Source organism: Halictus rubicundus, chromosome 2 (assembly GCF_050948215.1).
Source record: "Halictus rubicundus isolate RS-2024b chromosome 2, iyHalRubi1_principal, whole genome shotgun sequence".
NCBI classification, from domain to species: Eukaryota; Metazoa; Arthropoda; class Insecta; order Hymenoptera; family Halictidae; genus Halictus; species Halictus rubicundus.
The window spans coordinates 8,949,942-9,094,120 of record NC_135150.1 but is presented as its reverse complement, the minus strand read 5'-3'; the positions used below and the strand labels follow the sequence as shown (position 1 = coordinate 9,094,120).

Sequence of the window (144,179 nt, the reverse complement as noted above, 5' to 3'; positions counted from 1 at the left end):
GGAACCTGCCAGTGGTGTTCCAGCTAAGGGTCTCGCATGGCTGCTTAACATCTCGGGGGGGGGGGGGGCGAGTTGTTTTCGATACTAGTTCCTCGCCGTCTCCCGTTAGCTTAGGGAGGTTATCGTGGTGGAGTTAGTGGGTATACCCCTTCAGGGGAAGTCCCACATATCCCCGTCTCTCTTCCCAGGGAGGCCGGGGAATCCGCAATGCGATTGCCACCACGTAAAAAAAAGGCTGCTTACCATCTCAGGCTCACACTGTATCAAGATATAATCAAGTTCAACGGCTTAAGCCCGACCTCATTTGGGAAATCGGTGAACGACCTCGTGTACACTGGTGTGAATCTACTATTGGACATCTCAGACGTACTCATCTGGATTCGGCATCATGGATACCTCTTCGCAACAAACATTTAAAAGATGTGCAGACAAGTGAAGGTCCTCCAGGACGACTGGGATCTTCAAAGAATCTTGTGGGTCGAAGAGGAACTCAATGAAATACCACGGTCACATCCAACTGGTTCAAGAAGAAGGCCATCGGTTTCGACATTCGGTACGTCGACATCTTCGGCGGTGCCGACTCTGTGTGCCCACTCATTGAGATCGCCCAACAATTGAAAGAACTGTGCAACGCGGGCGGATTCTCGCTCGCAAAGTGGTACTCGACTCATCAAGATCTACTCTCGGCAATTTCCGATGAAACATCAACCTCAGCAATCTAATTAGACGATTGCTGTACGAAGACACTCGGACTTGTCTTCTCTTCGAGGTTTTTGGAGCACTCAGGAAAAATCAGCAAGCGTCTCACGTTATCTGAAGTGGCTCTGATATTCGATCCATTCGGCTTCACCCCTCTGGTCGTAAGCAAAGCAAAGATGCTGCTGCGAGAACTCTGGTTATGCCACCCCAGATTGTTTCAAGATGGCTGATCATTGGAGAGGATCTTACGAATTTGGCCAAGATCTCAATTCCACGGTGGTTCAATACCTGGAGCGACTTAACTGTTGAACTCCACGGCTTCATTGAGGAGCTCTCTCAGATAGAGAACAGACTTAACTCCAGGCCACACGAGTCACTCAGCGATGATCCAGATGACGTGTTAGCACTCACTCCAGGTCACTTCCTTACCGATAGCGCCCTTACAACCCTGTGTGGGCCATCACTCTCAGACCTGGCAATTTCAAGATTATCGAGGTGGCAGCTGATTCAATGGTTCAAGGGTGACGCGACGTGTACAATGCTTACAAGTCCGGAGCCCACCAGTACGGTACCCGACGCTTCATCACGAAGAACGATGGCCAAGAGAAGCGTTCAAACGATACCCTGAGTTTCCCCCACATACCCGCCACGACCAACGACCAGCGTTGACATGACTTGAGTAGCCTTACGGCAGAGACGATTTTACACCACCATCCCTCTCAATGATCTTGCAAGCAAGATGCGAAGATCAGCTCTAATATCTTCAAGCGACCAAAGCGATTCTGAACCAGTTCATCACAAGAAGATGCGCGTTTTGGGCTACGACGAGTAGTATTGAATTATGTTCATTTTGAAAATTTCTCCATGTTTAAAGTGTGAAATTAAATTTTTTAAAAATGTTTCCATGTGTAATTTAATTAATTATTTTGTTTGGAAATAGATAGATAGAGATTTTGTTTTGTTTTTCTCGCTATTTCGTAAATCTTTGACATATTTTCTAAGTGAGACTTTTTTTATGCGGTCCCTGTCCACCGCATAAAAAAATTTTCTTTAATATGTTGTAAAAAATTATTTGTTATAGTTATTTATTAAGTGTCTGAATATTTTTTTGTGCGGTTTCTTTTATGCAGTCCCTATCTACCGCACAAAAACAGGTTTGACTGTACTCATAAAGCAACATATTTGAGAATAAATAAATAACTGTCACATTTTATAAAACGGTGATGTAAATGTACAGTAGTATGGGGCTGGAATCATCCATACGATCGTTAATAAGCTCATGAGAAGGAGTTCGAGACTGGCAGCCGTCTCGAGCAGACGTGTTTATTTACTTACGCTCCGTCCAGGTAGTGCTCGAATAATCTGTTAATTCCACGTGCAGTGTATAAAGAGAATTCCTCATACGACAGTTAGCGTGTGATCTATAGTCTATAAGTGTATAAAAATCTTAAATAATAATGGCTTCTGACAACAGGGGTCAAATATCCACCGAAAGCCGAAGTTCTCTTCAAGCCCCAGTCAATAAGACATACGCGAATGCTGCAGCAAACAGTTCAATTCCAAGGAAAGAACAGGCCATTGTACTTGACTCCATCGATGGACTCTCTAACGACGAATATATAGATGGGGTGGAGAAACTAATCAACCCAAGTAACATAATGTTCATCTCCAAAATCTCCGGCGGAAGGGTATGTGTATTCTTATCCAGTGTCTCCTTAGTGAAGAAAATATCGGATAAAGTTATTCAAATTGGCAATCACTCACTGAAAATTAGACCGTTAATAGAAAAAAACAAGAGAGTAGTCATCTCCAATGTGAGCCCTGTCATACCACATGATTTTATAGCTAATTTATTGAAAAGTAAAGGGATAACATTGGCCTCTTAAATTAGTTACATTAGGGCTGGCTTAAACAAACCAGGTCGGTCTCACATTTTATCGTTCCGACGGCAAGTTTACATCAAGGAAGAAGACGAGCATATTCTACCCGAATCTCTACAAATATGCTATGAAGACACGAATTACTGGATATATCTCAGTACAGATTCCACAAATTGCTTTATATGTAAACAGAAAGGGCATATCGATAAGACATGTCCCCACACTATTGAGAAATCGACTGTTGACATTACTACAAGTATGGTCAATAATGCCGCGGCTTCCAATGACTCAGTGCCTCAGTTCCCGGAAAACAACGTTAATCACTTAAATACAGGATTAAAAAGAAACGCTCCACCGTCGACTACCTCTGACAGCACTATTGGCGAACCATCATCGAATCCATCCTCGCAACATAATGAAACTAGTACTTCACCTACTTAAGGTCAATAATCAACCTACCTGGTCAATTAGCCACGAGCCATATTTGTGGCTATCGTTTCGAAATGCAGCGTAACGTTTTCTTGACCTGGAAATAAGTAATTGGCGGAAAAACTAGGTCGGTTATATTACCCGGAGTAATTAATTTGGTCTTGTGTGCACGAACTCGGTCGGGATTCACATTAACAAATTTTCTTCACTATAGAACACTTTTGATCACACTTTCTTCTCTATAAAATTCTATTACATGTTCACTCGATCAATCTAATAATTGAAACGTACATAATTAAGGTTAAGTTAAACATTGGTTCTTAGACGTCAATTTGTAATGGTTGATATCTTAACACTATTCGTACCGCGACCGGTCAAATGACCATTTTTAAAATTTCGATTAGAATTTCCTATATACAACGTAATTGAATCGCCTTTAAACTTCACGACTTTTCCTAAAATATGCGTATAATACATTTTTCAATATTCACTTCTTTTTTCATTGTTTATTTTCTGAGAAAAATTTGTAGTCTGTCTTACCTACCACGACCGGTCATTTGACCAGTAGAACGATTTACATCTTTTATTCGAAGTTCGAATAAATCCGCTTCGAATAAAAAAATTATCTTTATTCGTCGGATAAATTCTCGCCGAATAAAATGATTTATTCGATGCTCGTCGAATAAAGATCCTTTTTTTATTCGAACCTTCGAATAACGAATATATCGGTCTACCGATTTCTCACAGAATAAAAATTTTTTTATCTTTTATTCGTTATTCGAAATTTTTATTTAAATAAATATTTTGCCCAAATCTGGCCTTATCCGCAACTTGTCTAATGGGGCGCGCTTCAAACGCGAAATCCTAAATTGCAGGACCGTACCCTCGAGTGGTCCTCGGGCCCCGGACCATAACGCGAAATGCCATAATGGCCGCGTTTCGCGACCGGGGGAGGTTCGAATCCTACCTAAGATACGGCCGCACCACCCTCGCCATAACCCCATTTTTGGGCAGGATGAAGCGGCGGCAAGACCGCGAAAGAATCGGATGTTTGAAAAGAGGGGTTTTGAACGTGTGCGGTGGTCCCATTTCCAAATTACTCGTACGCACGGGATGTTTTCACGAAATGGCCATGGTTTTGTCGTCGGGCGGTCTCACGAAGCTAGGCGCCCTGTGGCGTTGTCGCCAAGGGTCGGTGGTGCGCGCAGCACGTTCCTGAAACTTGGCCATGCTCGACGCACGCAAAATTCATCAGCAATCGATCGATAATCGATACGCAAGTTCTCGGGGAGCGCTCCCTAAATCTGTGAGCAATCGTTCGACTCGAAAGAGGGCGGTCCGGTCCCTTCGGAAGATCGTTATGGGCAAGGAAGTGACGTCGCAATTTTCGTAACGTCACAATACAATCCGGAAGATTTTTATTATACATCCTTATTGTAAATAGATTGTTTAGTAAATAATTGAAGCTATTATTAACAACGTGTTTATTTGAGACGCAGATATTGCACATTCTGGTTCTATATTTTCAAACATCTTATAATATTGACTATGACTATAATTCTATAATTAATGTATAATTAGTTCCTCAATCACGATAATATTAGTTCAATGATTTGATATTATCGATAAGCTGTTTCTCAACCTTAAATGATTAATCATCACCTATTAACAAAGATTTTGTTGTTCGATAATAATACAATAATTGAAAAATAATGTAGTAAATCAATGAAAAGATTTATATCTGTAACATATTCACACGCATATAAATGAAACAAAAGTGTTAGTCAACACTACATAATTGAAGTGAAGTTCTTTAGTCAACAAAACTTGGTTAGGAACGTCGTATTAAGAGGTTACACATCTTTGAACAGTTGAACAATAAGAGAAATTCATCAATCTTTTTTATATCTGAAATTATGTTTCTTTAACAAATCAATATATCCATCTCATTATATGATATTTAAGTAGTATGTTCTGAAAAATTAAGCTTAATATCATTCACAAGGACACGGCAGCCATCTTTTCAAAAACATTTCTGCGAAGTATTGTATCAGATATTTCTCCGTGGTGTTTAATGTAATATGTATATTTTTTTAAATTGATATTAAACTAGATAAAAACACTAGTTATTTTCAAAGCCGATTCGGAACAAATCAATTTTTAGAAAAGTTACAACTTTTTGAACTGTAGAATGTAGTTCCTTAAGGACACATGATTATTAATGAGTGAATCAAATTCAATTAAATGAGCCTTAACTTTGTGTACAAACACTTTTGTAGGCAATTGCATTAACAATAATGAAGACAAGGATTGACAAGTTTCAAGGTTGATAGCTGGTGTGCTTCGAATTCGAGCCAAACAACAATCTAACTACAAGTTGAAAAGATTTATCGTTTATAGACTAAATGCACTCGAAAGAAAACACAGTCCCATGTAAATAGTCCTTTTATCTGTTTCCCGAAGGCACCGACTATCGAACACGAATTCCAAGTGGGAATTTATCGTAGGGGTGAAGGTATGCGAAAGTATAAACCGTTAGGATAAAGAGAGATTAGTGTGGTCACATAGCCGCCTTAGGTTGAGCCGTGGTTCGTAGTGGTAGAAGGTCAACCCTGAGTACGAGACCGAACTTGGCCAGGGTTTACCCTGGAGATAAGTGGTCCTTGTCGGGTTCGCGTGCTGGAACGGTACAGAGTTGTGCACTGGGGTCATCCTCAGCCATTGTTTCGCCCAAACTCGAACTATCGTCCCACTAAATCGCTTGCACGCTCGACGCCTTCCTTATGTCTGCCCCCATTCTTCCCTATTCCATGCTTCCTATCATCATCTGCTCCCTTCTTTTCTTGTTTTCTTCTATGCTGGTGAACATACATCCCGAAAATGATCGGGATAAAGGCTTCCTATTCTACATATTTATAGTCACGAACGAAACTATTGATACATTTGTTAAACTAGTTTTTAATTCTACAGGGCGATCAACTTACAATAGTCAGTCTAAATGCTTACAGTGACGGGTACGAGTATTCTTACACCCTCTTTAAAAGAAAATTTTCAGAATATTAGGTGCACAAATTAATTTGTGGCCTTCACAGTGAATCATTTGTAACTTCGTCTTACGTCCAAACTTTTTACTGGGCTCATCAGAAAGTGATGGGGGACCTAATATGTATATACTACTGACACATAGGGTAAGGGACCCCATTACTGTGGGGGTACTAAGTACTGTGCCTATATTAATTACACTTATTTTTAAAGCATAATGAATATTGAAAAAGAGATATATAACATCTATATTAACTAATGTAGGAATATTTTAATGAAAGTCCTACGTCTTAGGTATGACGTATCGGGTAGAGTGATTTCACACCGATTTCGCTATAGTCCTTTAATTTCTCTCTTAATAACTCGATACTTAACGCATTCGCTCGCGACTCTCGTTCTACTGACTCTTTCTCTCTACCAACTGTCACAACATCCCTCGTATTCGTCCCTTTTATCCAAGGCCCACTTTCATTCTTCCTCTCTCGCACTCTCATTCTCTCTCTCTCTCTCTCTCTCTCTCTCTCTCTCTCTCTCTCTCTCTCTCTCTCTATCAGTTTCACACCCATTCAGAAAACCCAAACAGTCACGTACGCCCTGCGCTTGGCGCCCCTAAACACTTTACTCTTGTTACCGAGACCCAAACACTCTTCTTTCACACTTCGCCCAAACAGACTCCCTTTCATGCCGGACCCAAACACGTTGGCGCCACGATGTCGCGCCATAGTCACTCTAAAGAATCACTCTAATACAGTGTCTCATTCTTAACCCTACACTAATTTTAATATTTTTAATATTTATTATGCTTTAAAAAGAAGTATAATTAATATACGCACAGTAATTGGTACCCCTGCAGTAACTGGGTGCCTTACCCTATCTGCAAAATGAAATTTTTTAATTTTCAATATGTGTCCAAATGAGTCCAGTTGTAAAAGACAACCTTTAGTATTTTCTCCGCAATTCCGAACGAATTATTCAAAATTTTATTTGCAACTCATGCGGTAACCAATTGTTCTAAGTTCTCAAAAAATCCAAGTTGTTTGGTCCACTTATAAAAAGTTAATCTATTTTAAAGAGTGTTCGAATACTCCTATGACTAATTTGTGTGGTTTCCAGAGATGAATGAGATGGCAGAGAATATTTTTTTGCAAATGTCATTTTTTAATAGTTTTTTTCCAGTTCTATTATAAGTATGAGATATGCATATGGAATATCATTGTTCCTACTGTACGTTATGACTAACATTACTATGCATTTATTTATGAATGATGAATATGACCTTGAAATAACCTTGGACTCTACAATTTTTTGAGTATTGTGCAACTTGCTTACAGCGTGTTTTTTGATGGTTGGTGATAACAACAGCCAACTTGAGATTGTTACGAGCCAGGGCTGCAAGCAACGCGAGAGGTCGGCGAGGGGTTGTTACCCCAGGAATATGGTTTCAATTTGTTAGTTAGGTATGCGGACGCACCCAATGCGAAATCGGGGAGCCGCTAGGATAGTTGACGTCGAGGACGCACCTGATGCGAAATCAGGGAACCTCTGGGAGGTTGGAGTCAAACGCAGACGCACCCGATGCGGAACCGGGGAGCTACTAGGACGATGAAACTTCGTGAACGCACCCAATGCGAAATTGGGGAGTCACTAGGAGAGACACGCGGCGAACCCGATATGAAAGGAAGGTGGATAATTCACAGACGCACCTGATGCGAAACCAGGGAGGTGCTAGGATACGGAAGAACCCAATACGAAATCAGGGACCCGCTAGGATGGTATAGTTTCCGTGGACGCACCCAATACGAAACCGCGGAGCCACTAGGTTGGATTAATCTTTGTTGAATTGAATCTAAGATTAGTAAGCCTCGTAACTTATACAGGGTGAGTCACCAAAGGTTAGCACCTCAAATATCTTTATTGTTTCTAAAGATACGTAAAATATGGTAAGGACAAAGTTGAATGGTACAATGGGGCTGACACGATGCAAAAAAAAATTTTGTTTTTATGTCATTTTTTTGGAGATATCAAGGTCACCTTGACTTTTTAAAATGGAACCACCCTTTTTTAAACACCTACAATGATAGTCCCTTTCATTAGGAATTCAGTGACTATAATTAGTCCAAGGTCATTCAAGGTGAAGGAATCATGCTTCGTGCCAGCTGCGTCCAGCCGGAGTACAATCATTAAACAAGGGGCCTGTTGGGACGCTTTTCGTTCTCAGAAAAGAGATTAGAACTTCTAATCGAAATGAACGTGGAGAAACGTCTCCATACGTAACAGCGGCGAAAGGGTCTCGAAGGGTCTCGTGATTTTTTGCACAAAGTTAGATCAATACTACACCTTGCCAAAACGATTAGTTCCAGATCGAAGCTTTTCAAAGGATTTTTTGTATTCCTCTATAAATAAAATACGAGCGTAACGCAAAGAGGCTTCAGGTTAGTCCATATTACTTAATGTTAAACAACTTTTTTTGAAATTTTTTTTTGCCAGTTAATAGTTGAAGCCATTTGCAATAACCCATATGATTTGTAGACCACTAAGTATTCAATTATAGGCGGAGCAATTACATAACTATCGCACTGAAAACCGATGAATTCCCAGGAGCGAAGAAATGGTTATTTACCATGCGTATATCTCCGTAAACAAATTTTATTAAAATCGGACTTTGGCACATTATGCACTCACTATTAGGCTATACCATAGGCTATACGATTTTTTATAAAAATCGAAAGTTTATAAAATGGATTTTTTGCCGCCTTGGCACCATTCTGCGCCGTGTTCTGAGAACCGCGGTGGGAGGGTGGGACCTCTCGCTCGCCACTATAGTCGGCCACATGGCCGAGAGCGAGGTGTCGTGGATGGTAGTGGCCTCCTTCTGCGAGGTCGTAATGACGCAGAAGGAGGCCGCCGAGCGGGCCCGGGAGAGAGACCCGGGCTCAGCCAAGAGGGTGTGGGCGTGTGGACGTCCCCTGTGTCCGCGTGTGCCTCCCACTCGGTGGTGGGCGTTGGGTGGGAGGGGAATTGGTGCCCTCGGGAGAGGGGGGCGGAGAGGGGGCTCGGGGTGTGAGCTGACCCCGGCTCCCGGGCGGGAGCATAGCTCTCCCAGGCACCAGGGATGGGGACACCGCCCGGGGTCTTATAGAGTAGGCAGTGGGGGAGGCTAACCCCCTCCTCCAGGGTAGTATGATAGCTGGGAAGTGTCCTGTTGAGTACTCGTGTGATCCAGGCACCTCCCCTTTAGCTTAGGTGGGCGTGAGTTTTTAGTGGGTGGTCTCCTGGGACACTCCTCGGGGATAGTCCCACATAACCCCGGCTTCTCCCAGGGAGCCGAGGTATGTGAAAAGCGTTTTCTCACGAAAAAAAAGGATAAGACAAGGTTTCATATAAGATGATTCTGCCAACTTTTGGGATTGAACCCAGTATGAACATGGCAGAAAATAATATCGATGTTTAATCTATATTTTTAAAAGGTTTAAATCAATATTCAGACTGACCTTTGATATAATTAAATCAAAGATAGCAAGGAAATACTTATCCCAAAATTCTTTAAAAATTGAAATGGCGAGTTTTGATATTATACTTCTCATACTTTGTATCGGAAAACCAACCTTAAAGTACGCGTAATGAAAATTCAATCATAGATAAAGAATGTTCCGATGTCAGCCTGTCGTGTCGCTGCTTTCAGTCAGAAGTTCGAGGGTTCGAAAGTAAAAGAAAAGTCGAAGAGCCGGAGAAAATTCGTGTCTACAGTCTTTATCTTAGATTCACCCCCATCCCGCTCTTCAAACTTAATTCAACTTTTCTTCTACGCTTCTCACCTGTTCCTCGTTAACTTGCTCCGCCTTTTTGCTTCGCTTATTTCCCTCCCAACTAATACACAACTTCATTTCACCGGGGGCTCGTTTACCCTCCATTCTTCGTACCCTTACTATTTTCTTTTCGTATAGCCCCGTTGTTATCCGGTATGTTCCATTGCCCCGGTGTTATTCTACTCGCGACGTTTCTCCCTTTTCCAGATACCCAAGTGCGTTAGAGCTATCTTCAGCCATCCATCCGTTCCGCTTCTCTCTTGTCATTATACTTCCTGGACTAAATGGACCGACACATTACGCTGGCTTACCTATCATCGTTCGTACCTGCGATATCCAGGTTCTAGATACCGCTCGAAAACTGGCTCACTTCCGTCCGCACGTCCATCCGTGCTGTTCCGCAATTACCTAGCCGCTAATCCGCTGTCTCGTCGACCATAAACGGCCGTTTAACTTGGATCGAATGCGCCATTGCTGCTAAGTGACTTTTCGCTGTTGCTGCCGGCTCTTTCCGCCACGCTGCGCCGCGTGTCCGCGATAACCGTTTCTCCCCCTGAAATCTTCGGAATGGCAAGGACTATCGGATGCTGCGAATTTGCTGGATCGGACACTGCCGGCTGACTTTCGGAAGACGCCGCTAAACTTTGAAATTCCTCTCGTTCCCCTAGGTTTGTAGCAATTTTGAATTTCCTTCGGAGTATTCTCCAATTTTCCTATTGCTTCCAGGAATATTTATTATTTCCAACCCTTGTATTCAACGGCGGTTCTAGACATGGGCTTTACGAGCTACACCTCAGGCCCTGAGGCTCAGGGCCTCTTCCACGGTAAAAAAAAAAAAAAATAAAAAAATTTTAATTAGAAATTTAAGAAAAAATAAATTATACAAAAATGTTTGGTTCTTGAGTTAATTGGGGTTCATTTGGTAGACCCCCAAACAGTATTAGCCCAGGGCCCAGGGCACCAAAATTAACGGTCCGCCGCTGCTCGTATTCTTCTCACAAACGTTAACCCTTCCTCGTGTTAATTTGACACATTTTTCACGTAAAGGATGATGTTATTCTGTCATTTGTAGAACAATTGGTTTGAAACTTTGTGACTTTTATATTTCTTAACATGAAATATATATCATGATTTTTCAGCTCTAGGTCATTTCAAGGTCCACATATTTACATGTTTGAAATGGATTTTTTATCAGCTCTATGAAAATATGCCTGCACGACTAAATAAATGTCGACAATCTAGAAAATTATATAAAAATGACCTTGAAAGAAAAAACATACATCGCAATATTCGTCGCGATAAATCAAACAACTTTTCCCTAATACATTTTTTGTAACTGCTGAAACAACGAAGATATTAAGGTGGACAAGATAAACGATTTGAACTAAAGTACCTCTATCATAAAGTTCTATCCTCCACCTTTAATTTGAGCTCTTATCAATTCAAAAATTCTTATCGGATACATTCTAAATCCATCTCACAGAATTACCTTAAATTCGTGTCAATCTTTCTCGAATTTTTGATCAGTTTTTCAATTATTCGACATGATTTCGCTATTCTTTTTTTAACCTAATGCCTAATCCCGTATCACAAAGTTCCATTTCCCACCTTTAACCCTCCAGGCACAACATCAACACACAATACTGATTCTGATGAAAAAAAATTGAATGCACGTGCTTAAATTATATTAGACACGATACATTTTCAATAGATTTATCATTTATTTCCTAGTATTTAAACATAGTTATGGAAAATATCAAACAGTCTAAACCATCAACAAATACGTCGTTCTCGAAGGGTTAATTCGAGCTCTCAAAATTTCAAAAATCCTTTTATTATTTAAGAAATTATTTGTTGAAACATTTATCCGAGTAAAAAATAAAATATAAAGTAAACAATGGTTCCACTCAATAATAAAATAACAATATAATATTAAGCAAAATCATTGACTTCTTCAAATAAACTAACATATAATTAATTTAAGATATTATAAAGCAAAATAGAATAATATATTTTTGGAAATAACCAATTTTAAAAATTTTTTATTCAAATAATGCTCACGTTTGAAGATAACCTGTAGTAGTCAAGCATAGGAAGGGAGAAAACAATGATAATTTACTTCCAAATAATTAAATAATTTTCAACCAGAAGTGAAGAGCGTCCTCGGGGAAAATCCACTTTATTTCGAATGGCACTACTTCAAGTAGCCGGGCAGCGGCGTGCACTTGACATGAGCAAAATATATGGCTGTCTTTGATAAACGGCATAAGAGGGCTACGCCTCAACCGGTGGCTCGAGTAACAACGATTTACTTATTAATGCTAGAAAAGTCGCAAAGTAAGGAGACCTATTATCATTGTCACTGTGTGTCCAGCGGGTTTATCGTTTCTCTCACAACACTTTTAATCTTTGATAATAAAATTTTGCGCGCGATGTACTTTAACCCTTAAGGGGGGGGGGGCTTCTGGTTTTCAAGGTCGTTTTTGCACGATTTTTCGCAGAAAAACGGTTGGACTTTTTACATTGACATTTTGCACACATACTTATTGATATTATAAGTATATACCTAATTTTTTTAAAGTAAAAATAATCAAAATTACATGAGTTTTTTATGGAATATGTTCTGAAAAACATGGGTCGACAGTTGCCACGATTCCGGTCTTTCTACTGATCGGAAACAAAAAAGTTATAATCTGAATCAAAAGAAATTAAGAATCTTGATTATTTATAAAGTGGCAGCATTTTCAAGTCAGCTTCCCGACTTTTTTATATTTTTCGACCTTTAGTACGATAACAAATAAAAAAATTGTCGGATTTAAAAAATTCTCGTTCGCGCGATAACAAGATGCATGCCGACAAATAGAACTGGAGACATCGTGGAAACCGTTTCTAAAAAAGTGGTTTTGAGAAAAAGGTGTTTATAAATTCAACTATCAATATCTTCACAACGCGAGTTGCATTTTTGAAACGCCTATAGCTATGTTATACTTTTACGAATTCAAACAAATGCTTTTGCACACATATTTTACAACACTTATACTTAAAGAAAATGCTAAAAACAATAACTCGATTTTTTGAAAATGGAAAACCAGAAACCTCTCTCGTGTGAACTATTGGGCAAATGTGGCCCCACTCATGCTAATACTTATTTAATGTGTAACTAGTAAATATAATTTAAGTTTATTAGATATACACATTTTTTCAATTTTAAGTTCAGGGGTACCTTCATCATAAAAAATAAATTGAACCCTTTTCCAATTTTCTTGTAGTTCTATGTGTGTAGAACGTTTTATTAAAGCGATTTTTCAAATTTTGAAATTTTTCTGTGACTTCACGCCTCCTTATGGACCATTTGGTCTCTGGAACCTCACGTTCGATATGCTCCAAATTTTAACCTAAAATATAGCGATTTTTTATATCTGAACTATTTTTTGAGTTATAATTGATTAAATTTAATTTTTCAACGTAAAAAGCTATTTTCTCGATTCAAACTGCTGTCATTTTTACAAATGACTAAATTTTTCAAAAATTTTTCTTTCTATACTATATTTTAAACAACGCGTGCTAATTTAAGAATGAAACAAATTTTAATTTGAAACGTTTCGACTCTGGTAAAAAATGACGGACATCCATCGATATATCAATAAAATATAATCGTCGTTTCAAAAGCAGCAAATAAATCCGCCAATTTTTAATATTTTGTTCTGAAAAAAATGGAGAATAAAGTTAACAGCTATAAAGTCTGGAACGTTGGAAAATAGTATTTCTATGTTAAACGACTGCGATTTCGTTATAAATCCATTTTGTCGATATTTTTATGCATTCGCTGTAAAAAATCGTATATTAACAGAATTTTCATGAATTTTTGTACTTCGGGTAATGTAGCTCCGAGAAATTGTGCTCACCGTGCAGTGCTGTTAAGAAAACAACTTCTGGGAGAGTGGTCGTTACCGAGGCATTTTTTAAAATTTTACAGCAAAAAGATTACCACAAGTTATACGATATATATACTTTCAAATAAGGTCTAAAAAACCTGCTGTTCTCGTCTAAAAATAGTTCATCAACCTTTTCAGTAAAAATTCTAGGGATCTTCTTGGCTAGTTCGCTACCACTATTTCTTTAGCTTCTTATCTTCATCGTTAAATTGTTTTAAACAGACTTTCGTATTCTCCTTTCATTGTTTGAAGTATGTTTACAAGCATCAGGAGCACTTACACGACACACTGTTCCAACGAAATTGATATTCCTCCGTTTACCGTTCCCGAACGAGTATTGAAATTAATGGCAAACATTTCATGGTTTTCTCGTCAAAGGTCACGAGAAGGTCAACATGTCACATATCGTCGAATTTGTTTTTTTTTATGAGCTATAGGACTGGTGTAATGAAAATATGTAGACTCATTTAAAAAACTTCGATGACTTTGAAATCTCAAAAAGAGTGACCTTGAGAAAATTTTTTTGCCAATCACCACATTTGCCCCATCGAACAGAATACTTTTTTTCTCTGGCCCTTTTTCTAGGGCAAATAATTTAGGCAAAGGTATGTAGATGGTTATCGTCACAACAACAAAGAAACGAGCCTGCAGCAAGTTCAGTTTTAAGCTTGAGAAGAACGTGACAGTCAGTGGAGGCTACACCGAGTAATTTAATTCTTTGCAGCATTCACTACTTTTGTACAAATCGGCGAAAGAATATTCAGTGTTTACTCTATATATGTCCCAAATGCCTAGCCGATAAAAGTCCTAGAACTTTTCCCCCTGCCACGGGGTATACCACGTGAGGGGCCGAGAAGCACGAGAGACCTCGGTCACCGAGGAGTGTAAGGTTGCGTGGATCAAAGAATAGTATTTCCTGGCCGATATATGTCCGTGGCTAGACCCGTGTTTTGGACACATATCGAGTAAACACTGTATTGACATTTTCCTCGAATTCGAACTGTTTTCCTTTATACGATGACTTTTCCGGATTCACCTGGACAACCTTGTATGCTACGAAAAAGTCTTTTGTTTTCCTCCTCGCCGCATTAGGGAAATCAGGTTAGTCGTCAGAGGAAACTGCAGAGGAGACGGGTTAGTCAGTTATGAAGGATCGGCGAGAGACCGAGCGACTATCTCGAAGCTTTAAAGTGTGCGAACAGATACGCACACGTACGTATATGCGCGAAACTACATTATGATTTAATTAAAAGCAAACCTGTCGTCGGTTTGGCGCACGCGACCGCGGTAACTCGGAACACAACGGGGCTTCGTTTTCATTTATAAAGTCGACTAACGTTTGCGGACGTAAAACTGTCAGCAAATTAGCGAACCCCTGTCCCTCGTCGCTTCCTCTAACACGTGAACTCCCGACTTGATAAACTTCTCAATTATCAGAATTAATTAAATTTGTTGGCCGATGTTGCGCCGGTTTTGCCTGTCGCCGAGCGTGCGGATTAACGGCGGAAAAAACTGCGGTTGAATCTACGAAACAAATATAAGTTTCAGTTAGGCTAGTTTGACTTAGCTCTGTTTTACTCTAGAATCGTGAACAGACAACGATCACGCGACTTCCGGTTGACTCGATAGTCGAGTAATTAAGGAATTGAGTCGTTAAACCTAGTTTCCAGTTTTAGGAGAAAAGTTTAACGCACATCCGACTGGCATTTTCACTTTGTTTATCTTTCTGTTCTTTTTTATATTTTTCGGGTAAATTATATTTTCATTTTTCCTTAATGTTCACGAATGGACTGCGGATTTGATGCATTTATGATAAAAATCTGTAGGAGAAACACAAAAGAGTTTACTTACTATTTTTAACTGATTAAAATTCTTAAGAAAATAAATACATGTCTATATTGCTCCTGTATCTTGCAATTAATTCAGAGAAGTTTTATTTTGCATAAAAATCAGTAGTCTATTTTTATGAATTATTTCAATCTAAACCAACTAAACTATCATGTGTGATCATAATGACGCCAAATAAAATCACGACTGTAATTGGTCTCGTTTTATTTAACATTAAAAATAGTGTGCCTTATAAATCAATAGGATATATGGAATGAAACAGTTTTAGTTGGTATTGAATTTACTAATTGAAACATTCGATGCATGATGTCATAAGAATTAAAGGTTCTAATCTGATGAAATTCTAAGAGTTGAATTTTTTCCTTTTTGTCAAAATCAAGCGTCTCAAAAATTGAGCTGCCGATAGCTACAAACGGCTTCCGGATTCGCGTTGTGCACGCGACAGTCTATACGGACGTATATAAATGTTCTCAGTGACAAAAAAATTATATTACTGGTCAGCAAAGTGTCAGCGTATCCTTTTTCCCAAAAATGTAAAAACATCAAGAGAAAACGAATAAAACAGACAATAAATCTTTCTCAATGAATAAGTAAGATAATTCTTGCACGCTCGGGTGGCTCCTTCCGCTGCACTAACAGTATTATTCCGCGAATAGCCGTAGACTAAACAGTTTAACGACCCCCCGCGAGTCACGAAAGCGTCAAAGAACCGGGCGTGGGTACATTAATTTTTTTGGCCCTCTAATTACCTTCCCCTTTCAGCAGAAAACTTGGCGAATAGAAGCCGACAGAGGTAAAAAAAAAAAAGAAAAAAGAAAAGTAATACAAGCTTGAGCGGAAGGTGACGTTTAATAGGAAAAGATAAATCTTCGGGCAGTCAGGGTAGACGTTAATGCCTCCGACAAGGGTTGTATATTCGGAGAGGAACGGTCACACGCGGTTTCGGTGCATTTCCAATTATCATTATCTCGTTCTTCGTTCGCCGGGATGCGAACCGTCGCGCGTCGTTCGGTCGCTTGTAACGTTCGTTTTGGCATCCCATTTGTTTAACTTTTTCGCCCGGTCGTATTTTACACACTGCATGACGCCTCACCTTTTCCTGTTCGAGACCTCCTTCGTCTCCGTCATCCTACCTACGCCCGTCGCCCCACCATCCTTTCCCCTTCATCACCGAACCGTACCACACATCGCGACTACTTTTTCCTCCTCTTGGACAAAAATTACAGTTTCCACAGAGTTTCGTCGTTAAGTACAGCCTGCACATCCATGCCCCGCATGCGTTATAATGTCGGCCGCGCGCCTGTGTCCCTACTGACAGAACTTACGGGTCCGGTAATACGTTTTCCATTACTACTGGCCGAGCCTCGTAAAATGCTCGATTTAACTCTCGACCCGTAACTGCAACAGTCGTGAACAAAAAAGTATCGTTCTACCGAATTATCTAACCGCTTTACCCCCTACACAAGAGAGTGTCTGATTTTTTACACCTGTACTTTCAACGTGACTCATTCTATCGGATTTTGCTCGTTTATATTTGGATACGGGATATCGAAGCTACTCTGATAAGAAATACATAGAAGTAGCGGGAATTCCCCTAATGCCGGGCCGCACCTAATACCGGAAAGTAGCTACACTGCCAAACGAAAGTGTAGGATAGTATTTTTTTTAAATGGTGTGTTTTCTAATGGAAAATGTAGTCGCGTATTTAAGCAATATATTAAAAATTTTATTCTTTTTAGTTTCTCTTATTTATTGTTAGTTCATTTTAATGTAAATTCGGGTATGTGATCTTTGATCCAAAATAGGGGATACGTGTTTTAGGATTTTTTATTTTTTTGCCATTTAACAATAATTATGCATGATGAAAGATAGTCTTGCATCTGTCGTGCGGAGGAACGAATTCTGACTTGTCTTGTAGTAGTATAAGCATTTAGTATAAACGTGTATAGTATTTTGAACAATACCACTGGGTTATATGTCGTTTATTGTTTTATTAGTAGCTAAAGAAGGCGGCGCAGGTAGCAGCGTGACGCGGTGCTAATTACCACGGCGGTGAAAAGGTAACGACTGTTATAGCCTATTTTTGTTATACCTATCTTTGGGGGCTGTTTTCACCTCTTTAAAGTGGATGGTTGCCGATAAAGAAAATACATGTCAAATATTTTTCGAAGAACTATATCTCACATAAGATTCATAAAAATAGGCTTGTATCAACTGAATATGTTCCCTCGTTAGTTGCGCCAATCGCACACGACTTGCGGAACGTAAATACATGTGTAAGGTACAACTGGTTTAATTTTGTAAGATATTTGATAAATAATTACAAACAAATCATCAGTTTACAAGAAAGGTGACATACCTATTAGAAAAATATAATTCGAGAAAAGTATTTATCTATTTGTGGAGCATACCCCTGTAAAGTTTTGAGTATTTATTAAATACTAAATACTATTTAACATGTTCCGTGCCACGTTTTTTCTCGCGGCCTGAATGGAACGTTTAACGTGTACCACCGGTGGTACACGTATACATGAAAAAATGTACAGGTATAACATGAAAAAATATATATAGAAAGGAAATATTTTCTGGGTCGGAAGAAATGTTTCGTTTTGGAGTTAAAATAGCTTCGAGTGCAAAGGGTTAATATACAGAAACGGGTTAACACAAACGTGTATACGATCTCGCTGAACACAAAAACAGAAGTGGGGCAAAAATAAAATAATTATTATTAATGTTCAGGAGGAAGAGGTATGCACAAATGTTAAAAACATCGTTCTCCTGAAAAAGGTTCATTGTGTTGTAAGAAATTGTAAACCGATTATTATTTGTCGGCAAAATGATGGCAAAGTTTATAGGCATTTTTTCAGGACGTCTTTAACTGTTAATAAACGACGAGTGAAAATTCGTAAAATGATTAAAGCCACTGCTTTTTTTCTATTAAACATTTGAAAAGCATGCTTTGGGTAATTCTGATATTATTTTTAGGCGATGCAAGCAATATTTATTATGAAATAATAACTATTATAGTACTACATTTATGAACTATAAATATAAGTAAATAAAAATAAATATTAAAAATATTTTCACATAATTAGTCTGCATTCTATTCTTTTTAAGATAACTACATGTTCAATAAACATTATTTTTACTGAAAAATAGTCGTGCTATTCTAGCGTAAATACACAATTTATATGAATTTGCTGGACGTCCGGATACTTATGGACGAGAGTGTACATACAATAATTATTGTGGACAGTGTACATTTCATGCGAATACTACACTGATTAATTTGAAGTAAAAAGCATGAATGACGTACGAAATATGTATTGCTGTTTAAATTTCATCTCGGGAGCATTTCACAGAAACGGGTAGGTAGAGATGAAAAGGAAATTCTTTTTACTGTCGTCGTTTCCACTCCCATCAACAATTTCCATAATCGCAACAAAATCCAAAGGAAGCAGAGGCGTCCTCGTTTCCATCGGGCCTGGTTTAATCACATCCTCGCAAATAAATAAAAGAAGGCCACCGTCTCGGCTTCGGAGCTGGCAGCTATTGCAACTTTAATCTCCTTTTGTGTTCCTCAGCTGTTGATCCTAGACACCATTCAATTATTCCCGCTGCCCCGTCGCCTTGTCCGGTTTAATTCCGTCGACGGAGCGAGTTTTTCCTACGAGGGACGACGACGGAACAGGGAGTCATCGTCGAGGGCAATCATGCTCCAAGGACCTGTCGGCGTTCCAACGAGAACGTTGTACGGAACGGTAAGACAACCTGGCCGAAATTACGTGCGAGTTGCAATGGGTCGGAGTTCTAGACGATGGTGTTGTACACAAATGGGCTGGATGAGTGTTAGGGTGGCCATTAGGCTTTTACGGGGAAGGCTATCGAGCAATTATATTAATCAGTTCAGATTTATACTGATTGTAAGCGAACCAATGAGAATAGTGTACGGCCGAAGGGTATAACGGATAACGGGGTCAAATGTGCTCCAAAATCAAATTGATTTCTCTTCATACCATTCGATGAAGTTCCCAAACAAAACCCTTTGTGGTAAGTTTCAAGTTGGTGCCCCACCACAAGGGTAGGACAACACGGGACTAACACGGTTCAATGAATTATAATCTATTTCTTCTGTTCCGCTTAAGAAAAAGGTACGATTCTGAATTTTTTTCGAATATTTAATAGCAAGATCGATTTTTAAAATGTTCCGCAGCCTTAAAATTGCTGATTTTACATGGAGGTTATCAGATAACCACGTTTATATTATCATGGTAGTTTTCGGACTGGGTGAGAGCTTTGAAAATCCGAAAGAAACGGATGTTTCTCCCAGAAAGTATAGAGATACCAGTTTTATATAAATTCTGTAGCGAGCTATTGTCGAAAATAATCATTAGTGTACCGGCAAGCGTTGGTCACGGATGAGCACGGCGGCAGCCAACGTGATAAACTGCAGCTAAAGCTTTCTTTATGTGTCACGAGCCTAAAGGTATTTAGGTAATCGTTCTCATTCCGCTTCCGCAATAACACTTTGCACACAGCTGAGCGGCAGGTTTACGTGTACGCTGTACATGCAGAAAGAGAAGGCAAACAGAGAGTAGGACCGACAGGCTCACCCTCCTACAGTTTGTTTGCTCTGGTCGAGAGTTTCGCGCTCTCCAGACTAAATGTGATCCGCGTTATCCTTTTTTCTCCTGGACCGTTGCCAGTCGTTTTCAAAACTTCCGTCCATGTTTCTCTTTTCCATTCGCTGATCTTCCATCGACCCTCATTTCGGGTCTGACATGTGATTCTCTCTGCTACGACATCGCCATTCCCCCAAACTCCGACCCCTTCTTATCCAATCCAGCCCTATTCCGATCTTCTTAGATCCCCCCCCCCCTCTCGCCCAACGTCGCTCGAACTTTTCGGGATGTTTGAAAGAAATATTTCGACGCGGCCCTCCGCCACTCCGAATAAATGCCGAAACGTTCGAGCTCCCTCTTTGTTTTCGTCGTAACTGACGGCTGCTGTTTGATCGTGGAAATATGCTTATCGCTCAAGAGTAAATATTGAAGCCGGATGGGAAGTCCTAAACGTGGAATCGAACTTCGAGGAAATCCCAACGTGGACCCGTACCTCTGTCATATTTACGCTATATAATGGCGAATTTCGAATTGCGTGCTTTGCTTTATTCCATTGTCTACGGCAAGCTGTGGCTTGTGCTTCTCTTTAAACATTCCTTGGGATTCAACATAACCTATTCTTTTCAATAGACTAGGTGGGTGATTGCAAAGGTCTCTGCTCGGTTTTCAGAGATTTCACAGATTCGAAGTGAAGCTACAAAGTTTTTGCGGTAAGGGAATCCACCTGATTGTGAAACGTTGGGAATTGTGGAAAATGGTAGTGACCGTTACGCTGGATGGTACAATCGAACAAGGGGGTGATTTTGTATTAAAAAATAAGTCAAAGAAAGGAAATACCTTTTTTTCGTTTAACGCCTCGTTTTCGAGAAAATCAATAGCCAGTCAATTCTACTTCCTGGATATACATAGTACTTGTACTCCTGCGGGTCTAGGCCTGTGCCCGAGTCATTTCTGACCCACGCAGATGTTTCAGTACAGGTTTCTTTCGATGTAAGGCGATGACTTGGAATCGGCTTTCGTCGTATTTCGGATGAAGAAGAAGAAGAGGGGATAGCGGATTAAAATTGTAGAGGGTGTATAAAAAGTAATGGTCCTACGAGTGAATCTATACCTCCAGATCGGTGGACATTTGTTAAAGAAACGCCGCAAAATTGTTTATAACAAAGAAAATTGTTATTAAAATTTTTCTTTACCTCTACACCTATACATCGAGAAAAGGAAAAGTTTGAAAGGAACCATATGTCGCAAACAAATAGTTATTAACTAGAGTTAGTTAGTTAGTTATTAGTTACAGATATAAGCTGTTAAAGTTTTTGCAAAATTTGATTACTACTACAGCCCTTCTGACCATGTCATTGAGACAGAAGATAATCGTGTGCGTGCCTTGAGAGACAAACGAAATTTAAAGGGACCTTCGTCGCTAGGCCTGTACCAAGTCATTGCCTCTCTGCCCATTAGGATCATATATTTGAAGTTGCAAAATATGAAAGAAAAACCCTATATCTAATGTTCTACGTACGAATACTAATCCTAGATCATAAGATACTAATCTAAAGTATACTTACAAATTTTTCAGAATCTTCTGTCCTTCCGTCGGATCCACAGTACACTATTATTGACTCACGCGAATACGTCCTAATAATTGTGCTTGCTTACGGACAATGTAGGCACACTTTCCGACGCACTTTCTCACATATGTCTACTTTATTTCTAATCACTTCAATTGCGTTTCAAAAGTTGTCTTTTATATCGTCTATGTAACAATGTGAACTTGAAGGAATCGAATGGCTGAACTCACACGAATCGATATTGCCAAATGATTCTCGAAAAATCAATATCTCCTTGGAAACGATTTCTTTTGTTTCAATCGATCAGTCTTGATCGAATACATTGTATGCTGCGAGAGCAGAGTTTTCGTAATAGTAGGCTTTTGTCTATACGTATAACTCCACACAATCAAATTTTGCAAAAATTTTAACAGTTCATATCTCAATAACTATTTGTTTGCGACACATGGTTCTTTTCAAGCTTTTTCTCTTCTCGATGTATAGAAGATGTAGATGTAAAAAACCATCAACAATCATTTTCTTTGTTATAAACAATTTTGCGGCAAGTTTCTTTGACAAATGTCCACCGATCCGGAGGTGTAGATTCACGCGTAGGACGGACGACCATTACTTTTTATACATCCTGTACATACTGACGGTAGCTCGAGCTTATCCCCACCGCTACGGGTCACGAATGACTCCGGCATAGCATACGGAGGGTTAAACACGATTTTCTCGAAAAAGAGGCGTCGACCGAAAAACTGTTATACCTTTTTTTACTTATTTTACATGTAGAATCATCCTGCGTCCGGTTGCATCACTTGTCTGGTCACAGCCTTTATGTAATCAGTTTTTCGTTGCCACTTGTTAGTATAATACTTTTCATCCGGTGAATGTTAAAAAAACAAGACTATCACGATGATATTAATTCTTTGGCTTCGTGCGATCAGTTTAGCCAAATTATTTTAGAACAAATGTCTAAAAACAGTGTACTTGAAAATACGTTAAGAATTTCCAGTTTTTCAGTGTGCCATGTGGTACAGAATTGAATGAATTCAAGAGACAGCGAATTGTTGATCTCGGAAGCTGTGGGAAGACACGACAAGCTACACTTAATACATCGCATAGTGTCGTTAAGAATTTCGTAAAACTTAGTATTGAAAATAACAGCAAAAAGAAGTGACCAAGAAGGCCAACACGGCTTTTGACAATTGCGAAATATTTGGTTTTGAGGGGATGTCAAAAATTGGAGCTCAATTATAAAAGCTAGTCGCTTCAATTTAAAATGCAATTTCAGTGTAATAAGGAAGATGGCTGCACAATATGGGAAATCAAAAGACCAGAAATGTTTGCGAAAGCTAGCATTAAAGTGGTATGGACTCCTGCAAGCCTAATAAAATAGAGTAAATTTAACATTTTTTTTGGAAGATACTCTAAAAAAAAAAGATTTTTTTAGGGGGCATTAAGCAACATTTTAGCTTTATTTTCATATTTCTTTTTATTACATAAAGTTACAAAATGACAATTGCCAAAAAAAATATTTTGAATTCGTCAAGATAATTAAACCCTTTTAAAAATCAGTGTCAAATTTTCTCATTCTGTACATTACGAAAAAACAAACGTATTCATTTTTATAATAATATATTCTTTATATAAAACGAGTTTTATCATTGCACTTGCCTTCATCGTTAATGGACATATTTTCCATATTGAAAATATGCATAATCACTAGACTGCGGATTTTATGCGTTTATGGAAAAAATGGATGAGTTGAAAACGACAGTGTACAGATATTAGAAGAGTTTCGGAATATCGTTACCTACTTGTCGGCTTACTAAAATTATTGAAAGAAGAAATACATTTTTATCGGACTTCCATTTAGGAAATTTGTATTTTGCATAAAGATTCGCAGTCTGATAATCATAATAATAGACAAATGATTTATTTTATCGAATAATTTTTATACCGGGGGTAGCAGTACAAAATTGTATAAACGATTTTGACAAAGTTTGGTTCACTATCCTGAAAAATCTAAAAATAGGACTGAGCTTATAATCATTTGCAGGATTGTAGTAAACAATGATTTTAAAAAAATTGGTAAGATTTGGTAAAAAAAAAAGACAATGTTGCCGGTCATATCAGAACGTAAATATGCGCATTATAAATAATTTGATGTTTCTAATCATCACTATCGGTGATATCAGTGCCGCGGGTATCCTCTCTCTCTTGTTTCGTTTTTCAGCGTTGAGGCAGATCTTTCATTCTCGGCATCTGTCAACGTTTTCATAATCGTTATGAGTAGACCGAGTCCCGGCGGCTTCGGGGGTCGGAAGACAGTGTATTCTTTTCATTTAATTCCCGGTGCTCGCGAGCTGTTTAATGGATCCGCGAGTACGGCAGTTACGCGGGGGAACGCTGTCCATTAACAAAACTGTCGCGAGATTCGGGGCAACTTCCAGCGTGACACATCGCCGCGATATTTCACCGGCGAATTAATTAATGAATGCAGTATTTTATCGTGGGTTCGCGAGTCTTGACCCACTCGCAACTGGCGTCGTAATTTGTAACCGGAGGGAGCCATCGCGATAGATATCAAAACCTAACAAGTTACGCAACCGGTGCCATGAAATTACTGGCAGCCCGCGTTGAAGTGAGAGGTCATTTGGATCGGAACCGTGAGAATTAACAACCGAATGATTGTGGTTCTACGCTCGCCGCTTTTTCCTTTTAATTCGAGGTTTCGCATGATTAACACGTCGACCACCGTGGTCGACGCGACGGTGACCAATGCTGTTTAATCACCTGAGAAAAACATTCTATTCGTATTACACCGACCTCTGCCCATACAATTAGGATCAATCACTATTTTCAACGCTTCTAGCGTTTTTAGCAGAGACTAAAGACGTATTTCGTTTTTAAACAAATTCTGGTGGAACTTCTTTTATCACGCACATTTTAAATCAGAGTATCTTTCTCATAAATGGACCAAATGACTTCAACTTTTCTGTAAAGTTAAAAGCAGTAGTTTTGGAAAAATTGCATTTGGTTAGAAGCGCGAAAAAATATACTTTTTACGAATTTATACGAAAAAATGTGTTGTGTAGGCTTATGTGAATTATATACATTCTGAAATTTTCCTCGAAATTGGTTAATTGGTTCGTTATAAACGATCAATGGTGATATAATGGCAGTTTTTCGCAATGTTCAGACTATAACTGCGATTTTAACCGTTTTTGATAGTTTATAACTTATTAACCAATTAACTAATTTCAATGAAATTAAATTTTCAGAATGCGTATAATTTACCTAAGTCTACAAAACACATTTTTTAAATGTCGAGAAAGATGGTATATCTACCTGGCTTTATGCAGTTGATAATTGACCTCTCAGAAGAGTCGAATCACTGAAAGAATGCATAGATCCTAAAAGCGAATATGTGTTTTATTGGATAAATCCAAGTACACTGTGTAATGTTTTCTTGGTACTGTGCTCTGGATTAAAGCCAAATGAGGCGCGATTAATGAATTCGGGCTAAATAAAGGTACTGATAATGGATTTTAATCAATTGAACATACAATCAGTCAATAAAGTTTTTGTACCTCCTTTGAAATAGAATAACTTTTTAAAAATTGGACTAAATGACATGTACTTTTTTTGAGGGTGCTAGGAAGATTAGTTTCGTAGATGTGTTTGTACAGAAATTTTTGGAAAAATTCAAATTGATCAGAATTTTGAAGAAAATAGATCGCTCTTAGCATCTTTTTAAAAATACGTTTTGTAGACATATCGTTCATTCATAAGAAGAGTGACACAACTTAAAAATTTTTTTAATTATTTTTGTTGGTTCACTAGCTTTGAAGTCACTCTAACTTTTCACTGTACAAACGTCACGACTCGAATTCAACCTTTCAACAATTATTTGTAGGAAAAATGACGTAGCACAATGTATTTTCATAAAAAAAATTATTGTGTACTTTATAACTAATGTACTTGACAATCAGTATCTAGATAGTATCTAAATAACAACAAATTAGTTTACATTTCTAAGTTAGTTATATACAATAAGAAAAATTAGCAATTTTACGTTATTTGCAGATGGCTTTCCTGTAAAATTTTCTTTTTTTCTAATGATAAGAAAACAGAATATTTATTTTCGTTATTTAATACCTTTATAATTCCGGAATAAAAAAATATTGTTAAGCTGAAAAATACGAAAAATTACAAATGAACATATCACTCAATCCCAGTCAATAACAAGATTTAGTAGCGAAGATATGAGCATGAAAAACAAAAATGAAATGATTAGGATAAAAAGAATTTTGGCGAAGTAGCATGTAAATATAATTGAGGAAAATCCAAAATATGCAATAAAAAAAGGTGTCAATATTATAATTAAACTGGCCTTATTGTTCTTAAGAAAAATTGAGTGACAAATAAATCTGCTGGTTTGGTTGTCATTAGCAAAAATGACTTCCAGCATGATGTGACAAAAAATAGTCTAATTTGATTAAGGTATCTTATCTTACTCATCATTAGATTATAGATTTTTTGCATTTTTGAGAAAAATGAACACATGAAATATAAAACAGTAAAGACATCAGAAGAATCTAAAAATATTATTACATTATTTTGGACTCATAAAATTATTATTGTTTTTATATGATTTCTGTTTCTTACAATTAATGTGGAAAATGAAATGCTTACACAATTTAATATTATACATAAATATATAAAAATATGTATTTCTGTTGCAGTTTACTATATGCTTAGTCTGATATGCTTTCGAAAATGTTTGAACATTTATCAATTGGTGTGCAACTGTAAATCTGAATATAGCTTAGTCCACAGGAATGGTATACAAGTTCAGTCGATAGGATGGAAGCCACAAAATGATGGCCTGCATGATTGGCCTGCTATCAAAGCTCATACTCAACGAAATGTTACTGAATAGCTTAGGGCTGAACGAGCTCTTATCGGTAAATTCTCAGTTAGTCAAACCTGCTTCGATCAAATTTTGATGAACGTTTGTAAGCGTATTTTGCGAGCAAAAGACGGTCATTTAAATGCCAAGACCATGCTTGCAGCATAATTTGGTCCCTATTTGCTATTTTGCCACCAAAACTTGTCGACAAATTCCGAGCCTAGTGCGGAAACAGACGGCTCGGTATTTGAGTGCAAAGCTTGCAGGCACAATTCCATGTCAAATTCGTGGCAAATCTTGCCCTCGGAAGAGGGCAGGTCGGTCGCACTAAGAGCGGACCTAACCTTGCTCTAAGAGTAAATATCGGGAAAAATCGGAATAAACCTTGCTATAGGAGGGAAAATGGTATTAAATTATTGAAAATACACGTAACTTGAAATTATATAATTTTCCTCTTATAGTAAGGTTTACTCTGATTTTGCTTGATAATTTATGTTTAGAGCAACGTTTTAGCACGACCGACCAGTCCTCTTCATGAGGGCAAGGTTTGGCATGGAATTGCGCCTGCAAACTTTGCACTCAAATACCGAGCCTAATGCGGAAACAGATGGGTCGGAATTTGTCGACAAGTTTTGGTGGCAAAATCATAGCAAATTCCTTACTGGGTAGATTTCCGTATATAAACGTGTCAATACATACAAATGTGACATTTGATGTAGATCTACAAGCACACTCATAAATAGTCAACTATGTAATTAGAAACACCACATCGTTCTATCACAGAGAAAATATTAATTGGTTGATATGGATTTTTATTTTCTGACTAGATACCATAAGCTTTTGTGATTAGTGAGTTACGAATCTACTGTCAAAAATGTAACAAATCTACAACATTTTTTACCTATGTATTCAGAAGTTACTTTGACATGTTTTAAGACATGCTCCAGACATATTTTAAAAGTTACTGTGTATGTCGAGTACTATTAGCCATTTTTACTAAAAACATTAGGTGGTAAGATAGCCAAGTGGGTACTCGACAGTATCATTGGCAAAAAGAATTCTTATAATCATTAAACAAACAGAGACAATAAATTTATTGTGTTATATTGTATTATGTATTATATTATGATCAATAAATTAATGTGTACGAATGTTCATGGTTTAAAAGTTATTCTGTACCTGGAGATCTATTACCTATTTTTACTAAAAAATTAGATGGCAAGATGGTCAAGGGAGTGCTTGTTGACATCATTAGCAAAAGGAATTATTATAAATATTAACTAGCTCGAAATAATACATTTATCTATAATTACTATCACGGCAATCGAAATCTACCCAAATTAGTTGGGGTGGGAAGAGCTACGTATCGCTGCGCACCGTGCACCTGAGATCAACGTGCGCGCTCAGTCAGTCAGTCGTGACAGGCACTCAAGAAGGAGCGGACGTGCTGCGGGATCAGAAGGGCGATGGACAACCTTGGAGTCGACCAGAGATTCTCCAGAGTTGCATTGGCCCACCCTTGCCTACTTTTGGTTGACCAGAGGTCCTCCTGAGCTGCCCTGGCCAACACTTGCCTACCTTGGTCTACTATTAGCTAGCTTAAGGTGGACCAACGGTCATTTAAAACTCCGTGCCTACGTGCGTAAGGTGGAACGGCTGGTCGGTAGTGGATGTATCGTTAGCTGCTACGTCCTGATGGACGTGGCGGCGGTCTCGGACTTGCCGGTGGACACGCCCCTCCGACGTGGCATCCCGTCGGCATCCAGCTGGACTCTGAAGCGGATTGACGGGGACCTAATGAGGGCCGTGATTATCGGCTCCGCCTGGCCTTCGGCCAGGTAGCGCGGGGCAGAGGAGGGGGCGGCTTGGATGCGGGACACATTGCAAATGATTTGCTTAGCCCCGGAGAAAGTCCGTACACTGCTGTTCGGGGGAGCTGGCCAAACTAGGCCATTCGGCCGGCCGAGCACGTCGCCGGTACACCCACGCTCGACGCCGCCGTTTTATGGGTGATGATGCGGAGCCGAGGGTCGCCGAGCTGTACGGAGAGTACAGATCGGCGGCCGGGGCCCTCAAGTGAACGATAGCCGCTGCTAAGGCCAAGGCTTGGGATGAGCTCCTGCTCACCCTCCGTGACGATCCGTGGGGACGCCCGTATAAGGCGATGCTTGGGAAACTCCGCCCCTGAGCGTCCCCGGTCACGGAGAGGTTAGACCCGGAACTCCTGGGGCGCGTTGTGAGTACCCTCTTCCCCCCAAGTGATGGGGAAGAGGGGAGGTGGGAACGCGCCCCGGATCCGACCATGGGATGGTCGGACGAGCTCCGGGTCACCAAGTGGGAGCTGTACCAGGCCGTCCAGGAACTCCGGGCTGGGGGCAAGAAGGCCCCCGGCCCCGATGGGGTTCCCGGTGGTATAATGGCCTTAGCCCTGAAGGTCCTCGCCCCGGCGTTCAGGAGCGTCATGGACGCGAGCCTGCGCCGGGGAGTCTTCCCCACGATGTGGAAACAAGCGTGCCTGGTTCTCCTCCAAAAGGAGGGGAAACCCGCAGAGTCTCCCTCTGCATACCGGCCGGTATGTTTACTCGACGAGGCGGGCAAGCTGTTCGAGAGAATTATTGCTGCCCGCCTCGTTGAACATCTGTCGCGGGGTGGTCCCGACCTGAGCCTCCTCCGTGAACAGGCTGTCGCTCGGGGCGGGGTGTTGATAGTCGTGTCGTTAAACATATCTAACGCTTTCAACACCCTGCCCTGGTCGGAGAAATGGGGGCGCTGGACTATTTCCAGGTGCCCCCATATCTCCGGGAGGTGGTCGGCGACTACCTCCGCGGCAGAGAGGTGGTGTTTACCGGCCGGTATAGTACCGTAAACACGAGGGAGATGCACCGCGGCGTTGCACAGGGGTCGGTCCTCGGGCCGCTCCTGTAGAACTTGGCGTACGACGCGGTGCTGCGGGTTGTCCTCTCCCCGGACACGAGTCCGGGTTTATGCCGAGGGGGAGGACTGGAGGAGAACCAGGCACCTGGGTGAGGCCCCCTGGACTGCGTGGTCGGACGAATCCGGAGGATGGCGCTGACCGTGGCCGCCGCAAAGACCGAGGCGATCTGGTTACACGGATCGTCTCGGTCGTGGCGGCCACCCCGTGGTCAGAACCTCTGGATTCGCGTCGCTGAAACTTCCGTCGAGATCGGGCCCAGGATGAGGTACCTGGGCCTGGTCATAGACGGCCGCTGGCGATTCGAAGGACACTTTGAGCTCCTCGCCCCCCGACTGGAGAGGACGGCAGCCGCCTTGGCGCGGCTGCTGCCGAATGTCGGGGCCCGGATTTGAAAGTACGCCGCCTCTATATGGAGGTGGTGCGGTCGATTGCCCTGTATGAGGCCCCCGTATGGCACCGCTAGCTCGGGGCCAGTCAGCCCAGCCAAAGACTCTTGGAAAGAGTGCGGCGGCGGCTGGCCCTGCGGGCCATACGGGGTTACCGCACCATCTCCGCCGAGGGGGCGGGACTCCTCGCCGTGATTCCACCCTTCCATGTGGTGGCGGCGGAGCGAGCGAAACTATACCACATCGCCCGCTCCTTCCGCCGCCCGCCGGGGGTGGAACTCACGCGCGAGGAAGAGTTGGAGCTCGAGGGCCAGAATCGCCAGGCTCGGACGGAAGCATTTTCGGAGTGGAGGGCGCTGTTGGCCCTTCTGCCTATATTTCATATGTGGTGCAGGAGGCGGGGAAGGTTGATCTTCCGCCTCACGCAGGTGGTCTCCGGCAACGGGTGCTTCGGAGAGTACCTGCACAGGATGGGGAGGGAGCCGACGGCGCAGTGCCACCACTGCGGTGAAGACGTCGACACGGCGCGGCATACCCTAGAGGAGTGCCCAGCTTGGCCGAGCCGCGCCGTGTCCTGAGAGCCGCAGTGGGCGGGTGGGGCCTGGGGCTCGGGAAGCCCAATCCGAAGGCTCCAGGGATGGTGACACCGGGCGGGGTCTTATAGTGTAGGCAATGGGGGAGGCTAAGCCCCATGGGGTGTGATGTTAGCTGGAAGGTGTCCTGTTGAGTACTCGCGTGATCCAGGCACCTCCCCCTTTAGATTAGGTGGGCGTGGGTTTTTTAGTGGGTAGCCTTTGGGACTTTCCCCAGGGGTAGTCCATGGGGGGAGCCGGGGTATGCGTAAAGACATTTTCCCCACGAAAAAAGGGGTTAATGAATACAACTCGAAAATTCCTGTCTAAACGACTATTATGTTCACTTTGGCGCGGACCGCTCCCCGCCGGCTTCGCAGGCCTACCGGCCCCGGTCAACCCTTCAGGTCTTACCGTGCATGTTGCCCCAATTCACAGAAGGGTGGTCGCACCCTCCTCCTTGGGTCATAAACGGGCCTAGATCGCTGGTGACAACGACCTTACCACGCAGCCTGTACATGTTTTGTATTTCGACCGTTTGAATGCCGCACACATGTTTCGCGATGCCAGTGAAAATTTCCTTTTTAGGAGACTTGTAAACATAACAGTTTCGTTCTCTCTCCCAGCACACCCTTGTACAATCATCATTCATACAAGCCATATAACACATTACTTATAACTAAAGCCAACACAAACGATATTCTAAACCGCAAAAAAAAACACACCAAACGTCGTTGTTACCGCAACTACATAGTAATTTTAAGATATATTATAATAAAGAAACATTACAAGAAACATTACAATAAAAATTTTACGAGGGGAGAACCCTAAATGCGTTTACGGACGTCGAACACACACGAATATAAAAAAAAACGCTATTTCGTCCGCAACATTAAACGAATAAATACAATACTACGAAATATTAAATCTATTTGTTTTATTTCTGCCCTTGTATGACCCTGAAGACCATAGTATTCTACATGGTTATACTCGTCTCAATGTCCGTTTTTATTTGATGTAAACAAATATGTAGCATTCCATTTAAAGAGATGAAGGTTACCTTTGTTTCTAGAAAAATATTAAAAATACAAAAAATTGAGATACGCTATCATATTGCTAGTAAAATATACTACAACTATCTCCTCTTCGGTTTTTTTCTAATGTTTACCATTTACGAAAAAAACGCTGGTACAAATTATCGTGAACACCCTGTAAAATCTGATAACTCCGGTTTCGGAAGTAATACTGAAATTGTCTCGTCATAGTAGAAACTAGAAGTAAACACACTGATAGTGAATACCAACATCATCTGATTCGCATGAATAAGGAATACTTGTAAACACATTGGTATGGAATATTCAAAATATTTCTTCCATTTCTGACCTTGCATGACCTTGAAGGTCACTGTACAGTATGCGGATGAATTCGTCTAGACACACGCTTTCATGTGGTATAAAAAAATATACAGGATTCCATTTAAAAAATTGAAGGTCACCTTCATATCTAACAAAATAGTATAAACACAACAAAATTACATACGCAATTGTGTTGCGCATAAAAAACAGTACTACTTTTTCATCTTTCATTTTTTCCTAATATTTACTATTTACAATAAAAACGCTGGCTAGTAATAACATGAACACCCTGTATAGTTGAAGGTTCTCGTGGATCTAGTAGCAACATTTATCGTTCGTCAGAGTTGAGGGCGTAAGAAATCTAGTTGTTGTTAACGATGTCAATATTTCTGATCGTGCGACACGAAACCCCATATGGTGATTGGTCTACTCCTATACCTCGTCTGTGCCAATACTATTTCAACGAATAGTTCTTGGACTGACCGTTAAAGAGAGAAGAGAGCGCTATAATCAGTCATATATTTCTAGGTCGATAAGGCAGTCAACTTCTTTTCCTTAATTTTTCCCCTTTGATTTACCCCTTCAACCTTTAGATAAACAATTTCTTTATTTTTCGTTTATTTAAAATTTATTTTTCTCACAACAAAATTACTTTGTCTTTGGCTAATAAGCGAAGTAGTTATTGATTACTTAACATGTTTGTATTTATACTTTCCTTATGCAAGTTCGAATAGTTTTATTTTCCTGTAAATATGTAAATAATTTCTGTTTTGCTACAATCACATTTTGTCAATTATGATCGGCGCGTATATAGCAGATTTTATATATTTCTTAAATCATAAATTCTAGCTATTATGAAAGTGGGTTAACATAGCAACTAATTAATGTTATAAAATGAAACTTTATTACTCCATGCGTAGTCAGAATAAGTAATAATAAAAATAATAAAAAGTTCAACTATTCGAGTTATCGATAATTGTTGGGTGAAGTGGGATTTTTAATCAGTTAAACAAATCAAAAATAACAAAAACGTTTTATTATGAAAAATGAATGATTACTAATCTACTTTTACAATCATTAAGACATATAATTAATATCATTATACTTTAGTACAGCATCTGTACTCATATTTCCTTTAATAGTAGACATTCCAAGGCGTCAAACCGATTACATCTGATTCTATTATGTAAAATAGCTTATATTCTATAACTGAAATAAATTATTTTGATCTCTTTGGTATATCTGGTATTAAAAACAGCCATCATGATTTCAATATCATACATTTTTAATATTGAACACTAGATTCTAAATTTTTTATTTTGCTGTGGGTGATTAAATTAGTAAAGCTAATATAGTTTACAAAAAAATATATTTTTTAACTATGTATTTGATGGATAATGTTGTCTACTGTACTGCTAAGTGCACATTCGTCAAAATTACAACAATGTAAATGTTAACTAATTTCAATAACGATTTCCCCGTGCGTCCATGAGGAGGAATTGCATTGCTCCAATTATTAACTAATATTACTCTCTGTAGAAAACTTTTCTTAAAGCACTCATCACTTGTTTTCCGATCGATTCGCTATCGTATGACATAGAGGCCAAAACACATGTTTTAGGTTGGTCCGTTAAACTAGTTAACAATGAAAAAGAGGAAAGGTGTGCCAAAGACGCAAGCATCTGGAAAGGAGACCAAACCAGCAGATGAAAACTCATGGCGTGCCGAATTGGAGGCAATCACCATAAACGACGACAACTGGTGGTGCATCGTAACCATGATGGTTGAAACGACTACTGAGCACTCCAGGTGCGTGTCGCTTTTCAACACTGCTGCTGAAGAGGGCAAGCGAAAAGCTATTTACAGCCTGAGCTGCCGACAAATGCTGGCCAGCGTGAAAATGTTATCAAAACCGAGCCCAGACAAATGTCCAACTATCCAGGGCGTTTGTCACTATGCTAGCAAGCTTTTAAGCGACGAAAATGTTGTAATACCAGCTTGGTTGGTGGCTCAAATCATCAAGCTTTTGATCTATCGAATCAAAGAAGAAACGATTGGTATTGTGAAAAGGATGGCTGACCTCGAACAGGAGATCGATGAAGAGTATAGGATTATGCAGACCGTGGCTGACTGGGGTATGAGTCAATTCTATTAAAACAGTGTTCGAATAGACAATGAATGAATTATAATGGATTCTAAGTTCGAAAGACATTAATAATTTTGATCTCCTTTAAAGCGTATTTTGTAATTTTTTATTTCTTTATATTGATTCTTTATGTTGAATCGTTATTTGCCACAACAATATTTTGTCATTATTTTCAGTTTAAATGTGGTGTCGACAAATTTTAATCAGTAAAATAACATGCAGAGTCACTCACGATGAAAATGTTAAGAGAATAAATAATTTTTATGAACACTAAAAAATACGAAGTAACACAAACTGAAGGGCGACATTTTATTGCGATGAACATTTCGTTGTATCACAACTGAAATCCACCTAGACTAATGATTTTTCAGTATAAGATGAATAATCATTTTTTATGGGAAATAATAAACTATATCGATTGGTGTATTAAAAAATACATGATTCCATTAAAAAAGTTGAAAGTGACCTGCACATCTCCTTTACCTCATCACCTACAGAAAAACCATCAACATAGAACTATGTCGCCCTTGAGACCATATAACTTTTGTTTGAAACAGTTTTCGATGACATAAATAATTTAAGAGATATTCCGGTGGTTCACTTCAAATGGGACACCCTGTACATCTTGGATAAATTTCTATCAGTTTGGTCTTTAAGGTTGCAACATCAACAACCATTATATTTATTATATTGTTCAAAAAACCTATTTTTTGCATTTTGATAACCAGTAATTGATTCTTATAGATTTTAAAAGTCGTTTTTTCTCCATTATCCTTAGTTCTTCTGAATTTTCTTTCTAATTGAGTTAAATTTTCAATTTGAAGAATTTTCGTGCTGTATCTATAAAAGTTATAGGAATGATTCTTACATAGCAGGATTTTACAGACTCTTCTAAATACAACGGTGTATCTTTTTATAAAATTAAAAATATTGGAACATATTTAAACAATAATTAAAGAGAGCAAAATGCTTTTAATATACTAATTCATATTTATTTAAAAATTGTTCAGATCTTGTAGATCTAATTAAGATGAACATACTATTATCAGTTGTATGATGTTTACTGTTTGCTGTTTGTACATGTTTGAAAAGTCGTTTCTAGAGGTGAGCAAAATAATAAAAATGTCTGTTCAACAACAACTTTTTTTTTAGATTTTATGTTTATTTTCGGGATACATTCCCTAGCTGCATTATGTTATTAAGGAAGTATGTTGAATTCTGAAAACTAATTTGTTTAAACTACATGTACAATTAAATTGATTCATCAATTTCATGATTCCTTATAGAAACTAATAAATTAATTAGAAATTAATAGAAATTTCCATTGTAATGTGATGTGATACTGATAATGCAACATTACTTTTTTTATATAATTATGAGGATATTAAAAAATATCTTATACATATTCCGTTGGTGGAACCTCATTATTCAAGGGTTTACTGTAACATTATTTCTTGGCCAAAACGCTGCATAAAATTTGCATCCTAAAATCGGAAATTTCACATGTAACAGTATAACACATTGAAAGTACCTTCGGAACCGTTTTAAGTCCTGCTAATTCGATTTGGAACCAATTAGGTCAACCGGGAACGAAGTCATTCAACGCAGAAAAACTGAACAATAAAGCGATCACGAGACTGCGAAAGCGTGGGGAGGAATGGCGGGATATGGTGTATGTGGACGACGCGCCCCTTAATGGTCCAAATCTCTATATAATTCTCTCAGGCTTCCACGATCCGGACCTGCCGGAGTATTTAATAAACGCCGGTGTGCCTTTAAGCTTCATAATGCGGATAAAGAGATCAAACAGAGATTTGGTTCGGCTGGCGGAGTACAGGACCATCCAAGAGTTCGAGAAAACTCGAAACATGTACCGTTTCAGTGTATATAACAGCAGCATATTCGATCTGTTCCGTTTCTGGTCGACGATCGAGACAAGAATGATGGATCCGGAAGCGCATCCGGCTCTCCTCGATGTCGCAATCCTACTTTTCCGTCCGCCGGAGTTGCCCGAGATTTTCCACGACGACGAATACGAACATCTCAAGAAGGATCTGTACGATCAGGTTTCGTATTTTATGTACGATCTCTATGATCTTTATCGACAACACAGGAATTATTTGAAGAGCATGAGGATCGAGACGGCTGTAGTCGATGACGCCGAGAGGAAATGCGCCACGGAGACTTACAAGGCGCTGTTAGACGCTGTCCCGCAGGAATGCATTTCCCTCCCGTTGATACTGTTTGCGATTCTGGCTCAAATCGATGCGAACGACAGGGGAAACCTGATCGAGGGGGCGATCATCGGAACGGATGCTCCTAACGGTCAACAAGTATGCTTCGTTTATGCTGTTTCATATTCCTAGATACAGCGGGTGCTCAAATTATTAGGACACTCGAAGTAAATGTATGATTTTTGAATCCAGTTATTTGAAATTCTTATTATTTTTGTGCATGATTCTGCACCTCGCCATGGAGGTAAAAGCTTTACTTCAGTTTTCTCTCGATATAAGACGATGGCTTGGGACGGCTTTCGTCGTATTTGGGATGAGGGTACCAGCAATATATTTCATTGGAAAAGGTTGGAATACGACATACCCACTCGTTCTGGCACTAAGCGGCATCGAGCGGACAACTTCAAAGGAAGAAGAGGGGATGAAGATTTTCTTGTTGCGAACAAAAACATCGTCGTCTTATATCGAAAGAAAACTGTACCACATGAAATATTGTCAAGCTATAGTAATGAGTCTGTACCAATCACCACAAATTCGGTATAAATAATTTTCTTGTTATTAATAACATCGAGCTATACAAAACGTAAACGTAACAGAAATATTTTGCATAATGTAGGCACCTACGTTATCCTACTGAAGTTTTTAAAGTTATGAATGTTTCTTTGTCATCCTGTAACGAAAAGTATTGATTGATGCAGTTTTGCACAATGCTTTCCATAATAAAAGTTTTTATGTTGCACGTTTGTATAACTTCATGTGAATAACAATAAAAAATTATTTATACCAAAACTGTTATTTCGAAAATTTCTATTTTGCATAAAAATCAATCAGTCTACTCATCATTGTATGTTATATATTCAAGTCAAAAAGATTCGGAAGTGTACTTCTAAAACAGTTAAACTTTTGTTTTCGGAATAGTTTGTCCTGTCAAATGAATGACAAATTGTTAATTATTGGTTCAACATACAATGCCATCCGTAGGTAGGTTATCAACTAGTCTTGCAAACTTGGTATTTAAACAACGTAGCCTTTGTCATATTCGCTGCTGTGACATTTTTTAGGGGGGTGTGGGTACCCGAGATTTCGGGTTCAGGTCGGACTTGCAAAAAAATCGGGAGCGTACACGTATCATATGAATGCTCGGGTAACCCGACATTTTCGGATAACCCGATACTTTGGGATAAACCGACATTTTCGGAAATCCCGCTTCTTTGCCTAGAAATTTTTAACTTTTTTGTATAATCCCGTAGATTTTAACGAGAAAATGCCAAAAACCCAAGTTTTAAGGTTAGGGATTGGTTAAACTTGACCTTAGCAACCCAGAAATGTTTAACTTTTTTCTTTGTAGATTTTAACGAGAATATACCAAAAGGGCGACGCCATGTTGGTCTTGAGGTTGTGTTTGTTCACGAACATCGAGAGATAGAGAGAGAGGGCCGGCTGTGAAGCTCGCTTGTCAAAAACGCTTAAAATCGCTCAACTTTAAACATGCATAACTTTTGAACCAGTGAATTCCCAACATTAAAACTTGGATTTTTTGCATTTTCTCGTCAAAATCTGCAGGATTATATAAAAAAGTTAAAAAATTCTGGGCACAGAATCGGGATTCCCGAAAATGTCTGGCACACCCTTAGTTCTAATATATCAAAGAGTATAAAATAGGTGAAGACCGACACGCAAGAGGAACTTAAAGCGACAAAAGACCATGGCACGATTGTCGAGGAAACACTACGGACACTCAACTCGAAATATAATTTGGACCAAACAGACAGTAACAGCGGCGAAAAAGAACCGATCACCCATATCGAATTAGTTCTCCGAGAAGATGCCCTGACCGAAATTACTCGTTTCTTCGACGACTGTACAAATTCGCTCGTCCTGGACCCGACCGACTTTGTCGAAAACATCTTGCGCATCTTCTGGCACCCAAAGATTATGGATTTCCACAAAGAGCACAAAATTACCAAGAAGAATCGCGACGAGTACGTCCGACATATCGATAAAATTCGTCGGCACTTGGACATCATTGCCAGCAGCGAGGAAGTCGTTCACTGTTTGCACGTTTTAATGTTTGACAAAATGATATTCGAGTCGTCTCGAGACTTGATTCGACCCGTGGATAGCAGCCTGGAAGAAGACAAAACGACAAGTTTTCTAAGTATCAATCAGCCTCCGAGTTTAACGAGACGGAGCAAGTCGGTCCCAAATTTCACGTTTAAGGACGAACGAATACAGTTCTACAGCGATGGCAACATCGAATATGGCAAAAGCTTGCCGTTTCTCGTCGATTGTGCTCCGTTGTTCATGATCATAGACCCTCGAGAGCTGTTGGTCCCTGGCTATTTGGAGGAGAATGTGTTCAGCTTGAAGTATAAGTACACGGACGGATTGAATGAGTTGAACGATGTAGAACTATTACCAAAATCGGTTTTTCTGCAACGCGTTCAACGATGTTTGTCCAAGTACGATAGCTACAGCATAGTTTATTTCGAGCCGACGGATTCCGTGCTGCTGCACTTCCACGACGAGTGGAAAGCTGATGGGGTGCACGAAGAAGAAAGAATGTGCAGTATTCGGACACCGGTGAGACTTCGTGACTTCTGCGAGCACGTTGTGCCTGAAGAACAAGATTGGATACGCCGGGAGGAAGAGATGTACAGATTGCTGACCAGCGAGTCGCTGAAAAGATTAATGAAGAGGGCGACGGAACTTAGCGATGAAAAGCTGCTATTTACCGACGAGGACTTTATCCTGCCTTGGTCCCTCAAAGCCGAGGACCTCGCCAAACGAAAAGCAGGTTCGTCGCAATTTTATTCAGTTATATCAATAGTTCTGTTCGTAATGTTCAAGCCTAAGAATCTTTATTTAAACCGAGCGTCTTTTAGACTTGTCGTATTATCAATCGGACGAGACTCTTCTAAAAATTTCGCAATATTACATAATATAGTTTTCCTTTTTTTATCTCGCTTTGTTGCATTCTTAACTCTGTTATTAGACGCGCTTTTCCTATTACTCTCCAAAACTCTACTTTCATCTAACAACAATTTCTTCTTTCCTGTCCACGTGAAATGTAATGAAAAGTATTTTTATTTTTATTTTTATATGTTCCTGCCATAAAAAGAAACAGCTTGAAAAACGATAGTTTTCTATGCATTTTGAAAATTTGAATGTGATAAAAAATAGAAATCATCGATGAATTTGATTAATTTTGGTATAAATTGTAAATGATTCATTCACATGTAGGGTATAATCACAAGTTGAAACGATATGGTCTTGAGGAAAACATGTTTGTTATCAGTATAAAATTGTCTTACGTTTTCTTTATATATTGATACAAACGAACAATACGAATATACGTTTTGTGGTTAATTAGAACGACAATTCTCTAAGGAGAATAATTAGAGAAGATAAGACGTAACTGCACTCTGCTCTAGATGAGACACTCTCTAAACGGAAATCAATATCCTCCCCTCGGCCACAGAAAGCGGGTAAAATAAAGAAAGCATAAATACAACAACAAGCTTATTCTTCCTCTGTGAAAATGTCTGTTTATCCTCTTCACGGGCGAACTTCTTAAAGTGAAAAGAAAAGATATATAATAATTCCCTGTTTGATTAAAATATTATCAGTGCTTCCAAACACTGATTTTTTTTTATCATTGAGAGATTCTGGTGTTCCCAACAAATACTAATTTTGTTTTACTTAGATTAATTTTAATTTAAAAATAAAATAAATGTATACGTATGTGCCAGTATCCCTGCAGAGGTTAAACGAAATTCTGAAAATCTTTTAAACCCACTAAATATTATTTCTAGCCTATTTTTTTGTCTCTAGATACTGTAAATCGTATCTGTTTGATGCCTTCGCTACCAGTATTTATTTCAGTAATAACCGTCATAGTTACAATATTCCATTAAATGCTCTTGTAAAATATGACAAAAGATATTGTTACAGAAAAGTTATGAATAATAGCATGTGTTAAAGAAAATCAAATTAATTTTGTGCGTATCAGTATTTTAAATTATAACACGTGTAACACAAGATTGTAGCCGCCGTAGTGTGTGATGCTGATAACGAACGTATTAATAAGAAATACCGGTAAATGTAGTAATACATTTGACCTTGGAGGTCACGGTCATGCACATGAATAAATTTGTCTTGGCATACGCTTTAATATGGTATAAAAACATTTTTAGTATTGAATGAAAAAAAACTGAAGGTTATCTTCGTTTCTCGAAAAGTATTGAAGATATCAAAAATTGATATACATTATTGCATAATTCATAGAAAACGGAAATATTTTTGCCGGTAACATTTTGTTCTAGTACTATCGTTTACGAAAGAAACGAGTGCAAATAAATCTCTGAACACCCTGTATAGTCGAAACTAAGTGAAATGAAAAATGAGTAGCCTATGAAGATTAAAAATTCTGAAAAGAATGATATGAACATTTTTTTCTAATACTGACCGTTTATGAGAAAAAGGGGGCTAATGAATTTCAGAACACCCTGTATAGTCGACACTAAGTGAAATGAAAAATGAGTGGCCTATGAAGATTAAAAATTCTGGAAAGAATTATATGAACTAAAAACATTTCTTATACAGACCCAGATTTGCTTTCGGCAATTGACGAGACCTCCGAAGAATCGGAGATGGAGAGGGGCGGGAAAAAGAAATCGGTGAAAAAGAAGAAGCTAAAAGACACGAAGTCAAATGTAGACGACGCTTCGAGTAGAATCTCGAAGAAAAGTCGGTCATATCATACCATCCAAGAAGAAGCTAGTTACGAATTCATTGGCTATGATCTAGGAAGATTGCGAGTGCACGTAAGAAATCGCAAAACTGTGTTTCTCTCGGCGGACGGTGCGCGCGTTAAGGTCGAAATGGATGATTGGCTTTACAAGAACAAGGATGTACGCATCACAGTTACTATTCAAGACTACAGCCTGTATTTGTTCCATCGAATAAACAACCCGAAAATCGCGGAGGTGTTTCATTTGACCAGCCCTCTGGGAATCGTTCTTGCCTTCGAGAAACTGTCGAAATTAGGCGGTAAGATTATTTTAATTCTTCCAAAATAGACATTTCTAATCTCAGAATGTATGACATGTTTATAAGTAGATAAAGTACTTCTATCAATTCTCGTGTGAAAGTAACTTTTACCAAATAGAAATTTGTGAATAATATAAATTTTCTAAATACAGTAATGTTGTAATACTAAGTGCTGCAATATTAGGTGTACAAATTAAAATCGTGGCCTTGCTTTCATTTCGTTGTTCATTTCCAAACGATCAAAACATATTCGAGTCTTGAAAATAATCTCCACCATACAGTTACGCCATTTTACAGGTGACTGATGTACCTAGTAACAAGTTTGGATATAAAACGAAGTTACAGATGATTGATTGCGAGAGCCACGAATTAATTTGTATATGTATAAAAGTTACAAGGATCAACCATTCTTCCATACGTTCTTCAGGGTGAACATTTACTTATCCTTGGGTTGGCATATTATAAAATGTTCGATTTCTTTCTGTTTATGCTGTAAGAACTGATTGTACTCATATTCTGTTTAAAATGTGAAATTATAACTGAAATCCGATTTGTTAATTTTGAGTACAAAACGAAAAATACATTGCAGTAATTAAATATAGCAGTAAACTTTATAGAATCACCGCTAACAAAAGAAGAACTACGAGTACTGTTTTCATAGTATTTTGATCTTTCGTAGAAGTTGGCACAAAATATTTTTGCAGGTAGACTAGAAGAAATCATTATCTTGTAATTCATTAAATTCTGCAGCGTACGTAGGTACAATGTTTTGAAGATTTTCTGTGTGGTACTTTAATAATGGCAGTTATTCATAAAATTTATGAAATCTTAAGGAGAATAAAACATTTCAGTAATAATTTGATATCAGTGTAAAATTTTCCGAAATTTCAACATTAACTACATTTTTTTTTCATGACGTCGTATGTTTCCTTTTTTTTTGGTATAATACAGTGGATGCTTTTAACCATCTGTAATAAAAAGTCATTTAATGTTAAATAAGAAAGAAAATAAGAGTTAGTAACTCTGCATTAGTTAGGCTAAAAATACAGTCAGTCTCACAATTGATGGCACACATTTTAAATCCGAATAACTTTTTTACAAATGGACCAAACGACTTCAGTTTTTCTGCCAAGCTAGATGGATTAGTTTACTAGATAATATATATTGAAAATTTTGGAAAAATTGCGTGTAGTCAGAATTATCAAAAAAATTGTGAAAGTTGCATTTTTCAATTATGAGACTGGCTGTATATATATTATTACTCATTTAAGGTTTCGCACACACTATTTTTTATCTGGGTCCATATTTACCCAGAGACACACGTTTGCGTTGTAATGAAAGGATCAACATTGATTAATCAAAGGTGTCAAAAGATGATTCTTCATTCTAAATCTTATGTAGGATCAATAATATGTGAAAGAAAACTGATATGTAAGAATTCGAATGGATCTAGCCATAGCTACCATAAAATGGCAACTAACACTTTGCAGGGTTAACTTACTTACATTTCTTATAGAAAATGATATAATTTTTTAGATTATATCGAATCTGTTGAAGCATAGAAAAGCTATAGGCATTGGAAGATTTAAAAATTTTTAAATTTTGCGCTTGCGATTTATTTAATTCGTAATATCTCGCAATTTTTGCCATTTTTAATCATGTATGGCTCAATAACAACCTTAATAAAATGATAAAAGAGATAAAGAAGTTAAAAATCGTGACCTTTATTTTTATCTTCACAATTTCGACCAAAAGTAATTTTTAAATAAGTTTTTACACATTAAAGTAAACTAATAAACTAGTAAACAAAAAGTCAAGTCATTTGGTCAATTTTTAAAAAGTCATTTGTTTTTAAAGGGTATCCGAACGCTTTTGTCGCCTACTGTACACAAATACTTAATACGGGATTAGTAAACAAAACGAAGTATCCAAAACTATTTTTAAGACAATTCGAAAAATACTTTATGCCGATTCGTGATCTCGAGTCTTTCTACCAAGTAATCCTCTCCTATTTCGTGTTCAGATACAGAGAGTCCTAGCTTCACGAGTAATTGGTCAAACAGAGGATTCGATTTCAGAGGTTCATGGCCGTCAGGATTGCTAATAGAACCGGTCATCGGAGACAGCGAAGAGAATCCATTCTACATCCGCCAATCCTACATTAGGAATAGTTGCAGTAGCGCTACAGGGATCCGCGAAGTTTGTCGAAAGTTCCTCAGGAACGGAACTGTTTTAAAGTACCTCGATGACGGCAGGGTTATCGTTCTTCGTCCAAACGGAGACATTGTAACTTGTATAGCTTTCGAACAGCTTCAAGACAACGAAAACAAGAAGACTGACGACGAAATAAGCTTCGAGAATGGTATCCACAATGAATTCTTTTATTTGATCCTTTTTGTTCCCCGCGTTCAATTGGTATTTCATTATTGCTTGCAAATTTCAATTATTCACATTTTCGAAAGTATTGACCCCTCGGTAATAACACGTGTCATAGAACACTACGTGAGTGTACGCTCATGTACCAATGCTAGGGATTCGCAATATTAAAATTAAAATATCTTTCAAAGTAATAGTTTCTCGACATAAATAGGTTAACCAGAGACCATGACTGTTATAACCAAAAAGAAAAACAAATAAGGGTTACAAATAAGGATTATAAGTAACCGAAGAGTTTTTCTCTTGTTGGCAAGTGTTATCGTTGAGAGAAATTCATTTCGATCTCTTATAACAGTTATCGATAAGAGAAATTTATTGGATAAATCCTCCTCGAAACAGAAAAAGTTTTGCGTGAGACATTTTTTCAAATAACGAATAGTTCTGGAGATAATTGCATTTATTGATTAAAATGAAACACTCTGCATATCTTGTATACAAACGTCGCTGTCAAACGCTGTTCAGATAACGGAACGGTCGGGTAATGGAGGTTCGGATACGGGAGGCTCTACTGTATTAAATTGAACTGTGAGATTTGCGGCACTCGATCTTCGCCATCGATAATTTTGTTTAAGTTACCAGTACATGACATTCGACGAGCGTTTTAGCATGTTCCAGGTCTCGGGAATGACTTGAAAACAGGAATAAAGTGTGAAATGAACGTTCTCGAGGCCGCAAATATTTGTAAATTAAAACGGACCGATTACAAGTGTGCGCGTTCCGTTTTTAAAGGTGACAGACCAGCCAAAGGACCGAGCCTTCCGGGGAAAAGAAAAAGGAGACCGTCGACTTCTTTCAAGTCTCGATTGACTGAAGTGGACCAGGGGGATTCTGCGTGGCGGATTTCAAGGACGGTGAATCAAGTGATCGTTAAATTTCATTTTGGCCGGTCCACCAGAACGATCTGATCCAATAAGTAAAGAATCCAGGCTTTACGAGCACTTAACACGTCCACGTTTGATCGTTCATATTCCCCCGAGTCACTTGAACATCTCCGGGAAACTTAAAACCTCCTCCGTTTCCCTCAGTGCATTTGAGTTCGTCCTCCGAAACTTTATCGAAGCCAATGCTAACACTAACTGTTAGCACTCTTCTTCTGTCTTCACTAACATTCTTCGAGCTTGTATATTCAATTTTATTTACCAAAGAATCTTCTTATTTTGTCGAATTCGAAGAACCAGTCGTTTCCATATTTGCTTGTCAATAGCGGACAAAAGAAAGTTTAAATAGTAATGCACACGATGATCACCACAATTTTTACAAACTGAAATTTTATTTTAAAGCGACAATGAATTTCCTATAAACAGCTGCATTTTATCAAAGAATGGAACCGTGAAAACTGTAATAGGGGATAGAAAATTGGTAGTGTCTCTAAAACAGTGAAACGAGTAAACAATCTTGGTGGACAAAAGTATTGTTTAATTCTACATTTTTGTGATTACAATTTTGATATTCAAACATTCTGTTAGTTCTATTACTTTGTTGCTGTCTATTACAGTTTATAGCCTGTTTGGTACACAATTTTATTCCGATATAAGGCAATGGCTCGGTACTGGCTTTCGTCGTATTTCGAATGGTGGTACCTATTCGGCTTGACTTCGTTCTTGAGACGTTGCTCGTCGTCTTACATCGAAATAAAACTCCATGCCGTACGATTATCATCACGATTACAATAATTAGAACTTCTTTGTCTGTAATAATTTCACAGACGAGCAAAGAAAATTTATATTGTATGCAGAAATATCCTAGAGAAATGATACTATGAAAATAGAGGCTATGGGCTCTAAAATGTGTCCAAATTTATTATTATACTGTTTTTTTTTTTAAACGAAATTATCATAGTTCAAATATCATAAATTTCGCGATAATCGGAAATTTAGTGTTCAAATACATTTAGGATCCACAATACTTCACTTAGGAAAATATTTTGTAGTGAAATTTTTATGGAAAGAAATGTTAGCCTCGGGACTGTTTTCATGGAACGGGAAGTTCCGCGAAATCAATTTACTTAGAACGTTTACTAAAAAAGCTTTTATAGAGAAAACACAAACAACCCTCAAGCACAGAACTATTTGCAATAAATAAATAACGTATTCAGAATATCGATTTAACTGTAATAATAATTTGACATTGTACCAGTACTATTCACTGAACAGTATTCAGTATTTGTAGCAATGATTGAGGATTCTTCTAACATTGATGAACAAAATATGTGTTCCTCTTGTAGAAATACAGTCAGGGACAAAAGTGAGTAGGTACACTTTAAAAACCAAAAACTTTTTTAAAACTTGGACCAAACAGCTCTAGTTTTTCCGAGCTGTTAAAAAGACTCGGTGACCCAACGATACCAACTAATGTTTACAATTTGGTGAATATTTCCTGTACGCGATCCATGTTTATTTAAATTATTGTAAAAGGAAGTTGATTTTGCGAAATTCAACTTTGGCGAGTTAGAAGACTAGTGAAGTTTTTGCATCGGAATTTTACCTTTATATATATTAATAATCTTTCTTGCTTTTCTAGTTCACACGACTGAAGGCAGTTTTTGACATAGGATGTCTGTAAAATGTTCTGATTAACTCTCGGACTCCTGCGAGTTCTAGGTCTATGCTGAAGTCATTTCTGACCCACGCCACAGTGGTCCCAATCCACGAATTATCGACGGGTCTATTCATACTTGCCGGGACCGTATGATTCTGCGGCCGGGAACTAGGCCTAATGACATGAAGGGTGGAAAAAATTTAGGTGGAAAAAATACTAAAATCATTTTGTCTCCATCATTGGTAGACCCGAGACCTTGCTTTGTTTGGTCTACCAACAGTCCAGTTTCATCTCTAAATCTTTTTATTATGTGATCTTTTCTCTTTTTCAGTAGATTTTTCTCCTCTTCACCACTGACTTGCCATTGCTTTATATCCAATCGATAGGACACATGAAGAGGCATTCGAAAAACCTTATCCATGCGTGAGGGTTGATAGACCAAATATGATTGCTCCATTTTTTCCTGATTTAGTTTTCACACTGGTAACATTTCTGTGACGATGTTCAAATGACTTGAATTTTTTTTACGTTAGACCGACCAGTTTGCTAGACAATGAGTAAACAAAAATTTCTTTAGATTGCAATTGGTTGGTATGATAAAAGAATGACAAAGTGATAATTTTTCAACTTTTTTATCTGAGCCTACAACAATAAGAAAGAAATAAGAAATGATTTAAGAAATGTGTTTTGCAGATAACGGTAACTTACATGCATACTGAAAATTTCATTGAAATCGGTTAACGTTGTAATGAGCTACAAACGTTTAAAACGTTTCACCGTTAATCGAAAGTCAATCATTATAAATAAGTAATCATGACAAATCTTGACATTGGCTCCTTGAATTTTGACAGTAGTTGGCTAAAGATTATCAATCTGCTTTTGAATTATTTCCTTTCGACAATACCTAGTTGAACCTGGTCGAGGATTTTTCCACAAAATTACCGATTCTCCGTTTGGATCTGTTAGGAAGCTTCTAATTTGGATAAGTACAAATGCGGACATGGAAAGATGTGATTCATATACATTCAGAATTTATAAATTTTTGTTTATATTGGCTTTGGTTGGAGCTGCAATCGAAACCCCATTTGTATATAATTTCTGAAGAAGCAGCGTCCATAGAGTGCGATCGATAAATTTGTTCGTTGCTTTGAACTATTTTTCAACAGTTTTGTAAGCAATTGTAAGTCAACACAAGCTGAGGTCTCCGTTATTTTGTACGATTCCTTCCCTGGGCAGCATTCCGTCTTAGCTTTTAGTATCAATTTTTAAGAAGGAAATATATTAAAACCTTTTCTTAAACACGCTAATCGAAGTGTCGTACATGAATGTTTTGATAACTTCAAATCTAGAAGTAATGCCAGATCTTTATTGGATGAAAATCCTTTGGTCTGATTTTCAGAATATTGCAACCTTTTCTTCATTATAGCTGCTTCTGTTGGAGATTGCACTATGCGACCAACAATTTTAACTGCTGCTCGTTGTCCTGGGAGATGCAAAGATAATTGAGTATCTTCCACTAGCGATGCAACCTTAAAACGTTGAGATTTTGCACATAAATCTTCAAATCTTTTTCGTGGTCTTCCTGAGGGAACGATGACGGATCTGTCTGATTCTAATTTAGTTTCCAATAAAGTGAAGGTTCTGGGGCATTGGGTCCAATAACGTTTCTCGAATGTTACTCCTACTTAAAAATAGTTTCTATTAGTAACATTTAGTAACTTGGGTTCTGCACTCCACAAAACGTGAAATAGCTTGCAAAAGAAACGAATACCATGTATTGAAGATGTTCCGAAGTAGAAGTAATAATATGAATCACGAAATTGAAATAAAGTAGTTTTATATTTACCTTCAACTGCGGAATTCATATTATTATGAATATAAAAGTATTTATAATGCCAGATAATCAGAACACACGTTTTCATATACACTACTTTGCAACAAGCGATCGAGAAATGTAAAACAATTATACGATGCGACGCAATATTTGCTTTCGCCATTTGTTTCATGGTTGATGAAACTGATACCAGAAGTCACGTTGCCTCTATGTGGGATGAACAATACATAAAAAATTCACTGATACGTGTGTTTTGTTACCTTTAATTTTGAACTTTTTTCCTCCTAATTCATCGATTGGGACTATTGTGTCACGCCGATATTTCACTACGATTTCTTTTCGATATAAAACGATGGCTCGGGAGCGGCTTTTGTCGTATTTCGGATGAAGAAGAAGCAGAGGGAATAGCGATTTTCTTATTTGGAAATGAAAAGCGTTATCTTATGTCGGAATAAAATTGTACATATTGACGGTCGCTCGCTTATCCCCACGACAGGTCACGAATGTCTTCGGCATAGCATACGGAAGGCTAAACCATGAGAACCTTGTACAACATCTACTTTTACATACAGCCAGTAGTTTCATGTTCCTTAATGGTTAATAAATCTAGCCATAAAGATATCTCTACTTTTACATACAGCCAGCAGTTTTATGTTCCTTACACGTTAATAAATCTAGCCACAAACATGAAAATTGAAATGTTCGTTAGTAAAATATTCTGAAAATACGCGTGAATTTTCAATCTTAAAAACATGAAAATATCGACAAATGTATTGAGATGAATTTTGTTTGCAGATGAATTTGCTAACTGCGGCTTCCAAAATGCAATAATTCAATTATTTTGCATAATGTGGGACAATTACGTCTGAACTTCATTTTGCATCATTAAGAACTTGATGCATTGACGGAAATTCTGTTATGTTTAAGTGATTCACATAAACACACGATAAACCACTAGTAATTTAATGTTATCCTGGATACGCGGATAAGGATTAATCATTTTTGTTTAAATTATATTCAGTTTTTACATCCTGGAGATCAAGAGCATAATTCACAGTGGATCCGAAAAATATTTGAACACCAAGTTACATACTTATTTGCGAAAAACCGTCGATATTTAAATTCTGATAATTTTGTTTGAAAAAAATAATAGTACAACAATGAATTTAATCGCATTTTAAAGCTTGAGACTTCTACATTCACAGTTTACTATTCATTTTTACCTAAGATCGTTTTTCATGATGTAATGGGTGGAAAACTGAGGCGATGATTCCCCTCGAAAATGCAATTAATAAAACATCTCTAGGAACATTAAACAATTTTTTTCGCAGATGAATCCACGATTTCTTTGAAGATTGAAGTATCCCCTTTGCACCGACATACAAAAACTTTATGTACGATTTTTTGGAGCCGTGTTATTAAGCTTTGAATGGTGAATGGTTTGAAAGGTGTACTGCCAAATTTACAGTTTATACGACTGAACTTAAAAAAAAAAATAGTTCAACCATTTTTAAGAGCTCGTTGCAAAACAGAGGCTTCAATTTTTAAATCTGTGGAGGATTCAACTACGGAAAAGAAAGGGCCTAGCAGGATAAGAATGATTATTATCCCTCCGTAATCCGTATTATCCCTACATTATAATACTGTAATTTAATTTATTTTTCAATATTTAACTATGTTCCGCCAATCCGATCATCTTGAAACTTTTCTATATATGAGATAGGTAACAGAACATTGTTCTTGAATTTTTTGGAAGTGTTCACTCTAAGGGTTGCATGCAACCCCCATCCCTAAAAAATTAAATAATTTTTTCTACCCTTAATAATTTGATCACAATTGTGAAAAAATATATGATATGAAGGAGGTAAATTCGAATATTTTCGTTTTTCTTCCATCTGAATATCTTAATTAACAACCGAGAAAAAAAATGATACAGTTAAGGGTATTTACCCTTATATTATCCTTAAATGAAGGGTTAGCGACTTAAAATTTTGGGTGATTATCTTTCAACCTAAAACCATTGTTTTTCACACAATACCAATAAAAATTGTGGCCGGGGCCGCTGGACCCTTCTTATCCTGCTAGACCCTTTCCAATATTTTTACAGAGGTGCTAATTGATAACATTTTTCAGTACGCTACGTTATGCGAAAATATGGTATTCGAAAATGATCAATGTTCTTCGAAAAGAGAAGCTTCAAGCTTTAAAGTGAGACCGAATTCATTTCTGTACTAATGTTTTCCCACGAAATTACTGCAGGTTAAATATGATCAATTTTTCCTGAATCGTGTTCAAACACTTTATAGACCCACTGTATACTTATTTACAAAACTAATTTCTCCAGCGTAGAAATGTTTTGTAATGTGTAATATTGTGTTCACAGTTCGACTGTTAATCATTTTCTAACGCTGAAGAAAAGGAAACAAGTATGAGTTTTTCTTGACAATGAAAGCCGACTTTTTCCAAATGCATCAATTTTTATGGAATTTGACAGTGAACGTGTTAAGGTCAGAAATTGGGCAAAATTTTTATCTACACCAAAAAATTTCGAGAAACGAGTGCAACTTAGTGCAAAGTTTCTGTCAACCATTTATTAAATTGAGTGAGGTATTTACACTATACAATTCTATCAAATTTCAATGGGAACGACATGTTTGGGATGTAGATAAATTTAATCATTGTTTCTACTATATATTCATCATTAGAATCTGATAAATACAAATTGAAGTAAACATGTAAATTTTTCTAAATCTTATCTCGAATCTTGTCTTCAACCTCATTTATACAAACTATAAAAAGTCCATTCTTCCTCCTTGAATAAGTTAAGTAATTCGAAAAAAATTCGAAAAAAGTTGTTTGCTATTGAAATAGAAAGCCTTATGAAAGCTCATTTTATTTATCAACTCAATTTACTAATACTTCGTGTTTTCGTTTATAGAAAGTAAAAGTTTTACATCGTAAATGAAATGATTCGTAAAAATATATCGAGTATAGACTGTATTCATAAAAATTATGAAGAACATCATGCAGCTTAGAATATTACAAAACATACATCTTGTGTGCTTTTGATGCTACACAACAATTAATTTATTCAAAACTAAAATATCCATAATATCATGTTCTATAAATATTGTAAATGGATTATAAGTACACATAATGTGCATCTATTTTGCTTTTCGCAAAGAGTCAAAGACAGATTTTATCGATCGTTTCTAATCGTCACACCTTTGATTGGCCGCCATTATACGATGAACTACCCGCATAGTAGAACCCACCGACACTGATTTAAAACAAATTTTTATACGATATGAATAAAATTTTGCCTGGTTCTGATTTTTTCCAATTTCTGGGTAGTTATATGATCAGAAATCTCGTCTTAAAATCCCTGAAAAAAAGTTTACATTCGGTCGTTCACTTGTAAAAGACGCTTCTTTTAACAAGTTTTCGATAATGAAACCGTTAAGTATGAATTTATGAAAAATGCACGATATTTAGTCAATATTTTAAAGAATATATAAACGAAATGCATCTTGAAAAATTTATTTTTCAAAAAGAGACAATTCTTCAAGAGACCACTTAAACCATTTAAATTAGGAAAAACAATGACTTTGATCTCGGCTGCAGATCATGTTTCAAGAAAAAGGATTGTTATTTTATGAATAAACATATCACTAGTTCTGTATTCAAACCACTTCTGAACATTTTTAATAAAAATGGTAATACTTGGATAAAAATTGAATACGCGAATGATGCAACAAAAATGGCTGTTCTCTAATGGTTTCACCGAATTCTTTCACTCACAATCATAGCGTTTTAGCATTAACCATGATACTAGACATTCTCTATGACGTTTTCCAAATTTTTATCTATGAAAATGTATTAAAGTGAAAATCTATTTTTGGCCGAGTATAATCTGTTAAACTGGAGACAGTAATTACAGGGTACGCCAAAATAACACAGTTAAAATTGCAGATATTCTAACATGAATCTATTGTAGATCAGTTAGTATTGCCTCGAAAGTTGAAGATTACATTTATTTATACGATGTATAAATTAATTCTCTAACACTGAACTAGCAGTTGCATGTATTTAAATTTCCCGCAAAGTGTGGGACTGTGTAATACCAACTTATTAGAACAGTAGAGTTTGAAATTCAAGTGATCTAACCTGAAAAAATTCACTGTATGTTTGGAGAGTACAAGGTCGACTGATAAGACACATACTAGGCGCTAGTTGCTTTTTAATGAGCACTCTAAGTGAAAAAGATGCTAGTGAGGCCAAAATAATGATTTGTACGACATTAGAGCACATGCCAAAAATGGTTTCAGAGATTGCAAGATGGAAATTACAATTTTTAAGGATGATGAACATTTAGCGTTAGAACAGTTCAAACAGGTAACAAAGAATTGTAACTACTAGAAGAGACGTGAAATGTTAAAGAAACGATCACTAACAAAAAAGAACGAATACAGAGGCAATACTATACTTTTTATTCATTTCCTTAGATGTCTTACGGTTTTGTTGCGCGGTGTGCAGGGTGTCCGAAAACTGTTGTACTGCTTTGAAAGAGTAGATTCCGAATGTCATGTGAAGTAACTTTTTCCTTTGCGAAAATGTTCTCCGCGGCTTTGTCAAGAAGTTATTGACGAAAAACACGGACCAATCAGAGCGTGGTTACAGCGGACAGATTCCGGCTCGGCCAATACCAACACCACGCTCAATGGAACTCCGTCTGCTGTAGCCGCGCTCCGATTCGTCCATGTTTTTCGATAATAACTCCTCAACAAAGCCGCAGAGAACATTTTTGCAAAGGAAAAGGTTACTTGAAATGACCTTAGCCATCATTCCTCTTAAGGACGTCCAACATTTTGGGACATCCTGTATAATGGAAATTACACGAAGTATGGCTAAATGCAGTGGCATAAAGTGAATTCGATGTGCGAAAAGGTGAACATGATCTGTAAAAAGTTGTATTTGCAGCGCAAAATCTATGTTATTCGGTTAGTTACTTTGATTTGTCGTTTCATAGCAAAGTGAACTGAAGGCTACGCGATTGTAATTTTGGCGCGCCCTGTATGTTTTCTTATTACGGATTTGTTCAATATCCTATTTCCTTAGGACCGTGACAGTGTTCAGCCGATGACAGACGCCACGGTGAGGGTGTCGCGATACACAGTAGTGAATTACAATGGTCGGCAGTACGAGGTGCTCGACGACTTGGTCGTAAGCGAAGACCATCGATTACTCGTGAGGACAGCGTCCGACTACGAGGTCGACGAGAAATTCACGCGTCGCGGCGACGGTACCGACATGTTGCTGAATTCCAATGGAGAGTTGATTGTCGGATTCCCCGGTAGGTCTCTCAGCATTCCCACCATTTTGTGGAACGAATTCTAATTCCTTCGACCCATTCTACTCGTCCCAGTCACATCAAAATTTCATAAGGTTTTACGAAGCGAATATTAATGTTCTCAAACTATAGTTGTCGACGCGTCGCGCCCCGTCGAAGTGACGAACACGGTTCATATACACGTTCATGCGCGCTTATAAAATCGCTTATAATTATTCAAACGACAAAGTGTTTGCATTCTGCCACGCTTTTGAAATGCAAATATAAAGGTTTCCTGTTATGTTCAACATGGTCGATTCCTTGTTAAAATAATTTCCACTATTTTTATTGTACAGTCGAACCACTTGGAAATTCAAATTTTGAGGGAAGAAATAAATTCAACGTATCGAGATTTTTTAGTAAAAGAAGTTTAATCGACGAAAATTAGACTTACAGAAACTCTATGCGACAGTTAATAATTTTGCAATTACAATGCCGTAAAGAAAGAAAAATTACATTTTTTAACGTGAATTATTTATTGCATAAATATATAACCGTAATTATGAGACAGATGTGATCATGTGTAGCCTAATTTGGACCAACACCTTGATTGAACCACCATGTCTTTGGGAATGAAAAATATTTCAGGAGTTAATAATAGTACTAATCGATTAGAAATTATGAACAGAATCATTTAGATTTAATTTATTTAGAATCTGGTTTATTTATGTACACATCTTTAACAAGAAAAATACTTACAGCATTACCCCGTAGTGGTGCTAATTAACTAAAAACAAAAAAGCGTTTAAAGTATTCGTTTATGTATCTAGGTCCATTTATTAAGATTATATTTGTTATTAGTAAATGAAAATTTAATGAGATTCTATTGGCCTACTCACTTTTCTTCATGCATTGCGGTTTCAGAGTAAACAAGATTTTTATTTTACAGTAGTTGAATGCTAATGATGCAGAAGTATCACTAGTTGTCGAATGTATTTGAATGTTCTTTAATCGGTAGTTTTGAAAGTATAAACGTTTAACAGATAGGAAAGGCTGAATATGTTCACGAAAATTCGTAATCGCGCTTGCTCTCGAATGTTTCATAAAACTCCACCGTTAATGCAATGAAAGTCCTTCGACGTGTGCCTGCATTTTTGTCAAGCATTTTCTCGCCAATGCCGTATTATCAAGTCCCCGACTGTAAATATTTATTTTCTACAGGCTAGGCAGGAGGGATTAAAATTATGCAGTGATTCACGCCTGCATCGCATGAACCATTTTCCCGTAACATACGCGAGAGCCAAGTTCACGAACTTGGTACCGAACTTCCCTCATCTCGACTGCATTCTGTTTGCCCCTAAAATCAGTTTTCGCGAATTTTTGTAAAATCAGCAAAAATCTCATTCTTCCTATTCGTCATCTCTTTTTACTCGATAATATTTCAAACCTTAGAGAGGAATATCAAAATCGTGTCATTGAAAATATTTTAGCTAGATTATATTTATAAGCTAGCCTTTGTACAGGTTATCTCATTTCATGTGAACTACTCGTATATCTTTGAAATTATTAATAATATTGAAAAATGTTTCAAACGAAAGTTCTAGAGTTTCGAGAGGAATGAGATTCCATGTTAATGGTTTTTTTTTTGTAGGTGGAGGAGTAGCGGGTATATGAATGGTACATTCAAGTTCATTATTCCCAATAGAAAATTATGAACCTTCTAATATAAAAAAATCATTAGTACAGGTGATATTTTAATTTTAATATTACGAGAGGGTACTTAATATTTACTAGTGTAGCTTGTACCCATGAAGTTAGCACGCTGGCTAGAACTAACGAGCTGCTTCAAAATTCGCTGGTGATATTATTAAAATGGCACATTACAGTCAGAGTGAAATAGAAATTTGAAAGACAAAGTTTATCAACATGAATTAAGTACTCCGAACGACTTTCTTTACTAATTCTATTTCGTTGCATTGCAAATTGAAATATTTCCTAGATTAATGGTTTCTTGATATAAGATGGTTAATCATTTTTTATGATGATTGGTGTATCTAAAAATATATGGTTCCATTAAAAAAATGAAAGTGACCTTCATGTGTTCTCTACCCCTCTACCTACAGAAAAATCATTAACATAGAACTATGTCGCCCTCGAGACATTCGGGTGGTTCACTTCAAATAGAACACCTTGTACATGTTAGACAAACTCTATCAGTTTGGTCTTTAAGGTTGCAACATCGTTAACGGTTGTTGTTCAACAACCTATTTTTTGTGTTTTGATAACCAGTAGACGATTCTTATAGATTTTAAAAAACGTCTTTAATACAACATTACTCTTGTAATATAATTATGAAGGCATTCAAAACAGCAGGTAAGGCATATTAATATTAACATTAATATTAAAGTATGTCCTATACTACTGGTTTCTTGGCAAAAATAGTTTAATACTTAAGGTTTACAATAAAAATACAAACTGCAACTGTTGATCGAACAATGAAACAAAATTTTTCGGTCGTAAGATAAACGCGAATAAATTATTATAGCCACTTGCATAAGTTGACGACTTCACAGTCTAACAATCAATTTTGAAATGAAAGCCAATCTATAATTCTTATTATTCTTTTACCAAGTACTGATGTTTGCAAACTGTAGATACACATTTAGTAATATTATGGAAAACATTATCCGCCAAAACATTCTCCGTAAATGATAAATATATTTTTCGCCTTGTGGCTTTAATAATTCATCCACTGTACACTATTTTAACACGTTGACTGCCACGCCATCGATATTTGGATGACGGAATTATTTCTTCAGATTTAAAAATTAATTTTTTCGATAATAGCTCAAGTAGGTGCTACGTTTGCTTGTGATCCGTGAAATGTAAGAGGACTAAAAAAGTAATTACACCATAAATATTAACACGTTAACTGCCACGTCAGTCGCATATGACTGACAGTGACTTTATATGTATTTATACTGGGTTTAGAAATTCATTTTTATTATGTGATATCCAGATAAACCGAATTTTATTGGAATCTATCGAATTCAAAAGGGTTAAGACAAACTTCCCTATAGTACATTTCAAATTTCTAGTTTTGATTTCATTAATTAAACTACTCTGATTTTGTCAGAATTTTTGGGGTTGATGTATGGCGCTTGACGTGTTAACTTCTCGGCTTATGTATCATTGAATAAATTGCTTTCGTTGTAGGCAGATCGAGTAGGCGATCAACGCGTTAATAGTGTAACTTTGGCTAGCACAATTGGTATGCACTCGACAATTCGTTTCCAATTATTCGTTTTGATTACGAAACTTTCTGACCCATCATCGACCAGGTAAAGTTGAATTATTTTACGTCACCTTAGACTGTGGAAAGTTCCACTGTTAGAAGAGTTTGCTCCATTTACGACAATGTCGGTTTTAATATAACTGTGAGAGCCTTAAGCGCTTTTAAATTCATTGCCTTCCGAACTAGCTCCGCGAGTTCGAGGAAAGCAGTTATGTGGTCGCTTGCAATGTACATTTACGTTGAGTTTATTGAAAAATGTATAAAGTTAAATGGGACATTTTCAATTTCTCGGGAAGTTCAGCGGAATGTTTGACATTATAATACTATTAATTCCGCTTACAGTTACAATCACAATTGTATGTACAGCAAGTTGAAGCTAGATGTTTGGGGTGTACTATTCGCTACTACTAATTGGGGCAATTTCAATTACTTTCGAAGCATTTATAATCGACCAACATACAATAAAGCAAAACTATATCGTAGAATGTAACAGAAAATAAGTGAATGGAGACTGTAACTGAGATTATTAAGGCATTGAAAAATCAGATTATTAACAGATAGTTGAATACTATTATTCTTTAAGAAATTTTATATGGTAACAAATTTCTTTAAGTAGCAGAAAATAAATTCAAATCAATGACCTGGGCAGTATTTATACAGGCACGTACTGTTATTCTATTTTGCAAACAGATAAATCATTTATTTCAGTTTGAACATACAGAAATAATTTCGTTCTAACTTTTACACAAAAAGCCATCATCGGACCGGGGATCTTTATATAAAATGAAAATTGTCCTGCATATGTTACAAGAAACAAGAATCACTTAGGCATGTCTTTATTCCTTTAATAATTTGAGTAGGTCAGAATTGATACTCTTCAATTTTTTCAATCTCTCTACAACTTCAAATTAAAACTACCCATTTTTGTCATAAATGCATAAAATCTGGTTATTAATATGTTTACGTCGCATTAATATTTGTACACTTTCTGAAAAGTAAATATTATATATACAATGAATAATTGCGATTTTAATATTTTTTGAGACATTTCTTTGCCCTTCCACTTGATACCCATACGTTCGATATGCTTAAATTAGATGGCACACCTAAGAACTCTAAAAACCCTAAAAAGACACATAAGCAAAATAATGACTCCCACTTCTAGGGGAGAATCTACATTTCTGGATTGATAGACATCTGTACAAGAAACTGGCCGCAAAATTGTTTATAACAAAGAAAATTGTTGTTAAAAATGTTGTTTCGATCATCCCCTTCTACTCATCTAGGAGAAAAATGTTTGAAAGAAATCTAAAGAAATATGTAATTGTCGAGGCATAAGCTGATAAAGATAATTTTTGAAAATACCTCGCGAACTTATCATTTCCCGACCATTTTACTCTCATACTTTTTTACGTAGAATGATGAAAGGATTCGATGTACGTAAAAAACCGAAGATTTCTATTTAAAAAAAAATAGTGCAATTGCAAAATGCACGTGCAAAAATAATAACAAAAATATTATTGCGAATATGTAGTCCACTTTGAATCAGTTTTTCGTCTAACTCTTTTTTCTAATTTCCAAACAAAAAGAAGGTATGGCTTGTTACAGTTGCGCGAACCACCCTTATGCTCGTATAACTCCATATAGTCAAATTTTGTAATTTTTTTTATCAGCTTACACCTCGACAATTATGTATTTCTTTACGCACGCGCGCGACATATGGTTCCTTCCAAACCTTTTCCTTCCCAATCTGTAGAAGGGGTTGACGTAAAAAATGTTCAACCCCTTGCACTACTACTTATTTTGTGGTTAAAATGATAAGAAATTCTGCACCGTTCAGAATTACTTAGAAAATAAAAAGAAAGTTTATATTTATTGTATGCTTGTGTTTTTTCGAAAGGCTATATATCGACTACAACAAAATAGAAATTTATTTCGGTTTAAAGGAAATTTTTATTAGTCTCTGTTCAGAATCTTCATCACGCGTCTGAGTCGATATCGTAGGGCAAGGGGTTTCCTTCCACCCTGTGTACAAATGTTAGAGATCCGGTCGGTTCGTACGGCCAACGACTCGTTGCAGGATGCAGTGGATCCTCCATTGTGTATTCCCTCGTGTGTAAACTGTATAATTCAAAGCTCTGATGCATTTTAGACGGAACACGCATTATGACCGGTTACACGGTGGAAAAGGAGCCAGTGATGTGCGACTGGACCGAGGAGGAGATCGTACGATTCTTCGGGACGAGGGGCACGGAGGAGGATGACTATGCCGAGGGTTCGTTTTCAAATCTGAAATTCTACGGGGAGGCCTCCGTGGGAGCACCGGAGTACGACGATATCGGCGAGATATTGATCGCGGACAGCTTTGTCTCTGTCCTGTTGACATGCCGTGCCGAGCACAAGAACTACGCGACGGTGTTCTATGATCAGTCAGCAGTTAGCTGCACCCTATCGATGCCCGACGATCTCCGAGTCAGCATATCGAGAAGAGGTCATTACAAAGTTTCGATGGCGGACGGAGTTAATCTAAAGGTAATCGAAACCCGCGAGATGAGATTTCCTCGGGAGCCGGTATCTAATGCCGAGGAATTCCGGTTTGGCTACGGGCACATATTTTATATCGCGATCCCGCCGAACTTCCGCGAGAGCTCTTCAAATGAAAAACTTGGGCCGCGTTCCTACATTCGATTTGATCCTTAATTAACCCTCGGACTCCTGCGAGTTCTAGGCCTATGCCGGAGTTATTTCTGACCCACGCCGATATTTCACTAATACAGTTTTATTCCGATATAACACGATGACTCAGAACTGACTATCGTAGTATTTCGGATGAGAGTGCCTGTACGGCTTGACTTTGTTGAGAATGTGTGGGCAGCTCGAATGTAGCGGCAAACTATAAAACTATAAAGAGATATAATACAGGGTGCCCCAAAAATGTCGTACTTTCTTGAAAGGGGAGGTTCCTGGAGTTGTTTGAAGTAACTTTTTCCTTTGCGAAAATTATTAGTTATTAACGAAAAACACGGACCAACCACAGCATGGCTATAACGGACGGATTCCGGCACGGCCAATGCCAACGTCGCGCTCGGTGTGATCTGTCGTCGAGCTGGTATCCCTCTGCTGTAGCCACGCTCCGATTGGTCCATGTTTTTCGTTAATAACTCCTAAAAAAACCAGAGGCGAACATTTTCGCAAAGGAAAAAGTTACTTTAAATGATCCCAGTAACGTCCCCTTTGAATGAAGTACAACATTTATGGAACACCCTGTATAGCGATTTTCTTATTTTGAAATAAAAAGCGTCGTCTTATGTTGGAATAAAATTGTACATATTGACGGTCGCTTGAGCTTATTCCTGGCATATCTCACTACATGTATATATCACGATGTACGATAAATTCCTTTGGCAAAACTGCATATTAGGAAGAAATTCATATTATTGTAGGATTAAATTTTGAATCTAAAACTACCCTAAACTATAAATCTACGCCTGGCAAGGCTAGCATGAATAACTGCGATACTACATTATTAATCATATAATAATCACTTATACATAAATATTATTAATTTTCTTTTGGTTGTTAATTTTATTGTTAAATTTCACTTTTTGTGAATAATTACATTACATGTACATTAATAACCAAATTTAAATTTTTGTAAAAATTTTTGCCATGTGCCGTACTCTCTAGAGTGCTAAAAATCAAATAATGTTACATTAATTGTAGATGTGAGAATTAAGTAGAATTGTACATTAATTCTGTTTATTGGAAAGTGCTCACCAAGGTATATGCATTCTTTTTACATTTAATAAAATAGATTTATAGATTTCGTATAAATTTTCAACGGTGGTTTTATTTATTACTTACATATAAAACTTCAAATTAACATATAACAAAAACGGCAGAATATATCCTGAGATTCTTACATATTTAGATATATTATTTGCTAAAGTTTAAGAATTTTATAGTTTTGTTTGCAGCTCACTGCTACACTTAATTTTATAAACTTTTTAAGAGGTGCCCATACTTTTCCTTTAGGATCTATTGAGGAAAATTTGTTAATTTGTTTTTAAATTTATTAGTTGTATTGTTAAATTTCATTTTCTGTGAATAATTAACAATACATATACATTCGTAAACAAATTTGGATTTTTCTCCAAAATTTTGCCATTTGTCCGCCACAGTCACAGTGCGGAATTTACTGAGAAAATTCAATATTCGTGTATATCACGATATAAAATACATTTCTTTTGCAAAAAATGCGTATTGGGATGGAAATCGTAATTAATAAACGTATAATAATAATTTTTATGCATAATACAATTTTGTAATAATTATGTATTATGTATCAATCGTTTTTATGTATTCTTAATTTGTTTGTAGTATATGTTTTATACCTATTGGAAAAGTATTAAGAATGTAAGGATAGATCGAGATTGTTTGGAGGAACGTGAATGGGGATCACATTCAAAGTACTGAGAATGACTCGGATAGCGAATAGCGATTTGTTAAGTTAATTAATTTTGTTTACTACTATTATAGTTTGTTTAAGTTTATTATCATTAATTTTAGGTTTAGTTAATTTATTATTAATTTCGTTTTAAATTCGCTAGTTTTTAAAAATACATTTTTTTAAATAAAAATTGTTAATTTCTTGTTAAATTTATTAATTATATTGGTAAATTTCATTTTTTGTGAATAATTACCTACATATATACATTAGTAACCTTTAGGGGAGTGTCGAATATTTGGCCTTTTGTCCGCACTGTGCGACGGGTCACAAATGACTCCGGCATAGCATACGGATACGGAGGATTAAAACGTTAATTACACCTATATGAGGAGTTACAGTAACTTATACATAATTGTACTTATGTAGTGAAGACTAACAAGACTCTTTTGTTCTTATTAACTTAACTTATTAAAAACTAACTGTTTTGTTTTGTTACGCTTAAAGATAATTCGTTTATTCATAAGAAAAGTGACATAACTCAAAATATATTTATAAAAGAAATTATATTAATAAATATATAAATTGTGGTCTACTTTGTATCTAATGTACATGACAATTAACCTAGTATCTAAATAACAACAAATTATTTTACATTTCTAAGTTGGTTATATAAAATAAAAAAAATTGGCAATTTTACTTAATTTTCAAATGGCTCTCCTGTAAAATTTATTTTTTTTTTACTTATGCCACTTTTCTTATGAATGAACGATATAAAGGTATGTATGTAAATCGTTCTTGTTCGTAAAAGCAAAAAATGTTTTCATTTTAAGCATAACGTAGCCCATACTATTACTAGATTGTAATTCATAATACTTACTTTGATAAACAAAGATATTAGTAAATATATTTTATGACAGGCTTTTAAGTTCTGATGATCGACTTTAAATTGGTATAGGTTTGAAAGTGTTGCCGCTAGAACTATATAATTAACCAGAAACTGTGTACAGGCAACTCACATCTAATACTCTGTTATATTTCCGAAAATATTTTACAGTAAAAATGGATTGCACTTATTAAACTTTAACAGGTATGAAAAGGGTTGAAAAATTTATTAGAGACAGCGAACGTGTTGATTTCTCCTTGATGATTAGTGCACATTATGAATATAATTTTTTACGATACTTACATTTTCCGTATTTTTTATATACCAAATGGGACTTTACGTAAAACAAATTAATTAGAATAACAAACGAATAATAAAATGTTTTTAAAGAAATATTGATGGAAAGTGATAGTAATTAGATTAAGGATGAGTTATATAGGAATATTTGTCTATAATAATTAATTAATAAAGCTACATAAAGCTACATAATACATTATTTCACAGGGTAATTGCGGAGAATTTTGCGGAGAAACGTTAAATTGCATTAATTTGCATGGAAAATTTTAGATTCATTTGTTGGAAAATACTTCTCAATTCAGAATTAAATGGCTTTCACAAAACTGTATTATATCTAGAAACAGTGAATTTATTACATATAATAATGCCATTCCGAAAACTGGTTAATAAGATTTAACAATTACAAGGATCGTTTTTAAAATATTTGAAAAATTGAGTGTTTTACTGCTTATTAAATAGTTATGAATTATTGTGAATTCATCTTACATTTTAAGTATTCCTATCCAAAAAGAGTTTTATATTTATCAAGATTTCCTTTTATCTTACAAAAATTTAAGCAATCTGAAAACTACATTTATCGATAATTATTTAGTTTGATTTTCACCCTGCGAATACCTTCGCCTCTCTATATAACTACAATATTAAACATATTGGGTTCGATAATTTTCTATCTTCATTTCATGTATTTGGATGTAAATAATAATAACTGCCAAATTTAATGAATATTAACTAGCATGCAGAATAATTCTATACAATTCAACGAGTATCACACGATTTTCATTATTGAAATATTGAAATGAAATCTGGATACATTGCTAAAGATGCGTATGGCGGGCTGAGAATTGTAATGGTGCAAGTTCAAATTCTGAAGATTTGAGTTAATATTGTTCTTAATTCTTTACTGGAAGATGGCCGCATAGTCTTTTGTCACTAAACCAATAGAACGAACCATAGAACGAACCACGAACTTGGAATCATAGTGGTGTACGTCCGCCTTACGCTCTTTTGTTTTCAACCTTTTTTATCTATAAAAAAAAATTCATTTTCATTACCCCTTTTTTAAATTCAATTAATACCGCTGAAGTTGTAGGCGAGATCATGGTCGTCTTTCTGACAACGAAGTAGAAATTAATAAAACAATTTAATTTCTTAAGAATATTAGTGTACTCATTACTCTTACTAATCAAAATATTTTTTAGTTTAGAAATATATCCGTATAAGTCCATCTTAATTAGATAATTCGCTAGTAGATTGTATAAAATTCAGTTTCGTACGTTAATAATCACATGCAGACATTTTTTATAGCTTTCTGGATCTATAAATGTGTTTTCGCAATCGTAATGTATATATGGAGTTTTTTTTTATAACATCAAGTGCAAAACATTATTTTATTCGAAATACCATTGTATTAATAGATGGTATTAAAACAATTTTTCAATTTTTTTTTGGTATTAAAACATTTTCCCGAATTTATTTGATGGCTAATGCAACGAATTGGAATCTTTATGTCTAAATCATTGAAGAACCACCACCGAAATTACAATTTATTACCACCTTTATTTCACTTTCGAGATCATGCCAGTAATACAGTGTTTACTCGATATATGTCCAAAACATGGGTCCAGCCAGGGACATATTGGTCAGGAGATACCATTCTTTGACCCACGCCGAATGTAGACAAGGACAACGAAGCTAGAGGCAGTGGGGATAGTTCTGGGACTTTTATTGGCTAGGCATTTGGGACATATATAGAGTAAACACTGTATTTGCAGCCACCTAGTTCGTCTAAATTTAATTCTTTTTCATGAAAAAAAAAAGAAAAAATAGATCCTATGTCTCCATCCAGAACACGTACGCCCGTGTAAAATCGAGACTGTTTACGTTTGTCTGGAAGGACTAGTTTGCGTAGCAGCTTTGTTTAACAGTACCGTACAGAAATATTAAAAATTCGTTGCAATCATAGCAAGTAGATAACATATTCTATGCATGTGAATAGCAACAAAATAAAATACAGGAACAAAGGAGCAACAAAATGAGTAATATTTTCAAAATATCCGCGAAAATCAAGGTTATAGAAATTTCGAGCAGTATATTAAAGATAAAATGAAAATTCTTTGATTCTTCCTAAAAAGTGTGACAGGGTCTTATACAATTTTGTCGCAGCTACAAGAACGCATTTTCACTTGTCATTGAATTTCCTTGACTGTACAAAGTACAGGTACACAGATACATGTACAGTTACCACACGATGCAAACAATAATACTAGAAATAAAGGAATAAAAAATGTCTTCCTAGAATACACTTTTCATTCGTTTCCGTCTACGTAACATAGTTTGTCGCGAGATATACAACAGGAGACAAACGGTGTTAGGGATAATATCGAGTAGCCGTCAACTTATCGGCACGGGTTGAATTTCCATTAGATCGAGGACGACGTTTTGTCGTTCGAGGGCAACACGTGCGCCACTTGTGGCAGGCAGTCAACGTCCACCTACAACTTCTTCCCATCCGAGTTGCTGGGCGTCGTATTCACCAGCGTCGACGTCTGCGGAAATATCTTCGAGGTGAAAGACGACGGCACGACTCGCTATCGTGGCAAAAGTCCACCGTCTGGACGGCAGAAGTTCAGGTCGAACGCGGATGGTGTCGGATCGAGCGAGGAGGAAGAGGAAGGATATTTCGAGGGGAAAGAAAATTTCGTGGGCTTCGACTATGGCTGCCACCATGCGGAAGGTTACACGGCCTTAGCGGTCAACCGATGCAGACTATTCTCGATGAATCAAGATCTGACGGCTTACGAGTACCATCATCGATCGACCAGGGACCAGGCGGAGGCGGTCGCTGTTCCCGATAACGAGACCAGCGTGATCTTGTATCCAGCACCGCGACGATCGAAACTTCCTCGTCTGATTACGCTCGAGACGGCGAAACCTGAGTCACGATCAAAGGCCACGCTATCATTTCGGGTTAGATAATCGGAATAGTTCGCTACCGTTTGCTTCCCTGGTCCTGCCCCGCCGCATGGATGCTTACTTGAACAAAGTAGCCTTTGAATTTCAGCCACCGAGGAAAGAAAATTGAGGGGACGCGAAGGGAATTGTACCGAGGTCGGGTTTCTTCGTTCGGGGGGAATGGGTCAGGGGAGAACGAGCCAAGCAACGAATACAGTCGAGATTTGACATTCGCTTCCTTGGAATTAACTTGACCCACGACCGAGGACGCATTTCTGGGCGAAAGGAAGATTAACGCTAAGTTTACGGAGCACTAAAAATGGCTATCTTACATTGCTATAAAAATAACGAGAATGTGTCTATTCAAATTTTTAGCCACCTTTCTGTAATTATACAGGGTGAGTCACTTAACTGTACCACCCGAATTTACTAGTAACCTACCAACCGTATAAAAAAATGTTTCAAACAAAAGTTGTTATACGTTAACCGGCGTATACAATCTAATAATTAGTTCTTTTGTATTTCACTTTGTTATCGAGATACTGAAGGGGACAGGATATGTGATTTCAAAGAGTATTAAATGCTAAGTAAAAAAGTATTAAGGCGTGTGGAGTGAAAAAGTAGTAATTATCGAGATATTCTTTTGTTAATCTTCGGTGGAAGTATGATGACAAGCATTTTTTAGTTTCAATTATTTGTTTGCGAATCTTTTACTAATGTATATGTGGCGTTTTACTGATTAAAACGAGTCCAAATATGATACAATTTGTATTGCGTTCACTCGTTTAATCCACGATTCAGTAGAGCCTCCATTATCCGAACACTCGCGTCCTACTGACTAGTACGGATAATCGAGGTTCTACTAAACCGTGGATTAAACAAGTAAATATGATCCTAACCGTACCACGGGGGTACGGGGGTACCTCGTTGGGTATCATTTTAATCGGTAAAGCGTCGCGAACATGTTGGTGAAAGATTCGTAAAAAGATAATTAAAAACTGTAGCGGCTAGCGGGGCGCCGGAAGAGAAATCTTCAGCGCACCAGCACCAAGAAAGATTTATGGTTTGCACAGCATAAGACGCTATTTGTGAGAAAACGTCTTTAACGTTTTTGGCCACTTAGCGGACAGATGTGTCCTTGTAGTTCCTAGCGACGAACTCAATAGCGCAAGTGGACGCCATAAATTTTGGGTAGTCTAAGGGTCTCCAGCCTAGAGTGTCCCAGCGACGCGTGCCTGGTTTCTATCACCCGGGAAAGCTGGGCCCGTTGACGTAAGCCAGCAGTCACGTACCGCACTTAGCACGGGGCCCGGAAGACACCCCGCTGCATCACCAAAATTAGATTTTTAACAGAACGACACGCTCACCCTTCTCACGCACGAGAGGCGTGGAACGTGGGCGTGTTATGCAAAATGCACGGATTGGTGGAAGTTCCCCGCAAGGACTTCCACCAATCAGCCGACAAGCATTTTTGAAGATATAAGGCAGAGACTACCGACGCGAAAGGAGAGTCACGAAGTCGAGACACAGCCGCGTATCCGCCGAGTGACTTAGAGCTAGTCCGGTCGTTGCTAAGTTGCAATAACAGTTCAACCGCGAGTCGAAGCGAATCGCCGGTTTTAGTCGAACCACCCCTGACGCTCTCGCGACATCACTCTTTATTGTAAATAAACGACTCAGTCACGTACACCTGATTTGAACACTCATTCTAAGGCACCCGCCTTATATAACCCTGTTCCTTCAAAACTAAAAACAAACAAGCTATCATCGAATTTGAAGAATATCTCAGTAACTATTACTTTTTCAAAACAAAGTAATGATAGCATTTCACGTCTTATTTGATATAACGATACTTTCATTTGACGCTTTTTGTTATGCAAGGAATATGTTAATAGTAGATTTAGGTGGTACAGTTAAGTGACTCACCTTATATACCCAAAGAAATAAAGTTGAATAATTCTTCATAAATGCATCTTTACAATCTTAATGATCGCACATGAAAAATATTATAACCCGTCATTTTTACGAGTCTCGTAAGCGTAGTGTTAAGAATCTGTTTATTTCATGTTCTACATTTGTAATTGTTTAGAAGCATTAACGCGAACTAAATATCACTGAATTATGTATGTATATGTGAACGGTGCAGGCAATTTCATTTTTATTTTATCTCATTTTTTTTATATTTTAGCAGATTTTGTAACTTGAGGAAGTTTATGCATTTATGGACAAAATGGGTAGATGGAATGTAAAATAGTTGAGAGACTAAAACAGTTTAAGGATATTCACACATATTTTCAATTTCATAAAATTTATAAAGAAAAGAAAAACTTGTATTTAGTTTCTGTGCCTTTCAAATAATTTAGGAAATTATTATTTTGCATAAAATTCCGCAGTCTAATGATGAGTATGTATATTCGACATAAACATCCAAAGGATTAAAAGAAAAAAAACATGTTCAATTAACTTTTGTTTGACACAGTCGGTTTAGAAAATTTTTATTTTCCTTAAGGATATACAGACTAGTTATTAATATCGCTGCAATTCATTTAACAACAGGAATACAAAGTTAGGCCAACGAACTTCGACAGAACGGATTTGATAAGAAGTACGTACGCCATTCCATACGACTGGTTGTTTCCTTTCGGCAGAAACGGCAATGGAATTTGGAAAAACACACATGACCTGCCATTTCTGTGCGAAAACGATAAGACTGTGCCAAAATTATTGGAAATACGTGTTCTGTATGGTTTCAAGAAATCTGGCGAAAATGCAGTGATAAATATACAAAGAGCTCTTGGTCGCTATTGGATGTCCGTGAGTGCCCCTTTCCATTTTATGAAACTTCCAAAGAATATCCTAATTAACCTTGCTAGGCTACTGGTTTTCTTTTGTGCATTGTGAGAACTTGTGACCGCGTTGCTCGAATTATTCACCTAAATAATAATACTCTTTCTCGAGTAAGATATTATCCCTTCCTTTCAGATTAAATCATTTAATAGATCTTTCAAAATTAATTAATTATTTTATTCGAGAATCGAAAAGACATTTTTAGAATTTTTAATCTGTAGAAGATTACACGGTAAATTGTAATCACAATCCTCCATAATTAAAGTCAGAACTTCTATGCCGCGTGTATATAATTAAAGTTTAAATTAAAATGTCCATCACACGGATGCATACTTCTTAAAATTACTACGATATTTAAGTACTACATTTCCGATTCTCGCAAACTGGACGATATTTAACCACTTAACTGTGGAATTTACTTTCAAAGACGTCGAACGCAGGGCAAATGTTGCTATTATAAATTTTACGCAAAATGTTAAGCAAAATTAAAAAATATTACATTGTTATCCCATAAAAAATGATCAATTCATTGTTGGAAAGATTATTGTTATTAAAATCTAAAAAATTTTCAAAAAATAAGAAAATTCGTCAACAAAAAAACATTAAAGAAACAAATAATGTTAAGAAATTCAGTTGATTTCAGTGTGGTATTTTTCAAAGCAAGGTGAAAAATAATTAACTTAGCTTGCATAAAGTAATACATTGTAATATCTAGTATATCAAAGAAGATAATCAAATTAAAAAAAAATACATAGCAGTTTTATTGGTAATATAAAGGAAACATAGCACCAAATGACATTTTTATTACATCTTATTGAAATTTTCAGTTATTGTATTAAATGGAATTTTTTTATTCTACACAACGAGTACACACATCAACCGCACCGCAATAGAGGTTTGGATTGACGTGTATACACGTCGAACGACGTTGACTGGTTAAATTGTGATCATTTCGTAACAACAAGTAGTGCAATCATAAGCCTGGATTCATTTTAAAGCTTGCAGCCTCTACTTTCGCAAAGCAGTTTTCCTTTTTCTCTAAGATATGCCCGATGTAGAAGTTGGGAAACTGAGGACACATATTTCCGAAAAATGCTTCAAATTCAAATGTCCCCTAAAACTTTCAAAAATTTTATTCGTAACTGTCATAAATTTGATGATTAAAGCCTCCGCCTTACAACGATTCCTTAAAAATTGATGTACGATTTTTTCACTGGAACAGAAATGAGGAACAAGTTCGGCTGTGTAAAGCTCTCGTGGAGTAACTTATACTACTGTAGAGTTGGTGGCACACCTCTCATTCACAGCTCCATAAAACGACTAAAAAAACATCGTACATTAATTTTTAAGGTGTAAATGTGTGGTCGTTTCAGTAAAGAGAAAAAATTTAAAGTTTAAATGTACCCAAAAGGAGTCCATTTGGGTAATACTTATTGTAAGGACAATATAAAAATTTCAGAACCAGTATAAATTTATTAATAAAACAGTAGCGGGTTTCTTCAGAATTTTTCTGGTATTGTAAGTACTCTAAAACTGCATCGCACTTATACAGAATATTAGTATTCATGGTACAATCGTGAAGGAAATGACTCTACATGGAGAAGTCGAAAATGTAGAACAAAATTTTTACATTTGAGCTTTTCAAGAAAGTCGAGCACGCGTGCATTAGTATGTATGTGAAATAGAAATGGTAAAGCATAAGCAGACACTTCAGCCAGAACTTTGAAACTCATTTTGTTTGAAATGGAACCCTCGTATGAAAAAACTTTAATCTATATTTTTGGTTTATTTTTTTGCACGTAGTGATACTGCATTTCTAATTCTGTAACGAATGCTAGAATATTCTATATGAATTCTTTTTACACTGACTCTTTTCCTATTATAATGTAAAGAATGAACACTAAACAATTATTAAGTGGTTTTAATTACAATCTTCGTGAGTACGAATAGTATTTTTTAATTTTTTTTATTATTTTCAGGAATTTTTATGAGTAGTAAAAGTATTCCAATACATATTTAACACTAACCGTACCACATACGTAACCATGTACCACGTACCATATTTTCATTAGGAATTTTAAAGAAATTTCTTCATTCAAGCATATATTGTCAGCCAAATTGATAGAAATCAGGAATTCAATGTTGTAATTTTTACAAAACAACGTATACTGGTTTCATTTTGTGCTCGGTGCGATTAATGCTGTAAATTAATTTTGATACCAAGAAATGGAAACGTTCATCTTGCCTGAAACGTAGTAGCTTTCTATCGTAACAACATTCACAGCTGTAGGGAACACAGTTGCTGAAACAGGAATGTAATAACAGTTCTGTACTACATTGATCAATAATAAATGTTTTTCATCAAACAAAGCTTTCCAAGTTGTTCCAGCCAAGACTTCCATAATTTGTTCATGACTTGTTCAAGATATATTGATGAATCGCAACGTAGATTGGTTCTATAAACTGCAGCTTCATTTTTTATTTAAAAACAGTCGAATTCATCTGTATCGACTTTATACTGGCATTGTGGTTTTTTCGATCTTTATCTTCTGTAAATGTAACTTTCAACAAACCGTTATTTTATCACTGTAATTTATTTTTGCATAATAAATCCTCCTATGACCGATTGTATTACTCATTCTACCAGAACCTGCATATTTGTTCTTGGGTGGATGTTATTGAAAGAATTGTTTATAACATCATCATCCAAAAATGAGTGATCATAGTAAAGAATTATAGAGGAAACTTTTACATAGTTTAACAGGCTTTATCATTCTATAATACGGTTTTTTACCGAAGTGCATCGTTGCAATTGCACTCGTTTTTAAATATTAATTTATGATTTTTCTTTACATGAATCGATTCCTCGCGCTATTCCGAATAAAAAAATATTATGGTGCAATCGTGAAACACTTTTTTGCAGCATCTTCAGTAACTGGTCAAATGTTCTATCATTGTGGTAATGAAGATTTGGGCTTAATTTTACCTCAGGAAACCAGACATTTTTAACTTTTTCAAATGTAATCCTGTAGATTTAGGCGAGAAAATGCTTAAAATCCAAGTTTCAATCGTAGGAGATCAGTAGTTCAGAAGTTATACGTGTGTAAAGATGTGCGATTTTCAGCACTTGTGACAGGCAAGGACGTCGCCATGTTGATAGGCAGTGGCCGTCGCGCGATGCTTAGCGAGCGCAGCTGCTAGATACCGTGCGCGAGTAGATGGATTTTACAGTGGGAGATCCATCTGTTTCGTCAGCAAGTATTGCTATAAATTTTTCTTTATTCGTGTGTGCGGAAAACATATTTCCTCTCAAAAAGATCGATACCCCACGTTAGCGGCATTACCGCGTGCTTGTGGTGCCATCTAGCGGCTCCGCTCGTTACGCGACGCGTGACAGTCTCTACATACCAACATGGCGGCGCCCTTGCCTGTCAAAAACGCTGAAAATCGCATATCTTTACTCACGCACAACTTTTGAACTAGTAACCTTCTAGGATTAAACCTTAGATTTTCGGCATTTTCTCATAAAAATCTACATGTTTACGTAACAAATCCAAAAATTTCTGGTTTCCTGAGGTACAGTTTAGCCAAGATTCGCATTTTGCAGCTGCACTAATGCACTTCCTGTATCATTTTCTTCTATCTTCAATAACAACTGAGTTATAATTCGGCCCAGTTACTATATACACCCTGCACTTCTTAGTTAGTGTTTCGGACTGACTCAAAATTGAGTCATGAATAAAATAACCAATACATTGAATGAAACAGAGTTAATCGACCCGTATGCTCAAGTTAATATAAAATCGTGAGCCCTTGAGTTTTTTGTGAGCCTGTTTAAATAAACACAAATAATGATTCTCTGGAAGATCGTTTTGGTTTGTTCAATTTTGCTCGTTACTGTGCACCACCTAGTAATTTGTTCACGAATCGATGAAATGATCAAAATATTTGGTGTTACAATCAGTTAGTGAGCGGTAGCTGCGATCCAGCTACGCCAACCGATAGTGCAGACACGCAGAAAGACACCGAGGAGATTTTTGACTCGTTGGAGCACGATCTTTGCGATTTATCATTGGGTATCAAAAAGACGATCGACGCGACGACGTACAGATATGGCTTGTCGAAACGCTGGGAAGAACCAGGGGCGAGGACGAAGGAACCACGAAAATCGATCGAATTCAACGAATTACTCAGGCAGAAGGCCGCAAAGAGGGAAGAGCTTCAATGGTACAAATGGTGCTTCAAGGAGAAATTCTATCTACCATACTTCCAGAATATCACGGGAGCGTGTTTCCTTTGGGTTCTGGAATGCGTGGAGAACGCCCCGAAAATATCGTTGGCGAACCACTCGCTCGGGGAGCACGATAGATATTCTCAAATACAAGAAAGCGAAGAGGAACTTCAGTAAATTCATTAAGTTAATTACTACGATCCCTCGGTGAAGTTTTCAACGGAAACACAGAATAGTCCACCTAAGTGGGGCCACTTGAATATCTAGTCAAATTATGATAATGCAAAAAACCTTTTTACACGACGAATGGCATCGAAGGTCCCACGTCCGACAAGACTATTTTTCTCTAGACTTTTCAAATCCGCAGTCTATTGATGACATATGAAGGGTCCATGGGAAGAAGGAGAAATGTCACAATTTAATATTTTTTAAAAAACAAAAATTTATTGTTCAAACTATAATTTCATGCTTCAGACTTTAATTTGCAATACGACGTCGTCAATGATAAAGAGTGCACAAGCAGCATGCGAAAACATCCAGAATAAAGTGTCTTTTAGAATTATAATAATATAATGCAACAACTTCTTCTGAAATTGCTATTTAAAAGATCATTATTGAGCTTCTTTTACTTACAGCTCAGTCATTAGAAAGCTTATTAATAGGCTTCCGGTTGGTAAAGTGTTGACAAGGAATCACTTATACTTTAGACGATTACGATTCAGAGCAATGTGCAAGTCCCAAAACTTTTTTTAAACTTAATTCCAAGAAACAAAACTACATAGAAGTCCGAGGGTTACAAGAGTACGCTGTATCTAAGAGTTTTTCTGCTGATTATGGGAAGTCCTCGAAAAGGCTCGCACGATTTCAAAGCCTAAGTGCTGACAGTCGCGTGATACGAATGGAAAGCGTTGAGACCTTCGAAAATACGTTAAACTCCAAATCGATAAAATTGACATTTCCCCTTTTCTCCCATGAAGTTTTCGCGTATAAAGATCGTGATCATTGGTGCTGGGACTAGTGTCGCCAGATCAAGACTTGTTCCCCCACTTTAATTTCTCCTTCTACCGCGCTATTCCTCACACTTCCGCTGTGGTCCGGTCACGTGACGCGTTTCGTCTCTGTCATGCATACTCCGGTCCTGGCAGAGAGAGGGTAATTTTTGCCCCTCAATTCGTACCCCCTCATCTGGCGACACTGTTTGGGACCTGTAAACAGTATTTTGACCATGTTTTCTTCTGTTAATAGCAACACTGAATCTGACGTTGCCTCTGATCAGTTGATGCCCGAAGCCATGAAAAGATGGATGAACTGCTGTGACGGCTGAGTTGCATGTGCCGAAAGAATTACGAAGATGAAGATGTTTGTAAGAACGTTACGGTTGTTTATATGAATTTCCGCTTAATTAAATTATTTTGTGAACAGCAGAATAGGAATAAAATTTACTTCACTGATTTATAAATAAATCATCAAGAAGTATTCCATTTTGAAACAATCTTCTTTAGTGTCTATGTATATTTAACTTTTCTTGGGCAACTATCACTTTCAGTGTTAATTATACAGGGTGTTTCCGAAATCGTGGTATCAAATTCGGCCGCGTGGTGATTCCACACACAAAAACAAGTCGAAAAGAAGGAATAACATATTTTTGTTTGACTCCTCGTTTTCGAGAAAAATGGGTTTGAATATCGAGTTCGCATGCCATAGCAGGAAGTAGAATCGGTCGGCCATGAACAGACGCAACAGCCGATTCCTATCTAATCGGCTATTTAAACCAATCAAAAAAATGTTATTACCTTCTTTTCGACTTGTTTCTGCATATAGAATTCTGCATATAGAAGCATCACATAGGCACTGTATTTTAACTTTTTTTCTCCTTTTCGCATTAGTCTCGTTGTTCATAATCTTGATTAAGAAAACTGATATCATATATTTTTGAGTTGTGTCACCTTCGCGACGAAGATGCGACATATCTTTTATATAGCGTTCTAGGCAAGCCTCCATAACCTTGAATATAATCACTACCTTTTTACACAAAAGTTTCTTTGCCATGTTTAAAGAGCAGTAATCACATACGTTATATGATCTTTATTTATTTTCAAATTGCAACAAAAAGGGTGTAGCCGGATACGGAGGACAAAAGTGCCTACAAACCAAATCGAATTTGCAATAGGCCATTCGATAGTTTATCCAAAGAAAATACTTTGTGCCAATTTTCAAACCTATACGGGGGGACGTAATGGGGTGACAAAGAAAATTCGGGTTTTCTGCAATTTCTCTTCCCCTTTTTGATTGAAAATTCTTAAAAAATCAGGCATATTTCAGCTATTAAAATGCACATCTATGAATTTTTTCAGAATTTTTAACTACGAAACTGAATTTTAAAAATTAAAAAAATTTTAGAATGCCGATTTTTTGTAGAAGTTATGAGATACTAAGTTTATATTTTTACGGTTTCAGCATCTTATTATGATTGCTAACATATAATTTTTTCAGATTTTCCAAAGTGGGGGCACTTTGTTTCTATACACTATTTCAGGATACGTTTCGCGTTACAAAAATTCCTAAACATGGCATTACTATTCGATTGATAAAAGATGCAATTGGAGATACATAGTTGGAAATACAACATTTTCTGCTTACTCTTTTCCTTTCAAAACGTCAATGTCACGCGTGTCCGGCCATTAATTCGAAGACAAACGTCGAGAAAGATGAAACTGTTTAAACATGACTGCGCTTCGCGTATTATCGCTGAAGGATTGATGGACCCTCGTAGATGGAAACGACTACCTATGCAAGTTGTACAGTACAAAATCCGGTTAATATTTGACTGACCCTCGTAGTATTATCTTGGGGAAAGAGGATTCCGGATTTACTGGTCTCATGCTTCCTTAATCTTAACGTTCGGAATTGACTTCGTTCTTCCTCGGCGGAAGATCATATTCCGCCTGATTCCCATAAAGTTAAAGGAGAGTATAATTTTATTCAGTATTGGTCATTGATAAAAAAGCGGAAAAGAAATGTCGATGGTAAAGATTATGGACGGAAAAATCGAGCCAAGGGTTCCCGTGAGACGGACTCAGTCGAAGGAGTACGTATAAAACGGGGACGATCCTGGTTTTTTCCTCACCGTGCCACGTCACATGACGTTTCAGAAGGGAAAATGATATAGGTTAAAAATACGTGAGCAAAATTTTTCAGGGGGACCAGAACCCACCGGAAATATGAAGTCGATTCTGTGTCCCTGAACGACTCGATGAGATACCTATCTGTGGACGAGGAAAGCAATCCTTAAGACGTTTCCTCAAGGACATTGCGCTGCACAGAAATGCAGGAACACGTTCATTTATCCGTGAAAGAATAATACCTTTCATTAACATTTACCTTTAGATTTCATGAACTCGCAACATTAATAAAGGGCCTAGCCGAATAAGATGGTCAAAACTGCCCTTAGACGTTTTTCAATAATTAATGAACCATTCGAAAGCTGACCAAGAAAAACCCCTCTGAGCCAAATTTCAACCCCCTATCTTGCTCGTGAGGGTAGTTACAGGGTAAATTAGATTTTGAGCTTTTCCGTGCATTTTCCGCACTCTGATGATTCCCAAAATTCTGAAAAAAATGTGACATATTTTGGACCCTAAGGCGGATTTTTGAGAATTTTTTCAGGTTTTTTGGATGCAAACTGTGGTCGTAAAAAATGAAAAACCTCAAAAAAATCGGAAAAATGCAGGTTTCTCAAAAATATGAAAACATGCTATTGAGCTGTTTAGTGCCCCAATAAAGTACCATAACAGGCAGTGTCCTCAATTTTTTTTAGATTTTTTCTTGTAGGCACTTTTTGTCCAGACAAGAAAAACCGAATTTTTTCGACGTTTCTGCTATTAGGAGGAAAGTTACACTTGTTGATTTTATCGCAAGTATATATTAAGTCATTTTTAACGTTATTACATTGAAGCAAGTAAGTGTTTGACCTCAGAAATATGTTTTAAGAGAAAAATAAATTCTATTTCGTGCGATATATACCAGAATGTTCGCAACGTTTACAACGTCGCCGGTTGGCCGAGCAGTCAAGGTGTCGGACTACGGAGCGTAAACGCTGGGTTCGAATCCCGTCGAGGGTAAAGTTTTTTTTCCCATACATCATCTTTATTTTTTCAATTTCTTATATAGTTTATTCATGTGATTTTAACAATATTTTTTAAATGTTTTTAAAAAATATTGAGGTAACATTTTTAACTAACTTTTATTTATATTACTCCGATTTGACTTCGAATTTAATGATATTATTTTCTTGGATTAGGCAATAAATTAATATTTATATTATTGTGTTCGTCCACGATTTCCGCCAGATATAGAAATTGCTTGCGAAAATTGGTAAGATTCCGTGAAAAGAATTTTTAAATCTACTTCTGTCATTTCCGGAAAATCCAGAGTATCTACCGAGGATACTGTTTGAAAAGGAGTCGTTTTGCAGTTCCAATTATGTCCAATTTTTGGAAAGGTTTCGTTGTCTACTTGTTTGTGTAGAAGCTGGTACTTTTGACCTTGTATACTATACATTGCCTCTACAACCCAATGAATTTTCGTGACTTTTCGGGAATAATTCGACACTTTCGTCGAAAGTTGAGAACGATTACCTTTTAAAGCAGGCATGAGAACTGTGAATCCAAGACCTGTTAAATGAGATGTAACATCTCGAAAACCTCTGTCGACAATACAAAAGTCTCCCCTCTTCATGATGGTTTTCAATCAAGTAACTATAAACGGAAATACATCCTCATGTACGTTACAATAAAGAGGAATGGCTAAGGCTTATTTGTACCTGATACCTCACTTTAAAAATAGTGGTAGTATGTAGCCCTTTTCTTTCAATTGGACAAAAACCAATACTTTGCTGCGTGTTATTTATTTAGAATTCTTCTCATTTCCTCCCTAATTTATGAAGACGCAAGGCTTAGAAACCAGATTAATGAATTTTAATATTAAGAATGTTAGAGAGGACCGTAATGAAGATCATATACAATTAGAGAATCGAGGAAGTGATAGATACTCTAAAACTATATTTACATATATTTTATTCAAAAATGTTTCTTAAATATTTTTAAAACATTAAAAAAATATTTTAAAAATCACATGAATAAACCATGTAATAAAAAATTGAAAATATAAAGATGATGTATGGAAAAAAAAACTTTACCCTCGACGGGATTCGAACCCAGCGTTTACGCTCCGTAGTCCGACACCTTGACTGCTCGGCCAACCGGCGATGTTGTAAACGTTGCGAACATTCTGGTATATATCGCACGAAATAGAATTTATTTTTCTCTTAAAACATATTTCTGAGGTCAAACACTTACTTGTTTCAATGTAATAACGTTAAAAATGCCTTAATATATACTTGCGATAAAATCAACAAGTGTAACTTTCCTCCTAATAGCAGAAACGTCGAAAAAATTCGGTTTTTCTTGTCTGGACAAAAAGTGCCCACAAGAAAAAATCTAAAAAAAATTGAGGACACTGCCTGTTATGGTACTTTATTGGGGCACTAAACAGCTCAATAGCATGTTTTCATATTTTTGAGAAACCTGCATTTTTCCGATTTTTTTGAGGTTTTTCATTTTTTACGACCACAGTTTGCATCCAAAAAATCTGAAAAAATTCTCAAAAATCCGCTTTAGGGTCCAAAATATGTCACATTTTTTTCAGAATTTTGGGAATCATCAGAGTGCGGAAAATGCACGGAAAAGCTCAAAATCTAATTTACCCTGTAACTACCCTCACGAGCAAGATAGGGGGTTGAAATTTGGCTCAGAGGGGTTTTTCTTGGTCAGCTTTCGAATGGTTCATTAATTATTGAAAAACGTCTAAGGGCAGTTTTGACCATCTTATTCGGCTAGGCCCATTGGTCTGTTAATGAGATCAACATATTCGGTATTAGTATCAGTTACTGTACATCAATTTACGAGCATCTGCATAAATTCACGCAACTGTGCGCAGTACGCTAATAACAGAACGTAACATTCAGAATTTATATAAATTTTCGCCATTATTATTTAAACAATTGTAATTAATTAACCGAAACTACATAATCAAATTACAAAACACTGAATTTCAAACTACATCAATGACGTACGTTATTTTATCCATTAATAAGGTCAAATTTTCAGTGTTACGTGCTGTTTTCTTCAATATCATGGCAAATATTGGCAGTGATCATAGAAACAGAGAATTTGACAAATATTTCAACTTAATTTAAAAAATAATTCCATTTAATTTCAAAAAATTTAGCGGAATTTTCTGTATACTGTTAGATATTGATCCAGAACATTTTATTGCACAGATGATCAATCTTATTTACTTTACCAAAAAATCTACATGTATGTACCTGGTTTTATAGAAAACAGCTTATGATATTATGAATGAGGCACCTTGTTTATTTAATACCTAATTAGTAGATTGTCTGCGACATTAGTGCCTACCCGAGAACAATGTCAAGTCGAACAGGTACCCTTATTCGCAATACGTTGAAAGCAGTCCCGAGTCATCGTCTTATATCGAAAGAAAACTGTATCTGTTAAGCACCGCTCGAACTTAGTTTCCGAAATATATGTAAAAAAACTTCTATGTCCACTACAGTGAACTCCGTCATTTTAAACAGTTCCGCCATTTTTGGTTAAGTCAGAGCCCCGTCCTTGCCCTAAAGCGAGAGTTTGGTCAATTAGAAATGGCATAACTCGCTGTAGTGCGTGTCAATAGTGTTTCACAAATATCTCGAAAACGGGGGCCGTCTGGCGGTAACATTCAACTGGCAATATACAATAGGGAAAAGCTGTTTCGAATCGTGCCCCAAATAACATAGTTTAAAATGAGTTGAAATTAACATAGTTGAAATCGGTGAGAACGCCCCTATTCCGAGTAGTTACCCAACTTGTATATAGATATTAAATATAAAGTTTCAGAAATGCGACAAACATTTCCTGTAACGCCTTTCCGTTTAATAACAAATCAGTTTTCCGATGAAGATTCTAAATAGAATCTAGTAAATACGAATATTTGAAAGGGTTTGCTCTTCCCCACTCCAGCGCCCTCTTGTGTGCCGCACGTTTGGGATCTTAAACCATATGTACTTATAGATCCGGCATAGGTATAGTACGTATGTATATAGGAAGGCCGAGAATCCAGTGAAGAAAAGATAATGGGAACATGTGGTGTCACAAGATAATTCCTAAGATAATTCCAAAATGGCTGACAAGGCTGGCCTTAATTGTAGTACCTCAATAAAACTTATAGAATAAACATTTTTATCTTAAACATACTTTACATATTGATTATTTCATGATAAAATACCACATTCTTTCGTGTACTGTGAACACGACGCGTCTGCTGACCCCTCCCCGCTCCAAACTAAGCGTTCCTATGGTCCGTGGGTTGATGAACATTATGATGATGAACGTGATGAATTACTGTGTCTATATTAATTATACTTATTTTGAGAAGCACAATGAATATTGAAAAAGATCAGTTAATACATGTTATATACACTTGTTTCTCTATATATGTCGCCAAGGCCTGGATGGTAAACGTCGTGGAATTATCCCCACTACCGCGGGGTATAACCTGTGTGGCCTCGAAGCTCAAGAGGCCTCGGACGCCGAGGAGTGTAAACATAGCACGGTTTCGATATGTCTCCTGGACAATACACGACGCTGACAAGTCCCGTGTTGTTGACATATATCGAGAATTCATTGTAACTCTTTTTTAATATTCATTATGCTTTAAAAATAAGTATGATTAATATAGGCACAGTAATTGGTTCCGCCACAGTTATTGGATCCCTTATCATAGTTGTATTTAGGAACATTTAACAGTTACTCAAATACACATATATTATGTATATCAACAACCAGAAGTCTTAGCAGTTTATTCCCCACCAATCTTATATCTTCTTTTTAGGTCGAAACAAAATTCTATTCTGTTGTACTTAAGCATTAAAGCAAACGAGACTAAAGAATAAATATAAATTTCTCTTTTCGTTTAAGAAACAATTGGGGACAACGCGGTTTTAATTACAGTAGTCAAGAACAGAATCACACTGTTAATGTGAAAGAATAGATCAAGAAAATTCGGTTATTTCAATATTTCCCAGTTGCACAGTAACTCAGTGGTTTTTTCTACAGCTTTCTGCATCATAAATTGTTATCACTGCAATCTTCTTTCCCATATTCCAAGCAGGATCATCGTCGCAATTTGAAATTCATTAGTAAAGATTGAAACGGCAAGCAAAGCCATAAAAACGACGAGACAATGATTAATGTTAGCATTCCTTGGGGGAAATTCGCGGAGAACTCGGAAATGCGAATAACCAAGATGGGAAACAGGTGAAACGTCAGTTTTATCATAAATAACGTTACACGGTCTGCATTCTTTATCCGCGGTACAATTGGATCGATGTACAATCTGCGCGTCCGCAAATACCGAAGGTAAACTTTGCGAAATTACCGCAAAAGAAAGTCTTCACTGTCATTTCTACGCCAACGTGATCCAGGTTCTACTATTATTTTCGCATTCTTTCGCTGCTCTTTTCATCCAGCGTTCCTGCGAGCCACGATCCAACCGATAATAATAGGTACGCCGTTCTTTTCCAAAAAATCCCCCCGGATTTTCCTGTGGGCTTTGAGCACACGATAAAAAACAAAACTCCGTTGCAGTTTTACCGTCTCGAATAACACGCCGCACAGGTAGGGACTGGCAAAGCCCTTCGCGTGGGAGTTTTCATATTTTCCGGCGAAGGCGGGAAATACTGGATATAACGAAAACAAAGGTTTACAACCTGGATATGTTTAAACTATGAATCATCAAGGTGTCCAAGGTGTGTTCAAGGTGGAAAGTAGTATACTCAACGGCAGAAAAGTGATACACCTTCACATACGGCTATATCTTTTTGCTTCCTTTTTATTGGTAGTTTCACGTCGCCACCACTACGAGGTAATTGACGATCCTGTCAGCTGCTTCGTCTATTTCTCGAGCAATAAAGAATTCAGATTATTTTGTTCTTGTATCTTGTAATATATTAGGCACTTGAATAAGTTTCTGCCATTTATTTGGAAAATAAAAGTCCTTTGATACAACAGAAAAATGGAGAATAAGTCGTTCGAAGTATTTTTGCATACAAATGTCCGATTTTGTCCAAGTACCTGAAATGTACCAAGAAAAAGTACCAGAATGTCCAAATACCTGATGTACTGTCGCACTCTTATAATTTTTGCTCATTTTTGGAATTATGTGCGAAATATATATTTTCGTTACCCTATATATTGCAAACTCCATTGTACATAGACATTATATGTAAGCGGATACCATTGTTCACCAGAATTGTGGTATATGCTGTTAATAAGTATTCATTTTGTAGGAGCACTTCACGTATATTGATTTCAATATTAATAAGAGGGTTAGTGATTGAGCGAAATTGACGGTATCCATCTTGGTTTAACAATAGCAAGTTGGATTGTACCCGAAAATTTTTATACTATTCCAAATTTGTTGCTGATCTTGTTCTTTTGTAGGAAATAATTACTAAATATTGCTATGAATTTTACATGCTCAAGAGACCCTGACCCCTTAAGAAAACATTACAGTTAATACTTTCAAATTCCAAAACGCTAGGGACATGTTTGCATTGGAAATGACTCTGCAATTAATTCAATTGAAAAAGGCAATAAATTTATTCTTACACCTAACGAAATATAAATAGACGAAACAAAACTATCAAAATTATGCAAACATTTTTAGACACCCGAACAGGATATATGGAATATATTGAATTGTACTTTCGAAATGACCTTGTTAGAGTAATTTATACAGCGTTCTTCATCTCCACCGCTTCCAAATATTTCCGTTATTTTCATTAATATAAAAAGTGGGGTAAAATAAGATAGAGAGATTTAACACAGTTCGTTTAACATTTTAATTCAAACGTAGGTGGTTATATTTAGATTGAGGATTTTAGCAATTGCAAGAGATTTTAGCAATTGAGGTGCAATTTTAAATAGGAAAAACATTACGAGAATTTAATAGCATCAAAGCCATTAAAGAAAGAATTTTTTATTTGACTCGTATCTTACGAAATTGATGTAGGATATTGTTATTTTGTATCGAAATCACATTCGGAAAATTAACACAAAAGTTTTATTTTAAAGTCGGTCGTATATCACGTTCCACTATACTGTTGTATAATATTTATCTTAACATTAGCTCCAACACGATATAAACAAAAATATTTGATCCTATTTGTACAAAATAACAATATTTTAAATGCGAGACTTTAAGGAGTAAAAAAATTGTAAAATATTATATTTTCTGTGTAGTAATAACGCTGTGAATAACCGCTTGTCTCGGTACAAATAAATCCTTTTTTACAAGAATTTTCCAGGGTACCGAAAAACCATGTCTCATTTTTGCTTTTTAGGAACAAAAGTGTTTCGAAAAAAGTCTATTTTGATTTATACGGACCGTCCGCAACATCTCTAGATTTCCTATTTTTTCAACTCCCGTTGTAACTGTCCAACGAGCATTCGGGAATTCTTTTTTTTTTACTTCGTTTACATCCATCTCCATATCAACGCCCATTCAGCTCACGCAACGTGTTTTGTATTTTCATCTTTGTTGTTCATAACCGTACGGTCTCCTGCTACACACTTTTTTTTCTTTTTTTTTTCGTTACAGTTTCATTAAACCAGCAGTCATTTCAGTTTGCAATAATTGCAAAAGAGAATATTTAAAGGGTTGGCGAGAGGATATGCTTTTCGGTCAAAGGTTTCAGCTGAACTGAGGCGAGGAACCGCTTGCATCCGGAAGATGGTAAATTGGCAAAATCGCTTCACACTGGTTTGAGCTGTGCGTTAACGTGTTACATCATACATGATGAACATAGTTCATTTTTGTGACCACACATTAATTATTAATGCTTACACTGTAATGCACATAGTGTGAGCGAGCTAACATTAAAATAGCAATTATAGGATTTTATTTATTCTTGTTAGTTTGGTTTCAAAACATGTACTATTTCGACATTTTTCGACATTTATTGAAAGGTTATAAATAAATATAACTAACACAGTTGAAACAATGCTAATGCTCAAAATGAAAAATAATATATGTACACTGTGGATCTTCGTGCAAGATAAAAGTGTTCTAAATCAATTGTAAGAAACATGAACTGAATGAAAATGTATTCCCTTTTAATAATTACATGAAGTCGAAAATGGATCAACATTGTGAAATTCTCCTAATATCTTCACAGTTTCGTCTTTTACTCATTCAGTTTTGTCATAAATGCATAGAATTCGCAGTCTAAATATAATAATAAAATTATAATGTATTTTCTGTTTTAATAGTTCTCCCAAATATCATAACCTTATATATTTAAAGTTAAGTGAAGCAGTTTACGAATAATCAATATGATTATAAAATGATTGTGCATTAAATATATTTAACTCTTGAAAGGCGGGACTTGGGTCCGTTTTGACCCATTGTTATAAAACGTTGATTCTAAATTCTAATTTTTCAGCAATTATTTTAAATTATTAGCTACTTATGTTAGGTCTATTAAGAAGATCAATTCACACATATGTAGTAGTTATAACTTTCAAAATCTCAGACAGAACAAATAAAATCACTCACATAACAATTGACAATTAGCGGGAAGCAGAGCTGCCAATTTGTTCGCAAAAAAATTTAGGAGACTCAAGTTACCCCGCTCAGGGCTTTAGGGGTTAAATGAAACGGTTAAGTTTAAACAGAATTTGTTAAAAAACGGAATTGTTCATGACAGAATTTGTTCATAACTGTCTATTCCCAGCCCTGATTTGCAAGGTTTGTAACTATCGACAAGAAAGTCTGTTTTATTTATTTTTGTCCTGAGAGTAAACGTCACTGCGTGTCGTATAACATGTTTCATCGGCGCCTATAAGAAACGCAGCCTGTCTGTAAGCAACCTAAAATAAAAAAGCAATGGAGCTGATGCGTGGCGGGTAATGAAAGCCCGAAGAAGAAATCCGGGCTCCGATTTTTCCGTGGACTTCGCATGAAGTCGAAGAAGAAACGCAAGGAAGAGGAATAAAAACGTGTGCCATACTTTTACGAGTCTTCTCTACTTTCGCGAGTAATGTGCGAGGCATATGGTACTGTGACGGCTGTTACCCCTTTACGGTCCTCTGTCCCCTCCCTCTGGCCATCCGACTGCCATGCCGTTCTCCTCTTCGAGTTCGCCATTCTCGGTATTCCAGCCACGCGTCCTAGAATCACCAGCTGCTAAAAACGTGCATGCGAGACGAGAATGTCCGCGCCTTAAATGACGATGCCATCCCCTGCGCCGACATTAAACAAGTGTTCGAGTCCGAGGCTACGTTTTCCCTCGATATTGCCAGCCAGCACCGATCGCTAAATGCGTGCCGGCCGATCGTGTGCCGGCAGTTAGCATAATTCGATCGCCCGATGCGAGTTTTTGGGAATCTCGGGGATACGGTGATTCGATTTAACGAGCGAACTGCGCGAACGGAGCTGTTGTCCTTATTGAAAGACTTTACCGAACGGATTCGATTTTCTTCGATATTACAGAGTCTCGCGCGGATTAACGCTCAGATTAGTCAAAACGCTAGACTGAATGGGGAAAACGTTAATTTTGAATTATAAGTTCTATCATGACTAGATTGCCTTTACTAAATATATTATTTGTTGATAATGATACTATTTAATATATTATATTTAGACTATCAAATTTTATTAGTCTCAAGTGACTTGCATCGTTGTGCAAAGCAGTGTCGCCGGGTGAGGGGAGGGAGCACGAATCGAGGGTAAAAAGTTACCCTCTGTCTGCCATTACCGGGGTATGTACGACAGAGACGGAACGCGTCACGTGACCGGGCCGCGGCGGAAGTGTGGGGAAGAAGCGCGGTAGAAAGGGAAATTAGTGTGGGAGGACAAGTGTTGATTTGGCGACAGTGGTGCAAACTGCGTTCCTCAGTGTTGAGTTTATTTTCGCCACTAGCGTATATATGTATACGTCATAGCGTTATAAATGCAATAAAAAGCAATCATATTATTATTCTTCATATTATTAGTCAATTTTTATTTTGCATGAATATCCATAATCTAATCGTAATAATTATTTACAAAACTTGCTATTATTTTCTCATTTCAGAATCATTTTTCATTCAGAAAGTTTGATAAAAAAGCGTCCGTAAACGAACAATCATTGAGCTGCGAATTATTTGCATAAATATTACAAATAAATAACGTATTCATAATATCCATATAACTGTAATAATTATTTAATATTGTTATTGTACTATTCGTTAAATGGTATTTGGTATTTGTTGCAACGATTCAGAACTCTTTTCATATTAATGAGCAAAATATGTGTTCCTGTTTGTAAAAAAATTCTGTTCACACTAAAATTTGTCCTTTGAATACCTTGCCTGTTTCTGTTCTCGACGAAACTTCTAAGGTTAGACATTTTTTAAAAACAGTTGCACGGCCCGTATTTTAAGCCCTTGAAACATTATCCGCATTAGTAAAAACTCGGACGTTCTTCTTGAATTGGGATATCCTGTAGATGTTCTGGCGCATCAATCTAATTAGATTAACTTCTGACTCGACATTATACTTCGAGAAAATTTTCCGCTGTATGAGATTAAACTCGGGGTAAAGAGCACTCGTGTTATCGAGCCCAAGACCGGAACTTGGGAAAGTAAAGTTGAACGGATAATAAACAACCCGTAGACTATTGCCTTGATGCAATTAACCGGCCACGGTGGAAAAAAGTATCGATCGATTATTATGGAAAAAAAAAAAGAAAAGGACAACCCTTGTTGCTTGTATCGAGCCGAGTGTTTCTTCCGGATTGAAAGACGTTTTATGCTTGAGGAAGTTCCTCGCGGAAGGAGAAATGTTTTCGTGTTCGCCGGTGGAACTTCTCGAAATTAGTTCCTGCGTTCAGTGGAGATGGATCTGGTCTGACAAAAAACTCTGATAGGAGTCCAAGTGGAGTAATTGTAGAGGATAAGGATTTTGTTCCATCGTCTTTCCTTTGTACGTGTTTCGATCATTTTCTTTATCGAAATAACTTGTTTCGGTTATTAAAACTAAATTTCAAACTGTTTTTTTTTTTCGTCACTCTTACAGCGAGAATGCACGAAGCGCAGTGATACTTACACAGCTTCATCTATCCCGGCGTCTTTCTTCGAATTAATGGCCGGGTACACATGAAATTGCCATTTTGAAAGGAGAAGAGCAAGCGGAAGTCGTTAAAAATGGAAACCTATGTTGGTAACTGCACCGATTGATGCAGTTTTTTGTGCTTTACATGCCCTAAACTTATCGTGGCTAAAAGTTTTCTGAATTATTTCGGTTTAAGTATATGTAGTACATGTACAGTGTGCATTAGGGTGGCTCTTGTCTACTCTTGACGGAAATTTTTTTGAAATTTTTTTGTGCAACCCCCCAGGATTGTTCCAAATAATAAAAAAGATCTATACAAAGTTTAAGCTCGATCGGATAACTGGAAAACGAGCCCCCCCGGCCTTTAAACATTAAAATAATTATTATCGTTTTTCTCGAATATCTTCTAAATTATTGACTGTATCGAAAAATATGTTCAACAAAACTTGTAGACCTGTACAGGGTACGTCTTTTATGTTCTATTACTTTTTTTCGTGAAACACACGGTTATCAAAAATATGGAGAAAAATGTCAGACCAAAATCAAAAAATTTTTATCAATATTAATTTAACGGTTCATTTTAGAGAGCTTCCCCAAACGTAGTTCTCTTTATAAGACCTTTACACTTGATAAACTAATAATAGAAAAAATATATGCAACTTCCTGCAAAATAATATGCAATTAAAAAAAGCAAGTTCTGCAAGTTAAAAAAATTCACATTTTTCGTTAATGTTTATTGCTAAAAGATAATTAAAATACACTTCAGTTATCAAATTTCAGAAAAAAATTGTTGATTTTGGTCTGACAGTTTTTTCAATTTTTTTGAAAACCGTTTGTTTTACGAAAAAACGTAATGCAACATGAAAGACGCAACCTATCCAGATCTATAAGTTCTGTTGAACATATTTTTCGATGCAGTGTACAGTGTGTATAAAAAGTAATGGTCATCCGCCCTAGGGGTGAATCTACACCTCTGGATCTGTGGACATTTGTCAAAGAAACTTGCCGCAAAATTGTTTATAAGAAAGAAATTTTGTGTTAAAGTTTTTTTAACCATACGTCTTTAAGGTATTAGTTTAACCATACGTATGCAGTTAACTTACCGAAATTTTTCAGAATCATCTGTTCCTCCGTCGGATCCACAGCACACTATTATTGACTCACGCGAACACGTCCGAATAATTGTCCCTGTTTTTCGGAGCCTACACTACACAACACAGTATAGGAAATCGCGACAGCAGACGAGAAGAAGATACTCCGACCACGATAAAAAAATAATACTGCAATTTTGATCGCTTCGCTTCCACGGACGTGTCAGGGTCAGGTTATACTAGGCAGGTCGGACGCTGAGGATCTATAAACGCTAGATACAAAAACAGGGTAAACAAAGGGAAAACAAAGGGTCTGTGCTGTCGACAGAATTTGTAGACAGAATTGCATATTATTTTGTCTATACGTATAACACAACACAATAAAATTTTGCAAAAACTTTAACGGCTTATATCTTGATAACTATTTGTTTGCGACCTATGGTTCCTTTCAAACTTGTTGTTTTCTCGATTTATAGAAGGTGTTGATGTAAAAAATCTTTAACAACAATTTTCCTTGTTATAAACAATTTGGCGGCAAGTTTCTTTGCCAAATGTACACCGATCCAGAGGTGTAGATGGACGGACCCCTAGGACGGATGACCATTACTTTTTATACACCCTGTACATATTATACTGCACCCTGTACTGCATATCAGTTTCGGTGTTTGCTAACATAATATCGATAGTAAAAGGAATCTAAATTTGTACTTAAAATCAGTTGGAAATTATAATAAAATAGAGAAACCGACAAAATCACCGATAAACAGCCGTGTTTTACATTTTTGTAGAAGCCTAATAAATGAATATTATTAAGTAATATGCTTATATTCAAATATTCTTTAGATTCAATACGGTGGACATAGGTCGCCCCTGAAAGCTTAACAAACGTTCTGCAATAACTTATATTCAAAGCACAGTGTTTACTCTGTATATGTCCCAAATGCCTAGTCAATAAAAGTCCCAAGATAATTATCCCCTTTGCCACGGGGTACACCCCCCGAGGGGCCATGAATCGGGCCTCTAGAGCTTTGCTGTCCTTGCCTACGTTCGACGTGGATCAAAGAATAGTATCTCGTGGCCGATAGTTGTCCCTGGCTAGACACGTGTTTTGGACAAATGTCGAGTAAACACTGTACTTTTGTTATACACATTCTAAACCATCGAGAATACGTTTTTTAAAAATTCCTGAGAGTGGCATGTCTAGTTATAAAAATTCCATAGGTACGAATATTTTCTTAACACTATTCCTACCGACACTTCATGTATACCTATTCCAACCGCGACCGGTCAAATGACCGGTCTTTAGCACAACTTATACTTTTTAATATAGAATGAAGATAATAGCCAATTTGACAGTATAAAAATATAGTTTCTTTTATTTAGGAGTATATAATGTATATTTGATTCGTTTTCACCGCATAATATTTCGTTTACTATACCCTATTGGGCCTGATGTTTTCCTAAAAATATTATGAATAGGTGCTCTTCCAGGATTAGACCCTTCTTTTACTTCTTGCCAAACAGTTCCGTCTACAGCAGTTTCGATTACCTCTTCCTCATTCTCACTATCGGAAGTAACTAAAAATCTCCTTCTCTTTCGTCCTCTACGTACGTTCGAAACATTCTCTTCGTCCTCATCGGTGTTCGAGTCGTTCTCAAATAGATCATAATTTTCTGTATTTTCATTTTCAATATCAAAAATTTCGAACGTCTTGACATTTTGGGAATGAATATTCAAGGGATAAAATAAAAATTAAAATATAAAAATGTAAATCAAGATAGATAAAAAAATGAACAAAAGATAAAATGTAAAACTTCCTACGAAGTATTGTTGGTTTGTTCACTTTTTTGAAAATGACACTTAGAACACGTAATACAATATAACATATAATAGAATAATAGAATAAAAATACAAAATAGTAAAAGACTGCCGAATATGCTCCTTGTAACTTTCACGTTTTGATGCTCTCTGTTCAGCTCACAAGACTTTACTGATTTGAATTCGTGAGAAGACGTCTAGGCATCTCCTTCGGCTATGATTTTATTTATTTTACAGTCATAGTAAATAAGACGATGTAAGAAAATCCGAGGTTCTGGACCGCTTCGGATACCAATCAGGCAAATAAACACTGCGAGGCCGATAGGCGAGCGAGAACTGTAAACACTTTGAAGTGCCGTAAAGCAGTCCCTGGATGGCACTTTTCGGCTAAAATCATACCACAACTGCCTTACCTTTCGTTTGTAACGACTTTATAGTTTTGGAATTGAGTCTTTGAAAGAATACTATTACAAAAAGATATAAATCGTTCTACCGGTCAAATGACCGGTCTCGGTAGGTAGGACAGACTACAAATTTTTCTCAGAAAATAAACAATAAAAAAAGAAGTGAATATTGAAAAATGTATTATACGCATATTTTAGGAAAAGTCGTGAAATTTAAAGGCGATTCAATTACGTTGTATATAAGAAATTCTAATAGAAATTTTAAAATCGGTCATTTGACCGGTCCCGGTAGGAATAGTGTTAAACGGAATGCATGCATAAGTTCATAATTTGTTTAAAAACGAAATGTAAGTGTTTATTTCGATCTCCGGTTTCCTAGAAAGGTTATTTTGCTAATGGATTACTATCCTCTTGCTTAATTCCATGAATCCGTGCTCGAATGGTGGGACACATAAATTTTAAAACAGTCCGCAAACCGTCACTATCTTCCGTAATATGTTAACTGCCTTTAGCCGGAACGGAAACACCGAACAGATAGATTCTGTAGGGTTCCGCCATATAGACTTCATATATTACGCGTGCGTAGGAGGAAAGGACGTCGAACGAGAGAGAGAGGGAGAGAGAGAGAGAGAATGGAAAAAAAGAATAAAGGAGACGAAGGGCGGTTTGGAAAGAGAAAGACAGAAGATGGGGAGGGTTACACGTTATCCAGCTGCAGCCTGAGAAAAATGGCCCGTCTCGTAGTTTCTCCCTCTCGTACCGAAAAATCCGCGCCGAGCGATAAATCAGATCGCGTCGCGTCTAAAACCGATGGTGCAACTTTTGTCCAATAACGTGATACGTAAACGTCCGTATACACGAGCCAGCTAAACCCGAACCGACTCGATATATTTGCGCAATACTTTGAAATCTCGACTATCTTTCTCTTGCTCCCTTTCTCTGACTACTCCTCTTGCTATCCCTCTCATTTTGCAGTTCGTTTATCTTTTCGTTCTTGATATGATTCTCCTCGCGAAATCGTCGTCTCTGAAGTTCTTCCCGAACGGAAGTATTACGTTTATTGGGAAATTTGGCATTTTTATTTCTCGCGATGTAACGTGTTCATCGCCAGTGCCTATACGTAGAGGCCAGTTGTGTAGTAATGGCTACACTAAGCAGGCTTGTGTAGAATTATGTACAATTGAATTACCTCATGAATTATAATTGTATAGTAATTCATTGTAATCAATTATTTTGCAATTCGTAATTTAGCTCTTTCTTTATTATTTAATTAATTAATTTAGTATTATTTAATTACGAAGTACAGTGTTTTCTCGATATATGTCCCAAATATCTAGCCGATAAAAGTCCCAGAACTATCCCCACTGCCGCGGGGTATATCGCGTGCGTAGCCATGACCCGAGTCTAAAAGAATAGTAAATAAAATAAAGAAGAGTATCTCCTGGCCGATATATGTCCCTAGCTAGACCCATGTTGTGGACATATGTACATCGAGAAAACACGGTACAATGTAATTTCGAATTAAGGGGACTGTATCATCTATACGGGTAAAACAATCGATTTTGTTTTTAAATTACATTTTTTAAAAGTGCAGAACCTTAGAAACACTACCAAAACATTATGCTTAAATTAAATAAATAGGTTGTAATTTGCAGCAAACGAAAAATTGTTTTCGAATACCGGCTAACTACGTAGGAGAGTGTAAGGTCTAAGTCCTAAGTAATTAATAATTTTAGTAAAAAAATACCAATTTCATCGGAGCTGTGAATCCTGCTGTCGGAAAAATTGTGTACTGCGAGAGTAGGTCTGATAGCATTGAAAGAAATCATTTGCTTTGTTTAGATTGGTTGTGAAAGTCGTACATTTTCAACCTACTGTACCAAACATTTGACAATGTTGACAACATTCGATGTTTTGTTTCATGTTATTGATATCATCGGCACGTGTTATTAACTATACCCTTCGCCAATCACGTGCCCGCAAGCATTTATTGATCGTCACTCGGAACAATGTTAGTATATATTTAACGAGGCTACCCACTTTTTCGCGCTATCCGAAATTCAATTTCGTCGGCTATTTTTGCGTCAGATTGTTTGAAACAATACTTTATTTAATTCTCGGTCTTGGTCTTTCATTTTTCATTTATTCTGCTCTGGGCATGTGCTGAAATTTTTATAATACACTTTTAATCAATGTGCGGGCATGCACGATTTAATTATAAAATCACACCGTGTCAAATTGCACAGAATTTTCCACATATTCACTGATATTACACTGATATAAACTGATATCAAAATTGTTTGTTTTCTAGTTCAAGTAGTATGTCAGATATTAGTTGTCAAAGTTTTAGGAAATCAAGCGAAATAGGCAGACAACGTCATTGCCGATATTTCTGTTTTACTTTGACCTATTAATATTGCTTATTAATTACTTAGCTGAAAATTTTGACAAAAAATTATATATTCAAGTTCAAGTTATATGTTAAAGTCAAATACTTCTTCAAAAATTGAGTTTTTCAAAATCGACTTTGACGACGACTTTCTTCGTCTAGTTTAATATAAAATTAGATAAAACCACGGAAACGACACACAAGAACGGTATTTTTCAGAAATGGTTTTCGGAAAATGGCTGCGATATCCTTCTAGTTTAAGACATTCATCTCAATTTTTCAGAAAATACTTTTTAAATATCACACAATAAGACGTATACATTAATTTGTAAAGAAACATGATTTTATTTTTATTATTCTTTTACATGTCAACCGTTTGAATGTAACGCCTGAAGATACGTATTTAATTGTAAATTTTACGCATTTGAACCTTTTGAAAAGATGGAGCGTTTTCAGGAACCTAGAGAAAAAATAAAGTGTACAACGCATCATGTTCGGTGCGCTTGACTGCGCGCGGCAAGGTGCCAAAAACCTGCCATGAATGTCGAACAACGTTGTGTCTTAGAATGCGGCACACAGGCGCAGTAAGTCTCGTTGTCGTATTTGATCTACGATTTCATAATAGATACCATTGTTGTTTCATGAAAATAAAAATATTCTGGGAAACCAACATTTTAAAATAATATACAGTGTATTCAAAAAGTATTTAAATATTTTCGATTTTCGAAAATTTGTCGATATTTAAATTGTGATAATTTCGTAACAATAAATAGTACAACCATAAGCACCATAGGTACTTATTTTAAAACTTGAAGCCTCTACTTTCGCAAAGCAGTGCTCCTTTTCCTCTAAGATATTTTTACATGATGTAGCAGGTGGAAAACTGAAGACCCACTTTTTCTGAAAAATGCTGCAAATTCAATTGTCTCCAAAAGGGTTAAAATATGGTTAAACTTCACCTTGGCAACCTAACAATTTTTATCTTTCTACTATATAATTCTATACATCTTGGCGAGAGAATGTGAAAAATTCGAAGTTTTAAGGCGAGGAATTCACTGGTTCAAAAGTTATGCGTGTTTAAAGTTGAGCGATTTTAACACGTTAAGCGCAGAGTTTTAGTTTCTTCAACTACACAATGAATTCTACGTAGAATGGTGCTTAAGTTAAACAATGGCATGAAGACTTGCAAAAAATTCTGGAAAGCATGTCTTCATATAGGCAGTCTTATTGTAACGTATTATGTACGTTGTAAAGTATAGTGAAAGTAAAATAAAAGTAAAAAAATAAAAAATATTCAATTTCTAACTCTTTTGGAAACTATAATGAGAGATATGTATAAAGGGAGAAAGCACATAACCGGTATGTATACAGATTATTACGTTTAACATAATATTTCCATAAAGCATTTATAAAGTGATATTTATGTTGAAATTCTTATTAGTAAATTTTTTAGCAGTTTAATAATACCTGTTTTACGATATAATAAATTGTCAGCGGAAACCGCAACGGAAAGCTCGATGAATTAATTGCATGAATGGAAACCAGACCCGACGAACACTGCAAACAAATCACGCTGTTGTTTTAAAGCAGCTTTAGAGTTTTAAATTGTATAAATACTAGAATAAATGTTGTAATTTCAATGCAATATACACATTTAGAATAGATTAATTCTGTGCCTGCGTGAAATACAGGCATTGAATTAAAAAAATTTTCTATAATCTCTCCGACAAAGCAAATTTTAAAGTACACAATCGCCTGCTCCGCGGCTCTTAATCGGATTTATTGCTTATCGAATTTAATATTTATCTGTAAAAATTATATATATCATATTCGTTGATAACTGATACTTTTGAAATTATTTCGATGAAAATCGTCGGAGTGGAAGTTGTGGAGAAATATTTTCGAGATTCTGTGTAATTAACAATTCAATTTTCTTCCACTGACGTACAGTGGGCCTTTCCTATAAAATAGCTGTAATTATAACAATTAAAAAATATTTATGTCTTGAAATAGGTCAATACTAGGTACTTCCTTAACCTAATATTTGTTAGAGATAGACTGAAAAAGTTCTAGTCTCTCGAAGTAATCTATCTATCATGTGCCTTCGTGTTTCGAGTGTTAATGCTACATCCTGTTTCTAAGCGAACACTTTTTTGCCAATTAATTCTTCATTAGAATTTTACTAAATTTTAGTTTCGACGAAAGAACTTTTATATTGTTACCTCCTGTTAAAGTTGTAACAGTTGTTGTCTCTCAGTTGTTGTATTTTCTATTTCAGGAAGTAATTTCGTAATAAGTGGAAGAGAGTTGTTTAACGAGTTGAGAGAAGATGATGCGATGCAAATAATCATAATTTAATAAAAATTTCAATGCTAACTTTTGTTCAAATGACATTTTTTTAAATTTTAAGCTTCTATTAATTTTAAATTTGTTTATTCATGACAAACTAACAATCAATAAAAATCATAATTTCCGTTAACACTAGCTCTTTAACTGTTTACTTTCGAGGGTATGTCCATAAGACAATAATTATTTGAAATCACATTCAAAATCAACTAGCAAGGTTTCTGTGATGTACCGATATTGATCATAGATGTCAGCACCGTAGTCGTCAGATGAAGACTTGTTGCCCCACTCTAATTTCCCCTTCTACTTTACTATTTCCTACGTTTCCTCCGCGATCTGGTCACGTGATGCATTTCGTCTTTGTCGTGCATACTCCGGCACTGGCAGAGAGAGGGTAACTTTTTACCCTCGATTCGTGCTCCCTTCCATCACCCGCCGACACTGATGAGATATGGGCCGTGTTTTCTGACACATGCGCGGCGATTTTAGCATCAGTGAAGTAAAATTCAGGATTAAATACGATACCTTGATCACCCTGTAAAATTTTTAAGAATTATTACAATTTGATTTTGAAAATAACGAACTCTACGCCTCTTTGTAGCTCCTCCTCCAATATTAGCTGCCATTGTATAATAAAATATTAACGATAACTTACCAAAAACTCGTAGGAAACTCGTCTGGTCTTGGAAGTGTTGTTCCGGTACTTTCCCGCCAATATCATTGCCTCACTACCTTTTCCCCTTAATATATACATATACGTTACTGTTTTAGACGCGCATGTGCGAAAGAACGCCGCCCATATCGCATCATTGTCAGCACTGGGAAAAAGGAGGTTATGAATCATCACATGGATCAAATCACACTAGTTTCAATTTTTTAAATTGAGATATCAGCTGTAAGTGTAGTTTCATAAAGGTAGTTTATCAGCAAATAAGTAATACCAGAATTAGATTGTACGACTTCAAAAGCCCTTAAAACCGGTCTGTTCGTGATTAATAATGTTTAATGAACAGCGACATGAATTTTGTCCAGCTTCTTACGATTCTGGTCCACTGTGTGACGTGTGGTTCGTACACATTTCTTTCTAGAAGTTCATATTCAAATTATTAAAAACTGAAGCGACGGTACTAAGGAAATCGTGATCTCCGCGGAACTTAAACAACGAGTACAGCAAAAATACATCGTAGCAAAATCCCGACATTCGGGAAGCTTCTCCAATTATCGACTTGTTACGTTCTTGCTACGGTACAGTGCGGGTAACGACGTTTTGTACCTCGAACAGCTTAAACCGGTATAATAGCTCGGTAATAGATTCTTAAAGGAAAACTTCTTGCACCGTGGAAAATTGTTTTCTCTGTTGGCAGAGGAGTTGGACCTTGGTTACGTTGTAACAATGAATCTTCACGTTTAATCTTCATCAAGGTTTATCTACCGCGAAGGAAGTTAAATACTGTATTGTTTTCACATATAGGATGTCCGAAAAATGTTGTACTTCCTTGAAAGGGATAATTCTTGAGGTCATTTGAAGTACCTTTTTCCTTTGCGTAAATATTCTCCGCGACTTTGTTAAGGAGTTATTAACGAAAAGCAAGGATCAATCAGAACACGGCTACAGCGGACAGATTCCGGTTCAGCCAATGCCAATGCCACGCTCAGTGGAACCTGTCGCCGAGCCAGCATCTGTCTGCTTTAGCCGTGCTCTGATTGGTCCGTGTTTTTCATTCATAACTCCTTAACGAAGCCGCGGAGAACATTTTCGTAAAGGAAAAAGTTATTTCAAATTATCTTAGGAATCACCCTTCTCAAGAAAATACAACATTTTTGGGACACCCTGTATTATGCGATATCTTCTGGACTGAAATGTCACGTGTGTCGTGTACAGTCGTCCTCGTCATTGTCGTAGACAACAGTGTATCGGTGGACAATACTAATTCCGTGACAAAACTGTTTCGGTTTTAACTATTTTTTCATGGAACGTTTAGCAACATTTTTGAGTGACAGTGTCCTGAACAAAATAATTCCAAACATGACACAATTCAGAGCGTATTTGCTTGTTCAATTGACGATTTTGTGGAATCTCCATTATCCAAACTTACATGTATGAAAAGTAGTCTTTTGCTTATTTAATTGGACCTTGAACCTTTCTTATTACACAATCAATTACGTGTAATTTTATGGTATTAAAATAACTTGACTACTTAAGTATAATATTGTTATATTCATGCTAACATATGATATATAGTTTATGAATGTATAAAATAAAATGAAAGTGTTTATACGTATTATTTTATTACTTTTGAAGAAGTATATTATGCAATTCTTTATAAAGCACACTTTTCACTGTACAATACTAGCGATGAGTAAATGTGTTGCTGAAATACTTTAATATGAAATATGTATTTGTAATTTTTAAAAGAAATATTAATTGTCGTGTATGGAAACACTGATCTTACTTATTTTGTAATGTCCATACAATAACGTGAAATATTGTCAATACTTCAACTTTATTGATAAATATGAATAAAGTTGCCCCTAAATTTTACTCACCGTATGCTATGCCGGGGTCATTCGTAACCCGTCGCGGTGGGGATAAGCACGAGCGACCGTCAATCTTTACAATTTTATTCCGATATAAGATGATGCTTTTTATTTCGAAATAAGAAAGTCGCTGTCCCCTCTTCTTCTTTTTCTTCTTCCGAAATACGACGAAAGCCGGTTCCGAGCCATCGCCTTATATCGATAGAAAACTGAAGTGAAATATCTGCGTGGGTCAGAAATGACTCCGGCATAGGCCTAAAACTCTCAGGAGTCCGAGGGCTAATATTCCTCGTTTCTTAGCAGTGACAATATTATGAAAGTAAGCTTGTTCATTATATTAACCTAATTCCTACTTACCTAATAACTTCGTATTATTAACCGCCATCTTGACTATTACGAAAAGAATTATTAAATTCTGAAAATTCTTTTATTTTCTATATCATAATAAAAATTTCGGCAAATTAAATATGTTTATAATGTCTCATGCATGAAAATGACATTAGGAAAGCAGTATCAAATAAAATAATTAGACTGCGGATTTGATGCATTTACAACAAAAAGGAATACAAGTATAATATAAAACTGTGAAAGCATTACAAGAATTTATGAATGTTCTTGTATTATTTTCGACATGTTAAAATTATTGAAAGAAGGAATGCTTTTGTATTTAACTTCGGTTTCCTATAATTAACCTAGAACATTTTTATTTCGCATAAAGTTCCAGTCTAGAAATAATTTATATAAAATTTTTGCTTTCGTGAATTCTATTATAAATAATGTTAATGTTCATAAATATCTATTTACGAATTATTAAGAGGAAATAATACCAGTTTCGCCGAGCAATTTCCAACCAATTCTTTTCTGCGCGACAAGCGTTATTCCTTTCAGTTTATGTGCAATTTCTCTGTGCCTTGCTGTTGCGCACTTCCCATACTTCATATGTGACAGAATAAATTGCGAGTGTAAAACCAGTATAGTAGTAAATCCCCACTAAATCTAGGTGACTTTTCTATCACCTAACAATAATTGTTCTTTCCATTTCGCGCTCACAGTTATGCCTTTTCTACACGTTTTCCTGACGCCAGAATTGTAATCAATGATACGAGATCAGCAAAAGTTAGACAAAATCATAATTATTGGTCTCTCTAATTACATCTACAGCCTTAAAAATACAGCCTTGAAATATTTGGAACTTTGAATTGTGTGCAGATATTGTGAACTTCGGATAATATAATCTAACAAAAAAATGTTTAAAAGGAAAGTTAATCAGTTTCCTGAACTGTTTAATAGGTTCCATTTAAAAAGTGGACAGTGGAGCCTTTTTCAAAAGACGTTCATACATTTTAAGTTTAAATAAAAACAGATAAAGAAGAGTTCTTGACAATAAAATTTTTAGTTTAGATAGAATACATTAATTATAATAACGTAATATGCTATACAAATTAGGTAATAAATACCAGGTAATTACCACTAGGTAATACAAATTCCGAAATATATCGAAGCAATAATTTTGAACCTGTAAGTGATATAAAAGGGCAATAAAAATGTACAATTTCGATGGACTTAGCTATGGTACAGTGGGTTTTAGTTATTTAGGACACATCAAAACTTGCGTCCTTTGGCGCGGCTGTCCCAGTTATGTGAAATATCGCACGTATAAATGCAGAAGTTACCATGACACAAAATGTACAAACTATACTGGTGAAATAAGCAGTAGAATGTTTAGCTAAATAATTGTAGAATAAATCTGAAGCATTATATTTAATATTTATATAGATGTTCATGCTCACGGTTTGTCAATGACCATCACCATGGTTAATGAACTGTTCGAAGATAGAAAAATTGGAATACAGCAAAACATACATCATATTAGAGAAACTAATAGAACATTACAAATTCAATTTATAACTAGGACGACAATTTAATAGCAAGCGGAAATGAGAAAGAAATGCAAAACGTAAGTGATGCATTAATTTATCCCGAATAGTTTGGTATTCCAATTAAATGCGGAAAACTGGCGACATTTATTGGATTAAATTCTGTTCTTTAAATTCCGGTTTAGGAAGCTAAAAAAATGATAATTTTCAGGATTTCTGTTTAACCAAATAAATAAGATAACAATCTGTTGTCGGAATTTGTTATATACAGGGTGTTCGCGGTAAATTGAACCAGCGTTTTTCTCGTAAACATTAAGTATCGCGGTGAGTGGAAAGTTTGTGCCGTTTCTTGCTAACCGATTGACCGAAGGAACGGCATGAACTTTCCACTCAACCCAATATTTAAAATAAAAATGGAAGAGGAAGAACTTACAGTATATTGTACTGGCAACACGATAACCTATGTCAATTTTTTATATTGACATTATTTTTAGAGAAACGAAGGTGACCTACAGTTTTTTTAAAGGAATACTATACATGCTTTTTAATGTCATGTGAAAGCGCGGGTCAAGACGAATTCAGTCATTCGTAACACAAAGACTTTCGAGGTTATACAAGGTCAAAAATAAGATTTTTTGCGACTACTTTGTACTAATGTTACACTGGATATGGATGCACATGCGTTTTTTTATCTCAGTTTGTAAGTCGTTTGAATCTCAGTGTAGTATAAACACTATCTTTAATATGACACCATAAAAAAATCTATGGATGAGAAATCGGGGGGTCTCGGAGGCCATTTTATAGATCCGTACGTTTCGATCCGTTTACTGTTGAACATATTATTTCAGAAACCTGCTACCTGTCTGAGGTACGTAAACACAATATCTACTGAAACACTTTTATTTCAATAAATCAATACTTCATGAAGTTATTACACAACAGTGTTTTACGGAAGATATCAGAATACTGGAATTCCGTTTTCAGACTGAGGAATGCGTAAGTATGTACTATGGGAAACATAAACAAAGTTTAACAGTAACCGGAAGTCTGAACACAATTGACAGTGAATCACAGTAATATTCGAACACTTTTAGAAGTACGATAACTTTTTTAATATTGGACCATACGACTTCGATTCTTGTGAGTAACTAGAACAATTAGTTTAATACATGTTGTATGAGACAAATTTCGAAAAAATCGCAATTGATCGGAATTACAGATAAAATACAAAGTGCTACTATATGATATAAACAATAACGTTAGGAATAATGAAAGGAAAAAATTCTTACTAAATTACCATTTCTATTAATATTCTTATATGCCTTAGTTTTGTCGCGGGGTGTATAACCGTAAAATTGTTAGTGTTCTGTTGCAATTTGATTGATCCTGTGATTTGTTATGCTCGATCAGATGATGTCCAAGAAAATGGTATCGTTCGATTGTGCGCCGTCACTAAACGATGAAAAACTAAAAAAACCATTCGAAGCGGTAAACGACTTTTTCCTGTTTCCGGGATTAATAGACTAGAAACCGACAAGTCGCATTGTCTAAAGCCGAGTGGCAGTTGGCGGTAGGGAAAACAAAGGCTTCACAGTTCCGCAGGACACGTTCCTTGATTCTTCGTCTAGTGTTTCGTTCGCATAGCCGGCCCGCAGCCGTTTCGCTGAAGCCAACGCCGAAGCTACTCTTCGCGTTTTCGAGGGTTCCGGCGTAGACCGCGGAACGTGGCGGGGTCGTGCTGTAATTCAACCAAAGTTCCCTAATTAATCAGGTTCCCAATTAGCTGAAGTAACGAAGGATTCGATGGTCGGAGCGCGTTTGTCGGCCGCGATGGGAGAAGGTGCGGCTGCCGCGAGGAGAACGGACCGGGTCGAAAGGAGAGAAACGGTCGGGGAGGGGGAGTCAGAAGAAAAGAGGGAAAGAGGAACACAGGAAATTGGAGAGTGGTACAGTGAGTCACGTCGAAGTCGATCGACAAACGGGTTGCCCGATTTCCCTCGAAATTACGTTTTGCGTTCCAATTCGACGCGCGGGACCGCGGGTGGGGGGGGGGGGTTGAAAGTGCAGGAAAGAAAGAAATTGCGGAGACAGAAACGGAGGATTCTCTTTAGAGTACGAAAAAATTCAGTTTTGCTTGTTCAACGAGAGGAACCGACGAGTCGTCCCACGATCATTTGGTAATATCCTCCACTTCTGATTTCGTTAAGCACTGCCCTTGGCGAAAAAGTGTTTACTTGCTAGAATAGTGTGAGCGTTTGCATACAAAATTATTCACGTACTTGACAATCCAAATTATTATTATTATTTATTTTTTAGCGGTCTCCATAAAGTGATTTGTGGACAATGTCATATATAACTTAAAACTTTTGTTGTGTTTACGTAATTGTTACATTTGATTCGTTCTTGTGAGACCATGCAATACGCTAAAAGTTATTGGAAAATTTATTAACTTGTAATTGTATTGCACTGCATAGAAAACAGTTGTATTTTATTGAAACTTTGATGACATACAATGATCAGAAAAAATAGGTTTTACAGGGTCATATTGATCTGAACAAAGTACGAGGGTTAAACAAGTTGCATAATTTGGTACAATTCATGGTCACGATATTCTATAGTTAGTCTTAAATGAATATTTTATAGTTAGTCTTAAATTCAGTAAATTAGTTTTTTTTTAATTTTCTTTAACATGCACACTATCACCTTGTTCATATATGGGTGACACGATTCTCCCCGAGGTTTAAATTATTCAGAATGTGATGATGCATAATTTTGAATAATTGCGGAAATGCATCATAGAATGCATTACATACTTTATGAAGAAACTATATATAGAAACTATATGTATAAATATGTCATTAAAAGAAACATGAAAAATTTCAAATCTACTACTTCTAAATCTAAAATTCTTATTATAAATTTTTATTTGACTTAACGTTGACTTAATGTCTTATTTGAATATGTTATGGTTTAGACAAAAGATAATATATGTACGTTTTTACATCGAATTTTTGTATTCAAATATAGTTAATGACTTCTATTACTTTCATCACTTTTTTCTCCACTACTGTCAAAAGGAATCAGTTCTTCAATGCTGTCATCCTACATTTCAAGTACAGAATATATTGACAAATGATTAATATTAACGATTAATTTTAATAATTAATCAAATGATTAATTTTTAAAATAAAATGTAAATGAAATGCATGATTGTAAGTACGAGGTTATAGTGAAGCGGCGAGGTAAGCATAGCGTAGAGGACGGCGATGCGGTGCGTGTTTAGAGTGAAGCGGATAGTAATGAGGAACAAACAAGCTACTTTTTCTTGAGTATGTATCAAAATGTCGTCACGAAGACTTCGGAAGCTTATGTTAGCCGATAATATTTTTACTAAATATTATTTATTAACTTCAAATTGTCCAGTAGTCCATCCTATTAATAAAAATAAAGAAGAAAGTGGGGAATTTAATCGTCCATATTTAAAATTCAGGCAGTATCCCGATAAATTTAGACAGTATTTTAGAATGTCGATCGTTGCATTCGATCGGATTTTAGAATTGGTACGTCCAAAAATTAATGTCCAATGAAGTAATTTTATTTAGAATACAATCAGTATTGATGAACGCTTAGTTATCATAATGGTTTTTGTCTTTTTTCGAAGACGATTTTTGAAGGACGATTTTTGAAAATTAATCTAATTAATAATTCAAATGACATGGTAATAATTGTAATTGGTGGTAATTGTCTCCGCTATCAGAAATAAACATTTTTGTTTCTATGTGCACCGCTAAGGGTCGCCTTTATACGCTGCCATGCTCACCGCTCTCGTCACCGCTCCACTATATACAGTCGCATTTGATTACATTGGTTTGATTTTGCCGCGATGTTCACCTCGTTGCTATCCTCGATCTTCACCGCTCCACTAACTGTGATTGCTACGTCGTTCCCATTCGAACGAGTGCTGGCAGCTATCGCATGTCTTTTACAGATAGTAATGGGGTTTTTTGAATATTTAATCTAAAGATGTACAAAACAATAAATCATTTTTTGAGAATTTTTTACAGAAATTTTTTTTACGGCTTCCCTCCACCGCCAACATAACTAGATTACTCCTGGCAGCGTTCTTATTCTCCGATCGCCGATATCGTAGTTGCCACGAATGACCAGAGGAAATCAAATCATAGGCCATTCCCTCTTCCGGCTAGAAGCAAGAGCTTTCACAGACATAGCGTATCGAAGTGGATGTTGTCCCTCGTTCCGAGATCGCGAATTCGTACATCGAATCCGCGAACGATCCCGCAGCAGAGAAACAAAGGACACGATCCTATCTGCTGGTAAACACAAACGAAAACAGAGGAAGAGAAAGCACAAGTACGACAAACGAAAGAAAGAGTTGATAAGAGGGTGAATGGTGGTCGCAGAGAAACAAAGAGAGAAAGAGAGAGAGAGAGAGAGAGAGAGAGAGAGAAAGAGGAAGAGGAAAAAGAAAGAGAGAGCTGTATTACTACACTGTGATATCGGAAACTAGATATCGAGGTCGGTTGCTCTCGTAGGCCTTCGAAGCATCGAAGCGATATACAGAGATATGGACGCAACCTCGGGGGACTATAGGGAGGCCAACGTAGCTAATGGGTATGTCATTTCGCGAATCTACGAGCACATAAAAGCGAGAACTTTTTTCGATTGTATTCCCATTCCTGTGACGTCCCATTTGACCCGATATTCACTATAAAGTCACTATTTTTTCGAACCAGTTACGAGCTTTCCAAGATGAAGCAACTTCCTTGTATGCTGCTTCCGTGTTTGCTGACTTCTATGGTTCATGTCTCATAAGAAGATACTCGGAAGGAATGTGAAATGAGTTTGCAAAGAAACCGTTTGATTGGCCAGGCGCACACAGTTGAGTCACAACTGGCACACTACATTATTATCTTCAGGGTGCCCCAAAAATGGTGTACTTCCTCGAAAGGGGAGATTCCCGAGGTCATTTGAAGTAACTTTTTCCTCTGCGAAAATGTTCTTCGCAGCTTTGTTAAGAAATTATTAATGAAAAGAACGGACCAATCAGAGCGTTGCTACAGCGGACGGATTCCGACTTGGCAACAGGTCTCGCTGATCGTGAGTTGGCATGGGCCGAGCCGGGATTCGCCCGCCTTAGCAGCACTCTGATTGGTCCTTGATTCTCGTTAATAATTCCTTAACAAAGCCGCGGAGAATATTTTCGCAAAGGAAAAAGTTACTTCGAATTACCAAATCGAGTACTTGTTAACGAAATATTAGGTGTACAAATGAATTCTTAGACCTATCTTCTCGAATTTATTTATTATTCACAAATAACCAAAATACATTTTACTGTAAAAAATAAGCATCATTTTCTATGCATTCAACCCATCTTATGAATAATTACTGAATCTTCAATCCGATAGATAAAATATTTGGATCCAAAATAAAATTACTACTGATTGATTGTGAACGCTACGAACTAATTTGTACTCCTAATACAAGAGGCTAATACGCTTGACTAGGGATGGCACAAAGTTCAGTTTTTACTTATTAACACATTGATGATAATATCGTGCACCGCATATAATAAGAAAGTCGTTCAGATAAATGTAATTCAATTCGACGAGAGGTACCACGATATCAAAAATTAATACTACCTTCCAGCATTAAAAAAAATTGAGTTCTGTTTTTCTCATGTAGAGGCATTCTTGTGGTATCATATTGGCTATCCCAGGCGTGGTACCCAAAAGTTTTGGCCATGTTTGAATCACAATCAATTATATTCAAGCCTAGAATTAATTTACTGTCCTCTTCCGTTATCATCCCAACTTTCCCTGGTAGCAGGGATATTATAAAGAAAGCCTATTCGCTAAAAGGAATGATGCAGGAGACAATCACAATTGCGATGGCATCGCTTAGTGATTCCTATCTACGCCAGTATAGCGTGGCACTAAGGAAGTGGTGGCATTTTTGTCATTCGACAAACATAGACGTATATAAGGCCAAAATAGCGGACGTCTTAAGATTCGTAACAAATGAATATGAAAATGGAGGGTCGTATGGCTCTATTAATACGGCTAGATCAGCTATGGCTTTGATTATTGGTCCAGATGTGGGACGGGACGGGAAGTCAAAAGATTTTGTAAGGGGGTCTTCAATCTGCGTCCATCACAGCCTAAATATGATTATACATGGGACCCAAAGATCGTACTAGATTTAGTATCGACATGGTATCCGAACGATACGATAACCTTAAAACAACTTTCGTTAAAAGTGGTCTCGTCAATGGCTCTGACCACAGGACATAGGATACAGACTCTAACAAAGATGACGTCAGGAATGTGCTGAAAAAGAAGAACATGTTGGAGATTATGATTCCCTCGCGATTGAAGACTTCTAATCCTAGGAGGACACTACCGGTTCTCAGAATTCCTACATACGAAAAGGATCGTTCGATTTGTGTATCCTCAGCAATAGAGACATATATTGAAAAAACCAAGAGTTTCCGAGAGGATACAGTGGAATTATTTATCTCTTGGAAGAGTCCACACAAAGCAGTTTCCACGCAGACACTGAGTCGATGGATCAAAAGTGTCCCCCAAAAAAGTGGATTGGACACGGCAATTTTCTCGGCCTATAGCACCCGTCATGCCGCAACATCTGCTGCGAAGAGAGTTGGTGTTAATGTCGATGTCATCAAAAAGACAACAGGCTGGACATCTCAGTTAGAGACTTTTGCGAAGTTTTATGATCGCAACATTATAGTAACCAAACAGAAAAATTTTGCCAAAGCTATCGTTAACTTAAAATAAGATAGATTAAAGTTATTTTTGTATTGAGATCAATTTTTTTTTGGTTTATATAACATACAGTATTATTTGAGTTATTAAGGTAATATTGTAGATTTTATTAAATCGAGTAGTTTTTATATATATATAAAAAAAAAGGAAAGGAAGAGAATACATATTTGTTGGGGCACTGCCGTACATCTTTAAACATCTACGAGTTGATCAAAAGAGGAAACGCTTCATACAATTACGATAGAACTTCACTTAGGTAAGTTCGTTTAATCGTTCAATTTCATAGTAAAAGATTAGCTCCCTTGAGCCATTGAGTTTAAAAGAAACGATGTCGACATCTTCATTAGATTCTAAAACAAAAAAACAGGTTGCAATACTTTATTGTGCATGCCCTGTATAGTCAAAAGTGCTAACGCTCGTTGTTCTACTACGTGAACATTCTTTTGAGTGAACACTTTTTGCCCAACGATTACTTCGTGTAACGGAGATTCTACTGCGATCCCTTCTACCGTGAGTACATCTATAGAAGAGCTGTTCGCATCGTTGTGAGCCACGATCTCTAACTAGTTAGACACCGAAGCCAACTCTTAATCCTCGTGGAAGGTGCAAAAAGGAGATTGTTTGCCAACTAAGGCATCGATAAAGATTCCGAATTCGGTTCGTTGAACGCTGTGGCTCGTGTACCACCTACCTACCATTGTTTTTCCATTCAGGAACGGTCGCTGATCTGTTTGGCCGGATTCCTGTGCTTTTTATCCAAGAGCGTGTAAAAGGCCTGGTAAATTTGCAGAGTGAAGAGCAGGGCCGACATTCGCCGTACTTTCCGGGGCGACAACAGAATCTGGCTGTTGTCCAGACTTCAAAGATCCAGAGCCGCATTGATTTTGTTAAAAACACCACAAATTGTTCGGCACCGTCTGGGCGATGTGTATTTGGGTCGATGTCCAGACTAAACGGGTCCTTTATCTCTCTACACTGCGGTGCATAGCTGTAGCGCTAACCATATTTTCAAGATTCGAAAGAATAATTCAGGAAAACAAAGTGCACGAAAGCATGAAGGCATGATAAACAACGAACTTCACGTACAAAAAATATGATACAAGTTGTCCGTGTATACAGGGTGTATCAGGGTATATCGTGGTGGTGGTGGAGATAAGCTCGGGTCACCGTCCATATGTACAATTTTATTCCGATATAAGACGACGCTTTTTACTTCGAAATAAGAAAATCGCTACGAAAGCCGGTCCCGAGCAATCACCTTATATCGAAAGAAAACTGTAGTGAAATATCGACGTGAGTCAGAAATGACTCCGTCATAGACCTAGAACTCGCAGGAGTCCGACGGTTAATATCTTTCGGGAATGAAACTTCTTACGAAAATGTTGTGTGCTTTATAACGATAGTTATAGAACGCTATGTACATACATATGCATAATCGTTAAAACTACATCTTCAGATAAAGAGATCTCGTAGATCCTTAGATACGGAATAACTGAACAGTAAGTAAGACGAAAATACGAGAGCACGTTGTATGCGAAGAGATGAGAAGCTAAGCTGCGGAGGTGTAATCTTAGGTGACAAAGTTCGGTAAACTACGAGTAGTTGACTAAATGCCGGCCTGTAATGAACGAAGCGAAACACTTTGGTGGGTTCGACCCACAGGAGTATCAAATTAACACGCCTCTTGAGTTTGCTCCAAGGAGTTTCCTCTATCTGTTCTATTAATTTTGTACCTATAAGTGCTTCGTCACTTACCAACTTTTCATTGTTGATGAAATTTCCTATTTTGCATCGTTTTTTCCCCTGAAAACATCCTTTCATCGCGAATACTTGCATCATCAGCAGTTTCCTCATCTGATTCAGCTTAAACGACGATTAAACTGCTTAAACTGTACGATTAAAGACTGCAAGGTAATACCCTCAACATTTTCAGGTATAATTATTCTCGTCCGTTTATACCTCCATTTCTCCGTATCTTTTTACACGCTTAATCTGTTATTGAGACAAATTGTCTCGCCATTCGTGTTCACTATCGTCTTTCGTTTACTTTAATAATTCGTTTACTTTATTATAGCATACGTACGACTATAAACTGTATTGTTTAGCTGATTGCAAAAGTTCGTGCCCGATTTGAAAATGAAACACAAGCCTTTTGTTTGAAGCTGTTAATTTCAATTCCTGGTTTAAATACTAATTAAATACTAATTACTGGTTTAGTGGTGGACAAAAGTATTGGAGCGGTACGAAGTTCGACACATAACCACTTGTAAGTATTGAAATGAATACTTCCATGAATTTATTTTGCATGTATCGTTATTTACAATACCTTATTTCTTTGTACACCAAAACAGAAATACGGGGATAATATGCCGGAAATGAAACGGAAATAATACAAGAGCAAGTACAAAATAAGTTACAAGTAGATTGAAAGAAAAATTGTCCAAGTTAATTGCAAGACGCAGAAGTGGAATACAAATGTGTTCCTTCTCTTAATAATTTTAATGAACCGGGAATAATACAAAAATATTCTTAAAATGTAGCGTTTTCATTTTTATCATAAATGCATAAAATCCGCAGACTAGTTATAAGAGTTTGTATGTGAAATATCGTACTGTGCCAAAACTTTTATTCGCCACTCTAAGTTTGTGTGTGACTGCAGTTTCGTTAGAATTGGTAATAGCGGTAGTGTTCGCGATCCTCGAAAAATAGCGGAATCGCGCCGTAAACCACGTTAACGTCGATATTCCTAAATAATACGTAATTGCGCCGCAACAGGAAGGAATGCGAAACGTGGCATAGTGCTAGCAGAAATTCTCATTGCGTTCTAACGACATTAGGGATTTGCGTGACTGCACTGGAAGGGGTGGGAGCGGCGTGGGTGGGGTGCAGAGCCACGAGAGAATGATATGGCAGACAGGAAACATCCGTGCCAGATAGAGTGAATCGGTCCGTTTCGGGGGATTAGTATGTGTAGCAGAACAGAGGCATATTGCGTTGTGTACCTCGGGAGTATCAGACTGCTCGATCGCTGCTAGGCTTACCCTACAACGCTTGATTCACGATCAGGTACACTCCCAGCCAATTCCCGGACGTTCTAACGGTCATTCTGCCAAAAATCACGCCCGCATACAACTGTCCCGACAATTCGTTTTGAACTATTGCCTGTGCCTAAGTGATCTAGAACTTTCGGTGATAGATAAGCGATATGTGGAACATCGACGTGCGACCCGGCACGATGCAATCTCGGCACGGTTTTCGGAATTACCGTTGGTTTCGTCTATCGTTGACGTCGCGCTGCGGTCAATTGCCACGAAAACCTGGACAACATTCGAAAAAAACATTTCTTTTCATGAAATATACTTAACACGTTGTGTGACACGTCGCTTATGCACGAATTGTTCGTCTATCTTTGAAAATTAATTTCAATTGTCATATAGTTGTGCCAATCCACTAAGATTTGTAGGATCGGAAAGGATTGTGGAATTAAGCTACTGTTACGCGATTAGACTGTGGATCTTTATGCAAAATCAAAATTTTCGACCCGAATTGCAACAAACTGGGGCTTAACTTTACCTCGGGAAACCGGAAAGTTTTAACTTTTCGTTATGCAATACTGTAGATTTCGGCGAGAAAATGCCGTAAATTCAAGTTTCAATTCTAGGAGATCTATAGTTCAAAAGTTCTGCGTGTGTAAAGATGTGCGATTTTCCCTGTTTTTGACCGGTAAGGGGGCCACCATGTTGGTATGTAGTGACCGTAATTATGGTTCAGGTACAAAATATTGTGTTGGTTCCTGTTAGGTTTTTCGGGAGTCTGGAGGGTGGAGCCATGCAAGCGATTAAGAATTGCAAGTTATATTTACAACTTTTTTTATTCGTGTATGCGGAAGAGATATTTCCTCACAAAGATTGGTGCTCTTCGTTATCGGCATTACCGCGTGCTTGTGGCGCCATCTCTCGGGTCCGCTCGTTAAGCGACGCGCGGCGGTCACTACATACCAACATGGCAACGCCCTTACCTGTCAAAAGCGCCGAAAATCGCACATCCTTTCACACGGATAACTTTTGAACTAGTGATCTCCTACGATTCAAACTTGGATTTTCGGCATTTTCTCGCTAAAATCTACAGGATTGCATAAAAAAAGTTAAAAATTTCTGGTTTCTGGAAATAGAAATTAATTTTCTTTCTTAAAGTGTTTAATAGATTGAAAATAATGTAACAACATTTCTAAATTCTGCGAATATTTCTACTGTTTCAAATTACACTCATTTTTGTCATAAATGCATACACAATACGCTGTTTATAACATGATTGCCAAACTTCTTGCCCGATATAAAAGTAAACACACAAGTGGTTACATTTAAAATTACAATATTAATAGTTCGTTGGGGAAGTTCGGCGGATTTTTTGTTGAAAAAGATTTGTGTATCTTGCCCAATTGTTTTAATCGGTTATAGATAATAACTTTACCTGTCTCCAATTGCTTTGTAAGGTCATTTGTTGATTTCGCAAGGTTTCTCGAATATTTGTGTAAATTCGTTATAAACATTCATTTAACATTTTGAATTTGAATAAGATAAGAAAGTGAAACTACCAACGATTGTTAAGAATGGTTATCAGGAAACACTCACGTACTTATCTGATCAGTAAAGCTCCATTTGCTTCATACAATATTTTTAATTATACTTAATGGTATTTGTGTACAATTTTAGAATAAAGAATGTGTCTTAATCATCACAAATACATTTACCTTTTAGTTGTTTTTAATTACGTCATCAAAGTCCAAGCAGAGAATATGAAAAAGCTAAATACATTTGTAGTATGTAGTAAATACATTTATATTATCTACTTGACCTGGATCTATTTTTGCAAAATATCGGAAACTTTAATATTTTATTTGAGACGATAGTTGTATCGCGGAACAAATTTGAAATTAATCTGAAACTCAAAGGTCTCAAAGTTTTCGAATCAAAAATATATTGTACATGTGTGAGGATTTCTTTTGAGGCGAGGGAAATTTACGTTCACAGGAAAAATCAATTTTCTATGTTGATATTTATAATTGCAATAAAGGGAAAAAGACACGATTGAAAATTAAATTGGGGATAATAGGATGACAACCGAACGAACGATGTAGCTTCTGCGATAATTGTCGTCCTCAGTCTCGGAGTCTTCAGCTTTAACTTCATAAGCATTTATGCATTCACCAGTTGGACGCTGAGTTAGTTATGAACTTTGCGCAAACATCAAGTGCAATGAGTTCAACAACTTTCTGTTAAGTTTAGTTTGCTGGATGTTCCAGGTGCGATGGGTTATTCAGGAGAACGATGTTAAAGTGACTTCGTTGCTTTCCGATTTCAATATTCCCATGGTTGCAGAAAAAAAGACGGGCAAAACGTTCTCCCAGTCTACAGTTGGTTCTTTGTTTTTAACAATGTTACACTTATTGTCAGTCTCTACAGCTTATAATTGAAAGGAAAAGTTTCTTTCACTGATATCGCCACAGTCATTTTGTTGGGGGAAAAAAGAATTGCAGTGTCAGCAGGATATTTGAGGAGCTACATACAGTGGATTCAAAAAGTATTATCTTTAAATAACAGTTATTGTACACTAAATAAAAATATCAATATCGAGAAATTTTCAAAAAGTGCACAAATACTTTTGGAAGCCACCGTACGTATTTGGCTTCATTTTTTATGTAAATAATTTAATCAACATTCATTTTCTCTTTCGAAACGAGATGAAAATTTTAATATCTTGCTGGCACAATTGTTGGAATGACTAGATTTTTAAATGCAGAGCGGAAACGTCGCGAATAATATACTAGAGTTTGGTATCACATGAATCGTACGCGTATAGTAATTTGGATAGCAATTATATTAATTGTGCTGAAGGTTTAATACCGCGCGCTCGCGTATTCTCGTGTATCATAATTTCAACAATATCGTTCCATTTGAAATTAATTTACTCTGTGGCGGACATTATTTTATGTTGTTCTTTGTGGCAAAGTATTGCAACTGAAATAACAAAGGCTGAAGCTTGTATAAATTTAACAATTCATAAAATATCTGATTGTTGTTCGAGACCTTCATTAATTTTATCAAAAGAAAACATTTTACTGGTGTCATTTTACAGGTGGTGGTTTCAGTCACGAGAAAAAATTTTTCAAACTTTTCACGGACAAACGCTTCTTCATTTTCTTGCGCGCTGCATCATAAAAATGAATAGATGGATTACGAGGCTAAAGACTTTTAGCCGTAAAGTGAATTCATTGACGTGCGATCATTTTTTACGAAATGATCACAGTTTAAATGTAGGCAATTTTTCGAGAATCGGGTGTTTAGTGTTTAAATAATTCTTAGGCTCACTGTACGTACCATAAGCAGAAAACTCTCTTGAAGTGTCTATTAGTGCACCGGTCGATAGCGTGATAACCGTAATGTAGATTATTGGGTCGAACGGTGGGTTCATTCTGTCTTTATGGCTAACTTAAATGGTAAAAAATGATAACCAGGTTCCACAAGGTTCTTTTGCACGGTACAATGGGGTATAAGCTACCCCACGTTACTAGGTTAATGAAATTAAGGTGACGTTAATTACAGTTGTATACATACAGAAGCATCTCATAACAAAGAATAGGAAGAATTTTCCATTCATTCCCATTCTTTGCGTTTCCAAGGAACATTACCAACACGCTAACTATAATGACGCCAATCGGAAAATATTAGATACGTATTGTTTATGGTTGCTCGTTCTCAAACTATTAATTTGCTATATTTCCAAAATTTTTATTGAAAACTATTTTGTGGTATTTGTAGGAAACTTATGAAGATGAAAGAAAAATAAAAAAAAACTGCTTCTCTAGTTGTACGAAATAAATTTGTTTCATCTTTGTATTATAAATTGCATTTGAAATGTTCCTCGGCGATGAAAATTAATTAAGGAGGGAGTTAACCCTTAACGGACCAATGCCGCCATGTAAGCGGCATGGCACTTTTACTTACTGGGCCCAATGCCGTGTGTATGACGGCAAAAATCATTTTATTATTTTTATCACTCTTATTGTTGTTATATTTACATAATGAACGCGTTAAGCATTGTACCAGGTCACTTCTGTGAATTTGTTTCCGCTTGTTATCTATGTTCCACTTGGACCTGGTGGGAAGTAAACTTGAAATACTTCCGACAGTTAAGGGTTAATATTACAATGCAAAGATTCATAATGTTAAAAAACCAATCCACTAAAACTACACAGTTTGTTTTTAATCGTAGCTAACGACGAGACCGGTGGGTTGAAAATAATTATTTAATTCGCTTGTACTTTGTAGTACTTTGGGCTAAGCTTTACTTCAAGAAACCCGGATTTTTAACCTTTTTTGTGTAGTTCAGTAGATTTTGGCGGGAAAATTCTGAAAATTCAAGTTTTCATCCTAGAAGATCAGTAGCTCAAAAGTTATGCGTGTGTAAAGATATGTGATTTTCAGCGTTTCTGACAGATAAGGGCGCCGCCATACTCAAGTGGTAAACTCAAAAGAATACATTAACATTCTCAAATTCTTTTAGTCTCTCTCAGATTCGTACCCACAAAATTTTGTCAGAAATGCATAAAATCTGCAACTTAACTACAAGTCTCTGTCAAAGCGTTCAGTATAGACAGGCTCCTCAAGTATCGTCTTACCAACGGAGTAAATAATTCAATTACTGGCACAACACGAGTGAATAATTAAATTCTTAAGTGTCCTAAATTGTTCAAGCCACCCCTAGCACCGATCAAGGTAATTATTGAACCACCAGGGTGAAAGGGTATTACCGATAAGGTGGTATGTCCATAAAACTCACCCCCACGATCTCCAGAGCTCTATCATCCCCCCTAAATTCCGTTCCTTTCGGTACATTGCCCATTTTCTTTTCTTTTCAACAGATAACGCGTAAATCAGAGAGGCAGTGAAATCCTCAAAAAATGAAAACCCGTTTCCCATGCACGTGTATGCACCGTCTGATCGCAAGACGATCCTCAGATTCAATTCGGAGGCCCGTTTTCGATCTCCTTACACGGGGACGAACGGCCAGCGTGAGTCTTCCTCATCGACGTGCGCCATCTTTATTGTTATTGAAAACCTTCCACCTGTTTGGCAAAAACTCGGACATAATCGGGCGATCCATGCGTCGTCCTCGGTGTTATCGGACGAACTTCAATTATGGGAAACGTTATGTACGGTGACCGTAGCGTATTCCATTGAAAGGTCGAGATAAGATATTCAGGACCCTCTATAACGCACTGTTTGCGGAAAATAGAGACGGCATTTTTATACACTTTGATGCTGTTCGAACATTAATCCAGCCCCTTTTTATGCAGTGTGTCTAACAAACTCTGTCCACCTTACATGCCTTCGTTGTTTGAAACAATACGCGAAAATGCTTCGAATAAAATTTAAAGAATTTACAGCAATTAATAATATAGTAATTGTAGTTTTTTAACAAGCGGGCATGTAAAGGAGATTTTTTTTTCATGCTCGATTTCGATGGAATAAGTAAATTCTGGGCTTAACTTCACCACAGAAACCAGAAAGTTTTATCTTTTCTGTATGTAATCCTGTAGATCTATTGGTGTCTTGAATAGGATTATTATTAAGGTTTAGGTTTAAATTATGTGTTCCCGTGGGGATGTGAGGGAGGTGGACGTGAAGACAGAGTCTGACTATTGGTGTCTTGAATAGGATGTAATCCTGTAGATTTTGGCGAGAAAATGCCGTAAAACCAAGTTTCAATCATAGGAGATCACTAGTTCAAAAGTTATGCGTGTGTAAAGATCTCCGATTTTCAGTGTTTTTGACCGGTAAGGGCGTCACCATGTTAGTACATATGTTGTGATCGTTGCGCGTCGCTTAACGAGCATGGCCACTAGATGGCATCACGAGACTGGTCACTACATACCAACATGGCAGCGCCCTTTCTTGTCAAAAACGCACATCTTTACATAAGCATAACTTTCGAACTATTGATTTCCTAGGATTAAAACTTGGATGTTCGCCATTTTCTCGCCAATATCTACGGGATTACATAAAAAAAGTTAAAAATTTCTGGTTTCCTGAGGTACAGTTTAACCAAATTCTGAATAAGAAAACCCTAACAAGGAAACATATTCAGTTCAGGCAAGCGGATTTTGAGGAAACTTATGTGAGATATAGTTCTTCGAAAAATATTTGACACATGCTTTTTTTATCGGCAAACATCCATTTGCAAGGGGTGAAAGCGGCCTTTAAAGTTGGGGGTCAAAACCACATTTTTTGAGATATCTCGGAAACCAGAGGTCGAAAAAATTAAATTTTTTTTTTAAATTGTCTATTTTCTAATGGGAAAATTCTTCTAATTGAAAGTTTATTGTTTAAACAATATATTAAAAATTTTGTTTCGTTATGAATATTATGAAACATGTTCGAAATGTCATATTTCCTTGTTTCATGAATAAAGTAATCAGATGGGTAATGTCAAATTATCTCAGAAACAATAAGTTTTTGAACAAAGTTACTTTAATAATTTTCTTATTCAGAATTCACCATTCTAATTTCAAAGTCTAACCTCAAAGTCCTTAAATATATTATCCAAAACATATTATCCAAATATTGCTGATTATATTGTGTAACAGGTTGCACAATTACATAGGAAACGATTTGTAAACTACTCGGTAAAGTCAACAAAGGTTTACAAATTATTTCCGGAGATTATCAGATTTAAAATTGTGAAAACGAAGCAATTTTGTTTACATCTCCTATAGGACAGAAGATTTTCTGTCTCTTCCTTCTCTTAAACTGAGATTAGAATGCAATACGAGTAGGAATGTAATTGGACAGGAGTATTTGGAAAATATAGAGGACATTTAGAAGAATGTTTGTTAGGGCGGATTCAGATTCAGAGTTTTAATCTCTTAAATTGCTTGGCTTCGTTCTTGATAGAGTTATTTCAAGAGAATTTGGTCTTTTGCTTCAGACGAAAGAAGGATGAAACAGATTTGCGCCATTCATGTAATTGCCATTTTTGTTTGGAGGTGCTTGTAGATGCTGCAGATATTCAAATAAGCTTATATACGTAAATTCCCGGAAACAGGAATTCTAGGTGATTGTTTTTAATTAAAAGGAGAAAGATACTATTGTACAGAATATTCGCTATAACAAGTTCAAGTTTTGTCCACTTTATTCGCGTTCAAGAAAACGATTCTTCTTTCACTAGAAATTATGCTACTCTTCAAACATTTTTTGCTTTTAACTTTATACTTATACTATCGATTAAAAAACATAACATTTAAAGTATTATAAATAAAAACATTTAAAGTATTTAAAAATGATGTAGTATTACTCCTAGCTCATTAAAATGGAAAAAATCTATAATTATGTAGTTCCTATGTCTAGTAGTAGTAAATGATAACAATTTTTATCTTGCATAAAAATCCGAGGTCTGTTTATAATCATATAGTTGATGAGATATTAGCTTTTGATGACGATTATTCGCAATTTTTAGAAAATTTTTCACCGCGCTATTTGCGAAGAAAGTATAGACATAAATTTTTGTTATAACCAAGCTACCTTTTTAGTAGATAAGATTGTAGTCTCCGACTAGAATGCTGTATTGTCAAAAATGCGAAAAACATTACTTTAATAATGTGTATAATTATTGTACCTGAGACCTAACGATACAGTTCAACTGGAAAGTAATCTTTATTTTTAATTAAAGAAAAAAATAGTTTAACATGTCACTGTTCAATAAAAAGCTAAATTTATTTCGGAGTTAACTTTGTCCTGTTCAAACGGATAAAACTAGGAGATATTTTTCTGTTACAATATTTGAATATAAATCACGAGTCGAAAGAGTTCTGGAACTTTTTTATAAGTTATATTGAAGTTCATTGCATGTGAAATTTTTTATAAAAAAGTTCTCATATTATATGTTCAAATAAGAACAGGTAAAGAAATATTTTTGAGAATAAAAGTTTGGGTTTAAATGGAACTAATAAATCATAAAACTAGAAGGTCTTCTATAACAGTATCACATATTTTCTATATCCATATAATAAAAGTTATTAGACATTCTAACAATTATGGAATACTATTTAATAAATAGAATTTCGACAATATTAAACGATTATTCTAGTTAATTTTTAAATTGATGTTCAGTGATATACTTTATTAGGTTAAATAACACAATAATAAGTGAATGCATATTCATATTCTCTATCATAAAATTATACATACTATATTACTAAATTATATTATAGAGTTTCTATGGTCAGAGAACACTTTGAAGAAGTTTGTAATCCTTTTCAGAAAAATTCGACGGAAACGAATATTTCATGAAACCAAACAGATAAGTTCGAGCAGAATCTTTTCAAAAACGGAAGATAACCGTTTTATTTCCAGCACAGCTATAAATTGTTTAGTAACTGAAAATCCAAACGCACGATCATAATAAAGATTTTACCGTGTCAGTCCATATGTTCGAGGGCACAAAGGCAAAGAACTAGGAATGGCCAAAAATAAAATCGAAACGAATTTAACGGTTAAAATAAGGACAGTAGTCGGAGGCCCAGGGCGGCGGCGTCGTAAAATCGAGGGTTAGAGGGGTGCACCTTATGCAGGGGTTTGAGTTTGCGGCGGGGTGGAAGAGAAAAAAATAGCAGTAAAGCCAGGCAAGGATGGCAGATTGCCCCACAGGGATAGAAGTCACAGTGGCTGGTGATTCAATAAAGCAGATAACGTATAGAGAACAAGGTTGTGGAAGCCGGGCTTGCACAGCTGACTATTGGAAATCTTCCAGCAACCTTTAGGAAACTGGCTGCCTTAAGTCATTTTCCCGTACGCAGCGCGAGCATAGACAACGTGTACAGAGCGTAGACACGTTGGAATAGAGATTCGAAGCTGGCGGAAAAGTTTCGAGATCTATCGACCAAAGTATCCGCTATCGCTAAAATTGCATTTGTCTCTAAAGAAGTTCTTCCATTCTGACGGTTCGACAAAAATGAATGTTCCGTCGCAAGGAACGGTACAAGTAGGATTTGCTTTCGGACGATTGTTTATGATACGCTCGTGACTAAGTGATCACCTTCAACGATTAGGCACGGTGCAACATGTGGCGACCATTCAAGTCACAGCCTGCCTTTCGTTTGTTTTCACTTCCTATGGTTACGAGACGTCATAAATTAAGTCCTTACGAAGGATCACCCAAACCAAAAGGCACTGTTCTGAAGTGTCGTCGGTCAGCCTTGTTGAGGGACTGGCATCAGCTTACGCTCTCCGGGACAAGGCCCACTTAGCTCACCTAAATAGGGTGACAATCATCCGACGCGAAACGCTCTCGCAATCCTCGCAGGGCCTGCTAGATCAGCCTTACTGACGAATCCTCTAGCAGGTCTGGGATGAAACGCGCTTCCTAATCAATCTAATCATTCGAATATTGAAACGACTGTTCAATATTAATTTGGCGGACAGTAAATATCGGCGGTATCGGGAGTGACGCGTCCGCGATCCAACCGGGCCCAAGATTTACAACCTTGGGTGGAACAATCGTCCGCGCATCGCTTCTGAAAACCACAACCGAGCAATGAACAACACGGGTACAGGGCCGGACAAAATGACAGGACTTTTGATATATTTATTTGGATATTTCGTATAATTACAAGAAGGAAATGTACAGGGTCTTTCAAAATTATATGTCGTGTCCTTGAATCTCAAGGTCAAAATTGTCTTTTATTGCATCGTATAGAACTTATTGCGGCGAAAGAAAGTCTCAAAGGAATCATGGGTCAGAAGTCAACCGTTCTCTTAGAAAACGACTTTAAAGTTTCGTGAACTATTTTATTCTGTATGTCTACAGGGAGTCCCAAGATGTTATAAGCATGGAGGGTGTGATTCTACATGAGAAAATATAGAACAAATTTGTTTCATTTATCTCCTTTCCAAGAAATTTCAGTTTGAAAATTCGGCGAACTCGCTTGCTATTGAATAGGAAATCGTATCACCCGTCTGATCATGACCTACTAATTCTACTTTTTAAGAACGCTGGGCACGCGAATTTGACGGATTTATTTTGAAACGAATATTTTTCGTCTGTTTTTTACATTTTGACATAATTGATAATTGATTTTATTTTTAATAAAATCCGGAATCCATTTGTAACTAATAAAATAATAAAATTATATAAAGGATTTAAGGATATAAGGGATTTAAAGGTTTTGCAATTGTACAGCAGTGTTTTTAAAAATGAATTTAATGTAACAACGATTACATAAAACCAAAATACACAAAACGACGGATGTCTTTCCATTTTGTAAAATCATGACAACACCTGACTAAACAACGAAACACACATAATATAAATACACGTTGCAATTTATTCAGAAACAGTGATGAATGTATTAAATAGGAACGAGGGATAATTAACCCCTTAAATACCATAACCATGTTATCACGGTTTCAATTTTCCATGAGATTTTCCTTATCCTGCATTAACACGTACCTTCCTATGCTTTCTAAAATACCATTTTTTATTTCAGAATAAAGAAATTCGAGAACTTTTGATCAATTTTTACTAAATAATCCGGTCCTTAAGAGATTAAAGATTAAGATCGAGCAATTTTGCTAGTTAATTTAAAGCTTTCAGGAATAAGTAGCAAAAAGGCATTCGTTGGCGCTCATAATGTAAGAAAAAGTGATATATGTTTCTAGGGAGAGTATAAGGATGATCTCTTAAGCGTGCTCACGAAACAAGCCTGAAGGGATCACGGTGACAAACGATATCCTTTTTAGTAAATCTTCCGATCGGCAATTCCGCAGGTTCATTCAGCAGAAAATTCCATTCCCGTAAATTGCGAAAATGCTGTACGGGAGGGTGAGCGTAAACGGAAGATGCCAAAGGGATAATAATTCTACGCACGGTCATCTTTCTAGTATCTAGATGGGGCCACATTCGTTATGGTACGATATATTGTATTATACCACTATGGTACGCCTACGAATAATGTTTTTCGGCTGAGCAAACAACACGTTTAACAATTAAAATTAATTGTAAGGTAACGGAAAACTGAGTACGGAAAACCGAGCGGCCTGTTTTATGTTATCAGTTTTCCGTTACCTTACAATTAATTTTAATTATTAAACGTATTACTTGCTCAGCCAAAAAACATTATTCGCAGGCATGTATATATATAGTATGTATATATATTATAGTCGGGGTATGCGTAAAGTCATTTTCCCCACGAAAAAAGGGTTAAGAATATTTGGATTTCGTAAAATTTGAAAACAGGTTTTTAAGTTTGACAACTTGGTCATAAATATTAAAATTAATATCATAATTCTATTCTATCATACATGGTAGTACGCTGTTGAGTCCATCTTAATTCAAAATTATAAATGGTCTGCAGACTTTATGTATTCGTGATAAAAATTAATAACTGCAACTTTAAACAGTGGAGCGATTAAAATAACTGAAGAATACCGATACACTAACATAATACCCGTTGAAAAATCAACTGCTGATTTATTTCTGGAGCTATACGTTTAATGACATTTAATTTCTTATTAGCAACCTTTTTCTCAATAGTTGTACCAATTTGTTGTTAATTGTTACAAACAATAGCAATAAAATCTTCTTAATTTCGCGAATTTCCACACCACCTATAGGCAATATCGTTATATTAACACAGAAGTATTTTAATAGCGACGATTTTACTGACTCGCTAGCAAGATTTGTCCTCTCAATTTCTATGATGGAGTCAAACAGTATTTTACATAGAACAGTATTTTATTTTAATTATGGAATAACGATTATTCAAAATCGTCTGTCTGTGTATCTTTCAGCTTTCTATCTTTTCTGTGTTTCGAGATTTATTTACCGTTACAGACGACAGAGAAATAACACTAATTTATTTGTAGCACTTAATCCTGAAGGATTTCCGGGACCGAAACATATTCGATCATCCCTTTCGGCTAACAGGTTACCTGTGAGCCTTTCAGCTTTCTATGTTTTCTGCGTTTCGAGATTTTTTAATCGTTACAGAGGACAGAGAAATAACACTAATTCAATTTTGTCCATTTTAATCATTTCAACATGATTTCAAAGAACTGGTTTTAAAAAAATGTTAGAGACAATTAATAGTTTTAATATATTTATTTAAGTTTTAAATGGATCACGCTATAGCTGCCATAAATCAGAAGCGTTCGGTGTACGAGGGTTAAAAATACGTGGTGTGTAATATAAAAATTACTATATAATTCAACATTGTTATCAATATTAAATAAGCATTGTAATATTGCATGGGAATAATTATCCTTTTATGTAAAATTTGAAATTATTTTGTAAAATGGTTAATTTACTGTACCATTTAGTACACGAATAATTATATTATTGTAAAATTTACTACTACTTAGTAAATAATACGATGGTACACTTTTATTCATTGATTGTTACTTTTAAGTACAGATTGAGGAACAAAAGATTTTAGAGTTTTTGAAATTGAGCATGCAGGATCCTTTTTGGGGGAAGAATTTACTCTCGGCTCGGCATTCTTCGATCCTGGAAACGTTTGGAAGCTCTCGAAGAATGGGGAAAACGCTTGAGTTTCGCGTAATCGATCGCGTTCCCGCTCGGTTTATTGGAAACACGGCACTTCGAGAGTGCAATAACGGACAAGATTCTGGGAACTGGCTCGTCGCGATCATGGCGATGATTCCACAACAGAATAACGAATATAAAAATGAAAAATTGGCAAATAAATTTTGAAAAAAAAACAGCAAATACACGCTCATGTTACGTTTCTGAACACAGTTAGGGGATGTTAAGATAGGGTTAATACATAAAAAAGAAGAATGTGTAAACGAAACGAAATAACACATAATTTTCTTGAAGTCACGCCAAAAATGTATTGAAAAATGTTACTTCGCAAATTATGTAAAATGTTTCAAACCTCCCACCTGTGGGAAGATATACATACATATCATCTAATTGTACGATGTAGGTATTTAACAAGTTATTGATAAAGAAAAATTTTCCTCCCACAAATATTGTTAAAATTCATCCTACTTGTTCCTATTCCAGATGCGTCAGATTTCTAAACATTGACAAAGTTTAGAAATTTATTTGTATTGTGATATGTTCTGTGCTGTCGCTGCAACAGACGCGGTAGTCAGGTGACACCACGACGACGATGAGCACCCACCACTGCTCTCGCCGACTCCGCGGAATAACAGGACACGGGGACCTCCAGCGAAGACCGACTGTTTAGGTCACTTTTTTAGAAACCCCCACCGAAAGAGAATCGACGCTCGATACTCGGCGCGAGGTCGATCGCTCTCTTGCCTTCCGGATCTTGAATCGTTAACACCTTTTTCGACTTCAACGACACCTTGTCAACTTCAAATTTTTACAGCTTCTAGTGCCATACTAGATGTAAATTTTAGCCAAAGAGAATCTTCATATATCGAATAGAAAAAATTATGCAATTGTGACAATGCACGGAGTCCGAATTTTAAAAATGTCTTTGGCTAAACTACATTTTACTCTTACAAGTAGTAGTAAAAGTACACAAAATCTCAACTTGATCCGTTGAATAGTTACGGAGAAATGGCAAATGGACATTCCATTTTTTCACCCGTAAAAATGCGTACTCCCCCGTAACGTGTTTATAAAATTCGAGCACAAGTTTACTGTATTTTATTTCAACGCGATACTGCTACTGTGCTGGTGCGTAAAGTTAAGTAAGATGGTTTCAAATTACTTCAAGATTCCGGTTAAATGCAGCTCGAAATGCTTACAGTGTGAAAGAAGCAGAAAAACAAAGGTGTCGAAGGGAAGAAGAAGCGAAAGAGTTGGGTAATTGGAGATAGAAATGCGAGAAAGATAAATAACTCCAACAGAATAATAAACGGAAGCGATGGAAAAGAAGAAAGAATAAGCAAACAATGCTCCAAAATAGTAGTACTACGAGTCGTTACTGGTACAATGATTGAAAGTGTTTTGATAGCATGTAATCGCAGATTCGTGGGTTATTAATCATGCATAAACTAAAATCGTAATACTGAATTTTATGATGGAGAAATAAAATAAATACTCTGATACTCTTAAATGTTTTAAATTCTTTTATTATCTCATATTTCACCTACTAATTTTTCAGGATCCTCATACGCACCTTATAATCGTTTAATTCTTTTAAACACTTGCGACGAACAATAAGTGTGTACAATCGGCGAGATTTATTTTCAGAGCGTAAATTAAAGTATAGGTGCAGGGGTTACTTAACTCTCCGTATACTATGCCGGAGTCATTCGTGACCCGACGCGGTAGCGGTGGGGATAATATGATTAGTGAAATATTGGCGTGAGTCAGGAGGTTAAAGGAGGTTACGGAGGGTTAACCTTTGACTTCTACACTCTTCTCGCAGCCCTAACATTTGGAAATTATACAGTTGATTGAATATAGTTCTGTACTTTACTAATAAAGAAAGAAAAATACAGAGAATATAACTGAACGTATTATGGGCCATATGGGTCATACCCTCGTATGGGTCATATGTCAATTACTTTTTATTTGAAATTGAATTTCGTTAATGGTTTAACGAAAATTCTGAATATTTTGATAGTCCACATTACTGTGGCTACGAGATGCGGCATAATTTCACTCGGAAGAGTGTTGACGATTTTATTTATTTCGTGAACACATCAGAATTGTTTAAATGTGCGGTCCTTCGTAATCGTTCCTGCTAGGAGGTTGGAGGGAAGAAATAAAATCGTGAACGAGTGAGTTGTGCGAGGGCTACAATAACGGCGCGTAAAAAGAAGAAAAAACAATGGGGTCGAAGAAAGTGTGGTAGGGGATCGAGAATAGAGATGGAAGGCTCAGAATTTGAAACGAAAGAAGAGGGCAAGGCGGTGCAAGGTACGGCCGCTTCCAAGCGAGCTTTCAACGCGAAAGCTGCCGTAAAGCCAGCCGTTTCAACGAATGTTAGGAATATCAATCTCCGCGAGCTAAAACCAGCATACACATTGTAAGAATAGATTGAATAGGGACTAGCGGGGGTTCTTCTGAAGGGTATCGAATACTACGAAATATCCCGGTTACTGGGTAAACTGAAAGGCGCGGATCTGCCCCACCTGTTTATACCGGGTATCTATTAGCAACCCTCCACAAGACTGGACTGCTTATCTCGGAGTTTCTTTTCTGAATTTCCCTTATAAGACAGAAGGAAATTTGAATAGGGCGAACACTCATCCTGAAGGGTATGAAATAAAACCAGAGCTGGGCATCAAATTATTTCGAGTAGCAAATAGTAAATAGCTTATTTTACAAATCTGAAAAAATCAGCCTGGACTCATTCTATAGCTTGAAACAAAGCAGTGTTCATTTGCTTCTAAGGTATTTTTACATGATGTAGCAGGAGGGAAACTGAAGAGCCATTTCTTTGAAAATTCAAACGTCTCAAAAGAATTTCAAAAAATTTTCTTGTAAACGAAATGGCCATAGATTTGAAAATTGAAACCTCCTCTTTACAACGACTCCCTAAAAATTGATTTTTTTCACTGTTTTATGGAACAAAAGTGAGGAATAAGTTCGGTCGTATAAAACCCTGACGGTGTAACTTACACAACTGTAAAGTTGGCGGCGCACCTGACATTCGAAATTCGATAAAACGACTTTAAAAAATCGTACATCAATTTTTAAGGTGTCGTTGTAAAGAGGAAGCTTCAATCTTTAAATCTGAGATGCTTTCAGACACGAAAAAAATTTTTCAAAATTTTCTCGTCCGTTAAATTACGAAAAAATAAAACATTGGATAAAATCAACGATGGATTGTCAAACTAGAGGCTTCTAACTTTATAATAAGTCCAAATTTATTGTCGTACTCTTCCTGGAAGCGTTACTATGTTCGTGTATATCATAAATAACCAACGATTATTTTTCAATTTTAAAATCTGTACATTGAATAATTAATTCAATGAATCGACAAACGACACCATGTTTGGTATTATTGTAATATAACACAATTTCGAACGTTTTCATCTTTGAAGCTATTTTTGTCACGATTCAATATACTCGTAATAATCACACTTCTATGTTACTAAAATGTACTGCATTGTAATTGTTGTTTTGAAGAACCAAATTTATTGGAAAAAATAAAGATTTGTCGAATTTCTTTCTTGTCAAATATCGAGAGAAAAGATTTCTTGAAACGAACTCTTTCTATTGCACTGATTCTTCTTCTCAATAGACCAATTGCAAATGAATTTGAAGAAACAGGTGGACAAAGCAAAGCAACATAATTTTTTCTTATAACAACAGTTCGTAAGTACATTTTTCTGGATACAGTGTTCCGGTAAAATTTCACCCGAGGGACATTTCGATAATTTATTCATTATTTCTAATAATTTGGAAACAAAATCAAAATATGTTATACTCATAATTTTATACTTTGAACAAGTACGTGTAATTGAAGAGGGTTGATACCTTTCGGGAAAAAGGATCATGTAGAAAAAGTAGATAATATTTCCAATGATCTCTCTGTACACTTAAAGTCTACATTGTATTCCTGAACAAAAGAATTCAATCATTTAAACTTAAACAAAGAATGAATAAAAAATATGATTTTGTAAAACAAATGTCTCGAGTCTCTCTTCCTACAGCAGGGTTGATGGTTTATGTAGTTATTATATTATAGTTGTTAGGTGAAACAGTTTATGCACCAGCACATGAAACAAGTACTGGAAACAATGGAACATTATTTCGAATGATTATTTGTTATCTTGTTTCAAATAAAATCTGCACAAGCTCGTTATCAACAACAGGAAAAAGAAACATTTCACAGTATCTAGGACAAGGAAATCAGAGAATTTTCACGTATGACGATCAAGTGAGATACATTTACGCTGCAATAACTTGAATAACGAGCTTCTAAATTTATTCGTTCCTCTCAACGAAAAGATCTTTTCGGATGTTACATTTTTCAGGCAGACTTAGCAAAGGAATACGATCTGGCACTTGGTCACGCAGCCGACCAGTAGTACAAGCCAATATATGGTCCAACTTTGAGAAGTAATGTGATTCACTGTGCAGTCAGGAAACCGGAAAGTCGTGTAACTCGACATATAGTCAGACAGAATTTCATACACCTTCATGCCACGTACCACTATTGCACTCCAGGCAGTCTTGTATCAATCGAAGTAGCGCGACCCGGTGGAAACTCAGACATTTATTACTTATTAGAACGTAATGTACGTGACCGTATAAATGGACATACACGGGCGCGTATGTTCTAACACCATCGATTCTCGTAAATCTCGCGTATAGCGAAAAAGCGACCGAGTTTAGGATCAAACCACTCGAGCTGAATGGTTCCACTGTTCGCCCCTTTACAACTACTCGTATCCTAAACAAGCGTAATTTTACTATCCGCAGTATACGCCTTCTATGACTTCGTAAAAATAAAAGCCAGCTGGCTATCGCGTCGCTGTTATTGTCGCGTTTTTATGCGTCATAAATGTCAATAACTTCGATATATATTTCACTCTAATATCCTCGTACGAAACGGAGTCTTCAGCTTTATTTCATTGCGCTTGTGATCGACGTTCGCTGCACAACACCATTTTTGTTCGATTGAAAATGAACTCGAAGAGGAATATTTTCGTGAAAATCTATTTGTCCCGTCACTGACGTATAGATGGAAAATAGTAATCAGCATTAATGTAGTACCTATAAATATACGTTTTAGTTGCCTTAATATGTAAACATTATAACGGGTCGCTAAGGGAAAGTGTTTTACATAATCGGTAGAATATGCGATGTACAACCAATCTTAACAGTTTCAATATGTTATATTGGTCAAAACCTTGGTTTCTCATATTCTTACGATTTCCTCTACATTAAGAAATTAGTGGTTAATCTCTCTTGACTCGGTGGATGAAATTTTGATTAGTTACGATCGTCAGGAACAAAAGATTAATGTTGAAACGTTTTGAGTAATTAGGTGGGACGATAAACTGTCAGATCTGTAAATCATGAAAGAACATACTGTCTTCATTGTGACTATCTGCATACGGGAGTTAGTACTCCAGAATACTTGTTCGAGCAAATGCTGGTTATGGTCTACTCGAACTACCAGAATTACACCAATTCAGCTTGAGTGACAATCTACATGTCCTCTTCCACTTATCCAGCGAAACACGACTCAGGTCCTAGTTCGCTAACCGTTGTAAGCGTTAATTTATTACATGATTGTAGATCGCATACAGGGTGGGAACGAAGTATATCACGCTTCCCGCCTTGTGATTTACTTAAGAGCAAATGGTGCAAATAGCACCATTCTAATCGTTCAAACTACGCAACTTACTTTTTAATAACGAATAAAAAAGTTAATACTTGATAATAAATAAAAAAAGAACAATATTTTTCAAAACGATATAGTTCCTAATTTCATTTACTATTATCTTGTGTTATTTTTACACTAACAGAACCTTACTTTTCAAATGAAGAGATTGAATGGTGAAACCGTATTTATTCAGATTTCGTACATTTGTTATTAGTAGACAGCGGATCTTTATTACAAAAATTAAAATTTTATACCCGATTTGCAACAAATTGGAGTGAAATAGATATTTATTTTCTTTCTTAATAGGTTTAATAAGTTGAAAATAATATAAAAATATTTTTAAATTCTTCTAATGTTTTGTAATGTAATGAACAAAGGAGTTTATATTTGACGATTTTTCATGAAGACATTTTTGTGATTCGAATAGTTGTAAACAAAATCAGGAAAAAGTTAATTTTAACTCGTCTGTTTTAGTGTCAATATATTTGAATGTAATGTTCAGGAAGCGAAAAATAAGAATCGGGTACTTTCTAAAATTTATCCTTTTTCCGCTTTAATTTGATGTAATTTTGGCATAATTTAACAGCCGACTATCTAAGAAATCTTAAAAAATTCAAATGTTTTGAGTTTTGCAAATTTCAAAATCGTCCGATCCAGACGGAAGCAGAAATAATGACGAATAGACTATGGGTCTTTATGCAAAATAAAAATACTGTGCATTGAATACAAAAAACAGAAACTGCATAGTTATTTATTTTTTCTGAAATTCTAAAACCATCCTAATATTCTCACTACTTTCCGTTTCACGTTTCCGTTTCAAAAAACGTATTAGGCAAAACTTTGAAATCTCCTTTTATATAAATATTATTTATTATAAATCTCCACGGCAACACGAACAACAGAATTTAATAATGTAAATTCACCGAAAGTAAGTTTGAAATGTATTTATGCAACGTTGGCTCTTAATGGGTCAATAACCCTTTTAATTCCCATGATGTCGGTTTAATACAAGTTAGTTAATACAAGTCGGTTAATACTGATTGGAATCAGGAGTTGCGGCATACAATTTCCGGGTGCATATCACCGAGCCTGCACTGTCGTTATTGTCCGTCGTTGTTATCCAGCTGTTTTGTCGGTACGGAGTAAAATAGTTTACATTAAATAGTGTCTGCAAAACCGCATTGAATCTCTCCATTCGTCCGAGTTCACCAGACGTATTTATATTGCGGCTCGAGAGAATTCCGAATTAATATTAATATTTGTTACATGTGGAGTTTTTTGGAAGAAGGTCTCATATTATAGAAATTCAGTAAAAAAAAATAGCACACGTGTGAACTCGTAGGAGTCCGAGGGTTAAGATATCTATAGAAATGTGAAAGAGAGTCTGAGGAAAACAGAAGGAATGAAAAAATTACCCTGTGACATATTCGATGCCGTTATAGGAGCATGAACACTGTTATGTCCACAATTGTGAAACTATCAATACCAATGCTACCCAATAATTAAGATATTCCTATGAAGAATCGATGTCCTTTAATAAATATCATTTAGGAATCGATACTCTTTGATACTTATTTATTCATAGATACCTTAAATGCAATTATACTTTGGTATTTGGAATCGAGGCTTAACTTTACCTGAGAAAACCAGAAATTTTTAACTTTTTTTACGCAGTGCTGTTGATTTTGGCGAAAAAGTGCCGAAAATCCAAGTTTCAATCCTAGGAGATCATTAGTTCAAATATTATGTGTGTGTAAAGATGTGCGATTTTCAGTGTTCTAGACAGGTAAGGGCGCTGCCATGTTGGTATGTAGTGACCAATCTCGTGCTGCCATCTAGTGGCCATGCTCGTGAAGCGACGCGCAACGGTCATAACATATGTACTAACATGGTGGCGCCCTTACCGGTCAAAAACACTGAAAATCGGACATCTTTACACACGCATAACTTTTGAACTAGTGATCTCCTATGATTGAAACTTGGATTTACGGCATTTTCTCGCCAATATCTACGGAATTGCACAAAAAAGTTAAAAATTTTTGGTTTCCTGAGGTAAAGTTTAATCGGAATCGATACTAATTGACAAGCATCATGTCCATCTCTTTAAAATTATTTAATTCTATTCCGATGCAAGAACCTTCTTCGTTCTTCGAAGACTTTATATTACTTTTAAGCTTTATATTACTTTTACTTTTAACTTTACTTTTACTTTTTATATGTTTATAAACCATTTGGCTACAGAAATCTTGTTTCATATTTAAATTTCTGCTTGAAAACCAATCATCCGAATACGCATGTCCGTTTACCTATATGTAAAAAAACTTACTTTAATTTCTACGATACGCAACCTACCCCTTTGCAACTTTTGCAACAATTAGAGTGAAACTAAGTGTAACCACGTAACCTCAACGTTTGTATCCAAATGCATTCGTCCAGTACTGTATATTGTATATCATTCAATTAAAATAACGAAAAATGAAGTAAAGAAATCATCCGTTTTCTTTAATTTTTAGAATGTATTGGTTTCACTTTGATTCCAATCTGCATAAATTAGACGAAATGAATAACTGTCTGTAGGCAACGAATAATGAAGACGTCTCGTTCGAGCTAAAGCTGACATATTCTTTCTCTACATCGTAATTTGTCTTCCACTTCTTTGCAATCAATTTACTGTCGAAGCTTGTAAGAGACAACCTTTCCCAAACAATTGCAGTTACATCAAAGTGTCATTCTCTAAGAAATATTACGTCAGATTACCTGTAATCTGAAAAAAACTCTAAGAGGAGAAAAGACAGAGGAAAGGGTTTGTCGGATCCAGAGGATTCCCGAGGTCTTAGAAAAATAAAATGAGTTGGAATTTCTGACATGGACGTCAATTAATTTTTATGAGGAACGTTTATTGATGTCGATTACCCTTTACTGGTATTTATTCGTCATCTTCGAAGATCTATGTCAGTAAAACAAGACACTGTTGGAATGAAATCCTTAATTGCTTTTATAAGAGGAAATAAATGAAATTTATTAGTGTTAAGTGTACAAATTACGTTGTAGCCCTTTATGCTGGATTCTATTAATCGATTGTAAGCAGCTAAAGTACATTTTACTCTCGAAAATAATCTCCATTACTTTGATTTTCGTCACCTTTATGCAAAATAAAAACTTCTTGTATCAATCATAAGAGTTACATAAAAATATTTTTCTTCTTTTAATACATTTGATAAATTGAAAATAATGTATTGTATTCTTACATTATTTTGATCACTTCACTGGTCTGTATTTCACTTATGCATTTTTGTTATAAATGCACAAAATTCACAGTCTAAATATACGAAATAGAAGTTAAATATAAATGTAATTTTTCATGCTAATTTTATTCAATTGAAAATGATGTAACATTGCCCTTAAATTTTTCTGATAATTTTACTGTTTTATATTTCGCCCTCTGGTTTTTATTTCATAAATGCATGAAATCTGCAGCCTACTTATAATTCTTGATTCAATTATTCAATTTGCCGACGTTTATGCGTATGTTTCAGTATTTTTTCCGAAAATATATTTGAACAATTTTTCGTTAACTGTAAAATACCTTCTACAATTTCGTGTTTTGAAAAAGGATTATTTATACCATACAATGCCAAGTAATAGCACTCTCCATGCATTTCAAACGATTTTCATACGAACAATTTTTTCATATTACAATCGTTTTCTAGATATTGCATTGTTTCCAATTAAGTGAAATCTGCCACATACACATACGTATATTATCAATTACGCTTTCGTATGCTGCGGCGGATCCGACCATTTTTTTTTATTTTACCTGCCCCTTTGTTTATAGTTATTATTTAAGAATTGTACGAACTCTGTTTCTAACGAATGAATTATGATATCGATTTCAAAAATATTTTCATTCCACGAGGTTCGCATTATCAATTCATCATTTATGTGTAAAAAGAATCAGAAATAAAAATACTGAAAATTTATTTTCGCACCATATTTATGATACCGTACATATTTATTTTCATCTGATGATTGAAAATTTCAAAATGATAATGATCCAAAACATACAGCCCGAGTTACTGACCTAAAACCTATTGACAACTTATGCGGTTCTACATAAAGAAAGACATAAAAGTTCATGAACTAAAAAGATCTAAATGATCTTTACTTTACACTTGGAGTAATATTCCTGTTGATAAATGTAAAAACAGTATATTCGATACCGAGAAGATGTGCTGAGGCAATAAAAAATAATGGTCATTGAACAAAATACTAAATTGAAATCAGAATTTTAAACCTTTTGCATTAAAAATTCGCTTTTATATGTAGTCTTAAACCGTCGATCAGTGTGATTGTCCCGTATGTTTTTTACGTGAGTGGAAAAATAAACATATTAACGGTAGCATTATGCAATATTTTATTAAAATGTGTAAATGTACTATACGTCGATGATAGAAAAATCTTCAGAATGGAGAGACAGTCCTGTAAATGAAGAACGCAAACAACCAAAAAATGCAATATCTATTGTAGTACAGTCAACAAAATTTGTAATTCGTTGACATAGCATGTTCATTAGAGTGGTGCTTACTTGGATAGACAAGTTTTATTTAGCAATAAATTATTTAACGTTACTCCTCAAAATCGGGCATTTCATATGAAACTATCCAATAGCAGGGTTTACCGCACACCAACTGAGAACACAGCTAAACCCGTATGTAAACGAGTGGAATGAAAGGTTCCAATTGCTATAATTATAAGACGATACGCTGATAAGGCTCTCGAAAAGAAATTGTCACGCCCTTTTGCTTCCTAAACGTTCCTCGAGGACAATGAATTCAATTGTCTCGAGAATGTTTCCGTCTTAAACGAGCCGTAGATTTACTCCACTTGTCCGCCCACTCGCTTCTCATCTCTTCTTCCGTCTTCTGTGTCTTCGAGCTGACAGTGATAAACCGGGTGTATCTCTTCTCCGAATGCCGCTTAAGTAAATATGTACGCAGATACGGCAACATTTCTCCTCTGCAGGAACGGAGGAGGGTGGTCTCTCTATATGTGTACCGAAATATTGCCCCGGTGCAGGTAATGTAGACATTTTCGTAATTATGTTTTGAGTCGTGCCACTCTTAGTCGAGAGACAAGCAATTCTTGTTCCGATATAGTAAGTAAAAGATTCATAGAGCACTCGCTTATGCCCATTCCGATTATTCGAGGTAACATTGATTATTAGGCAGCGGGTGTATATACACTTGAAATATGCAAAAAGCATATGTAAATGTGCACGGAAAATAGGCAAATATGTACGGAAAATGTGCAATATATATTTGTTATATAATACAGAGTGTTCCACGTTTTCTCGCGTAGATACAATTTTTTATACTTATAAATAAACATTAAACAATACATCAGATACATAAAGATACATATTTAACAACTCCATTGAGATTGTTCTGATTCATCATAGTCTGCATTAGAATAAATTACAAACATTTTTTCCATATTTTCAATTGTTAATTGGCGACGTTTGCCAGTGAAAATTAATTGAAACTCATTTTTGTTCGAAGTCGTTGTTTCATTTTAAAAACTTTCATTTTCACGTGAATTAGTTTCCTGCGCAATATACTCTTTATGCGAGGAGGTATTTGCACTAGTTTTCATTTTTTCCACATTTTATTTATTTATTACAAACTCTGCGGTAAATGCTTAATAGATCGGTTTCGACAAGAATGAAGTTTGAATCATGCCCAATCAACGATTCCATTAATAATTCTTCAAACTTTTGGCATATTTAAAAAAGTAAAGAAAGATTTGATTGAACCATAATCGTAACATCCTAACAGTTTATTGGCTCTTAAACTGATTTAAATTGACGAAATAAATATGTCATATGCAATATGTTATTGCATTAAGTTTAATATTTTGCCTAACAATTTTTCTCATGAATGCATCAAATTCGCAGTTTTTTGATCGATGTTTGCGAGTTAGAGTATACAGTGATTTCTCTATATATGTCGCCAATACCTGGATGATAAACGTCGCGGAATTATCCCCACTACCGCGGGGTATACCCCGTGAGGGGCCGCGAAGTGTAAGCATAACACGGCTCGGTGGTTGTTGACATATATCGAGAATTCACTGTACTTTTATACGCAGATACACAATTCGCCGTGTAAAAGCGCTCTTAATGAATATTCTAACGTGTGCATACTATAATTTAAAATCTTGTATTTGATTGAATATAATACGTTTATTAACTGCGCCAATCATATCAAGTTCTAGTGTTCATCGACAAAGGGACATTCGGAAATCCGTCGATCAGTTGATTAAACGCAAAGATAAATATGCGCTGTCAAGGGTGCAGATCCAAGACGTCTATTGCGAGTGCCAAGATGGTTTTCGAGAGCGTACAAGTCTCCCTAAATCGCGTTCCAGCTAACTGACATCGCAGCTTTACGCGTCTTGTTTAGCTTTCTCTTTCGCATTTCCTCCGTTTGCCTTGCGGATGGGATAGTAAACCCAGACGCGATTTGTTCCAATACCCTGCAAATACGCAAGCAAATACGCTTCCCGCCCGACGTGTAGATTGTTTACAGAACGGGAGTAACCCGACGATACCCAAATAATTGCGCTTTTATGAATCGCTCAGACGGCTTTCGATTCACAGCTCGACTTTCGGATAATCCTCTTTGAGACGCGTGTTACACATATTTCGTTTAACCCGTTTAGTGCCGACCGAAAAATTGAACTTGAACTGAAAATGAATCCATTTAAAATAAGAAATCGAATCCAATACTAGTATAAGCTCCAGTAAGCAGTTTCCTATGAATTTCCCACCAAAATTTGTCTACAAATTTCGATGCATCTGTTTCCGCATTAAGCTCGGTATTTGAGTGTTAGGTTTGCAGACAAAATTCCATGCCAAATCAAGACCACATCGAGGCCAAACCTTGGCTTCATTATAGTGGACAGGTCGGTCGCACAAAGAGCGAACCTAACCTTGTTCTAAGAGTAAACCTTGCTGTAGGCAAGAAAACGGAATTAAATTATTGAATATACGTGGAACTTATATTACATAATTTAGAAGTTTAAATAAAATTATCTTTTTCCTCCTGCAGCAAGGTTTATTCCGATTTTATCCGATATGTACTCGTAGAGCAAGGCTTAGTGCGACTGACCTGCCTTCTATAACGAACTATGCAGTCAAATAAGGACCAAATTCTACTCTAAGCAGGGTTTGGTACCAAATTGACCGCCTTTTGCTCGCAGAGTATGATACAAACATTGCGCAAAATATGCTCGAAACAGATATGGCTAACTGAGAGGCTAGAATAAGATTCTAATATTTTAATGCTATTAAATACTGCAATAAGTTTCTGCCATTTTCTGTTTTGGTAAATAAAAGTTCTTCATCTGAATAGAAAAATAGAAAATATTTTCCATCTTTAGATACAACTGTTCCCACTTTTCCCACATAGAATTGACATTTTTTAACCAATACTGCATATGGCAATTTTAATATTCAGAAGAAAAATTATTTTATGTATCGATTTAAACATTAACGCGTTTTATTTGTTAGTATAAAATAAATTCGACGTTCTTTCACGAACATTGCTGCCTATGAAACGAGCTATAACCGTGGTTACATACTTGCATTTAACAGCACCTTTTATAACCCTCATAATTTTTTCGGATAAACGGCTATTACACTTTTTATTCGTCGGAACGTGTGGAATGATGCCGTAAAAGAATTTTTCGTTATCGAGGTAGATTAAAATTCAAATAAAATCTATTTTAGAAAATTTATAACAGAAGAGATTTTCTTCCATGAACTAATGTACGTACAGTGGCTCACGAAAGTGTTCGAGCGTCCTGTAACTTTCTTAAAATTACACCAAACAACCTAACTTTCTGTTTGTGATTAGAAGGACTGGTGTACTGAATGACGTGTAAAAAAGATTTTGAGAACATTTCGATTGGTAGGAATTACATGAGAAAATAGAACAGGAACATTTTAAAACTTATTTATTTAAGCCCGTAAAGAAAATTTAAAATATGCGTTTTGTAGATGTATGTTACTTATTATATTATATTTCTTCGGAATGTGCAAAAAAAATTTTTTTTAATATTCCCAAACACTTACACGAGATCGTTACGTAATACAGAGATGCGCCAAATTTTAAAATCACACTTTTTCATACATTTTATATATAAAATATTTACTTTTCATCAAATGCCTGAATATTAATATAACATGAAAATACGATAACGTTTTGTTTTAAATGTATTGTACGAAGAGGTTGTTTATATTCAATCTAAAACAGACGATTCATCTTCTTGTAACATAAGCAATGTTACAATCCAATCCAATAATATTTATTTAAATAATGTTTACGGCTATCATTTTTCGTGGACTGTAGAACAGGTGGAGCCACTATAATATTGAGTACGGCCTACGAGCACCACGATGAACACCGGAGCAACCCTGACTTTTGATCCCTATTGAACGGTAGTTGTGTTTGTTAGGGAGCCACCACTTGAAAAATTATAAATTAGTCTGGAAGTTTGTGGACGAGTTAAGAAGAAGTTTTGCTGACCCGAACTAACGAGAGTACCAATGTACAAGCAGGATCTTGTACCCTCAAACGTTAACTGTTAGCTGCAAGTTGGATGGAAGTTTTCTGAAGGGGGAAAGTACGTTTCGGAGTATCGCTTGGTAATCGATCATTAAAGTTATTTAAATTCTAGTGGCTGCCAATTTTTTGCATGTCCGAAGAAAATTTTAGCTTTCTTCACTATTTGCATGTAATGAACAATATAAGATAAAAAGAGAATAAGGGACCAAAAATAACAGTTAATCTAAAATTTCCTACTTTAAGATAATCTACATAAAATATAAAGAAAAAATTCGAAGAACAAAATGATTGGAAAATATCGATTTTTATACTTGTTGGTTACAAGTAACAGTTATTCGTGTCCAAAAAATTGAATCCTCCTCTATAACTGTTATCGATGAAGGAAAACTGTTTCGATTGCTCGAAGCAGTTATCGATGATAGAAGTTTATTTCGGTCGCTCATAACAGTTATCGATGATCGAATTTATTTTCACTTGTTCATAATAATTATTGTTTGAAAAAATTCATTTCAGTTGCTTACTTAATTACTGAGTTGTCAAAGTGGCAAAGTGACATAGCTTAAATGTGATGTATATATAAAAACTTGACATAGGTTATCGTGTTCCTCTTCCATTTTTTAATTTTTTTTTTTAAATACTTACTGCTTCCTAGAAAAACGCAGGTCCAATTAACCACGAGAACCCTGTATATGAAATTTAACGTTGATTGGCTGGTGTAAACGAGGTCCGGACAAATGAGGTTGTACTGTATAAGTTTTAAGCAGAAGAGATTCTGATTCGCGACACCAACAGAAACCGTAGACATAGTTCTTGGGTTTTCACGGTGCACCGGCCAAGCATTTCCGGTTTACCAGAATAGAGTTTTCCCCGATAAACGGAGCAGGTTCGGAAGATTTCGCTGGATTCGTCGAAGTCGCATATTCCCCGATCTTCTTTGCTTTCACCTCACCCTCTCTGCTGATTTTCTCTCTCCCTCTCTTTCTCGAAGAGGCAGCTCGCGCGTGTGTGGCTGATCGCGCGGCTGTCTCTGGTTCCGGTCCAAACCTCCTATAGGTGTGCAGGAGCGACGCGGGGGTCGGTGTACAGGGGAAAATCGGAGAGGGTTGAAGAAGGGTGGAAGGTATCGCAATGCTTGGAATGTTTAATACCGGCGCAACGACACGGCACGGAGAAATGGCCGGGTTCAGCCACGGAATAAATCTCCTGGAATCATACCTACCTGCCGCCATTTCTTGTCTGCCAGCAGACGCCCACTTGAAAATTTTTCAGCGGCCTGCCGGAGCGAGAACGCTTATTGCGGCTCGATGCGAGACTTCCTGCTTGCTCGCTGCCTTCTTTTTGTCTGTTTGAGGAGATCCCCGTGGATCCCTGACCCTGCCCGGCTGCCGTGATTGCACGTGGAATGGGATTAAAGGGGGTGTAAAATCTTCACTCCTTTCACTGCGTGCCGTTCGAGATGAGATTTATTCTGCGAGGGGTGGCGGAGTCGTCAGACCAGAAAGATTAATACAGTTTCTTCTTTTTCAGGGGTCCTCCGAGTATTTGTTTCGCTTCACTCGAGGGCAGTAGCGAAAACGGGCCATACGGTTCGGTAATTGTGAAAGTGACCAACCTGCCGATTCAACAATCTGATGTAGGTCTATTTATGTAGCCTTGTTCATGAAATGCAGCTTTTTCCCTATTAAATTTAGTTATTTATCGTCGGAGGAATTAGTTGAAGCGAATACCTCTAATTTTAACGCAGTGTAAATTTGTCTCATCTTGGATTGCATAGTTCATTTATTTTCTTATTTTATTAGTTTATAATTTAGAAAATATATTCAGCAAGGGCGTGGGGGTTAAAGTACAAAACTAACATTAATAAATAATTACGCAAAGTTAAATTAAATTCCACGTGGGTTGTTTGTAGAGTGTCCTTCGTGAACTAAGTTTACCATCTACGTAGAGGTTGTTGTTGTTGAAGGGAGCAAGTAAACGCGACGATAGCTTCAAGGACGAATCTCCGCTATCGGAATCGGTAGATGTATCGCTCGCTTGCAATGAAAATGACGCCATTCAAAAAATGCGGTTATCGAATTATCGCTATGAGAATTATTTATTTATTTGCTTATTTATTATTGCTTTAAACCAAGTGGTTTACACTATGTGAATGTTGCGAAGTCAAAAATAACAAAAATAACTTTGCTCTTTCTAATTCAGGCGACAGTGTGATATAGCTTCATAAACGTGTTTCATTATGAGTTGTGTGATGAGGATTATTGCGAACAAGTGCCAAGTGACTTGGTCCAGTCTTAATAATATTATTATTATTATTCTTGAATTTGGTTACCAAAATAACGTCTAATTACATTAAAACACAGTTTGCCATTTCTCTTTGGAGAGCGCATTTTCAAACTCGTTCACTACATTGAAAAGTAACGCTAAATTGTTCTTTGCCTGAACGAATTCAGGCAATTCTGCTGGGCAAGCGGAAAACAAATTCAAACAGATTGTTGTTTGCAATATACAGTGACTCACGAAATTGATCAAATACTTTCCTTTGCCATACTTTTTATTTAATCAAAATGTAGTGACTAATTATAGATTTTTGGAAATGCATCTGATCAATAACTGAAGTTGTTCTCTTAATAAAAAAAATACAGAACGTATCGGAAATATTATTTATTAGAACAATAATTAAACAATAAACAGAATACTGAATTTGATCAATAACGTGACTTAGCATCTAATAGTTTTAATATTTTGTATATCCGCCTTTGGCATCAATAACAGCTTGAATTCTCCTGGGCATACTTTCAACGAGGTTTTTACATTGTTCACTTGTAATTTGGTTCCACTTGTTCAAAACATTTTCCCATAATAAAGACAAGTTGGAATTTGTCTCTTGGAAATCGGCCATGTCTTTTTTTAATTGGCTCCAAAGATTTTCGATTGGGTTTAGGTCTGGTGACTGAGGTGGCCATTCTAAAACATTAAACCCTTTACTTTGGAGCCATGATTTGGTAATCCGAGCCGTATGTTTGGGATCATTATCGTGTTGGAAAATGGTATCCCTTATATTTAGTTGCAGCTTTTGCATACTTCCTACCAAGGAAGTGTTTAAAATATTTACATAATCCTTTGCCGTCATTCTCCCATCTATACGATGAGCCATACCTACACCTAAGGCAGTCATGCAGCCCCATACCATAATGTTTCCTCCTCCAAATTTTATTGTAGGACGAACAAGTCGCCGGCTTAACTTTTCATTTTGTTTTTTCCAGATCCATTCTTTTCCATCAGACCCAAATCTATTTATTTTAGTCTCATCCGACCAAATTACGCGTTCCCAGTCTTGTAAAGAAAAGTTTACGTAGTGTTTGGCAAATTTTAAACGTAACATCATGTGGCGTTTTGTTAAGAGCGGTTTTTTCACTTTGGCTCTTCCCTTCATACCAGCTTCTCGTAATGCTCTCCGAACTCCTTCAGCACTAATGTGTATGTTATCAAATGTTTTCAACCTATTTTTTATTTGTACGGCATTATCTACTTCTCCTGACCTTATAGAACGAATTATACTACGCTTAATAGTGTCGGAAAGTTTCGGCTTACGGCCAGCTTTATTCCTCGTGACATTCTCTGCATATTTTTTTCTAATATTGCTAATCATTCCTACCGAACATTGATATTTATTTGCTAGTGTTCTATGTGAAACACCTGCCTTAAGTTCTTTTACGATCTCTTGTACGACGTTTTGAGCGATTGGTTTCACTATACAAAATATTATTAAATATTAATAAAAAAATAATATCGTATAAGCTATTACACAATTCGTGCGTACTTACTGACTATTATATATTACTTACTGACTACAGTTGAATAATCTAGTGTATAATAAGCGAAGAAAAAGGTTAACAGGAACCAAACAAAATTCTTACACTTTGAAAATCTAAACTCACAAAATCGATCAAGTGCAGCAAGCAACAGTTCGGACACTACTAGCTAGATCTGAAGGACCAGATCAACTAACATTGTATTCAGCGTCAAGGGGAGATGTAAACAAACAACCTACGTGACTTTGTTCAAGCGTTAACTGTCCTAAGAAAACTGTATTTTAAGAAAAACTAGAAACAAACTACTATGTGATCAATTTCGTGAGTCACTGTATGTAGATGCATGAAATCAACAGTCCGCTTGTGCAGCAATTCTTCCTGCTCATTCAGACGACATCTAAAGCCGGGACTTGGCATAATTTCATCTCGTTCTTGAGCCATGCAGCAGCCGTTTTATCGATGTTTTTGCCGGTCCTCGGATCTGTCGCTCGTTAGAGAAAATCGGTGGGTTCTTCTCACGACGAGCAAAACCACCAGTTAATTACACGGCCTTACTTGCCGCCAGTCAAATACAAATGACCTAAGCAGCGTGGCAAGCCTTTAAGTGACGTAACGAGGCTGTCCTCTTGGTACACGGTGTTTGCCAGAAACGTTTAATTGCGACCGTCCAGCAGTGACTCCGCGGAGTAGAACGTTTGTTAGAATTTCATTACTAAGTTCGGGTCGTCGCGGAGTGATTCGCTTTGAAAGTACCGTGTCTCGCGCGTCCCCGGACCATTGTGCTCCCGCCGGTTCCCGTTTTTCGTCCCTTGAACCCCGCCACAATTCACAATGCGGCCTTCCTTCCATCCCGCGCGTTTCTCCAGCCCAAAATGCATCTCGCTGTCACAGAAAGGCACATTTTTTCAACGAACAACTGCCGATTCCCACGATTGTTGGAATCCGGCCGAAAGAGAATAAACCACTCGTAGTTCTAGAGAGAACTTTTATTTATGACGCTTCGTCATGACTACGGTCACAACTTACTCAAGGTTTCGAGGTACGATGATGACTGATGGTTGCAGCTGTACAGTCGTGAACAAAACCATTGGCACAATACGAAATTCCACGCAGAATAACTAGACTGTGGATCTTTATGCAAAATACAAATTTTCTCAGTAGGTTTTAAGGGGGGAACCTTGTGTAAAATAAAATTTACAATTTACAATTGTACATTTTTTTGCAAATTTTAATAAAAGAAGAATGTCATGTGCGTATTTGAATAAACTAACGATTCCATCATTTTTGTGCACTGTACGCTGCATGGCGCACTTCCAGGATGTCATTTTCAAGCCGCCACTGCACCATTGATATTAACGATTGAAATTTATAAGAAATATTTTTGTTCACATTATAACGTTAATAAATGATACCTCAAATTTTAAATCAATCTACGCATTAGATTTTTCAAAAACATATTCTTGGAAAACAGGCCATTTACACAAGGTTCCCCTCTTAAAGAACAGGAGTTCGGTGAAAGTGTATTTCATCTGTTAATAAAATTGGAGTAAGTCGACGAAAATAAAACAGCATACTTAAACTTCTTCAATGTCACCGCAGTTTGTATTTCGCCTGTTCATTTTTGTTAAAACTGCATAACATCCACAGTCTACATATTAGTGTAGATCTAAATTTTTTTTATTGAAATAATTACTTGCATCAATTTATTTTGCAATGTATCTTTATTTATGCTGCATTATTTATTTGTACCCGGAAACGAAAATATGTTGGTAAAATACAGTGTACGTAATAAGTAGAAATATCTGCCGACTTACACCTGGACAAAATATTCGCACACATTTGGAAGTTTATAAACACTGCGTTTTAAAAATTGCATAGTTTTCCATTGAGGATTATTACAGATCGTGTTGGTAGTCACGTTAGGTGACTTTCAAGAAAACTTTCAAGAAAGAATAAAAATGGAGAAAAAAGTAAAAGATACAACACCTGAAAAAGAAATTAACAAACTAGTGAAAAGAAGACGTTTCACAGTTTGCAGTATTATTAAAAAGATTTTGAATATGCAAAATTTTGAAAATTCCTTTGCAATCGTTTAATATGTAATCGACACTGTAAGTTATTCGTAAGAGAAAAACGTTAAATAATTGACATAGTAAAGAAAAATTCGACAATCAGATCTTCTGAAATAGTACAATAAGGAAAACTCCAATAGCCAGGTGATAAGAAATAGCAAAAGATAAGAAATTACTGTGGAAAAGAAATTACAGTAAAGTCTTGATCTAAGTCTAATCCTCGGGTCCGTGCTGTGACATTGTAGATCGTGTAGGGCTATTACAGTGAATTCTCGATATATGTCAACAACACGGGTCTTGCCAGCGTCGTATATCGTTCAGGCGAACACCCGAGCCGTGTTGTGTTTCTTTATATCGGCATGAAGAATAAGAAAAAGCGGAGAGAATTTGTGATGTAATTTCGTAATGAAGGTATTGATTTTTGTAATAAAATTCTATTCTCAGATGATAGTTTTTTTCATATATGTAAGTTAATTGGCCAATTATTGGTGTGGAGGAAACGTGATACAGAAAGAGATGTGCAGAACAAGCAATCTATGTAGAATGAAACATGGAGGTGGTGGAGTAGATATTTGGAGATGTATGTTTTCATTTGGGGTAGGAGAATTTCTTGATGAAACAGTTAATAAAATTTAAATATTTAAAAAGATAATTTAAAGAAAAGTATGGATACATTAAATTTATCATGTACTTATTATTTATTGGACAATTTATAATATGTCACACATTTTTCAGACTCGTTGCCAAAGCCCTGTCCTTCGAACGCATGAATTATTTCTTATTATTTCTATATCTTACCTGACATGTTTACAACGTCATTTTGTTAATTTTATTTTGCACAAAATAAATTAATAAAAGTAGAAAATAAACAGCAATCGGGAAGGAGGAATGCGAGTAATTTTCGGTTAAATTGCATTACCTATCTGAACTCATGGTTTCATGCAGATTCTTCTGATAAATACACAGAACAACAACAACAACAACATTTTACAATTCAATTAATACATGAATTTAAAATTGCGACATGCAGTGTTTTTCCTTACATGCATAAATAATATGATGTAGAAATAGAATACGGGCATGGACAATTCTATATTGCGTTATAGTTCGCGACTTAAATTAATGAGTAGACAGCGGATTTTATGCACTTATGGCAAAAATGAGTAATTAAGAATTTAGAGAATTTAAGAGTGGTAATGTATTGTTTTCAGCTGTTTGAAGTTATGGAAGGAGGGAAGAAATTTATGCTTGGTGCCAGTTCCTTACAATTCATGTGGGCAATTTTTAATTTACATAAAGATCCGTAGTCTACTAATGAAATTACAAAAGTTCAAACTGTGTCTCGGAGACAACGAGTCGACTTTTAACCATAAAGTATTATTAAAGCTACAAATACGTAGTCATCCAACGCAACTTTTTATTTTCTTATATTCCCTTCAATTGGATATCTGAAATATTGATTTATCCAGAAGATGTTCATAACAATACCATTCCAAACGATATAGCGCGTGATGATTTAGTTGTTGTATAATGCCAATTGATTCGAACTCACTTGCGATTACAGCGAATGAACTAATTCGTTCTAATTGGTCTACAGTCTACTGGAAAGTTCTGGGTACTGTTGATGTTGCCACACTCATTCTGAGCACTTATGGACAAACCCCAATTGTCGAATATAATCCGAAATTGTTAGTCGAACCACATTTACCGTTTCCACCTACCGATCTTGAACGCCCGAATGAATCTTACCTCAAAATTGTCTACAGAATATCAATTCAGACTTTAGATGGCTTTACTAAATGGTGTTTATCTTCGAAGATTACGTTCTCACTTCTAGATTTTGCTAACTGTCGCTGGCATGTTCTTTGTAACGCTGTATCTTCGCCAATTAAACGTCCACCTGACTCGAACACCTAAATATCCACAGTAACTCACATAATTGATTGTGGATATTTACATAATTAATGGCACATACCTTCAATCAAAATAACTTGTTCATACATGGACCAAACAACTTCAGCTTTTCCACCATGCTAAATGGATTAGTTTACTAGACGATATGTAATGAAAATTTAAAAAAAAATGCGTTTAGTCGGAACTACGAAAAAAGTACAAGTTGCTTTTTACAAATTTTTTATTTGAGTCCGTAACGGAAATTTAAACAATACGTTTTGTAGATTCATCTAAATCATAGATACGTGCTGAAAATTTCATCAAAATTAGTAAATTGGTTTATGAGCTATAAACGATTCAAACGGATGAAAATTGCCAAATAATAGAATAAAATAGGCTGAAAATTGGGTAAAACTGTAATTTTCGTTATTTTTAATCATTTATAAC

At 36.5% G+C, this 144,179-nt stretch overlaps 2 protein-coding genes across 2 annotated transcripts; both read left to right on the top strand.

The window, feature by feature from the left end:
- Positions 1-33,622: 33,622 nt before the first annotated feature.
- Positions 33,623-73,825, top strand: LOC143362346 (sperm-associated antigen 17). Its single transcript, XM_076802409.1, has 10 exons — positions 33,623-34,112; positions 35,702-36,456; positions 38,020-39,154; positions 40,963-41,409; positions 43,433-43,824; positions 53,336-53,570; positions 58,994-59,373; positions 67,980-68,237; positions 72,235-72,674; positions 73,747-73,825. Exons 1-10 carry the CDS (start codon positions 33,623-33,625, stop codon positions 73,823-73,825), a joined length of 4,611 nt encoding a protein of 1,536 aa, XP_076658524.1.
- A 29,942-nt stretch (positions 73,826-103,767) lies between these two features.
- On the top strand, positions 103,768-105,997 carry LOC143362338 (uncharacterized). The gene is given in 4 exon segments (XM_076802397.1): positions 103,768-103,814; positions 104,886-105,307; positions 105,310-105,507; positions 105,510-105,997. Coding segments are annotated over 4 exon segments (1,155 nt in total).
- The last annotated feature ends 38,182 nt before the right edge of the window (positions 105,998-144,179 follow it).

Excerpts from the sequence above, each read along its gene's own strand:
- LOC143362346 (XM_076802409.1), top strand. The coding sequence starts at position 33,623 with ATGAAAAAGAGGAAAGGTGTGCCAAAGACGCAAGCATCTGGAAAGGAG. Across the intron at positions 34,113-35,701 it reads GCAGACCGTGGCTGACTGGG|GTCAACCGGGAACGAAGTCA; the intron begins GTATGAGTCAAT and ends GGAACCAATTAG. Across the intron at positions 36,457-38,019 it reads ATGCTCCTAACGGTCAACAA|GTGAAGACCGACACGCAAGA; the intron begins GTATGCTTCGTT and ends AGTATAAAATAG.